General features: G+C 35.9%; 3 protein-coding genes and 1 long non-coding RNA gene across 11 annotated transcripts; 1 reads left to right on the forward strand and 3 right to left on the reverse strand.

Moving 5' to 3' along the window:
• Positions 1 to 5,563: 5,563 nt before the first annotated feature.
• Positions 5,564 to 10,815, reverse strand: LOC114678291 (uncharacterized). The gene is made up of 2 exons (XR_003729615.2): positions 7,718 to 10,815; positions 5,564 to 6,259 (listed from the first exon to the last, which is right to left on the reverse strand). It is a non-coding gene; the product is annotated as an uncharacterized LOC114678291 (long non-coding RNA).
• A 10,563-nt stretch (positions 10,816 to 21,378) lies between these two features.
• On the reverse strand, positions 21,379 to 76,339 carry YIPF7 (Yip1 domain family member 7). Of its 2 annotated transcripts, none has more exons than XM_078002618.1 (6): positions 76,298 to 76,339; positions 48,988 to 49,104; positions 34,868 to 35,032; positions 28,403 to 28,547; positions 23,958 to 24,139; positions 21,379 to 21,622 (listed from the first exon to the last, which is right to left on the reverse strand). In XM_078002618.1, exons 2-6 carry the CDS (start codon positions 49,101 to 49,103, stop codon positions 21,460 to 21,462), a joined length of 771 nt encoding a protein of 256 aa, XP_077858744.1. In that variant the 5' UTR covers position 49,104; positions 76,298 to 76,339; the 3' UTR covers positions 21,379 to 21,459. The 2 variants fall into 2 exon arrangements, with proteins under 2 accessions (XP_077858744.1, XP_077858745.1); XM_078002619.1 differs by lacking the exon at positions 76,298 to 76,339 and adding an exon at positions 50,466 to 50,601 and having other exon boundaries at positions 28,403 to 28,548; positions 34,968 to 35,032.
• A 47-nt stretch (positions 76,340 to 76,386) lies between these two features.
• On the forward strand, positions 76,387 to 96,990 carry GUF1 (GTP binding elongation factor GUF1). 5 transcript variants are annotated; one of them, XM_015138296.3, is made up of 17 exons: positions 76,387 to 76,715; positions 78,362 to 78,473; positions 78,614 to 78,762; positions 79,036 to 79,116; positions 80,243 to 80,320; positions 81,139 to 81,222; positions 83,890 to 83,954; positions 84,437 to 84,640; positions 85,918 to 86,057; positions 87,199 to 87,322; positions 87,748 to 87,880; positions 88,601 to 88,744; positions 89,559 to 89,692; positions 92,394 to 92,495; positions 93,597 to 93,716; positions 95,351 to 95,387; positions 96,493 to 96,990. In XM_015138296.3, exons 1-17 carry the CDS (start codon positions 76,569 to 76,571, stop codon positions 96,628 to 96,630), a joined length of 1,992 nt encoding a protein of 663 aa, XP_014993782.2. In that variant the 5' UTR covers positions 76,387 to 76,568; the 3' UTR covers positions 96,631 to 96,990. The 5 variants fall into 5 exon arrangements, with proteins under 5 accessions (XP_014993782.2, XP_014993784.2, XP_014993783.2 ...); XM_015138298.3 differs by lacking the exon at positions 88,601 to 88,744; XM_015138297.3 differs by lacking the exon at positions 80,243 to 80,320.
• Positions 96,991 to 99,822: 2,832 nt separating this feature from the next.
• On the reverse strand, positions 99,823 to 124,444 carry GNPDA2 (glucosamine-6-phosphate deaminase 2). Of its 3 annotated transcripts, none has more exon segments than NM_001194875.2 (7): positions 100,093 to 101,061; positions 105,711 to 105,885; positions 108,835 to 109,019; positions 114,930 to 115,112; positions 116,111 to 116,212; positions 119,903 to 120,064; positions 124,328 to 124,444. In NM_001194875.2, coding segments are annotated over 6 exon segments (831 nt in total). In that variant the 5' UTR covers positions 120,027 to 120,064; positions 124,328 to 124,444; the 3' UTR covers positions 100,093 to 100,999.
• Positions 124,445 to 144,179: the final 19,735 nt, after the last annotated feature.

The raw sequence follows: 144,179 nt of genomic DNA on the forward strand, positions 1-144,179 counted from the left end.
GTACTATTTGTAATTCACAGACAGAGAGGTCTTGCCAACAAGGTCAGCAGGACGTAGGAAATGTATTTTCTAAAATGTGTATTGATCAATACAGACACTTCAGCTCTCATTCAGGCTTCAGAAGATTCCACCAGCATTTAGTTTGCAAACTCATGGGTGCAGGCAGAACTTCTTAAGGAGAAAGCAGCACCATGGCAGTGTGTTATTCAGAAAGCATCGACATTGCCTCAAACACTGGAGAATGTGATTGTTTGCAGGACTCTGGGGCTCAACTTGATCATTTTCAGAGAAAAAAAAAGGATGTCTTGGGATAATAAGGGATTTAAAATAATGTTTATATATTACAATAAAGTGAAGGTTAATAGTCAATTTTTAAACCTATTTTTAAAAAGAATTTTTGTCAAAGTTGTTGAGACAAACTTTTTAAATAACCTCAATAATCAAGTTATTGATATTGTTGTGAGCTGCAACGCAGATTCAGTTCCAATCAAGAAATATTTATTCATTATTGGTAAAGAAAAACCAGAACTAGATAGTGAAGTGGTAAAAACAGATACAGGTTTTACTCAGAAACTGCTGTAATAATGGCAAAGAGACATCAGCTGGGCTCAATTTCTAATACAAGAACAAGTGGAGATTTGTAGCCGAGAAACAGGATGAAGGTGAGTGGAGGAAAAACCATTAAGAGGCAGCATCTGGGGTAAGGAAGAATTCTTGCTCAACCAACTTGACTGGACTCTTGCTGAAGGCAAGCCAGGATGATCAGACATCACCTGGGGAATGCTGGAGGTTGAAGAATTTGATCAGATATCAAGGGTGTTTAGATATGGGGAGTGGGGTCTGTCTACACTGACCTAGCAGGATTTTTGCTAAAACTGGGCAAAGGTTGGGGATTAGTTGAAAAGGTGGCTAAGAGAACCTGATTAAAGTTTTGTCAAAGACACAGTTTCAGTCAATACATATCAAAGGCAACACAAAAAAGCAACTGCAGTAAGAAGTCAGAAGAAAGGTAACTGATGATGGCCATCCCAAAGAATCTTACATTCAAGCAAAGGAGATATGATACTTAGCCAAATATAAGCATTATATCCTAGCCAAGACTAAGAAAACCATTCAAATCATGTTGACATTAACGATCCAAATCTCAAACTCCAGGGTTCAACGGCAGATGTCAGCCTGACCTTTCCAGGATTACTCTCCTACCATCTCTGTGTCTCCAGTGAAGCTGGTCCCTTCCCTTGTTCTGCATCAGTTCATGCAGCTACAGGCCTTCAGCATCAAGTCTTTTACTAAATGGTCTTCAGCAGTTCTGAGAGCACATGATCTTCCTCATGCCACTAGGACTGTTACTACCTAGCTTGAGAGAGGTGTGAAAATAATATTATTACTATTTCTTACTGCTTACTCTAAGCATCTACTCTTATGGCCTCACAGGAGAGCTTAGTTTAGCATGTCATGAAACTGTAAGGAACACTTATACTAGATGTAGATATTCTCAAGCTCCTAAATTCAGTATTCACAAAGCACTTCCAAGCTTGGCTAAAAGGCTGACTCCATGTGGCAGGAGGCAGTGCCCAAGGCACACTCACAGGTACTAGTACTTTTTGTGAAATGTCAGGTCTGACCTCTCACATTCATCCTTCCCACTGGAAAGCCTGCCTTCCGGTTCTCATTTCTTCTTCTACATTAAGCTTCTTCCCAGCAAAATTTACAGAGGGAATGTTTGCTCTATTCAGGGGAAATACCATCATTGTATTATACCATCATTAATTATAAGCCATCCTTTATCAACTGGATAATTACTTTGGAACACAATGGTCCAGTGTCTCCTGTTTCACTATTCACTATATGTAGAATATCAGTAGTTAATCAAGGTTGAGCTACCCAAAATCCAAGTCTTCTTATTTTATCTTATTTTTCCAACTCTTTAATTTTTAAAACTTCAAATCCACAGAAAAGTTGTTAGAAAATAGTACAATGACACCCATATACTCTACATCCAGATTTATCTAACATTTTTGCCACATTTTCTCTATCCATAGACAATTTTTTTTTGTTTTCTTTAACCATTTAAGAGTTAATTACAGGTAGCAAAATACTTCCTCTCTAAACATTTTGGTATATTCCTGCTCAGAACAAGGGCATTCTCCAACATAACCACAATGCAGTTATCACACTTGGGAAATTTTACAGTTTGTATTCCATCTTGCCAATGGTTTCAATACCAATCTCCACAATTATTTTGAAAGACTTTGTCCATGATTCCACATTGCATTTAAGTCATGTCTGTTTAGTCTCCATCCTTTTCTGTGTGTTTGTGTATCTCTCTGGACACTGGCATTTGAGACGTTTCCAAGCAAGTTGCTTTGTCACACAAATTATTTTTACAGTCTTTCCTCCAGGATGAGGACTAGTTCAGGCCTACATGTCCTCCCTGTGTCTCTAAGCATCTCAGCTTCTTATCTTTGTAAGAGCCTGCTTATCACATATGCACACAAACATCTTTATATGATCATGCTAGACCTTATACACAAAGTACACTCAAAGTACACACACAGGGAAAAATAGAAAATTACCCCATTCCCAAACTAAGCCAAAGAAACAGAAAGCAAAAACAAAAATAAAAACCACCAAGGCACGACATTGACACATCCAAAACAATTACATCACAGAAACAATTTTCCAATTAAAAGAGTTGCATAGACATTACCTGTTTCTTTAGTTTTTCACAAGAATAATAGGTAGATATTGCCTGTACAATTGCATAAATAAAATATTCACACCAATTATCTATCTTTTTAAAATTAAAGATAATTCATCACAAAAGATTGTTGAGAGGCTTTTGAGAGGCAGAAAATGTTAGTGACTTTCATTTTTTTCCCAGCGATTACTCAAAATTTTGTAAATCTTCAGGTCAAATTCCAGCCAGTGTACTCCATTAGAAAAATTTAAATAAGACAGGTATAACAAATAATCTAGAGGAAAGAGAGTAAAAAACTTGGGGATGAAAAATAGCATAAGACTCTCTATAAGAACCCAAGTAACAGAAGACTTACTCAAATAAGGGAAGTTGTTGGTACATAGAACATGAAGCTCCATGGAAGAGAAATTCCAGGATTATTAATTTAGTAGCTCAAAGTCATTATCAACAACCTAGCTTTTTCCATCTCATCTCATTGTAATCACCTCATCAGTTGGCTTCTTGGTTGTAAGATGGCTATAGCTACTGGCATAAAATATTCCTATGCCAGTGAAGGGAGACAGAAAAAGTGACTATCTTTTTGTTGTGTTTAAAACTAAGAAGGATTTTTCAGAATCTCTCAGGCATCCCTCATATCTCATTGGTCATAAGTGGGTAATAAGCCCAAACCAAAATCAGTCATTGGCAAGGTAATAAGACCTGATAATTAGTTTAGATCCATAAGAATTTACCAAGGCATGTGGGCCAGAGGATGCTCTTAATCCATTTAGGCTGCTACAACAAAATGTCATAAACTGGGTGGTAGCAAATAACAGAAATTTATTTCTCACAGTTCTGGAATTGGAAAGTCCAAGATCAAGGCACCAGCAGATTTGGTGTCTGGAAAGAACCTGCTTCCTGGTTCAAAAATGGTCATCTTTTCTCTGTGTCCTCATATGGCAGAAAAGGAGGCAAACTAACTGGAGGCTCTTTTATGAGGACACTAATCCCGTTTATGAGTGCTCCACCCTCACGACCTAAGCACCTGACAAAAGTCCCACCTCCAAATACTATCACATTCTGCATTAGGATTTAACATCTGCATAACATTTAACAAACATTCAATCTATAGTAGGTGAACATAAAACCAGAATAAAATTTCGACTCTGCATGGAGGAAAAAGGTTGGGAGTAAGTTTTGGGTGAGCAAGTATCAGTTTTACCTATATCTGCTCTACATATTAATGTCCTAGACCTCATATCTTTCTAAAAATGTGATTGAATATAGGAATTTTTCAATCCTTTTTTTTTTTTTTTTTGATAGAGTCTCACTCTGATGCCTAGGGTGGAGTGCAGTACCGTGATCTCAGCTCACTGCAACCTCCACCTTCTAGGTTCAAGCAATTCTCCTGCCTCAGCCTCCTGAGTAGTTGGGACTACAGGCATGTGCCACCGCACCCGGCTAATTTTTGTATTTTTAGTAGACAGGAGGTTTCACCGTGTTGGTCAGGCTGGTCTCAAACTCCTGACCTCAAGTGATCCTCTTGCCTAGGCCTCCCAAAGTACTGGGGTTACAGGTATGAGTCATCGCGCCCACCTTTAGCACACTTTCTAATCTACTTTTGAAAGACACAGAAATTCGCAAAGGAAGCTAATGTCTTTCCAAACGGATCCAGCATTTACCTATCAACCAGGCAGAGAGAAACTTACATTTTGCTATAAAGTTGAAGAGATGGAACATCAAAAAAGTACCATTTGTCCTGGTTTTTACATACATCTGGCAAGTTGTGTTAGTTGCACTAGTTTTAATCCCCGGTGGCGAAGAGAGAAAATATACCAGAGTTTGTAGACATGCAAGCACTAGAGTCACACTTTAATTGACAATAGCGTAACTGGGGCTGGGTCATCCAGGCTTGTGAGAACTAATGGTTACAGTGAAAGTGCTATGTAGTGGTATGCTACTACCGAGCATCTGTTCCCAGCTCTGCTTCAGTGGTATCACATTGAAATCAACCAAATCAACCATAATGAGCATATTAACCCCATAGAGATATTCAAATGCTACAGCCCAGAAAATAAAGCAGTCAAAAATGAAGTGGTTTGCTGTTAAATGTTTAACAACCACCACTCTGAAGGCAGAGAGGAACCCTGATGCTAGAGACTGAACAGTATTAGACTCTTCAGGGTGCTGTAACAAACTACCATAGACTACATAGCTTACAAAAACCAGAATTTTATTTGTTAGATTCCGGAGGCTAGGAAGTCCAAAATCAAGTGGCCAGAAGATTTGGGGTCTGGTGATAGCCTGATTCCTTACTCATGGATATCTTCTCTTTGTACCTTCACATGGCAAAAGGCACAAGGGAGCTCTCTTTCTTTCATAAGGGCATGAATCCCATTAATGACAGCTCTGCCCTCATGACTTAATAACCTCCCAAAGGCCCCACCTCCTAATATCATCACATGAAGAATTAGGATTTCAGCATATGAATTCTGAAGTGATGCAAACTTTCCGTCTATAGATTCAAGGCAATCCTCTGCCCCTAGAGAGCTGGTTGTTAAACATTTACCTAAATACTCAAAAAATTTACATTACCCATCATTACTACAATTACAAAAGTGAGGGTTTCCTGGGATGTTATAGCACAATGTAAATAAACAATATATGTAACAGACTCATAAACCTGCAGTCCTAGAACCTTCAAACAGGGCTTGGTCAATACTGCTAAGAATATAGAGGCAAATACATTCAAGATAATTTATAGCTAGTTCTTTTAGTTTGCAGTTTCTGCTTTCCTTAGAATTATTCAGACTCTATGCAGATCATTTTTCTAGAAATCCAGGTTTGGTGCTCAATTATGAGACATCAGTTTGAGACAGGGAATTTGGTTTAGTTTAATGGGCTTGCTTAAGGCACTTGTAAGGGATATAACAGACTTAGGTTCTTAAACATGTCTGGCATTAGCTAATATGTTGTTTTTCTCGTTAATCCCTGTTAATACATCTAGTGCTTCTGAGTTTTGGTTTTGACATCTGTAATATGCAAAGGTTGAATTCACTCAGTGGTTACCAGTGCCTCACACTCTCTGGCCTGTAGAACATTGGCCTCTTCTCTCTATCTCCATTTCATTGTATTCCTTTGAACCAAAACTCAGATCCTCAGAACGAAAATCGATTTATTGCTGTAGCTAATGATGACATCATGACCTTATTTCCCAAAGATGTTTCAGAAATATTCATAATGGATACATAAGATTCTAGGTATACCGCTTTTCTTTCAGCTGTCCAAACACACCAAGATCTTTTCAGCATCCAGGGCTGTGTCTGTTTTTTTCTCTCCCTGGAAATGCCCTTCTGCAAATAGCCATCTCCTCCCATCCTTCAGGTCTGCATTAGTTTTCTGGGACTTCCATAAAAAATACCAGAGACTGTGTGGCTTCAACAACAAAAGTTTATTTCCTCACAGTCAAGTGAAAGATCAAGGTGACAGTAGGTTTGGTTTCTGGTGAGGCCTCTCTGTTCAGCTTCTAGACCACTCGTTCTCGCTGTGTCCTCAGCTGGCCTTTTCACCTTGTGCATCCTGCAGGAGACAGAGGGCTCTGATGTCTCTTCCTCTTTTTATAAAACGAACGGTCCGATTGGATTAGGGTACCACCCACCTTTCTGCCCTCATTTAACCTTGATTACCTCCTTATCTCCAAATACAGTGACACTGGGGGTTAAGGCTTCAACATATGAATTTGGGAGAACACAGTTTAGTCAGTAACAAGGTCCCTACTTTCAGCAAGTGCTGCTCTGCACCTTCCTCTCTAAATTTAATCTCTCCTGTTTTTCTCTCATAACACCATGTTAATTTCCTTAATCATCTGTATGTGTATATGCACACACATATGTAGTATTTTGTACAATTTATTTACTTGGAGCCTTTTTCTGCCGTAAGACTCTAAATATCATAAGGGTAAGAACAAAGCCTACCATATTTACTATTACATTCTCAGCAATTGGCATGGAGTGGCACACAGTGGGCAGTCAATACATACTGTGGTTTGCTCACAATTTATTTAATAAATAAGCACTTTAAAAATCAAGATGCAAAAGAAGAATGATTCCTTGCACTCCCTGAACTCATCTGTGTACTGGCAGTAGTACCGGCACTTTTCAAGCATTATCTTATTTGTTCTTTACAGCCATGTAAGTTATTGCTGCTCTATTTTCCACTTGGTAGTGATAATCATTGTCTGCATTCATAATCCACAAAAGTGGAATTAAAGGGTCAAAAGGTATGAGCATTTTGAAGCTCTCAGAGCATATCATTAAATTGATTTCCACAGAAGCTTGCAATAATTACTGCATGTCTACTTCATCATGCCCTCATAAGGATTAACATTTTTATCTATGCAAGTTTTAGAGGTGAAAATGGTAGAGCATTACTATTTTAATTTGTTAGATTATTTGATAACCAAAGAGTCTGAAGCCAAAGCCCTTTCCTGCTATTCCTACTTATGTCTTGTCTCCCATGCCTATACCCCCTGCTTCTTCATGGGAAGTTGCCAGGAAGCCTGTAAGAATTCTTGGTTTTCTCAGCACCGTTACAGAAAATCTTAATGATGATGATCTTAATTAAAATTGCTCAAGAAATTTATTTTTTTTAGTTGACAACTTCTCTGATAAAATCCTCCAGTAACTTCTAATTACCTTCATGATTAAGCCCAAACTCTTCTTTACCATATCTAAGTCATTACATTTTCTGGCCACCACCTCATTTCCATGGTCATCTCTCCTTCCTCTATTTCATATTTTATAGTCAAACAACACAGAACTGCCCACTTTTTTTGCACACATAGTCATTGTCATTTCTTTTTCTCGGCCGAAGATCTCTCCTCTCCTCTGGCTGTATTACTTTTCCCCTCTTTTCTCCTTCTTCTCCTCAGCTTCATATCCTCTGACAAGCTTCCATCTCTATTCAGCATTATTTAACATATTTTCATGCTATGATTTTTTTCTATGTCACAATATCAACTTCTCTGTAAATACTTACCCATTGACTGGATTGGGTAACCTTCCTCTGCTTCCCAATAGCTCCCTGTGTTAACTGGTGAATTATAATGATATGTCTGTTTATCTCTCCTGAATAAGACAAGAAATCCTTGAAGGCATAGACCAGATCTTCTTCATCTTGTATTCTTAGGAACTAACACAGTGCCAGTGATTATTACATAGTACCAGATATGTAATAAACATGTTTAAATGAATTAATGACTGAGAGAATGAATTATTAACCTTGAGGAGGAAATGCAACATTTTTCCCTGTAAAGTGGATGAAAAAGAAGAAATATTATTAGGTTGGTGCAAAAGTAATTGCGGTTTTTGCCATTAAAAGAAACAGATTCAGTAAAGATTCTATCAGAACAAAAGAAACATCTCTAGATATTCGATATGGAAGAGATTTAACTCAGCATATTAGAGCCCAGGGAAACAAAGATCACAGCGTTGAGCATAAGCAGACTCTGGCTCCTCAGTGTTCCATTTTTCCCCTTGAAATGCAACTGGGCAAGAACTAGGTGAATGCAGCTCAGATGGTGAGCATGATATCACTGCTGAGGAGCCCCAAACGAACGCTTCTGCCTCTTTATGGATTTGTGAGCCAAATGGAGGAACTCCAAATGGAGGAACTCCAAAAATTATGACAGTGAAAAAGATCTGACCTAACTGACCCCATCTTGCTTCTAACCTCCCAAGCTGTCCTTGTTCATTACTGGGCATAGGCCAACTAACTTTCAGAAGAATTTATAGTTTAACTTTGAAACAAAGATAATAACAGCTCTTTTCTGAAACAAATTCCTTTCTTGTCTGGGGTCCAGGCTGCCTTTGTAATATAAACAAATTAGCCATAAGATTACAAATTATGGCTTAGGAGTCATAAAGCCACAGACAACAAGGTTCTGAACCTCCCCAATTGCTCCTGGGAATAACATCACTATTGTAAAACCTAAGATTGATGCTTGAAATATTTTTCAGACCCTGCATTCTGATACACCAGCTGGTGCCACCCAGATTGGCAATCTGGCTCAACCAGTTCTGTGATCCAACCCAGGAATAGAAGACAGCAAGAAGAACACACTTGGACCTCCTATGATTTCATCTCTGACTCAACCAATCAGCACTCCCTACTCCTTGTCCCCTACCCACCAAATTAACCTTTAAAAACCCCAGTCTCCAAATTTTCAGGGAGACTTATTTGAATAATAAAACCCTGGTCTCTCATTCAGTGGGCTCTGTGTGAATCGAACATTTTCTCTATTACAATTCCCCTGTCTTGATAAATTGGCTTTATCTGGGCAGCAGGCAAGGAAAACCTATTGGGGAGTCATAGGGGAAGTAATAGGAGTTGGCAGGTATGGAGTCAAAATGGAGAGAAGTGCCTTAGGCAAGTCCTCTACTGAGGTCTGGGAGGAGGTTCCTGGAAAGTGATGAAGACCCCTTGGGCCTAATAAAAATGCCTCCATGAAAGAGCATGGCTAGTCCTGGGGTGCCTGATTCCTTGACTGCAGTTCCCTCCAGAAAACTACAATGGACTGGCAGTGCAACAAGTCTGGTGTGGGGAGGGCGACTGCCCCCAGGGAGGCCTCTCCACCCTTGCTGTGGTTTAGCCTGAAAGATCACACATAGAATTTGGGAGTTGAGCTGGACTCCTTACAGGGAAACTGCTAGCATTCAAGAGTTTAATTATATGGGTATTGTAGAAAAATGCCAGGATAATCTCAGCTGCCTGTAGCACCAAATTGGAAGGCTGGCAGGAAAACACCCAGAAGGTGGAAAAACCTCGCATTTGCCTTCTGCCAAAACCCATATGTGTGGCCCTGCTGCTTATGAGGAATGATGGTTTCTGCTTCTTTTTGGCCTACCCCATATTGCATAAAAGATGTATTGAAATCTTACCTGAAATCCAGCTAGTGGAATTTAAGTAAACATAATCCCCATGGTTCTAGCTCATGTGATATAAAGTAACAGGCAAAAAACGGGAAAAAAAATCTGAGTTGCCCATAAATAAACCAGCACAGTACAGAAGACAATGTATGGGGATAAAGAAGAGGAAATATTTTTGCCAAACTAAATACCATCTAAAATGCAGGAAGCCAACTTGGAAGTTGTGGAATTGGAAATGAGATGGCTAAGAATAGTTCAAATGATTACTTTAAAACTGTGAACAAGTAATTCACAAAAACAATTGATGCTAAGAAACTTATAAAGTGAAAAGCTTAATCTTACTAGTAATCACAGAGATAAAACACACATATATCCGAATTTTACTCACTTAAAGAATTTTAAGTGCTATCAGTGCTACTTTGGTCACTGATCATGTATGGTCTCACATTGGGTGATATAAGCTAGTCAGCATGCCAAGTACAGGAAAAAAACAGTTGTTCTTGTTTCCACTGTCATTGGAATCTATTGTTCTCACTATTTTCAAAATTGATTTGTCAAAGTGCATCAAGAACCTTAAACTGTTATTTTCTTTAGCTCCCAAATTCTATCTTTCAAAACGCATTCTAAATAAAAAGTTAGAGTTGCTGGTCAGTAATAATCTAAATAACCACCAGTAAGGGAAAGTTGAAGATAAATAATAGAGTGTCTAAAAAGAGGAATAACATGGAACCATGAAAAATCAGATGCTGGAAATCAATTCTGCGACATTACCTAAGTGAATTTTATAATATTAAGGGGTATTTTATAAGATAACATGCACATTATTCCTGTTATATGCATAAAAATAAGATTGGGAGGAAAAGCACCAAAAAGCTGATCACCAGTTTTCTGTGTAATTCTATTATGGGTGCCCTTTTTCTCTACACTGTTTTTGTTTGTTTGTCTGCTTTTGTGAGTTCTATAATAAATATGTTTTACTTATTGAGTTGCTTTGAAAATTCATTTGACATTTTGGCTTATAAATATGAAATCAAACTCATCTGTACGGTTGCGTGATTCAACAGTTGTCCAGCAGCTCCCATCAGACCAAGCAGGGAATTAGGAAACCAAGAGTTTGTTTCAATTTAAGCTGTGTGACGTTTAGCAAAACAAGTTGGCAGAAGGGCCAAAGCCTTAGAGAGTTGAGAGTGTGACACCATGTTATCTGCCCTGGATAGAAACAAAAATTGTATCTGTTAGGATGCGAGACGAACACTGAAGTAAAATGAAGGAATTGAGGGACTGAGAATCCTAATGCAATTTTTCTTTCGAGATGAAACAACCCTAGGAAACAGAAAAGTCCAGAGTGTAGCTGAGGTATCGAATGCTGCAGTCATGGAGATGCTTGGAAGATGTGATGCAGGACATACGGTCTACATGGTCCTGCAGGTCCTTTGGGATTACTCCAACATTTGAGGAAAGAGCAGGACACAATAAGGATCCTAAGTCCTCAATGGATGCAGAGGGGTGCCCTGGAGCAGGTGGTGGCCTGGCCTGAGCAGCACACAGGAAGTGACATGAAGAGATGAGAATTGCAGCACTGTCTCTACACTTGAAGTTCTCAGGGTGTCTTACTTTTAAAATAAATGTTTACAACTTTGATTTTTAACATTTTTAATTATCATCACTTCCTCAGAAATGTGTTCTGATGTAACCAATTTTCCTGTGGTACCTTTATGATTCCTTAGCTTCTGAAGGGGAAGAGGTTACAGTATCAGTTAATTTACTTCCCAGCTATCATTGCAGTGATTAATGACTGGCCATATGGAGAATCTGCTTTTAATTTTTTTTCTCATTAAAATCGTACAAGAAATGTTGACAGTACCAATTGCTTCTGAACAGACATTTCAGGTTCAGGAATAGTTGAGAACCATTCTGTGGATGGTTGCTCCAGTGAATAGTTTTCAAATTATATGAAATTGGTTTTTTGTTAAAAGTGCAAAAGTTGTCCTAAAAATGCATTAATTTTATTAACTTGTTTAGAGACTTGGAGTTCTCTTATGACTGAGCCAGCTAGCATTTTGGGAAAGGACAGAAGACAAGACTACCCTCACTGCCTACTGTATACACTGGGCTAGTGCGAAATAATTCTCTATCATTATGATAATCTATCCATCCTCAAGGTGGTAAAATTGAAGCAGGGGCTTCAGTGAAGTCAAATGGGCCTAGAAGTAGTTGTGATGTCAAGGGAGAGGGTTCAAGGGAGAGATAGTAATTCTGGTCAGAGTTCCTATCAGCATTATTTTCTCAAGGTAGACATTATCTGCACGAGATGTCTTCTTCACTGATGTTTCCAGCACCTCCGTTTCCAGCTCCTCTATGTGGAGTCTCATTTCAGCAGAGGAGCCTGAACTTCTTAGAAAGTAGTTCAAGACTTCAAGAGCCAGAAAGCAGAAGCAGCCACTCTGCCTAAAGGTCGGACTCAGAAGTTTCATAATGTCATTTTTAACTATTCTATTAGTCAAATTAGGTACAAGCAGTCGAGATTCAAGAAGGGGAGACGGCCATGAGTACAGAGAGGAAAGGAATTGACGGCACTGGCCATTTTTCCTGAGACATCCTATGAGAAGTGCAGAGAGTTATAAGGGGTATGGAAAAGAAGCTGCAGCAGATTGAGAAAGAGATTAGAAAATGACTTGAATAAAAAGGTCATATGATAGAAAAATAAGCACTACTTTTGGCATCACCCTTCTTTCACTGAGTGTCCATATACATCCTTTCCTATGCTTGATGGTGAAGATATAAAAATGATTCAATATGGGCAATGCTATAAGCTTGCTTGTGTTCCCTGCACCCCAAAATTTATTAAGTTGAAATTCTAACCCTCAGTAACTGAGAATGTGACTTCATTTGGAGACAGGGTCTTTAAAGAGGATAATTGTGGCTCACGCCTGTAATCCCAGCACTTTGGGTGGCTGAAATGGGTGGATCACTTGAGGTCAGGGGTTCGAGACAAGCCTGGCAAATATGGTGAAACCCTGTCTCTACTAAAAATATAAAAATTAACCAGGCACAGTGGCAAGTGCCTGTAATCCCAACTACTTGGGAGGCTGAGGCACGAGAATTGCTTGAACCTAGGAAGTGGAGGTTGCAGTGAGTTGAGATCATGCTGCTGCACTCCAGGCCTGGCTAGCGCAAGACTCTGTCTCAAATAAAAATAAAAATAAAATAAAATAAAATAAAGAGGTAAATAAAGTAAAATGATGTCATATGGGCAGATATTATGCATTGCAAGAAGGGGGCCATCCGCAAGCCAGATAGAGAGGCCACAGAAGACGGCAAACCTGCTGACACCTTGATTTTAGACTTCCATCCTCTAGACTTGTGAAACAGTAAATTTCCATTGTTGAAGCCACCCAGTCTGTGGTACTTTGTTACGGAGGTCCCAGCAAGCTGAATGAATACAGTATACTCAAGACACTTAAACTGCATGGATGATGTAGACAAATAAGTAGATTTTTCAATATAGTGTGATAATACCTCCAATAGGGGTAGACACAGGATGCCATGGGAACATAGAAAAAGGACACTATATTCTCTTACTTTAGATTCTTCTTTAAAATAATGTATCATTGCTTTTTCTGATGATGAAATGAGACATTTTACATAAAGCCCTGAAATAATAGGTGTCTATTATATATTGGTTCTTTAGCTCCTTCCTTCAAACCTATTATATACATACATAATATTTTTTTCTCCTTCTACCCATGGAAAGAAAAAAAAGTAGAAAGTCAGAGTGGAAGCATATGAAAAACACACCACTGACCCTGGGGACTGTATGCGCACCCAACCGTGAGGCAGAAGCCTCATTTTGGCAGCTCTGGGTCACTTAGGAGTTTTCCACAACAAAAGGGCTACTAATTCTGAAGCCTTATGAAGCTGTGTGTTGGAACCAGGATGGTGGTTCTGAAGACATTTTAAAATATTCTGGATGAGTTCATTCTTCTCAAGTTAAGAGGAATTTTCTCGAGATTAGTTCAAGTTGTGACTGAAAGCAAAAATTAGTAAATAGACCTCATTATTTAAAAATAATTCATGAAAATATAATGTTTAAGCCAATACTAATGGTATTTAAAGGATTTATTTTATCCAAGTTTATCAATGACGAGAGGTTTTTTTTTTTTTTTTTTTTTTTTTTTTTGAGACGGAGTCTTTGCTCTGTCACCCAGGCTGGGGTGCAGTGGCGCGAACTCGGCTCACTACAAGCTCCGCCTCCTGGGTTTACGCCATTCTCCAACCTCAGCCTCCCGAGTAGCTGGGACTACAGGCGCCCGCCACCTCGCCCGGCTAGTTTTTTTTTGTACTTTTTTAGTAGAGACGGGGTTCGAGAGGTTTTTAAAAAAGAATTTTGATGAAAGGAATTTAACTTGGGAAATCTTGCTGGAAGTTGATGTCTAAGATTAAGTTAGCATTAATGCATATGATTCATCAGGGAGGAGTTATTTACATTTCTGATTTATCATTTTAATTAAGCAATGCTCAGTGATGATCCAGGGCAGATACATAGGGTAAAGGTTATAGGTATGTGAAGTATTAGGCCAGGCTCTATGATTTGCTGCAGAGGGACAAGCCCAGGGTCATATCCAAATAGATAGGAAATAAATGCTTTTGTAGTCAGTGTTGACAAAAATAATGCTAGGAATAAAAATATCCTTGCTCATTCTATATGTTTTTTTGGATTCCCTCCAATAAACTCCCTTGGCAAATAAAGAATATTAAACACAGAAACGAAATGGCACATTGGGGCCTCTCTAAAAAATCGCATTCTAAGCAAATCCCAGAAATTTGAAAGCATTCTGTAAAAGTTCCTCTAATATGCCTTTGACACAAGAACAACCTTGCTTATACTTGTTGGACTGGCTTCTCTCACCCCTGTCAGTTCAATAAATGACCCCTTTGAGGGAAGTTCAGAATAGTTGTTTATCTATAAGTCCCACGCTTTTTATTAAAGAGGGATGAATTCCCAGTGTTCACATTTTAAAATGCAAGACAGATTGCAGCACCTATAGATGATGATTCCACTGGCAACAGGCAGCACCTGAGGATCTGTGTGCCCTGTCACTGGGTCTGTGGGATCCCTCGGACTGCTCTGCCATTGGCTGGTATTCATTGTCATTCCGGCTGCTCTTGCCCTGCATTCTGCCTCAGTGAAATACTCAACACGTTCTTCCTCACATGCTGCTTTCCTTCCAGCAAGGCTCATCTCTGAACCACATTATACACCAGCAAATACCATCTTCAATCTGTCTCACAAGATTTGCAGCTGGGACAAATAATACACAAGTTCTTAATTCCCAGAGTCTGGAAATTATACTCTAGTTACTAAAAATCTCTCCCCAAATTACAGTCAGTTTGAAGTGACATGTTTATGTTGTTCTGTGTGATAAAAATACCTCTACAGTGACAGTTTAGGTGCTAAGTGTTCTGCTTGTGAGTGCTACATACAATATAATAGTTGTGTCTTCTCAGATAATGTAACGAATATCATGTATTTCAACCTTCTCTATTGTGATAACCTAATATGCCCTCCAAAGGTTTGGTGATGCCAGGAGAGGAAATGTTCATTAGTCTACCAGTACCTTAGGAGTTCTTGTACGCAAACAACAGAAGTTGGCTCTAGTTAACATAAAAAGAAATAGGACTTATAAGAAGGATATAGGCTAGATCATAGAATCAACCGTAAAGGAAGAGGTCAGAGCTTGCTAAAAGTGCATGATCTTTTGAGAGACTGGGTAGAGAAGACAGCCCAAGTCTTCAAGTTCAACTCGTTCTACAGATATGGACCCAGCTACATATGCATAATTACTACCACTGCCAGAATCTGCCCTTCAGCTTCAGTGAATATTTCTAACTGCTCCTCTGCCCTTCCATCATTTTATCAGGATTCCAGGTGCTGAACAAAAGGATCAAATTGGCTGATCCTATTTCATATGCCACTAGCTGCCAGAGATCAGAGAGAGGGAATAACTCCCTGCTTTAGGATATGGAAAATGCCTTCAATATAAAATATTCAGATGCTTGGCAGCCAAATAATGAAACTTCAACAAAGGACCTTCTCTCAAATTCATAAAATGGTGTTAATATTTCTAGTAATACTTAACAAAAAGTTTAGCTGACTTTGACATGATCTCCCTCACCAGTTGCACCACCATGCCAAAATAATTGTTTTCCATTAAGTCTGTATGTCAATTAAGGTCATCATATTTCACCCATAATTTTATTCATGATATTATGGAAAAGCAAATAGATTTTCCTAAAATCTTATCCCTGAGGATCTATTACAGCTGTGGCAAGTTTCCACTTACTGAGTAATTACTATATGCAGGGCACTGGGCTAGGTAATTTATATGCAGCATCTTATTTAGTCCTCACAAGGCCCTTTCAAACTCTGCATTACTCACTTCATTTTCCATGTAAAGAAAATGAAATTCAAAAATCTACGTAATGGTCTCAAATACAGCAAACTGTTTACAGGCAGAGCCAGGATGATAACCTAGGATTCACTGATTTCTCCTTCCTTCCTGCTTTACTTCTTTCCTTCTTTTCTTCTATGTCAAAGTCTCTGTTTAAGATATTTTCACCATTCTGTATGGCTAATCAGCAGTGTAAAAGACTGTGAATCCTACCTCACACACAAAAAAATCAATTTTTTTCTGAACATATGTATTTGGTCACCATCATCAAGGATTCTCTGTGACATAGACTGGTTGGTTTTTAAATTTTAAAAAATTATTCGATACTTTTACTCAAATATGAAAACCTATTTATAAAGCTATAGACTCTTGACTGTGTCAGAGAAACAGAATAGAAACTACAATGCTCTGAGAACAAGAGGAGCAGGAGCTTGTCAATGTGGGTTTACAGTTGGCATCCCTCACTTGGAGTCAGAGCAGAGTAGAAAAGCATCTGTCATCAAATGTGACAAAGGCCACTGCCCTAGTTAAACTGTTGTGAACTGGGGCACTTGAGTCTGAGTAATTCAGGACTTTTATTTTCAGCCCATGTCCCCAATCATTCCTGTTGAAATGAAGGCCATCTCTTGCCACTAAATGTGCCTTTTGCCCTTAGTAATAATCTGCAACTTTCATCCAAACAGTAAAGACAGAAAAATGGAAAATGTTACATTCTCAGATAAAGGAAAAAAAGATATATTTCTCATTGTGCACTCCAAATGTGTTTTCTTTCACTTTCTCATTTGTTCTGTAACAGATTTCACTGACTGCAGATACATTTCACAAAGTATATAATAAATTTAAAAGGAAAATATCTTCATTCCACACAAATCCATACAATGTATACAACTCTTGGAATTGGGGGAGAGAATGATATTTTGTGAAATTTTTTTACACAAATGCTAACTAGATCTAAATGTGCATCATTCATTTCAATTACAGTTCAGAAAAGAACCCAGGAGTCATACAGGTACCACTATAATCCACTTAGACATTCTGGATTCTTCTATCTTTTTACAGTATATTTTTTGCCTAGGTGAAGCCCATTGGCCCTGTCTAGTATTGGCCAAGATGAAAAAGAAAAGATAAGCCCTAGTAGAATGAACAGTAGACACGTTGCTGCTTAGTTACAGACAGTGTTATGTAGTGATTATGGGCTCTGGAATCAAGCTTCCTTTATTCAAATCCTAGTCGTTGGCTGTGTAACCTTTGCCAAGTGATTTAGCCTCTCTGTAACTCAGTAGCCTCACCTATTAAATGGAGGTGATGATAAGTGCACTTCATAAAATTACAGTGAGGACTAAACATGAGCTAATAAATGTAAAGCATCCAGGCCAGCCCACGGTAAATCCTCAGTAAATATCAAAATTGTGAAAACTTACTGTGTGTATTTTCTCCGTCATGATTCTTCCAAAACATTTGTTAGTTACCAAGCATTCAATTACAGAGATGAACAATAATCTACTTAACAATTGTCATAAAGTTTTAGAATTTTTTTCCAATTTTTCACAGTTATATATTTACCTAATTTTTCAGATTAACCTTAGAATCAATTTGTCAACTTTCTAAAAAAATGCCTCTTGGATTTTAACTGAGATTATATTAAACATACACATTTATTTGGGGGAGATTCGCTTATGAAGTCCAATCTTCTCATCCAGGGATATAGTTTATCTTTCTGTAAATTTAAGTCTGCTTAAAATAAACCTCTAATGTTTTGTAATTATTTTCATATAAATCATCTGTATTTCTTTGAACATTAATTCTTTGGTGTTTTACAACTCTGTCATTAGGAACTATTAAATATAATTTACTCTTATTTCTTGCTGTTATGGAATATTTAGTAGTTTCTTTATGTCACTTTTAAATATAGAGGTTATAATTTTTCACAGTAAAAAATATCAAACCTTTACTGTGTATGACTGTTTTTATACACAGGAAAACATCAACTTACATGCTGAATTTAGAGCAATTTTTAGTTTTATCTTTTTAAAAGTAAAAGCACTTTCCAAAGAGGAAGAAAAATTAGGTGGCTCATGCCTGTAAGCCCAGCACTTTAGGAGGCCGAGGCGGGTGGATCACGAGGTCAGGAGATCGAGATCATCCTGGCTAATACGGTGAAACCCTGTCTCTACTAAAAATACAAAAAAATCAGCCGGGTGTGGTGGTGGGTGCCTGTAGTCCCAGCTACTTGGGAGGCTGAGGCAGGAGAATGGTGTGAACCAGGGAGGCGGAGCTTGCAGTGAGCCGAGATCACACCACTGCACTCCAGCCTGGGTGACAGAGTGAGACTCTGTCTCAAAAAAAAAAAAAAAAAAAAAAGGTCCATAATATAAGTATACTTCTAAGCAAAGGGGTGATTTTACAGAGAAATCATTACGATAAATGGCATTCTTGCTTCACCATGAAGGATCGCAGCCCGAATAGAAAGATCAAGAACTTAAGAAAATTCTGTGCTAATTAATATGTCTATTAATGGGTTATTAGACCATAACAGTCTAACATTTACTACAATCCTGCCTTCTTTTCCACATACTCCTACCTTAGAATTCTTCTCATACTTCTTTAATTATTTCATATTAATTGATTGCTTATTGTTTATTTTTGTCCACTGCCAATGTATTTCCATTAGGGCTACAACCTTCAGCTGTCTTGTTCACCACAGTGACCAATGTCCAATCACAGTCTCATTCGTTTATGTATTCATTAATTGAATAAACAAATATTAGTCTCCTATTCCTTATCAGGAACTGTTGCATATAGACAAGGTCTTTGACCTCAGAGTGTTTATTTTCTGTGGATTTGGGGGAGGATAGAAAGCAAATAACCAAATAAATAACATAATTTCAAGTAATTATAACAGCTACCGCATAGGGTGGACTGAGCAAATCTGGGTGGATGTACTGTTGGAAAAAAAAAAAAAGCCAGTGAAGGCCTCTCTGAGTCGGTAACATATGAACGGAGAAGTGTAACATGAAAGATCTGAGGGCAAAACGTTGCAAGAAGACTGAATTTCTATGAAGATCCTGAGGTGGATAAACTTGGTGGTTTGAGAAGCAGCAATAAAACCAGTGACCAAGAGAGAGAATGGAAGGAGATGATGTCACAAAGTCAAGACACAGTGAGATTGTGCAGGCAAGGCCTTCTTGTGTCACACTTTTCAAACTTAGTTGTGCATGTAAATCATCTGGAATCTGGTTAAAATGCACACTGATTCAGGAAGTCTGGGCCAGGGCCTGAGATTCTGAATTCCTAATAAGCTTCCAAGGGATGCTAATGCTGTTGTTCTGGGGACCACTCTGAAAAGGAATCTTCTGAGTTATAAAAAGGAGGTTGAGTTTTATTGTAAATATGAATAAAAGCCATGAGAGGGCCTTGGGATGACATAATTGCTTTTCATTTTCAAAGGATCGCACTAGTGTGTAGAAAAGCCTGTGGAGGTGAAAGCGTGGAAGCAGAAAGCCAGTTAGGAAACTGCTTCCGTGAGGCAACAGAGGAGGGTGGTTTGGAGTAGTCTGAGCAATGAAGGAGCCCAGGACACACAGTGACGTTTGGGACATGTTTTGATTACATAGTCAAAATAATTGATAGACTAGATGTCGGATGTGAAAGTCAGAGTAATCAAGACTGTCTAGTATTAAATGGACCAGTGAGTGATTTGTGGTTCTTGTAAGGCCAGGTAGGACAGGATAGAAGTCAAGGGTTTGGTTTCAGATATGCTATTATTGAGAATACTGTATTAACGATCAAATAGAAATATTAAGTATAAGTTGTGTACATATGTTAAGAGCTTAGGGAAGAGTATTGAATGTAGATGGAAATTTAGGGGTCATTTGATTTTGAAGTTATCCAATAAAATGAGCTCATCTAGCAAGGGAGAATTAGAGAAGATATTTAAGTCTGAGAAGAAGAGGAAAGCTCAGCCAAGGAGACTGAAAAGAAGCTACTTGTGAGGTAGGAAAATAATTAGAACATGTGACACTCTAGAATTTAAGTGAAGAAGTGCTTCAGCATAGTGGCTAATGGAGATTGGGTAATCAAATAAGTACCTGTCAGGGTTCAGATGAAATGAAACTGAGAATTGACCACTGAATGTTGCAAGACATGGGCATTGTTGCTAACTTGACAAAGGTGGTCTTGGTAAATAGGGTGATAAATTATTGCCTAGAATGTAGGAAAGCAAGAATGGGAAATGATAAAGTAGAAGCAGAGACAATAGAAAACTCCTTCAAGAATTTTTGCAATAAAAAAAGAGAATGAGCCATAACTGGAGAAAGATGTTAAATCAAAGGAGTTTTATTTTAAGATAAGAGTTATTGAAACATGTTCATGTGCTGACATAAATGATAGGTGATGAGAAAATATGGATTATGCAGGTGGAGGGGCTGGCTGTGGAGAGAAGAGAGAGATGAGAAGAAAATAAGAGTATATATGGGTAAAGGTGCATGTAAGTTGAGCGAGAAGAAAGTGGGAAGATAAGCACTTTTCTTCTAGATGATTCTGTTTTGCAATAAAATAAGAATAAACAAACAGTAGAACATGAGGAAGGAGTGTTGGGGATTTGAGCGGTGAAAAATTTGTGTGATATATTCATCTCAGATAGCATGGAGGCAAATTTAAGAGAATGTAGTGGGATTCAAGGGTAGTACTGAGGGACCATTTAAGGCATGGTAATACTATAAATATGAAGTGGGATTTCTTCTAGTAACATTCACCTACTTAGGGAGAAAATGGCAAGGTTGCTGAGGATACATGCAAGAAAGAAATTATAGTAATGAGCCATGGCATCTAAACCAAGTAAGAAGGAAGTGAGGGCTTGAAAAAGCGGTGAGTCAATGCATTATTTAAATGAGACTGAAGAATAGTTATTAAAGTAAGTGAATTGAGAGGCAAGAGGTTCTTTGATTCTTTAGGTAAGTAAAACCCTGTATAACATACCCCTGAACTCTCCAAAGGTGCAGAACAGTGGAACTTTAGCCACAGGCACACAGCTTGAGCTGTCATGAAAGTTTCTGAAAAGGCTTACTAGAGATTTCCTTTTAGTACACATATGATTTTATTTACTTATGTTTCTCAGAAATACATCTATTGAGAAAGGCAGGGTTGATCAGTACAGCAACTGTATCCCTTTTTATTTTAAGTATTTTGAAATGTTTTAATGCACCAAACTCAAAAGCAAAACATCATTCAAATCAATGGGCTATTAGAGCACCACCCTTAAGTGCTGCTTTGTCTCTCTGCTTATTACTCTTTCAAAAGCAATAAAACAAAAATCATATCATCAAATTTGAATGTTAATTTATTTCCAAAATAATCTGGACAGCAAGCAAATAGAGTCTTGAAATGCTGTCTCATACATTCTTTAGAAAATTGTTAGGAGGGCAAAAAGTCCATAAAGTAAGGCACAAGGGTAGGCAACAAGAAGCTGCTGTCCTTCCATGTGCAAGGCTGCAATGAAGATCTTGGAAGCTGAGAGACTACACCAGCCAATGATGACCAGGGATGATACGGTTCCAAAGGTGCCCCTGCAGCAAAGACAAAGAGATGATTGCCTGTGCCAGTAGAAAAGAGACCATTGAGTTAAAGCTGCCTCTGAAATATCCTTGGTACAATATTTATAACTACTTTTTCCAGTGGTAAAATGAAAATCATGAAATATATGAACAAAAGCCCTTGACCAGTTAGGCATTTTTTAGTCAAATTCATTACAGAGGCTAAATATTTTATATTTCTGTTAAACCTGAATTAGAAAAAACAGTAGAAGTCACCTGCAGTCACTCTCCTCTCATCTGTCAATATTCAAATCCTAACTCCTAAAATTCTCTTAAATACAGCATTGAGAGCCTTCACATCCTTATAGCTATAGACTTCCTTTCCCCTACTTGTCTCAAAAATTGGCCAATGGTATGGGAGAAGGATAGACAGAGTTACATTCCAGTGAGGTGCCTAATTCCCGCTACTTTCAGATCTACTTCTCAGGTTTTTGTCGGACATCACAAAAAGTCTGACACAGCTCGAGTAAGGAGCACATGGGACAGGAAAGCACGTATGTGTGTGGCTTCCCACTTCATCCTTGAAGTTCCATTTTGTATATTTTTAGAATGTTGAAATAGATTTGTTCACCTGGTATCTTCAAAAAGTAACTGTGGAGGCAAGTGAGCAAATAAGATAGTCAAGTCTGGTCACTTGGAGTATAATAAGGCAGGAAAGGTGGTCAAGAGTGAATTTCCTTTCTTATGTGCTAAACAGAATGCATTATTTAGAAAAATAAGACATGAGAGCTGGGAGAAATCTCAAGAGATGTCTACTGCCCAGTTTTAAAGCAATAAAATGATGACAAAAATTGCATGGTGAAGTGGACAACAGGTCAAGATCTCTCCTATCATAGTACTCTTTTCACCACCAAACTAAACTGCCTTACTTGATCTTGGTTTGACTCTGAAGTTGGGAATTGTGTTTATTATTTATGAAAATGACAGAAATATCTACTTCTAATAATTGAACGAAAGCAAAACAAGTGAAAAGCTCTATAGTATGGCTTCTAATGCCTCAGACTATTAATAAACCAAACATATTTTAAAAACACCAAATAAGTACTACATTTATTGATTTAAGTAATACCTATTAGAGATAATTTCTAGAGTTGTTTAATGTACTGTATTCTTAGTAATGGTCTTGAGTTGCACATACTAATTGCCTAAATTAAGGAAGAAAAAAAAATATTGACTGAGCATGTATGTTATAAAATTCTCCAACATTAATATCCTCATCAGGGTTCCTGGGAATTCTACCCGGCAAGGAGCCCAGCTGAGAAAGAATAGTTGTTTTCAGCCCAGAAGGCAGAGTGCCTGAAAGCCGAAGCAATTTATCAGTGTTCACCAGGCACTTACTCTTCCAAAATCAAACAAGTGAATTTCCTGTAGTTGTTATTTTACACATGACGATAGTTCACATTGAAAAATGTGACAACTTAAAAAGTGCCAGTTTTTTTTTTTCTTTTCTTTTCTTTTTTTTTTTCTTTTTTTTTTTTTTTTTTGAGACGGAGTCTCGCTCTGTCGCCCAGCCCAGGCTGGAGTGCAGTGGCGCGATCTCGGCTCACTGCAAGCTCCGCCTCCCGGGTTCACGCCATTCTCCTGCCTCAGCCTCCCGAGTAGCTGGGACTACAGGCGCCCACAACCGCGCCCGGCTAATCTTTTGTAATTTTTAGTAGAGACGGGGTTTCACCGTGGTCTCGATCTCCTGACCTTGTGATCCGCCCGCCTCGGCCTCCCAAAGTGCTTGGATTACAGGCGTGAGCCACCGCGCCCGGCCTCTTTTCTTTTCTTTCTTTATTTTTTTTAGATGGAGTTTTGCTCTTGTTGCCCAGGCTGGAGTGCAATGGGATGATCTTGGCTCACTGCAACCTCCGCCTCTGGGTTCAAGTGATTCTCCTGCCTCAGCCTCCCAAGTAGATGGGATTACAGGCCTGCGCCACCATGCCTGGCTAATTTTGTATTTTTAGTAGAGACAGGGTTTCTCCATGTTGGTTAGGCTGGTCTCGAACTCCCGTCCTCAGATGATTCACCCACCTCGGCCTCCCAAAGTGCTGGGATTACAGGCACAAGCCACCGTGCCCAGCCAAAAAGTGCCAGTTTTAAAGATAACTTGGATTAACTTATTTTTTAAGTAACTGAATGAAGTAAGAACAGCACCTGGGCCAAAACTGATCTACTTTTCTGAATCTATGTGTAGCTTTTAATAGCCATGCTTTTCCCAGTTCCACTACCAAAACAATCAGAAAGGGCTTAACTTTTGCATGCCTGTGGCAAACCTTGGCTATGATTGTGCATGTGAGGTCAATGAGAGCACACCGACACTTACTGCAATGAAAAGAACATGGCGCAGCCAGACAGGATGACCATGGGGAGCAGGCAGTAACCCAGCACGCTGGCCACACAGCCGTATGACACCCCTGAAGAGCTCATCAGATTCAGTAAGGCATGAATCACAAGGCAGCCAATGGCACTCATGCCATACACATAACCAAACTGAACTTTTCCTGCCTGAAACGACGTGGGGGAAAAAAAAAACCAGTTTGAACACACAATGGACACCAAGAGGAAATCTGAATATCACGAAGCAGAGAGCGTGTTAGAGTCAGTTCAGTGCTGTTCCCTGTCTTTGTAGGACTGTCATCAGGAGACTGGTAGTTCTGGGAAAAACATGGCCAATGGTTTGAATTCAGATTCTGAAAACAAACACTTCTGACTAGAGTTAGGAAGGAATAAGCACGCTACAAAGAAGATAGACTATTTCTAGACTTATTTTTTATTATAAATTGTCTATTAAGAGTACAAGGCATAAGTAAGACTATACTTTGTCCACATATTTATTAAATAATTACGTGATTGAATAGAGAAATAAAAAACCCGATTTTAGTCTTGTGGATTTATAAGGCATATTAGTAAAATTAGCAAACATATACAAGATTTAGCATGTTGGAACCCATTCTAAGTGTGCCACATATATTTATTTAATCCACATAACCACCTTATGAAATAAGTATCATAATTACACCAACTTAAACATGAGGGCGCTGAGGTGCAGAGAGGATAAGTAACTTGCCCAAGGTAATATAACGCTAAGCAATGGAGGTTGGCTTTGAACCTAGGTATTTCAGCTCTAAAATGTAGGTCCTGAACATCAACAGCAGCTCTTACAAGTCCTAAATAAGTCCCAAAATAATGGCACATATTTAACCCTATTTAATTTAGCACTTAGTTGAACACAGAATCCTTTTATGTTTCATGATACCTATTGCCAGGTTGATTAACCACGCCTTATGAAAAGGTGATTTATATAAACTAACTGGTAATGAATCATAAAAGGTGTACTGTCAAAGGAAGTTAGTAGTGTTCAGAGTACACCACCAATCTTCTGAGGAAAACTCATAAAAACAGCCATTGCTCACAGAGCTAGTATTTTGTGAGTACAAGCCCCAGTAAATGCATTCAGAGAAAATCACAGCATACTATTACTTCAAAAGAGGATATGTTAATGTTTGCTTTCTGAGAATACCAAAGCTACAGTTAAAAATTCATTAATTTTTTATATTTACATTATGCTGATCATAACTTCTAGATAAAAGTTGAATAGGCTGTCTCTGGTTTTCATGGGAATTAGACAAAAACAGTGAAGGAGCTGATAAATTGATTCAGGAGAGAAAGAGCTTTTTAGCTGTCACTTTTCCTTCTCCATGCTATTATCTATGAAGCCTTTCAGAGATATTTATTTTACAATTAATCAGGGTAATGGAGAATGTCATAGCTATTTTAATGTTCAAAATTGTTCACCTATTCTGAATTCTTCTTCCTCTGCAGTTGGAGCGTTGATCACTATGAAGTCCTTTCATAAATATTCCTGACTTTTGCTGGCAGAATTGTCTCCAGCATTAGCCACTGATAAATTCTTATGATATCTTCTGTATTCTTGTGGCCATTTAATGAAATAATGCTAATGATGGACATGCTAGAGAAACACATCAGCTATCCACTGCTTTATTGGGTGAGTTTGCTCCACTTGCAAAATAAAGACAATTTCACATCATTGTCATGCATTAGAGAAACCATCTACTTAATATTTTACTTGGATGGGATAAATATGAGGTAGGGCTAGTCCTAATGGTATAGGACAACTCTCTTACACCCAAAGGACACCTAACTGCACCTTCCTGTCCTGAAAAGGCAGTTCTACAAATGGAGTGGGGCAAATAGGGAGTAGATGAAGCTAATTTGGTAGTAAAGTTGTGTGTTTCCATGTCAGTTATGAACTTCTCTCATCGTGTCTTTCTTTGGTAGTTTGTCCAATTTAAGTTGTAATTCCATTTAGCCTAAATCACTGCCATTTTAAAGAATTGTTTCAAATTCTAACAAGGGCTTATAATCGAAATAGAAAATAAATGTTCCATTTTTTTAACCTCAAAATTTTTAAGGATCCTCCCTATACCATCCTCATTACCACATCGTGATTTAAAATACTTAGTGTTCTTCTGATTGCACTTTTAAATTGGCCATGCATGTTGCTTTTTCAGACCACGCTCTTGGCCCTACCAGAAAAGTTAAATGGAGCAAAAGCTTTAAACCATTTGTCTTCTTGGTGTTGGAAATGAAAATAATTTGGGGGAAAAGAATAAGTAAAACTAAATTTGTGCTAAGTGCTTGAAGCTTTCTTTGGTTTGTCTCCTTTTGCCTGAAGAAAGTCCACTGAAAGAATGGCGTCTTATGTCAGCATGAATCTCAAAGAAGGAAGCATATGTGACTATGACTCTTATGACTCCAGAGATGATAAACAGATTTGGATATTGATTCTGGATTTAGTTTGCTTTCTCTAGTAAAATTCCTGTATCAGCCAGTAAAATCACTCTTACATTTTAATTCTACATATCCAGGAAAGAATTAATCTATAATCAAATGAATTCTGAGTTAAATCATACTTTAATTAATATTCAGTTGGTGTTTTGGGGGAGTCCTTTTTGCTCTATATCAGAATCAATTTGAAAGTTATCATATCTAATGGTAAAATTTCAAGTGATAAGGTTTGCATAAAGACATTCAGAAAATACATATTTTCACATATTCTACACAATTTTAGAACTAAATAGAACCTGAAGAGCTACTTAAATAAACTCCTTTTGCCTTGAAGAAAATGAAATGAAAGCCTAGAAATATGAAGCTGAAGGTTAAAGATTACAGCAAGTGGCAAAGCTAGGGTAGATCCAATTTTCTCGCTTCCAGTTAAGAATTTTTGCCTCTATTGCTTTGTATTTAAAATATAAGAAGGGATATGTAAATAACTCTAACTAACATTATGCATCCAAGAGAGATCATAATGGAATTGATGCTGTTCTTTAAGGGATGGTAACAGTGATGTTCTGCTACAGAACAAACAGCTGTTTTATTACAAATGACTTGAAAAAGAAAGATGAGTTAATATATTAAATTGATTGTTTCTGACTATTTGATTAATTGACATGGCCTTACTTAGCAGTTAATCTAAGATTATCAAATTACTGTGACAAAGACAGAAGAAGGGAGGTTAGAGACTAAATTAAAACTCTAGTTGATATAGTGTTTGATTTACAGAGTATTTGCACTTGCTGTAGTACAAAGAAATAAGATGTTATCACTAAATACTATTGTATTGGATTAACATGATGTTATTATTGGCCAAATTACCTGCAGAAACTAGATTGCTATCAGTATTTTGATTGATTATATATAATAATTGAAAAGCAGAATTTTATTTAGTTGCAAATGCATTTTACAACTACTTTTGAAAATTGTATATCCACTGGAAGAAATTATTATTATGGAACATGAAGAGCAGGAAAATGGGGAAAAGGGCTAAATAGTTATTGTAAGAGCTTTTTTTATAATGTTTAATTTCTCATATTATTTATTCTGCCTAGTTTATCTCTTTGTGTCTTAATGAAACAACATTTTTCGCACTGCCTTGACCATCTTTGTCATTCTCTGTTTTTATTGTGTTGCCATCTCCTCCTTGGTATAAAGTCAGAGACATTTTCTCATTTTTTTCTTATTCCTTTTTTTTTTTTTTTTTAATGAAACATTTTCCTAAACTATGAGCTAGAATGTCTTTTAAACTTTACTTAGGTCACGTTTTTAGTGACCCTTAATACCATTACTTCCAGATATAAAGAATGAAAGCATACATAAGACATATGGTGAAGTCGGGGAACAAATGTCTTCATAAAATGTGGAAAACTAACATTTTAGAGGAAATATGTAGGCTGATTAAACAAATCATAGCTTGTCATTGCAAATTAACTTTTTCCTAGTAGCCTAACCCAAAACAAGGAGATCAGTCTCGTACCTCATACGATGTTAGAAATAGTCTGGAGATTTATCACAGCAAAGAAAATGGTGACCAAAGAGAAGTGACTTATTCAGTGTCACAATAGAACTCTCACAAAAAACAAAAATTAAAATGTAGGCCTTATATCTCCCAAATCTGTTTTCCTCCCATTATTCCAGATTTAGTCTTTTCTTAATAACAAAAAAGACATAAGTGAGCTCCTACTTTGATCTCCTTCTTGATTTTTGAAATTCTATTTAAATTTATACGTTTTAGCTGTTGCAATGCATAATGGTAGCATGTTTTTGTCACTATGGTTAAATTATTCTCTCTCACTTAACAAAATTCACTATGTAAAGTGACACAGTTTCTATTATATTTATACATATTGCTTCAAAACCAGCACTGGCAAGGACAAGCATTAAAATCTGGTGCTTATTGGGACACATTACCAGAAGCAAGGTGGCTCCCAGGGCTATACAAAAAAGAATGGGTCCAGTGAGGTCCGTTTCATTCATAATACTGCCATCTGCTGGCTTCATTGGATTTAACACTGTCCAAGTTTTTTGCCATATGTGATCAAAATGGATTCCAAGTTCTGTAAAAAGGAAAAAAAAGATAGATAATATGATAATATAAATATAGAAAAATAAAAATAAGTTACACTCTTTAAAGGTTAACATATCTGATTAACTTACTTAGCATTTTAATCTGATTGTTTTATCATACCTTCTGAAGTTCCAAGTTCTGTATTACACAGAAACTCAAGTACTATGTAACATACAAATCTTTAAAAAACAAACTAAAAAGTAATTTGGTTTCCAAAGAATGACTTAAAAGAAATGTGTTAGAGAAATATTTCCATCAAGGAAAACATTCCCTGATTTATGCAGCAAATACAAGCTTTCAATCTAATTAAAAATTGGGAAATTGGCAATATACAGTAAAAAATAAAATTGTAGCTAGCAGATCAAAAATTTCATCCTATTGTCCATCTAGATAGTTCCTTTTCCTGTATTTTCTTTTTTTTTTTTTTAAATTTCTTTTTTGAGACAGGGTTTCCCTCTGTCATCCAGGCTGGAGTGCAGTGGCATGATCCCAGCTCCTCCGCTCAGTCTCTTGTGTAACTGAGACTCATGTCTCAGTTGTGGCATGCACCACCACACTTGGTTAATTTTTTTTTTTCCATAGTGATGAGGTCTCACTAAATTGCCCAGGTTGGTCTCGAACTCCTGGGCTCAAGGGACCCTCCTGCCTTGGCCTCCCAAACTGCTGGGATTACAGCCCTGTGCCACCGCACATGGCCCTTTTCCTGTATTTTCAATTGCTGACACTTCTGAAATCCCGTCATATCAGCCATGGCATAATTTTTAAATTAGTAGTACTATACTAAACTAATGAGACTGAGTCCAAGTCCACTGTGCCTAATGAGAAGAGCAATTTTATGCTAAATGAATGAAACTACACAGAGGGGAAAAGGGCTCTTTCTGCAAGTAAAAGTGATCATGATGTGCACGCATATTTTTGTAAGGTCAATGTACTGTGAAGCTGAGTCTATGTATTCAAAGATTAAATTCTTGAGACAAGTTAACCTTTCTCTTTTATACATGGTAATATTCAAATAAAGTATCCAAAATCAGTGAAGTTCAGCGTTCATGAGTCCAAACCTATTTAGAAATTTCTAATTTTTTTTCTCCAATTCCCGCTTTTCAAAGACTTCTGACTGCTGCCTCACAAATCCTTCTGCTAGAATCTGCTTCTCTCATTACTATAAAGCAAATACCGAGCCATTTGACATCCCTTGAACATAGAAATAAGTATTGATACCACATTGGTTTCTTTTCCTACCACTCCTGTAGAGATCAACTAAGATGTATCTAGGGTAGAGAAAGAGAACATTCAAAGAGAAGAGTATGACTTCACTATTTAGGGACCAGCAATCAAATTGGTTATCCTCCTTCTATAATTTCAGAATGTCCGTAAGGGTGACGTGGAGGCTAGGAAGAATAAAAGCTAAAATTTACTGAGTGTTTGCTATGGACTTCACAAGATTTACAAAAATTGGTCTTATAAATGCACAATCAATTGCTATTATTTTATCCCTATTTTATGCATCGGATATATAAGGCTTTGAGAGATTAATTTGTCTGAAGACACAAAGCAGTAATAGAAAACCTAGCTTTCAATGCTGCGCAATCTGACTCAAGAAAGCACGTGTTTAACCATAGAGTTGTGGTTGGGTCAATGTTCGTCTAATCATATATATATATATATATTTTAATGAGCCCAATTCTTCCATGTGAAGGACTGTCTTCCTAAATGTATTTGTATGTGGCATGTAACTACGCTTCCAAGCTTTAGTAACTTTCTTTGGTCAGATACAGGGGTATAGCTCAACTTATTTTACAGAGGCACATACCACCTAAATACCTTGCAAAGCTGACTTTCTGTACACAGACTACAACACAGACTTTTAATAAACCCCATGACACAGAGAACCCTTGTTCTAACAACTCAGAAATTTTCAGAGGGTCAGCTAGACACTGGTCTAAACCAAGAAATAAAGTTTTATTCATTTCATGCCCAGAATGACATCTGTTATTTTAAGCTTAAAAAAATCGAATAGTTAAATTAATAGCAAATAATTTACATTTCCACTTTCTTGTTTCATCCTTTATTTCCACAGTGCATTTGTATATTTATTAATGAACATACACTTTGAATAATATGAGCAGTTCACCAAGCTTAAAGGAGGTTAGAATGTCTAATATAATTTTTGAAAGAGAAGAAGACTTTAAAAATTGAGACATGCTATATATTTAAAATTAATTAATTTTAAATTAATTTCACCTGAAGCTTATGTTCTCAAACTTTATTTTTTAATTTTGGCATTTATGCTAAAAATACATTTTCAGTATTTACCACAATAAAGTGGTAAATTCCAAATACCTTTTCCTCAAAAAACATAATTATTTTGGAAGAAATTCAGATGAAAAATGCTTTATGCAACATCATTACTGATGTCAACCATTTATTTAATGGCATAACTAACTCCTGCACATATTTTAACATCAAGCCATGAGACAGTAAATTAATATAAGCCCATATAAATATTTTCATAATGAAAAATATTTTATGTGCTTTCTACTGAAATATCTCAATAATATTGTGTTTTTTATTTATTATAAGGTATGTGAGCGATTATAACTACTTATTAATTATACATACTCTAATATAACATCTTATTGTACAAAATAAAAGAAGATAAAACTGCTGTAAAATTTGAATGCAAAATTTATTGTTTTGCTGTCATCTAGTGGTAGTAAAGTATATGATACATATGCTATAAAAGTGAATTAAGATCTCTATTTTCTATGCAAATTGTGGCACTGGCCTTTCATATAGAAGCGTCAAGCTATGCTATAAATACAACATACCAAATATCAGTAATTCTTCTTATCTGACAGGTTTGAATTTACTATTATTCTCAAAAATGCATTTAACATATTGATTTTACATTAAAAGCAAAATTTATCATTCTTACATAAAACCAAACAAATATTTTAGACAACAAAATATTTAAGAAATAAAGAAGGACTCTTTTGAAACAACATGCTTTTTGTGCAAGGAATGTTCATTATTATAGCTTGATAATTTTATAGGCCATTCTGATGGATGGTCAATAAAAACTAGTAAATGTTATTTAATGCGTTATCCTAGAAATTGTATCATTTTTTATATCTGAAAAAGACATATCATGGCCTTTTTCATATCTTTAGACAAAAGAGGCTTGAGGCTTTCACAAGTCACTCAGCTTGAAGAATACATTGGATCCAAAATCCAGATATTTCATAGATTCAAAACACAAAATTATATTAGGTACTCTATCTTCTAATACTGGGGTTCCCAAACTCAGGGCCATGGACCCATACCAACTTGCTCATGGCCTGTTGGGAACCGGGCCACACAACAGGAGGTGGAGGTGAGCAGTGGGCGAGCAAGTATTACCACCTGAGCTCCGCCTCCTGCCAGATCAGCTGCATTAGTTTCTCATGGGAGCATGAACCTATTGTAAACTGTGCATGCAAAGGATCTAGGCTGCACGCTTGTTATGAGAATCTAACTAATGCCTGATGATCTGAAGTGGAAGAGTTTCATCCCAAAACCATCTCCCCAACCTGTCTGTGGAAAAATTGTCTTCCACAAAACTGTTCCCTGGTGCCAAAAAGGTTGGGGACTGCTGTTCTAATACACTGTATATTTTGGGGAAATTGACTCTGAGCTGTATAAAATGGAAATAAAAATCTATTACATATTTTCTATTCAAATTGAAAGACATGCTAGAGGAGGATGTATAGAGAGTGGTAAATTAATGCAACAGTAGAGACATTTCAGATAGTAGAAAAGATTATTTTCAATAAATGCTGCAGAAAAAAATAGTTAAGCAGTACAGAAAAAAATTAAATCTTACTTCACATATTAAGCTTAAACAACTATTGAATAATAATTTCAATATAAAACAAAAAATACAAAAGGATAATTTTAAAATGTGAGCATCTATAAGGAGATAGAGGCAGTACCTAGAGCTGGAGAAATAGATTTTAAACAAACAACAATTGGAAAGAAATGTTACTAGGAAACATATTCTGGGTTTAAAAAATTAATATCACACTTTTAATATGTCCCAATGACCCATAAACAAATCAGATGGCAAACACAAGCTAGGAAAAAAATGTTTAAAATACATATTCTAGACAATAATTAATATGGTTACTATATAAAATCCCTAAAAAATAAACAAGGAAAGAAAACTCTTTAAATTCTATAGAAATCTGAACCAAAAAAACCGTGAAAAATAAAAAGTCAATACACATACGAGAAATGTCAAAATTTTTTTAGTAACCCAGAGGTACAAAGTATTCCTTTTTCCTTTTTTCCTATGAAATTGACAAAGACATGTCATATTCTACTCTGGAAGTGGAGTAGAACACCATTTTTGACATCATTTGACAGTGTCAGTACCTTTAACCCAGCAATCCCACTGTTATGGGTACATCCTAAGGACAGACTCTACAAAGGTCAAAGATGGCAAAGCATTACTTGCTATAAGGAATAACCTTTAAGGTGTGTTTAAATTATGGTTATGTTATATAATAGAGCTCTATGAAACCATTATAAATTGTTTTCAAATAATATTTAATGACTTTAAAGAATGTTTGTATAGAAGTGCTCGTGACAGGCTGGACACAGTGACTCATGCCCGTAATCCCAGCACTCTGGGAGGCTGAGGCAGGCGGATCACCTGAGGTCAGGAGTTCGAGATTAGCTTTGACAACATGGTAAAACCCTGTTTCTGCTAAAAACACAAAAATTAGCCATGCACGGTGGTGTGCACCTGCAGTCTCAGCTACTCAGGAGGCTGAAGGAGAAGGATCGCTTAAACCCAGGAGGCAGAGGTTGCAGTGAGTCGAGATTGGGCCACTGCACTCCAACCTGGGCAACAGAGTGAGACTCCATCTCAAAAAAAAAAAAAAAAAATGCTCGTGACATAAAGTAAATAAAAAGAATGCAATACTTAAGTACTCAAACGTATATATATTCATTGAAAAAATAGTATTTTACTTTAAAGTATGCATGTATATTCATGCATAATACATATACATAGGCATTCATAGGAAAATAGAATAAAGGTTAGAAGAAAATACATCAAATTGTTAATGATAGTCATGTCTTTGAGACAAGATTTGAAGTAATTTTTATATTTTTATTATGCTTCTCTGTTTTCCCAATTCTGAAGACAATTAGGCAGAGATATTGGCAAAGCCAAGAAAAATGTTTAACTAGAATAACTTGTAACTTTTAAGTGTTTATTACTTGTAGAGGCAAAACAGAATGAACTGGTTAAAGATAACTGATCCAGAAACTTGACGGGCTTCCAAAGAGCCAATAGATCAATTATATAAATCTCTGTTCTGTTCTGAACAGTTTAAATCTTTCACGGTTTTACATTTTTAAGGAAAAGAAAGAAGAATGTGGTTGGTTGTGTTCATGTGAGGCAAACATCTTTACATCTTGTGATGTAAAATACTGGAAATTTTAATCTATTCCTTTTCACTTGACTACATGCAAAGGCCTTGCAGCAGTTAACCAGTGACTATTTCTGCTTGGTTCTCAAATTTAAATCCACTTGGGGTTTTAGTGTCTTAACACCTATGTTTCTAGCACTGTATTAATCTTGTTTAAGAGCAAAAACAGCACATACAGACTGGCTACATATGAAAAAAAAAAAAAAAAAAAACCAGTGGATGGAACAACTCCAAAATCCCCTAAGGACCTTCAGCTCTAAGAATCTCTGGATTACCTTCCCAGCAGGAGCGTTATTTACTGGATTTATATACTTCCTCACCTACTCATGCCAAGTGAGATGAAAGGGCTTGCATGAGTCAGGAAAGAAAAATACTGGCTTGTCTCCATGTCAACAATGACAACAAAAATATTAATTTGAGAAACTATCCACTTTGCTCCCAGGAAAACATAGCAGAAAATAAAATATGCTGTTATGAAGTGCTTCATTAACTGGGTGGGAAGGGTGGTCACTTTGATGTAACTACTTTGCCAAAAGATGTCTGCATTTTTTTCTATTCTTGGCCAAGGAGTTCAAATTTAAGAAAGAGTGAAGGAGCATTTAATAAGTGCAGCAATGTCACAGAATGGCCCATATCTACACCCAATTTCCCCTACGCAAACATGCAACAAACTTCCAACGGTTTAAGGGTTTTGGTTCAGCAAACTCTTGTTATACGTGAAACAATCACACATAAAACACTGTACACTGCAGGCTGACAGCACACATTAAGTGCTAATTATTGCTATTATTCTACTAGCTGTACAGACATTAATAACACTTCCTTAACTTATCTTCTAGCAAAGGAGGCTCTTCATCAAAACTGTCAATGTAAGGAGATTGTGAATAATAATCTGAGTTGGATGCTGGCTGAAAAAATTGTCCTGCATAACCTGGTGACATGAGCGTCTCTGATGGAACAAAAGAGGCAGGCTGAGGCTGCTCACCAGCTTGTTGTCTAGAAAAAGAAAAATACAAACATTTTTAGGTCTAAGAAAAAGGTATCATGATAAATAAAGTAGGAAAGTTACAATTTTACTTATATGAATTCACGTAGTTTTTATGAGTATTTACTCATGAAAGAAACAACTTACTTAAAATTTAACTTTAGTCCAAAAATGTAAAACAACTGGTCATCTAAAGGCTTCTGGAAAAATAATCCATATCAATAAACATTAATTGAGCATGTACAACATGCTGAATGCTTCCACTAATCTTTTCTCAATTAAAACTCTATGAGGTAAAAGCTGTATTTCTAATCTCATTTTACAGAAAAAGACACAGAACTTCACAGAGACTAAATGACTTGTCCAGTAACATAAAATAACATTGCAGGGGCTGGACTCTGGCATGAAGCTTTCTGAACAGTGATCTGCTCATCACACACTGCTGCTTTTTTACTTATCTTCAGGGACAGTCTCCAGCAACGAAGCCCCTCCAAATATGTGGAAGCAGCAAGGAAAAATGATAATTTTAATAGTATAGTTAACTGATAGGAAAAATAAATACATATACTAATCACTGTGAATAAGGAAATATACTTCAGTTCTGGCCAGTTCTGTTGGTAATGACAGTCATTATCAACAGAATTGTCTCTGAGTTCCTAGCTAAATGTATTATCTAGTTGGCTTTAGTGTCTCTTTATTTGTACAAATTTATGGGGTACATATAAAGTTTTGTTACATGCATAGATTGTGTAGTGGTCAAGTTAGAGCTTTTAGGATATCCATAACCCAAATAACATTCATTATATGCATTAACTAATTTCCCATCACTCCTTTCCTACTCTCTCACCCTTCCAAGTATCAACTGCCAATGATTCTACTCTCTACCTCCATGTGTACGTATTTTTAGCACCTTTATGAGTAAGAACATGTGATATTTGATTTTCTGTGCCTGGCTTGTTTCACTTAAGATAGTGACTTCCATTTCCATGTATATTGTTGTAAATGACATGATTTTATTCTTTTCATGGCTGAATGGTATTTCATTGTATATATACCACATTTTCTTTATTAATTCATCCACTGGTGGATACTAGGTTAATTTCATGTCTTTGCTATTGTGAATAGTGCTTCAATAAACATATGAGTGCAGGTACCTTTTTGATATATTGACTTCTTTTCCTTTGGATATATACCCAGTAGTGGGATTGTTTGATAAAATAGTCATTCTATTTTTAGTTCTTTGAGATATCTTCATACTGTTTTCCATAGAGGCTAATAATTTACATTCCCATCAACAGTGTATAAGAGTTCCCTTTTCTCTACATCCCCATCAACATCTGTTACTTTTTGTCACTTTAATAAGAGCCATTCTGACTGGGGGAAGATGATATCTCACTGTTGTTTTAATTTTCATTTCACTGATGATTAGTGATGTTGAACATTGTTTCATATAATTGTTGGCCATTTGTATGTCTTCCTTTGAAAAATGTCTATTCATATTCTTGCCCACTTTTTTCTTTTTTTAAAATTTTGTATTTCCATAGATTTTGGGGAAACAGGTGGTATTTGGTTACATGAATAAGTTCTTTAATGGTGATCTGTGAAATTTTGGTGCACCCATCACCTGAGCAGTATAAATTAAACTCATCTTGTAGTCTTTTATTCCTCACACCCCTCCCACCCTTTCCCTCGAGTCCCCAAAGCCCCCTGTATTATTCTTATGTCTTTGCATTCTCATAGCTTAGCTCTTACTTATAGAGAGAACATACAATGTTTGGTTTTCCATTCCTGAGTTACTTCACTTAGAATAATACTCTCCACTTCCATATAGGTTGCTGCAAATGCCATTAATTCATTCCTTTTTATGGCTGAATAGTATTCCAAAGTGACTAATATACAGAATCTACAAGGAACTCAAACAAATTAGCAAGAAAAAAACAAACAAACTATCCCATCAAAAAGTAGGCTAAGGACATAAACAGACAATTCTCAAAAGAAGATATATAAATGACCAACAAACGTATGAAAAAATACTCAATGTCACTAATAATCAGGGTAATGCAAATCAAAACCATGATGAGATACCACCTTACTCCTTGCCCACTTTTTAATGGGATTGTGTCAGGGTTTTTTGGCTGTTGAGTTTCAGGGTTTTTTTTTTTTTTTTTTTTGCCATTTGTTGGCTATTTTTATTGCTGATTTAATCTTGCCACTCATTATTGGCTGGGGACCAAAGCTAGATGGAGCTGGACTAGGCAAGCTTGCACTCAGTCCCGCTAGTCATGAGTGCATGCACCAGCCATGACAGGTGAGGGCAAAACAGTCCATCAAAAAGTGGGCTAAGGACATAAACACAATTCTCAAAAGAAGATATACAAATGACCAACAAACAGGAAAAAATGCTCAACATCACTAATAATCAGGGAAATGCAAATCAAAACCACGATGCAATACCACCTTACTCCTTGCCCACTTTTTAATGGGATTGTTTCAGGGTTTTTGGCTTTTGAGTTCAGTTCCTTGTATGTCTGGTTTTTAGTCCCCTGTCAAATGAATATTTTCCAAGTATTTTCTCCCATTCTACTGGCTGTCTGTTCACTCTGTTGATTATTTCCTTTGCTGTGCAGAAATTTTTAATTTAATCCCATTTGTCTATTTTTGTTTTTGTTTCCTACGCTTTTGAGGTCTTAGTCATAAATTCTTTGCCTAGACTAATGTCCAAAAGTTTTCCGTATGTTTTATTCAAGCATTTTTATAGTTTTAGGTTTTATGTTTAAGTCTTTAATCCATCTTGAGTTTATTTTTGTATATGGTGGGAGATAGAGGTCCAGTTTAATTCTTCTGCAAATGGCAATCCAATTGTCCCAGCACCATTTATTGAAAAGCGTGTCCTTTTTCCAACTTATGTTGTTGTCAGCATTGTCAACGATTAGTTAGCTGTAAATATGTGACCTTATTTATGTGTTTTCTATTATTTTTCATTGATGTATCTGTCTATTTTTATAGCAGTATACCATGGTGTTCTGGTTACTATAGCCTTGTAATATAATTTCAAGTCAGGTAATGAGATGCCTGTAGGTTTGTTCATTTTTCTCAGAATTGCTTTGGCTATTTGGGCTTTCTTTCTCGTTCTGTATGAATTTTAGGATAGTTTTTTTCTAATTCTGTTAAAAAACAATGCTGGTATTTTGATAGTGATTGCATTGAATCTATAGATTGCTTTGGGCAGTATGGTCATTTAAACAATATTAATTCTTTCAATCCATGAGCATAAGATGTTTTTCCATTTGTTTGTGTCATGCACAATAATTTTTCATCAGTGTTTTGTCATTTTCCTTGTAGATATCTTTCACCTCCTTGGCTAATAAATGTACTCCTAAATTTTGTTTGTAATTATTGTAAACGAATTGCCTTCTTGATTTCTTTTTCAGGTAGACAGTTATTGCTGTATAGAAATGCTACTGATTTTGTATGTTGATTTTATACCCTACAGCTTTACTGAATTCATTTATTAACTCTAAAAGGATTTGGTGAATTCTTTAGGTTTTTCTAGAAATAAGATCATATCATCCAATTTCCAATTTGGATGGCTTTTTTCTCTCTTGCCTGATTTCTCTAGATAGGATTTCCACTACTATGTTGAACAGGAATGGTGAGAGTGAGCATTTTGTCTTGTTTCAGTTCTTAGAGAAAATGCTTTCAACTTTTCACATTCAGTATGATGTTATCTGTGGGTGTGTCCTAAATAGAGTTTATTATTTTGAGGTACATTCCTTATATTCCTAGTTTGTTGGGGGATTTTATTATGAAAGGATGCTGAATTTTCCATTGAAACAATCATATGGTTTTTGTCCTGGGCTCTGTTTATGTGATTTATCACATTTATTGCTTTACATGTATTAAATCATCCATTCATCCCTTGTATCAAACCTACTAAATCATGACATATTATTTTTTGATGTGCTGTTGCATTTGATTTGCTAGTATTTTGTTGAGGATATTTGCATCTATGTCCATCAGAACTATTGGTCAAGTTTTTGTTGTTGTTGTGTCCTTGTCTGGTTTTGGTATCAGGTGTTACTGGCCTTGTAGAATGACTTAGAGAAAATTCCCTCCACCTGAATTTTTGGGAACAGTTTCAGGAGGATTAGTATTAGTTCTTTTTTTGTACATTTGGTAGAATTCAGCTGTAAATTCATCTGGTCCAGGCCTTTTCTTTGTTTAGAGACTTTTTATGGCCGATTCAATTTTGTCACTTATTATTGGTTGAGGGCCAAAGCCAGATGGAGCTAGACTGGGCAAGCTTACACTCAGGCTCCTCAGTCATGAGTGCATGCACCAGCCATGACAGGTGGGGGAGAAACAGTCCTCAGGCCTCTGGTAGAATTCTTGGGTAAACTGTAGTCACCACTGCACTGAGGTCCTGCCACGAGAAGGGTGGGACCAGTCCCAGTGGCCATAGCCTTGGTCAGTGAGTAAGAGACTTGCTTCCTTCTTACAGCCCCCAGTCTGGACAGGGTTCTCTCCCCTGTCTCAGGTGTCATAGCCATCCCAACTGTTCGGTTAGACCCCATGCCCCTCAGTTCATGCTCATGGCCCATAGGAGTCCCCACTTAGCTCAACACTAAGGCTTCATGGCAACTGTCATCCTGCTTAAGTAGGAGCAGTACCTGCTTCCTGCACTGGTGGCTGCAGCCCATGCCACACTAGCTTCTTAGTCTTGGTTGTTAGGGCCAGCCCCTAGTTCACACCCCAGTTCTGCAAACAGCAGCCCAAGTTTCCCTAATGCCTAGGACTGAATTCTCAGGACTTCACACAGTCTGTTAAGGGCTAAGATCTAGAATGGTGTCTTGCTATAGCTGCCTGGGTTTCAGAAACAGCATGGAATACAAGGCATGCTCCCTCTCTAAAGCAGTTCCTTCTCACAGTTTCCTGGTTGCTTTCTAAGTTAGACTTAGGGCTTGAGAGGGTCAAGGTGCTCTCCCATATCCTGGATTGTGCAATTCCCCAGCAGAAGAGTGGACCGCGTAAAGACTCTCACTCACCCTCTCCTGTACTGGGGAGTCATTCCTGGTTCATGGCTGGACTTGGCCATGTATGCTGCCTATTTTCCTTCCCCTTCCTAGCTTTTGGTGTTTTCCGTCACTTTCCTGTTGAATTCCAGTGTTCTGCCTTGGATAATATATTAGAAGTGTGATTGTCCACACACCGTTTTGCTTCTTCTAAGTGGATAAAGCATGCTTGAAATGCTCCAAGCCAGCCATCTTGAACAAAAAAAAGAGTCCCTCTCTTAAAATGGGTGATTTAATTTTGCCAAACCAAAATACCTCTTTGACATGTTTTTGCTGTTTATTTTTATTCATTTTAAATTGTTTTTACCTTAAAGAATGGAAAGAAACATAGAGCTGTCCAGTAACATGTTTTAAATTTCTTTCACAAAAGCCCTTGGGGTAAACTAAATATACAGTCCAAGGTTCTGAACTTGGTAACTCCCTGTGATTCTTTATGATAAAATATTTACAAAATGGCCTTTAGTACTTTCCTTTGAATATTAATCTTAATATGAAATCTAAGAATAACATATTTGACCTCCTTTATGTGAGTTAGCCTGACCAAGAGAATAACTTATTTAGGAAAAGAAAGCCACATATATAGAGGGGGGACATACACACTTAATCATTTACTAATTCAAATGTATACTCATTAAGAGCAAGAGCCTGGTGTAATACTATTTGAACCTGCCAGAATGTATGGTGATTACCTGCTATTATTTTTCACTTAGCCATGTGTAATATTCCTAATGTATTTTCCAGTAAAATAGGCACACCATCAAAAATACTGGTAGAAACAAATTAGAATAGGAATATGAATGGCTTTTTTCTTGATAAAAATCCCCCAATACCTATTTCTTTAATGTAAGCCTCTCCAGAAAAATGAAAGGGACACATAAAGATGACTAAATGGACCAATGTCTAAGTAAAACTATGTCATTGCCGTACTTGTCTGGCCTCTCCATAACTTATATCAGGTGCTACTAATCAGGTTTGAGTAAACATAACTTTCACAGTTATTAGCTGCAAAGCAACCTTTGTGAACGGGTGGACTATTTCAGGTAGTAACTTTGACTTATCCTCTTCAAAGAGAAACAAAATTTTACAGAAAAAGGTTCTCAGGAGCTTAGCTTCTATTGTCCTTATTGTAATGGGGGTATAATATTAAAATTCCTCTACCACTTATTTAAGAAAGTAAAAATTTAAAATTTGTTGCATAAAGGAAAATACAAAATTTATAAAATTACCATGCTCACCTTTGATAACTATCTAAATTTAAATTGTTTTTCTTTATCTTATATCTTTGTATAGCATCACTGTAATATTAAACGTTGCATCTCAATAAAAATAGCACAACCAATACCAAAAGAATCACATTATTAGTCCAAAGTATGACCCAAAAATCTGTAAATGATATGGTTTGGATCTGTGTCCCCACCCAAACCTCATGTAATCCCCAATGCTGGAGGTGGGGCCTAGTGGGAGGTGATTGAATTATGAGGGCAATTTCTCATGAATGGTTTATCACCATCCCCCTAGGGCTGTTCTTGTGATAGAGTTCTCATGAATCTGATTTTTTAAAAGTGAGTAGCACTTTCCACTTCTCTCTCTTGATCCTGCTCCTGCCATGTGAGATACCCACTTCTTTGCCTTCCACCATGAGTAAAAGCTCCCTGTGGTCTCCCCAGGAGCAGCTATTGCCATGCTTCCTGTTCAGCTTGTGGAATCATGAGTCAATTAAACCTCTTTTCTTTATAAATTATCCAGTCTCAGGTATTCCTTTATAGTAGTGCAAGAATGGCCTAATACAAGAAACTGGTGCTGAGGAGTGGGGGCTTTGCTTTAAAGATACCTGAAAATATGGAAGTGGCCTTGGAACTGGGTAACAGGTAGATGTCGGAAGACTGTGGAGTGCTCAGAAGAAGACAGGAGGATGAGGAAAAATTTGGAACTTCCTAAAGATTCGTCAAATTGTTATGACCAAAATGCTGATGGTGATATGGACAACAAAGTCTAGACTGAGATCTCAGAGGGAGATGAGAAACTTAGTGGGAACTGGAGTAAAAGTCACTTTTGCTATAGTTTAGCAAAGAGCCTGGGTGCATTGTGCCCCTTCTCTAGGTATGTGTGAAACTTTAAACCTGAGAATGATGGTTTAGGGCATCTAGTGGAAGAAATTTCTAAGCAGTAAAGCATTCAAGATGTGAGCTGGCTGCTTCTAACAACCTATGTTTATATGTATGAGCAAAGAAAAGATCTGAAACTTGAAATTATATTTAAAAAGGAAGCAGAGTGTAAAAGTTAGGAAGATTTGCAGAATGGCCAAATGGTAGAAAACAAAAGCACATTTTCAAGGGAGGAATTCGAGCAGTCTGCAAAAAAATTGCATAAGTGAAAAAAAGGAGCCATGTGCTATTAGCCAAGAAAACAGGAAAAGGACTCAAAGGCCTTTAAGTGACCTTTGTGTCAGTCCCTCCCATCACAGGCTCAGAGGCCTAGGAGGGAAGAATGGTTTTGTAGGCCAGGCCCAGGACCCCACTTCCCTTCATAGCCTCAGGACATTGCTCCCTGCATTCTGGCCACTCCAGCTCCAGTCTTGGGGCAAAATGAGCCCAGTTACAGTTCACTGCTTCAGAGGATGCAAGCCCTAAGTCTTGGTGGCTTCCACATAGTGTAAAGCCTGCAGGTGCACAGAGTGCAAGAGTTGAGGCTTGGAAGCCTCCACCTAGATTCCAGAGGATTTATGGAAAAGCCCGGATGTCCAGGAAGAAGCCTGCTGCAGAAGTGGAGCCCTCATGGAACACCTCTACTAGGGAAGTGTGGAATGAAAAGGAGGGGTTGAAACCCCCACACAGAGTCTCCACACAGAGTCCCTCACAGTGCAGCTGTGAGAAGACGGCCATCATTATCCAGACCCCAGAATGGCAGATCCCCCAGAAGCTTGCAACCTGCATCTAGAAAAGTCTCAGGCATTCATCACCAGTACTTGAGAGCAGCCACAGGGGCTGCACCCTGCAAAGCCACAGGGTTGGAGCTGCTGAAGACCTTGGGAGCCCACCTCTTGCATCATTGTTACCCAGATGTGGGACATGAAGTCAAACGAAATTATTTTGAAGCTTTAAGACAGGGGTGTCCAATCTTTTGGCTTCTCTGGGCCACACTGGAAAAAGAAGAATTGTGTTGGGCCACATGTAAAATATACTAACACTAACGATAGCAGATGAGCTAAAAAAAAAAAAAATCTGCAAAAGTATCTCATAACGTTTTAAGAAAGTTTATGAATTTGTGTTGGGCCACATTAAAGCCACCATGGGCTGCACACAGCCTGTGGGCTGTGGGTTGGACAAATTTGCTTTAAGATTAATGACTGCACTGCTAGGTTTTAAACTTGCATGGGGTATTCCCTTTTTTTCTGGCCAATTTATCCCTTTTAGAATGCCTACACCAATGCCTACACCTCCGTTATATCTTGGCAGTTACTAATTTGTTTTTGATTTTATAGGATCATAGGCAGAAGGGACTAGTCTTCAGGTGAGACTTTGGACTTGGACTTTTGAGTTAATGCTGGAGTGAGTTAAGACTTTGGGGAACTGATGGGAAGGGTTAATTTGAACTTTGACATGTAGGACATGAGATTTGGGAGGGTCCAGTGGTAGAAGGATATGGTCTGGATCTGTGTCCCACCCAAATCTCATGTTGAAATGAAATTCCCAGCTGGAGGTGGGGCCTAGTGGGAGGTGATTGGATCATGGAGGTGGTTTCTCATAGATGGTTTAGCACCATCTCCCAGTGCTGCTCTGGTGATAAAGTTATCATATCTGGCTCTTTAAAGATGTGCAGCACCTCCTCGCTCTCTCGGTCCTGCTTCTGCCATGTGAGACTCCTGCTCCTGCTTTGTCCTCCGCCATGAGTAAAAGCTCCCTGAGGCTTCCCCAGAAGCAGCTGCGACCATGCTTCCTCTACAGCCTGTGGGACTATGAGCCAATTAAACTTCTTTGCTTTAACCCAGTCTCAAGAATTTCTTTATAGCAGTGTGGCAATGGCCTGATATAGTAAATAACCCAATTCTTATGTTTTAGGTTTTTTTGTTTTTTTTTTTTGGTGCTGAAAATTTTTATTAACAACCTTAATTTTAAGCACATGTTATGAATTTACATTTAGTCCCCTATGTCTTCTGGTATTCTCCTTTTTTTTTACTAAGTGGCACTAACTCTGAATGGCTACAGCAATGAGTTTTCATATATTCTTAGAGACATCTTTCAAACCTACAATATCCTTTCATGAAAAAAGTCTCTGAGATAATGGATCTGGACACTTCACTATTTGCTCCATTAAGCTTATAGTCCTTGATGATTAACCTATTAGAGGTAACGTAATGAGTCAGATTAATATGCTCAATATTTAATACGTTAAAGTTATATATTTGTACCTCACAATAAGTCTTTTGCAGAATATGCCAAGAAAATGTAACTCTTCTCCTGTATTACACCATTAGTTCTATTGAAAGATAAATACTGAAATTGTGATAATTTCAAATTCAGCACATTATTACAGATAAAATAAATGTTAACTGAATTAGATCAAAAGAAACACTGAACTCTGGCTTGTTGAATTTAAACTTTAGCTTTGTTAGTAAACACTTCCTCTTCCTTTAAAAATCACTTCAAACTACAGAGAAGTGACTGTGGGGCTCCTTTAGAACAATCAGCAAATTTCATGTATAAGTACTCATAAATACATATACATTCATTGAAAAATAGTATTTTATTTTTAAATATATATATATAAAATATACATATTCATAGGAAAATAGAATAAAGGTAGCAAGGAAGTACACCAAATTGTTAATAATAGTCATTTCTTGGAGACAAGATTTGAAGTGATTTTAATATTTTATTCATATGTTTCTATATTTTCCAAATTCTATACTGGATACAATTAGATATCAGATAGTTTTCTAAAAGCAGAGATGTTGGTGGAGTCAGGGAAAATGTTTAACAAGAACAGTTCACAACTTTTTGGTGTTTATTAATTCCAGAGGTAACACTGAATTAAGTAGTTAAACATAGCTGATTCAAAACCATATTTGTGTAACTTATCTATGTGAATTTCCAATTAAGCCTGTAAACTTAGGCAATTTAAGTGCCCTTGGTAAGACCTTATCAAATAGGATAAATTTGGTGGTAGCATGAGTCAGGGAGTGGTAGCTGGGAGAGTTGGCTTCCGCAACATTCCTAGACTCTGGTTGGTCCAGCTGGGTACACAGTGATGCCTTAACCGTGTTTGAAATACTAGAAGATCAGGTCTGAGGATTCAGAAAAGATGATGATTCAGTATTTATCTGTTAAAGTCCTACCAAACCACTCAAAGGGATTTTTCCAGTTGTTTACACCCTTCTGCAACAGTATCTATTTCTTTTTTCCAAATAATATGAATAGATTTCACATTTCAAAAGGTGGAAAAATATAGCCTCAGTAGCTAGTTATAGATGGTTGGAAATTATCCCTATCTGAATGATGGAATAATTATGTTTTTTAAAAGATAACGATCCTACTGTTCATTCTAAAATAAGAAAACTTGTTTTTAAACATAAATATCTTCACTGTCTTAGTGAGCACAGTCATCCAGCTTTCAGATCAGTACACTATTGAGCCAAACAGGCTTTTAAAACAAGCTCTCATATACTGTGAGCAGGGTAAGTAAGAGAAGAGAGTGAAAGAGACAAGCAAAGACAGAGACAGAGAAACAGAAGCTGAATGACTGATTATAGCTGTTCTCTAGGTTGCTACATCTTTTGCCAGAATAATCATTATCTTGTTCTGATTTGGGGTATATTTTAATTGAACTATTCATAGTATGCATAAAAGATCAAATCTCTGGATTTCCTTTGATGTACATAGTAAATCACTGACCTGATTCCATGTTTTATGTACCTCATAAAACTACCACAGCTACTATGCCCTTTCCTAATTCCTGAGATGTACAGTGTGAATCAGAATTTAAATGTTGCCGCATCCAAATCAGGACTCGGATTTAAATGCTAAGCATCTGAAGCAGGGTAGGCCATCAACCTGGTACTGTAAAATTATGAGCTTTCCTCGTCTGGCTACATTAATTTCCATCTCTTTGTCATTTTGATTTCTAGGAGATGTTTAGTCAAATGGAAAAAGAAAATTAGAGTGTGTGGGGTGGGTGGATAAAGCTGTGGTCCATGAGTCCTAGCTTAGGGAGAAAGTTTTTTCTCTCTCATTGTACATTTTAGTTCAATTTAATCTGAAAATATCAATGCTACCCAAATGCTAATCTTATCTGGAAAAGAGAGTAGAGAAAAGAAACAGAAGGTTTAGGGCAACTAGTTCCTTTCTACGAAACAGAACAGAGCTTAAAAAGCCTAGTAGATAGCTTTCATTGCGGATTGCAAATTTAGAGTGACCACCTTTGTGTACCTTAGTGCTCAAACTACTCCCTGTGCCTCAAACATTTCCCTTTTTTTTTTATTTTCACCTTCCAATGTGTAAACCATAAAAGGCAGCCTGACTAGTGCTACACAGGAGATAGCATAGGAGTGTGAATTAGATACAATTCCAGATATTCAACTTTTCCAGCCTAAAAAAATTATATCTCAATACCTTTCCCTATCTTGAAAGCAGTATCTATTTGCTTATACCTGTAGGAGTGATCAGTAAAAAGAGAGTCAATTTTTTTCTGGGCAGAGTGGGAACAGAAGACTCCCCACTGTCCGTTATACGTATTCTGTCTTTTCATCTTTCTATCTGGAGCTTTTAAGGTGTGTGCGTGTGTATAATAAAGCTTCAAAAATTAATACATTTGAAATATACCACACATCCTAATTTATGGCAGAGTTTATTCCTATTATCCCAACATTATTATAATAGCACTAATTTTACACTTTAAAAAGTCTTTATTTTATAATAAGTCATATGCTCACACTAGTTACAGCCCTAATCAAACAACCTTGAGCTAAAATCCTAATCCCATTTCTTACTAGGTGTGTAACCTTGAGGAAGTCTCTTAATTTCTCTGTATGTCTGTCTTCTCGTGCAAAATGGGGGTGATAGCGCAAGTTGAATATCCTTTATCTGAAATCCTTGGGACCAGACTGCTTTAGATTTTAGATTTTTATGGATTTTTGAATATTTACAGAATACATACTGGTTGAGAATCCTTAATCTGAAAATTAAAAATCTGAAATGCTCCACTGAGCATTTCCTTTGAGTACATGTCAGTGTTCAAAAAGTTTTGGATTTGGGGACATTTCAGGTTTTTGATTTTGGATTTGGGATGTTCAACCTGTACGGCCTAACTCATATGGTGCTCCAATGAGTTACTGTATATAATTGAGGATCCAATGAGTTAATTTATATAATTTCAGAACTGTTCCTAACATATAATAAAAACTCAATATATTGTGGTTATTATGAAAGTTGAACAGTCTGACTCTTCTTGCCCTCTAACCTAGACCCACAAAATTTCCAAGAAATCAATTATTTAACAAAATACAGTATACTTAAGTGACTTTAGGTAACAAAGTGTCAATTGCTTTTGTAAGTCATATTTATATGAATAAATAATATTTATATAGTGGTTTTACTTTAATACACACTTTCCTACACATTATCACAATTTTTAATAACAATTCCATTAAGCAGGTATTATTAATATCCTTATTTTTCAGATTAAGACAGTCAGAGAAGTTAAGTCATCCCAATATCACAGACAGAAAATGCCAAAGCCAGAATTTGAACCAAATTCTTCTTACTCTAAACGCCATATTTTGCCACTATCAAATTCTTAATCATTTTGTTTCATTTTCAACTCAAGTTGAATTTTTACCTCAAATAGCTATCATATTTTGACATGTTTACCTTGATTCCATCATGGTATTTTTCATACTTTAATTGCATATTTAATCACTCAATTCTTCAACATAAAAATATTAAATTGCACAAGAGAAAAAACTATGAATTTCATCATTATATTTGGATGTGCAGTGCCCTTCTTAATTTCTGAAACACAAGCAGAATTTCAATAAATGCTTATTAAATTAAATGAAATCAGTTTCACAAGAAATGTCCTGGAAAATATTAGGCAAAAGGAAAATGCTTTCTGTTTGCCCAGTGCCTATATCCCAGCTCCCTGCTAAGTGATAGTTTGAAAAGAGGAGACAAGCCATTCACTTGGCTTAGGCTGAGGTGATAAAGGGGATTCATGGAGAACTTGATTAATTTCTCTGTCCTTTCCTGACATTTCTTCTTGGGCAATTTACTGAGATATGTTGAGGCAAACGCTGGTTTTTCCCAAGGAAATCTCCCTCTCTAGAAATCCCAGTCATAATATTAAGACTTCTTAAAATAAGAACAATACAGCCTAGTACGGTGGCTCACACCTATAATCCAAGCACTTTGGGAGGCCCAGGGGGTCGGATCACTTGAGCTCATGAGCTCGAGGCCAGCCTGGGCGACATGGCCAAACCTTGTCTCTACTAAAAAAAAAAAAAAAAAAAAAAAGCCAGGCATGGTGGCACACACCTATAATCCTAGCTACATGGGAGGCTGAGGCACAAGAATCACTTGAACCCAGGAGGCAGAGACGGCAGTGAGCCAAGATTGCACCACTGACTCCAGACTTATAAAAGCAATTGATACTTTGTTACCTAAAGTCACTTAAGTATACTGTAGATATTTTGTTTATTAGTTGCTTTCCTGGATATTTTTTTGTGGGTCTAGGTTAGAGGGCAAGAAGGATCAGACTCTTCAAATTTCATAATAACTACAATATATTGAGTTTTTACTATATGTTAGGAACTGTTCTGAAATTATATAAATTAATTCATTGGGTGACAGTGAGACTGTCAAAAAAAAAAAAAAAAAAAAAGAACAATATTAAGTACTTACTTTCTAGATCCATAAAGATTTCCATAGGCATTAGAGTCATCACCACTGTGCTCCTGGTTATCAATAGTAAAATTAGATTGGTAAAAATCAGAGTCAAATTGTGCCAAGTTTGACATCCTGAAAAATAAGAGTATGTTTTTAATAAGTTCATGAGTCAATAAAACTTAGTTTGAGATATTTACAAAGCTCAACTGACAATGTGGTTATGGCTGGATTCCTATCAGAAAACAAGATGTCCTTTGAATGGGGTCAATAAGGTATTGGGGGAAGGGTATAGAAATATATGCTAGAAAGTTATTTACAAAATGTGTTATCTTCAACTACTTTGTCTGAAGTTTTCACACCCTGGACTGTGGCTTTTAATATGTTGACTTTAATTGATCTGAAAGAACTAATTTTCTCCAAATATCTTATTCTTAGCAATTTAAGAGAAAAAGCTTAAAACTCAGGACACATCTAGAAGGATTTCCCTAAAATGATGTGTTTTTCACTTTAAGCGTGCGCGCGCGCGCACACACACACGTAGAAAGGATTATTATCTGCAAATGGCTGATAATAATAATACTCCTTCCCAAAGCAAAACCAAAACCCTACAAACCTATTTCCTTGTTCTACTTGGCAATTCTTAAAAAGTGTTTGGATTATTTTCCTTTTTCTTTTGCTCTGGACACTGCACCTGGGCTTCTGGCTGAGTCAGAAAGAAAAAGATTCAATCCTGCTAAGGAAAGTCTTTTCTATACACTCTCTCTATAGTTTCCACTCACTTCTGGGAGTAAAGAGGAGTGATTGTTTTTGAATTTAGACCTAATGGCCAGGAATAAAAGAGGGAAAAATAAAGAACTGAGAGAAGGAAGAGGTATAGGAGAAGAGGACCTAAGAGAGGTAATAGTGGCTCTTTGGATAAAAAGTAGAGAATAGAGAAGAGACTCTTTTCAACTGGACAAATGTGGTTATTCAACTCAACATTTAATTCTTTATTTTTCTTTGAAAATCTTCTTATTTTAAAAGAGTGGATTTAAAAATCACCAGGAGTAATCCATATACTTATAATAATATGTGGAATACTACTTATAAGAAATCTCAAATGAAATCGCATAAACAGCCTCAACTCTAAGGGTATCATTAATCAGAAATATTCAAGTAACAATTGTTAAATATATTAAATTTGTTCAGTTCAATAAAAACACAAAAAGCTTCTCTAGAATTAGATGCAGCGATTCATACATCTGATGCAATAAATCAAGGTTTTACATTAGTAATATGTATAAAAGTAGCTATGAATTATTTAAACTAAAATCAGGACTTAGTGATAAATCTTTTAACAACTTATAAGTTAAAGAACTTAAAATGTAATAGCATAACTTTCTCAACACATGAAAATACGTTATTATAAAGCAAAGAGAGTAATTGAGAATACACTAAATTTTCATAACATGCAAAGCTTTATGTAATATGACTATTGGTACTACAGTACTTACTTAACTGAGCTTTGTATTTTGTTGAAATGCCAGGTCTTTTAGAAGGATCAGTCACATACCTCTTATTTTTTATGGAAAGATCCTCCAATAAAAGTAGCTTTGCGTGAGAAATTTAAAGCAAATCCTTTGGTGAAAAGATGACGTGCTGGCTATATATACACCTTTCTAAATTTGTACTCTGACATCCTGAGCAGATGCTATAGCCAAAAATAAAAAAGCCTGCCAAAAGCCAAATACAGTATCTTATAACACTTATTGTGGTTTACAAACACAGTGAACAGTGTACAGACATATAATTTGATAATATGGAAATTGTGGAATGATAGATACAGTTTCCTTGTGTACATGTCTATTAAACTCTGAGGTAAGATCATTTATTTGAGGCAAGCAGTAAAAAAGAGGCCTCAATGTCCCTTCCGTTTCATGGATTTCCTAATAATATGCAGTAAAAATCAAAATATGGCACATGATCTTATCGTGAAGATCTCAGCACCAAAATGAAAATGAGTTGTGGTCAATTTTATCTAAATCAGAGCTGTTCTGTTTATATGCGCAATATTTATGAAAACTAATTATGGTCTACCTCTGACTTTTGTCCTGCTTCCTACTTTTCCAGCAGAGGCCAAGATGGATATGCTAATGGTATCTAATGCTTCTTACTTGACGGACAGGTTCTGTACATTTTTGAGCCAATTCTAACCACTGGAAGGTGTTAGGCCCATCCCCACCCCAGGAAGCTCCCTGAGTTGGCCCTTTTCTGTATCACTGGGTCACTGCTGGGAGCCTACTCTCTGGTTCTGACCCAGTTAACCTGGCTAATACTATCAATTCTATCTAGATCTGGTGTTCTCATCCCTAATATTAATCACATGGTTGGAAGTCAAGTTCCCCTGTGGTTTGCTTCATGCTGATTCTCTTTTTTAGGACTTAAAACTTCCCATGCATCCAAGTCTCAGTAACTGAAATTTTATGTCCAAAGGCAGACAATTTGGCACTTAGGAATCTTCAACTGGAGCCAATGGCAGAAAGCTGAAGTAATTTCTTTCCACATTGTTTAAAAGCATTTGGAATTTGAATGTCTGTAATCACAGCTGCCCTTCCTACATTACTAGTCAGGCAACAATTGTTCACACATTTATCAAGGGAGTACTGCTGAGTTCCAGACTCTGTTCTAGATACCAGGTTTCAGAAACAGGCAAACTAAGTAACATCTTAGTACTGATTTTGCTACACCTACACCTAATAATAATGATTAACTGGGCATTGTTCTACAGACTTTAAGTCATTTAATTTTTGTAACAACCTGATAAGGTATTATTATCCCATTTTACAGAAAAAGAAATGGAGATTGAATAATTTTCCCAAGGCCATTAGCTAGTAGCTGAAAAAGTCAATGTTTGAAACCTAACTGAATTCAGAACTCACATTATCCAAGATAATTTCAGGAATTAAACAATAGAATATGCTATTAAGATGGAGCGTGCAAAGGGCAGAGGATTTGAATACTCAGGGAAGGCTTCTTAAGAGGGTCATTCGGATAGAGATCTGACGGATGATAATGAAGAAGTCACTTTAAAGACTACATGAAGAACATTTCAGGCAAAGACTTTCAGCTGGCAAGGAGTTTTGTGGTTTCTGGTTTAGAAAAAAGAAAGCCAGTATTTCTAGGGATTTTTGAATTAGAGAAAAGTTGAAGGAGATGAGGTCAGAGGTATGAACAGAGGCCAGATCAAAAAGGAGCCTGTAGGCCATGGTAAAGAACCTGAAGGTTACTATAATTGAAATGAAATGTCATTCTAGGGTTGTATAAAATGTGATGATATCCTTATTACTCACAAGTGGAAGAGGGAGACTGGTTAGGAAGAGAATGTTACAATAACACAGGCATGAGATGTGAGTGGCCTGAACTAGGGTTGCAGTGGAAGGAGAACTGGTACAAAAGTCATGGCAACTGAGGAAAAGATGAACTACAGGGGTCAATACTGAAGCAGTAATATCAGTAAAAAGAAAATTCAGTGCAGGAAAATGATGATGAGTTATATAAACTGAGGAAGGTCCAATGTATAGGTAGAGTACAGAACAAATACAGAAGATATTTGGAAAGACTTAATAGGATTCAACTTCTATTGAAAGGAGGAAGAAAGAAAAAGCAATTATTGAGGATGATTTCTAGAATTCTGTCAATTTTTCCATTCTAATGCATAATGCCATAGGAAAAGGCTACATTGTTATATAGTGGCCAAATTTTGATTATCATCTTTTCTATTCCTTCTTTCAAAGTTCTTTACCTGAGAACACAGGTCCCTTACGAAAACAGCAGAGATTTACGGTACATTCTTTTTTTTTTTTTTTTTTTTTTTGACATGTAAATTCCATGAAAAGCCTACCAAAGGTAATATTTTTTATCTTAGTCCATTTAGATACATTTTAAACTTATTTCGTGATGTTGTACTTTTCAACAGTTTCCTTCATAAAAACCTGGCTCGATTAAATGAATTGTAGAAATATATGGACTGAAAATGGCCTATAAAAAAATTTATCTCAGCCTCAAGTGAATTATAAAACATGAAACATTGAAGACAAAATGACTTCAGTCTCTTTAGAAGTGCATTAATGGACCATTAATGCATATACAAGAATATTTTAAAGCTATTCTTATAGATATAACACTGAGTATCTATAAAATACACATTTAAGTGAGTTTTTTCCATTAATGAATTATCTGATTGCTATAGCACATGTTGAAGAACAGAGTGTAGATTGATATTACATATAGTCACAGTGTCATCAATTATTTTAACTCATCTGTTTCAGTAATTGTTTCTGTGTCCTGCATGACCAAAAAGATTGTATTATGTGAATAAAGTTTCTCACCTGATGTAAAAAAAGCCCCATGTTCTACTCATAACCACTTTCTTTTCCTTCCTTCTCATTTTCTTTTCTCTCCCTGCTCTCTCCTTACCTCCATCCTTTCCTTCCCTCCCTCAGTTCTCTCTCAGAACTCTCTCCTAAGCTGATGCTATCTATTCCCAGGGCTTTATATATTAGCTGTATATAGACAGTTCCCAAAGTTACATATGCATCCTTGACCTTTCTTCTCAGCATCAGACTACTTGATAGACATTTCAAACTTAACATAATCCAAACTGGATTCTTAAAGTCTCTACCCTTCCCAATCCAACACTGTCTTCTCTATTTCAAGAAATGACATCACAAAGCACCCACTCAAATCAGAAATCATCTAACTTCTGATGAATCATCTAATTTTCAACAAATTATATCGATTCTGTCTCTTAAATATATTTCTCACTAACTAATTTCCTCCATCTCCTTTGCTACCAGCCTGGTTGAAGTCACCATTTTCTCCCACTTACAATTCTCTTTGTAATTATTTAAAAAGTGAAATATCACTTTTATAGTAGCAAATTGGTAGGAGACAACAAAGTTCACTTAAAAAGACTGTAAAAATACACCTTTAATGACTTGCCAAAATCAGGAAAGATTCTTCTATGGTTGCTAACTGCAATTAGCAGTAGGAATCAATAAGAATTTCCATCCATAGTTTCTCAGCCTCTTTCTGGTGATCTGTCATGTGTTGCAGAGGCTGTGAGTTGCTCAACAGATATACCGACAACAATTTGCCATATACCTGACAGTTATGCATGCATATCTGTGTTAAGTTAAATAATGAATGATTTGATGTATGGATGAATGATCAGTATTATTAATACTGCATACTCAGAATCCCATATTTTAGTTGATGTCTATCAATCTAAGTATAATGCAAAATTGCGACATTCATCACTGCAGTACTCTGATATAAAAATGGAGGCTCAGAGAAGCAAAGTGATTTGTGCGAAGTCACACACCTAGGATGTGAAAGAACCTAGTCTGAAGCATCAGTTCTCTCACTCGCCCAGTTTTCTTTGATTACTCTGTTTCTCCAAAAATATTATGTATGGCTGCCCAGAACTCTCATGTTATGAATGTACCTATTTAGGAACACTAAATGATGTTTATTTATATCCTTCTACCCCAAATATTTTCAGCTGAATAGAGCTGCCAATAAACCAAAAGAAAAATATGTCATCATTTTCTATCTCTGCTGACAGAGAAAGGTTGTTAGTTACCAGTGTTTATCATATAATTACTTTATTATGGCAATCTGTATTGCAATTTAATGCACATCTGCATTAATTCAGAGAAGAATACAATGCATTCTATTTTCCATTATTTATTTTTAATGCATTTTTATCAGTGTTCTCTAAATGCTCTTTTTGTTAGTACCACGTAAGATTTGTTCCTGATCATCTGCCTTTTAAAGACCGTGCTGCTTCTATTTTATAAGCCTGAAACTACAGCCCTGAATATTACAGAAACACATGAAAATAGGCATAAAATTCTGTTGTACTGCATGAATTTTAAAGAGCTCAATATGTTCTATAGCAAGCAAAGAAGAGAAAATTAAAGGATTTTGCTTCATTAATACTATCATAATTATCTTTGACTTTCAATTTCGTTATTTCTTCTTAATTTCCACTTTTTTTCCCCTAAAGACTTTATTTGTCTTTATGGAAAACACTGCATTCTAGCAGACTTATTGCTGAACTCTTATTAAGTTTTTAGTTTGGCAATATGTTTTGTTAGCAAAAATATAATTTACACCTGAGATTATGAAAGTTGATATGAGCAGAAGTTGAGTTGTACATTCTTAGTAACCATATTATAATAATAGTCATTTAAATACATAATAAGAAGTCAAATTTACATCCATTTAGCAAATTTATGTAATTAATTTTCATAGGAAGTCTTTCCCATATACATTCTTCCACAAGTTATCTAACCACATAGATTCTTAGTTCCTTCATCAGTAAAAAGGAATAAAACTTATTCTTACCTCTTAGGTATTGTTTATTTCATCTTTATCTCATCCACTTAATTCTATTTTTCCATGTTTCACAATATATCAAGATTATTAATTAATGAATATATAACTTTTATGTGTGTATATAAACTTCAGTACAAAATATGAGGATTAGACATAATTTTGCAAAAGGAACAATTGAGTACGGTAGCTGGCAAGTAGTGAATTGTCAACAAATGTGACCTGTTATGATTATATTTCCAGGTGATTATGAAACTGGATCAACAGCAAGCACTCACATTTACTCTTGTGTTCATTATTTACAATCTTTCAACACATAGTTTTTTCTACTTTTATATAACATAAATCTGAATAGTTATTTTACCAAAAGAAGATAGGAGGTTGGACAATTGCAAATGTTCTCTCTTATAGAGAGACTTCAATTAGAGAGTCAGCATTTCCTTAGCATTCATGTCTCATTTTACAATTAAAAAAAACCATTTCTAATAAGAAAAGAAAAAATTGACTTTATTGTCCAAGTATTACTTACTATTTTGACTGAAATCCTTTAGGTACTGCTCAGTAAGGACATATGTTTATGTTGACCATATTTCCTTTAGCAAAGAAAGGTGAAATTCTTCACAATGTTCTGTCGTAATTATGTTTTTTATGACAACATTGCTATTTCATGGCCTATGCAATTGCACCATTATTAAGATTTTTGTCAAAGTATTCCAAGTTTATTGTGAACACTTTATTATGATCAGCAGGTGAGAGTTGTTAAGATAGTTTGAGAAAAATGACCAGATATAGTATGTTTTTAATGTAATTGTCAATATACAAATTCTACTTCATAAAGAGTATCTCTACCTTCTTTCGATAGTAGAAACTAATGGCTCACAGCTTAGAATTTTAACTTAATTTGAACATTTACTCAAACATTGCCTCTATATAGTGAGTTCTTTAAAGGACAACTCTCTGCCTTGCAGTATTTATGTTTCATACACAAACCTGAGCTAGGGAAAGTAGCATATAGCATGAAAAATAATGTTTTAAATACAATTGAATCTTCTTTTTAAAAAATTTATAGTTGACTCTCTGGTTTAAAGTGTCACTAGGCCAGAAAGTTGTCTCACAATCCCAGCAAAATGACATATGAAGGTTTACAAAAGGATAAACATACCACAATGTGAAAAACTAATGCTTGGAGTCAACCTCTTGCCAGAGCCTGGGTAAAATTTCTGTGTTAAGGTTGATGAGCATGTAGTGAAAAAAAAAAAATGATTTTAGACCATCGCAGTCTTCCTATCATGCACCAGGACAGCTCATTGATATGAAAGGAAGAAGATTCCTGAGACCCTCAGAGATTCAGGCTTTGTAATAAATAGAAAAGCAGCCATCCCCCTACTGTAACGACGCTGCTTTTCTAAGTGCCAGAGAAATAATCCTGCTACCTGGTCTTATGGTCTGATATATATTTGGGGAAAGTCACTCCTGGGAGAAGGGAGGACCACTCTCAGGATATATGGTGAAAGGAAGTTGCGGCTTAGTGGGATTGGGGTGGAAGTTCTCATTAATTGTTATGAACTGGCTGGGTGCGGTGGCTCACACCTGTAATCCTAGCACTTTGAGAGGCTGAGGTGGGAGGATGACTTGAGCCCAGGAGTTTGAGACTAGTCTGGGCAATATAGTGAGACCCATCTTTATAAATAAATAAATAAATACAATGTTTAAAAAGTGTTATAGACTGAATGTTTATGTCCTTCCCCGACCCCCTGCCAAATCCATATGTTGAAATCTAAACCCAATGTGATGGTATCTGGAGGTGGAGTCTTTGGGAGGTTACTAAGTCATGAGGATGGAGCCCTCATAAATGAGATTAGTAATCTTATAAGAAGAGGCCAGAGAGCTAGCTCTGTTTCTTTCCAATATGTGAGGATAAAATAAGAACTCAGCAGTCTGCAACCCGGAAGAGAGCTCGCATCAGAATTCCACTATGTTGGCACCCTGATCTCAGCTTGCAGCCTCCAGAACTAAGAAAAATAAATTTCCACTGTTGACAAGCCACCCTATGTCACTTTTTTATAGAAGCCTGAATAGACTAAGACACTAATAATGCTTCTATGCATCCTGGGAACTATAGTCTTCCCACTACCTTGTTGTTACAAGATCAGAGACAAGAAGCACCCAATGACAATACATACTAGGGGAATGAAGCTTTTCATGTATCACACTACTTTCACTCAAAATTCTGATGTGAAACTGTGCAAGACGATCCAATGCAGAGAGAAAACAATAGTAGACTATTTGTGTTAGCAGCTTTCATGCTGCTGATAAAGGCATACCCGAGACTGGGTAATTTATAAAGAAAAATCATGGTGGAAGGTGAGAGGCACATTTTATATGGCAGCAGATAGGAGAATAAGAATCAAACAAAAGGGGAACCCCTTATAAAACCATTGGATCTTGTGAGATCTATTCACTACCATGAGAACAGTATGGGAGATACTGCCTCCATGATTCGATTATCTTCAATCATCTCCCACCGGGCCCCTCCCACACAATGTGAGAATTATGGGAGCTACAGTTCAAGATGAGATTTGGATAAGGAGTCAGCCAAACCATATCACTATTATTTATATTTATTTCTATATAAAAATATGAAATATATTAATCATTACTAGTATTTAGTCTACACAATTACTGTACTCTCCCTGTTTGCCTGGGTTTATCTGCAGAGTGGGCTGGATCATGAGGAAGACCGGGAACCCATTACATGAAGATGTTGAAAGTGGCATCCATTTTCATTCTTTCCCTTTTACAGAGCCACAGGGTACTGTGGTTTGCAAGTGTGCATTAAATGTAGTTATAAATTATATTTTTTTAACTTAAGCTTGCCCTTACAATACGCATGCATGGCTTCAAAGTCAGTCAGAGAAGAGTAGGAAACAAAGACGTGTTAGTTTAGGAAGCAATGTAAAAAAATCTAGTAAAATAATGCAAATGATAGAGAGTATAAATGATAGTGCTGACAATTGGATCAGGGCTATAGAGACTACACTTAAGATATTATCTCCTAATTCAAAATAAAAGGGCAAAAAAATTAAAATGAAAAAGAAAACAAAGAGCAAAGAAATGACCAATTCATAATGGAAAAACCTGTGGAAAGCATTTAAACTCACTGTTAATAATTTTAAACTAAAATAAGACATAATGTTTGACCTATCAAGTTAGCAAAGATAAAACAAAATAAAAATATCTAGTTTTAGTAAGGCTGAAGACAACCAAAAATCTCATATAAAGTTTATTTTAGTATATATTGTTTTAAAAAATCTTTAGCGGGTAAGCGTTAAAAAGCACTATAAAACATCTATATTCCCTTGATTTAGCAAATTTTATAGCAAATCTTATTAGCAAAAATAACTTATCCTAAAGACTTAATCAGTGATATATATTAAAACAAAATCTTGGCCGGGTGCGGTGGCTCACACTTTGGGAGGCCGAGGCGGACAGATCATGAGGTCAGGAGATCAAGACCATCCTAGCTAACACGTTGAAACCCCGTCTCTACTAGAAATACAAAAAAATTAGCCGGGCATGGTGGCGGGTGCTTGTAGTCCCAGCTACTCAGGAGGCTGAGGCAGGAGAATGGCATGAACCCGGGAGGCAGAGCTTGCAGTGAACCGAGATCACACCACTGTACTCCAGCTTGGGCGACAGAGCAAGACTCTGTCTTTAAAAAAAAAAAAAAAAATTATAGTGACCTGCATGTCTAGTATTAGAGGACTAGTTAATTAAATCATGATACACCTATGCAATTGAACACTTTGCAGTTTGAGGCAGATTAAATATAGCTACAAATTCTTTGACACTCTTTTTTAAGAAGGGATGTAATTTCCTTCACCTTCAATATAGGTTGGCCTTAGTGACTTGGTTGACCAATAAAATATGGAGGAAGCAATGTTCTCAGACTTTCAAGGTTGGATAAGAAGCCATTTAGATTTTGTCTGGATCCCTTGGAACACTTGTTGAGTCTGACTGCCATGTAATAAGTACCTGAGATTGTGATGCTGAAGAGGCTGTATGGGGAGACCACATGGAGAGACTGACTACAAGATGAGAGAGAAAGAGATGCCTGATTTTCACGTTCCCAGCTGGTCGAGACATCCCAGTGGAGGCCACAGACATCACAGAAACAAGTCATTCCTGCCAGGCTTTCCCAAATTGCAGATGAATGCACAAAAGGAATGATTGTTTTGAATCACTAAATTTTGGAGTGGTTTGTGATATAGCAATAAATAACTAGAACACATTTGGTGAATTGAATTGGATTTTGAAAATGTTACATTGGCTCTGAGACCAAGTAGTAGGAAAAAGATGGAAGTGCCTCAAGGGGACTATATTAGTGGAAGCTCAAAGGGTCCCACAGTGAGGATTTGAAGGCGAGTGAAAAATATGTTTTTGTAGGATGGAAAAAATTGAGCCTTATTTTATGTAGTACCAAAAAGTTTGGCAATCCTGGTGCCCAGGTTAATGTGAAAAATAGACAGCAGAACTTTACAGACAAAATACAGAAAATGCCAAACAGTTTCTTGCAGCAAGTTATAAGAACATATAAAGAGACTGAACTACAAAAACTAAAGCAGGAACTGTTAAGATTCTAAATGGAATTTAGAGGAAATTTCAAAGGGCCAGGACTTGCTGGATTTGAAAACAAAATAGTTTTCCAACCTTAGTCTCTCTTAGCAAAAATTCTCAAAGTAGAAAATAGCTTCAGCACAAAGATAAAACTTAGGATGCCACCATTAAAGTATGGGCTCAGAGATAAACTTAAGGTTGTGACTGTAAACTATTTGTTAAGACTTCAGACGATGTAAGGGTATACTTAGTAGGGCTTCTAAATATCTCATGGGCACGTCTTGTGAACCCTCTCAGTTAAACAACAGGGTTTTAGAAATATTAACATCCCACAAGAACCACACAGGGGGTCTAATGTAGAAAAAGGCCTGTCTTGGGAAGAAACATTTGTGGTGAAGTGAATTATAAATTGATCCATAAGAAATTCAAATAGGGACTCAGCGAATTGACTGAGCATCTCTGTTCTTTGAACAGAAGCTGGTAAGATTTGTAGATAGTACAATTTCTTACACAAAGTTTGCAAGTACTACAGGTTCCATTTGTTGCAACATGCATTTGTTGTCACTTGTAAAGGGTACACAGGTCTCTTTATGTCATCTTCTTAACAACAATAAAAAGCAGCATAATTTATTAATCCTATATGTTTCCCACCAGGGAGAAGACATCATTCATTGGGAGGTGAGAATTATTGGACTTAAACCTTCAAATTCTTAACATAAAAATGTACATTCAACGAAAAGTGTTGCAGATAAACCCACGCGGAAGACAAAAGATTACAGAAATATTACTTAGCAAGGCGGAATCAGAGAATGGGGACCAGGTCTTTAATTACCAAGTTAATTGGTTTTTATCTGTCATCATCTCTAGCCAGCAGATAGAGTTCTTGGTTCAAGGCACTCACAACTTTGAATCCTATAGAGGTACTGTCAGCCTTTTTCTCTTCAATGCTCTTTCTTCCTTGTTTCTGAGTTATCTTCCTTCTGATGAACATGTGCTTTTCTTTAGTTATATTGAAACCATTTGTTACATTATACCAACTGTTGTGCTGTTCTGTACAGCAGTACCCCTTATCCCTACGGGATATATTACAAGACCCCAGTGGGTGCCTAAGAAAGCACAGATCCTATGGAACCCTATATATACTGTTTCTTCCTATACATACATACTTGTGATAAAGCTTAACGTATAAATCATGCTGCTATAAACACGCATGCACATGTATGTTCATTGCGGCACTATTCACAATAGCAAAGACTTGGAATCAACCCAAATGTCCATCAGTGACAGACTGGATTAAGAAAATGTGGCACATATACACCATGGAATACTATGCAGCCATCAAAAAGGATGAGTTTGTGTCCTTTGTAGGGACATGGATGCAGCTGGAAACCATCATTCTCAGCAAACTATCGCAAGAACAGAAAACCAGACACCGCATGTTCTCACTCATAGGTGGGAACTGAACAATGAGATCACTTGGACTCGGGAAGGGGAACATCATACACTGGGGCCTATTATGGGGAGAGGGGACGGGGGATGGGGGAGGGATAGCATTGGGAGTGATACCTGATGTAAATGACGAGTTGATGGGTGCTGACGAGTTGATGGGTGCAGCACACCAACATGGCACAAGTATACATATGTAACAAACCTGTACATTATGCACATGTACCCTAGAACTTAAAGTATAACAATAATTAAAAAAAGAAATTTACATGAAAGTCTAAAATAAAAATTGTACAGAAAAAAAAATTAGGTACAGTAAGAGACTAATAGTAAAACAGAATAATTATAACAACATGCTGTAATAGCAGTTATGTAAATGTGGTCTCTCTCTCTTTCCCTCAAAATATCTTATTGTACTGTAATCACCCTTCTTTTAGTTGATTTGATAACCAAGAAGGCTGCTTAAGTGACTAATGGGCAAAGAGCATACATGGTGTGGATACTTTGGACAAAAGGATGATTCATGTCCTGGGCAGAGTGAAGCAGAAGGAGGACAGAACAAGACAGGGCAAGACTTCATCATGCTACTCAGAATGACACTCAACTTACAACTTATGAATTGTTTATTTCTGTAATTTTCCATTTAATGCTTTTGGAACACAGTTGACCACAGGTAACTGAAACTGTATGCTTGCTATGGTTTGGATATTTGTTCCCTCAAACCTCATTTGAAATGTGATCGCAATGTTGGAGGTGGGGCCTACTGAGAAGTGTTTGGGTTCTGGGGTGGATCTCTCATGAACTGCTTAGTGCTATCCTTACAGTAATAAGTTCTTAATCTATTAATTCCTGTGAGAACTGATTGTGAGAAAGAGCCTGGCACCTTCCTCCCCACTCTCTCTTGCTTCCTCTCTCGCTATATGATCTACACACACCAGTTCCCCTTTGCCTTCTGCCATGAACAAAAGCAGCCTGAAACTCTCATCTGACATACATGCTGGTGCTGTGCTACTTGCAGATCATGCAGAACCATGAGCCAAATAAAACAATTTTCTTTATAAATTACCCAACCTCAGCAATTCCTTCATAGCGACACAAATGGACTACAACACTTGGAAAGAGAAACCACGTGTAAGAAGGAACTACTATACGTTATTCTTTTTTCTTGAAGTGGTTTTGGATATTCTTGAACTCATCTCCTAAAGATTTTAGGTTTTAAGTGATTAATGTAGTTGCTCTAATTGCTTAAGTTCAGATGGGTGTTTTGGCATCTAATAATAAAGGAAAGACCAGAACCACTATTGTGATCATCAAAGTGAGCACAGAGTTTATTGATTTGCCAGGCAAGAGAACACACACCAGAGAAGAAATTCAAGGAGTAGTTTTCTGAGGGAAAAACTTTAGGGAGCACTCTGCAATAGGGATGTGGTGAGAGTTTGTGATGGTTATGCTAATGAATACTTGATGTTTGCTTTCTGGATAGGACTGCCAGTCCGTAAGTCTGCCCAAGGTTAGTTAAAACAAGCCCCATCGTTCACCTGTTAAGAAAGAGTGAAGTTCACACTTTCATTGTAATTTTAGCATGTGAGGTTTTGTCTCTTTTTTGTTGTTACCTGTGTACAGAGTATAATCTTTTTTTCTGTGTGTGTGTGTGTGTGTGTGTGTGTGTGTGTGTTTTCTCCTTGGCTAATTCTTGGCAGGAATCTTTCTGGAGGAAAAGCTGGGGCCAGTCATGGCAGGAAAGGTGTGGAATCTGCCATGTGAGGCCTGCTGTTTGCCTCCCAGGCCAACTTCCTTTTGCTTGCCCCTGTCCTCTGCCCCTTTGCCTATCCTCAGGCCGCTAGAAGGACAGCTCATTCCTCACGGGCGATCACTCTGCACCTATAGGGTACAGTCTGAGGGAGATTTGAGGGTGGGCTGGGGACTCCTTGTCCTGGGTTCACAGCTGTCCCTACGTCCCCTCCTTCAACACCACAGCTGCCGCCTCCCACACAGGGCTGCTGCTTTCTGCGCAGCCACTGTGCCGCCTCCCACAAATTATCATGGAAAGAGTGGAGAATGGAGGAGAACCTGTCCTTGGAGGCAGCCCAGGAGGGCGACTGTGTAATGTCACCCACAAGTGAGGCTAGGGCAATGGAGCAGGCCACCAGCAGCAGCACCTGCCGCGTGAATGTGCAGCATGTAACCCAGGCCAGGCCAGGCTCCGGGGTTGGGGGAACCTGCTTGGAGCTTTCTGCCCCACACCCCGAGCTTTCAGCAAGGAGCAAGGCTTGAGAGCAAGTCAGAAGGATTTGAACCGAGCAGCCAATCTTTTCAGCGCCTAAACTCTGCCTGGAGATGCAGTGGGCTGTGTCATCCAGGGCCTCTGATTTGTTGTACTATAGTATATTTCGCTGTGGAAAATGTCACGTTTATTCACCTTGATGCCCACTCACCTGGTCCTGTTGTTTTACCCCATCTCCTCTCCCGCGCGCCCTTTGATTTCTCGTTTCTGAGAAGAGTACAACGTTCACTATTGTAGATTAACCCCTGTGACTCAATATTACCATAGTGCGATGTCGTTTTGTGCTGTTTTGAGCAATTAAAAGTTTTTGAAATTAAAAAAAAAGAGTCTTCAATTGTGTTCAGTAATGGTCCAATATCCTGGAGTCACTCAAAGTTTACATTCATTTATCAGCCATGGTTTGTGAATGTTCAATGTTCATGATTGCTTAAAAGCTTCAGCTGGTTAGAACTAGTTGGGGTGAAACACAGCATATCATATAGTCCAATTATATCATAGGCAATCACTGCTTTAAGTTGAAAATCTTTCTTTTAGATATCTCATTGTTGCCATCACTTACCATCTACTATAATTATATACAAGGCTTATACTCTATTCTGGTGATTCACTTGAGAGTTTAACTGCATTCATATATTCTTCATAGCATCTAGCACAGTTCCTGAGATGCAATAAATGTTCAATAAAGGTTTGCTGAATTAATGAATGCTCAAACGAGACTTTTTTTAACCTCACTTTTTTGTTACCTTAACAAAATTAATGTGTATCTATTTATAATAAAATCTCTGTGTAAGAGGCTTTCTTAATATTTTATCAGTGTAATATACTTGAAAATATCATATAACATAGCAAAACCCCATCAATATATTTTCTCTTTTCATAGTCATTTACAACTAGCAGTTTATTAAAAATAAGATATACATATAAATCTATTTCTCTTCTGATTAATGAATAAATTGATTAAATGATAAATGAAATATACAGTATTATGTTCACAGCAGACATTCGAAAAATGAGACTAATAAGACATGTACTCTCAAATTCATGTGGCAGAATTGATTTTCAGGACTATTTTAAATATATTTATCAAATGATGTAAAATGTATCAAATAATGTAATGATCTTTATGACTTACATGAGCTTGTTTTAATTGTGTGTTTATACACACACATATACATATTGTGGAACTAAAAACAGTGATAAATCATAGCAATTAATAAAACTGATAAATTAAATTGCTTACTATATATTAAAGACAAATATTTATATTAAAAAGATGTATTTCAAATTTTATTATTACATATGTTTGATTGTTTTTGGCTGGGAAAATCAGAAGTTTTGGATTATAAATAGTTTCTGGCATTGTTTTTTTTTTGTTGTTGTTGAGACAGAGTCTCGCTTTGTCGCCCAGACTGGAGTGCAGTGGCCGGATCTCAGCTCACTGCAAGCTCCGCCTCCCGGGTTCACGCCATTCTCCTGCCTCAGCCTCCCGAGTAGCTGGGACTACAGGCGTCCGCCACCTCGCCCGGCTAGTTTTTGTATTTTTTAGTAGAGACGGGGTTTCACCGTGTTAGCCAGGATGGTCTCGATCTCCTGACCTTGTGATCCGCCCGTCTCGGCCTCCCAAAGTGCTGGGATTACAGGCTTGAGCCACCGCGCCCGGCCTCTGGCATTGTTTTATTACCTAAGTATGTTATGTAGCTTTAAATATAGCAAAACTACTTTAAAATATTTTTTTCTTTCTATTGCATCAATGTTTCTATATAAAAATCTATTGCTGAGCATGTTTTTAGGCTGTGGATATCGCACTGTGGTTTTCATAGAATAATATTAATAGTTTTACTGACTGTCTTTATTGGAAAGGTTGTTTTCTAACTGTGATAGGCAGCTTCTGATATGGTCACCAATAATCCCAGCATCCTGATATTCATGCTCTTGTGTTATCCCCTCCCCTTGAGCATAGTCTTGATTACTTGGTTCTAACCAATAAAATACGGAAAAGATAATGGAATGTCATTTCTGTGATTAAGTGAAAAATATTATGACTTCTATATTGCTAGCAGACTCTATTGCCTTTTTGGCTTGCACACTTTGATGAAGCAAGTTAAAGTATGGGTGAGACCCAGGTGGCATGGAAATCAGAGAAGCCTCACTTTCTACCCGTCCCACTTCTCATGGATGAGTAGAAAAAGAGGTCCTCAGTCCATCAGACCACAAGATCTGAATACAGCCCCAAATCACTGAATGAACATGGAAAAGGATCCTTTCTAAGTTGTGTCTTCATATGAGACTGCTGATCTTTGTATGATATCTCAATTGCAGCCTTGTGATAGGTTGCATAGCAGAGAACCCAGTTCAGCTATGCCCAGTTTCCTGACCCAAAGAAACTATAAGATAAAAAATGTGTGCTGTTCTGTAGTAGTAGATAACTAATACAATAACTTGTCAGTAAAACTGACAAACTTAAATATGTCTTCACATCAAAATCTTTTAAAATACTAATTAAACATATAAGAACTTACCCTCACATATGTCGTTAATACGGTGCAATTTTCATTTTCTAAGAAAACCGGATAATTTACCTTACAAGATAAACCTGTAGCCATTCTTACATCTTCTCTTGATGTATTATGCTCATGCTATTTCTTCCTAAATCATCTATTATGACAAAGAAGGAAAATGGGAGACATTACATTCATAGAACAAAACTTAACCTGGTACCAGAGGGCCTCCAGTTCATCTTTTTCCAAGGGGAAAACATCATCAAATTTTTCCCCGAAGACAGCTATCAAGTTTTGTCACAGAGATTTCCCTAATAATAGCTTCCTGTAAACTTGTAGGCTAGCAATGTATTTCTGTTACAACATAAGTTCTCTTCTTCCCGCTCTGTGACCTACGGCAATTTACTTAATTTCTCTGCATGTCAGTTTTCTAAGCATAAAATTATATTTTTGGACTATATGGTATATAAGGACACCCCCATACCTGCTGAAATATTTCAAATACTGTAAGTGTACCTAAAAATATTTATATTTTTAACATGGCCACAGCAGAAGCTTCTGATGGGGAGACATTATCTGTGTTGCAAAGCTGCTTGATATATTGCCTAAATGTGCCAAAAATTTCTGCTAAGACATTTTATTGCAAACTCCAATCTACTGGATTCTGTAGGGATTCTTTTGAATAAATCCTTTTAGGCCTAAAAAAAAGTTCTCTTTTTTTCATATTCCTAGTGCAAGATTAAAAGTGTTTATTTCTCATATTCTTTATTTAACATGTGACAATTGCCTTCCTTGTGAGCATAAATAAATATTAAATTCCACAACTGCCACAGAGAAACAAGCACAAAAGGAAATGATGTTTTTCTAAGATAATTCACTTTCAAATGAATGGATACTACTGTGAGGTGCTTAATAAATCTAAAACTAGTGACAAAATAGGAGGAATTATTAGAGAAAAAATTGATCAGTACTATGCAAAAAATGACTCATATAAGAATACAAAATGTCAGAGAAGCAAAAAATAACACAGGTAAGAAATAGATGCTAAAGTAATATTTTAAAAAGACAAAGTCACAGGAAAATTAATTTCCTTAAGGAATAAAGATCTATTTTCCTTGGCATTGTGCACTTAGAAATGTACTCTTCTGGGTTGCTTAAGAATCCTTTAATCCTTGTGATGGACATATATGGCTACTCAATATCCAATCCACCTTCTCATTTCCTGTCAGCACCCAGTTTTCCTTTTGGGGAACACCCTGCTGACATTGTATAAGAGTTGTGGGGCTCAGATCAGAATTTTTTCCATAGTGCTACTAGTAGATCCAGATCAACACCTCAAAAAAAGATTATTTCACTAATTGTGAAAACTGGTGCTCTCTCCCTGTATCTGAATAAGAAAAAACAGTGTTTCAATAGCTTCTGACTCATTTTTTAAGGATGTAAGACAAGAATAAACCAAATTATGGAGGAAGGTAGAACCAATGGACTATCAGAGAAACAGACCTGTGGTTCTGATAAATCCAAGGCTTAAAGAGACTTGGCAGTGATAAAAGCCAACAGAACTTCTTATTTAGACCAGGTTAAGCTGTATAATTGTAACTTAAAGTTTACAATACACCTTCCTGTAAAAACATAGTTAACAACCAAAGCGTCTTACTCCCCCAAGAGATAAGAGTGTCTCACTCCACTGCCTAGGCTAGAGTGTAGTGCCACAATCATAGCTCCCTGTAGCTCTGAACTCCTGGTCTCCAGTGATCCTCTTGCCTCTGCCTTCCAAATCACCAGGATTACAGGCCTCATGAGTCACTGCTCCAAACTCCCCAAACTCCAAAGTGCCTTTAATTGATGCCTTTTATTTAGCTATTGTTGTGTATGTTGGGTCGGGATATTTTCCAATTTAAACACTTCTAATCTTATCCTTCCTAGTATTTTATGGGGATAAAAATCACACATTAATACTATATTTTATTTTTAATAGTGAAACCTATCAAAACTCTTAATAATGTGCTCCTAAACAAAATACCATTGCTCCACGACATAGGTTTCTGAAGAAGACATAACTTTGAAAGACGTATGTGTGAATATGTGTGTTCCCAAATATAGGACAGTACAAAGGCCACGACCATTGCCTGGGGATTGCCTTGGGATTTGTGAAAGTTACTGGACTGGTGAAAAAATAGCCAAGCATTTTCTGTGTATATACTTTGGTGCATGAGTAGCAAAGGCTTAAAGCTAAGGCATCAAACAAGTTTCTGTACACCCTAAAGAGCAAAAGGAAGGATGCCAGAGACAAGTCATTTTCAGTTATTACTAACTTCCTGAATCAATAAGATTCACTGAAGACTTGGAGAACAATAAACTTTGCTTTTGAGATTTTTGTTTTAGAATAATATAACAACAAGCTTAGAAAGTAGTTGAATTGGTCTTCATTTGACAAGAATGACACAAGTCTCTACAGTGTAAAACTAAACAAAATATTCCCTCTCCCTGCCATGCTTAATTTTTTAACCAATAGATGATAATGGAGGCATAATGGAAACCAGCAATCAGTTGATACATTTCAAGTGTGAAATGCAAACATTTTCTTTACTCTGGATTTGTAATAGGCAATTGCTTCTTTCATATTCTATATTAAGGCAGGATAAATTTACCATCCAGTCAAACACATTTCTTCTCCAGACACAGTAACATTGTCCCCATGTAGGCTGACATCATTTATATCTTGAAACTAATTTATTCCCTGCCTCCACGCAGCTGTCAAAATGACCTACATGAGACACAAAATTGCCACGCTACTCCCCTGTGTAAAATCTTTCTAACCTTGCAGGGGCTACAATTACCAGCAACATAAAATCCAAGCTCCTCCTTCCCTGGTCTGGTTCCTAATTTCTTTTTCAACTTCACCTCTTGCCAAACTCTAAATTCCTGCAACATATAGAGGCATATATCATGCCTCTGTTCACGTAGGATCTTCCATCTGGAACCTCACACCTCACTTTCATCTCAGCCTGGTTGAATTTGACTTATCCTTTAGCCCCCAAGTTAGGGGCATAACTCTGTGGTCAAGGGAATAGTTTTCAAATCTGCCAGAGTGGTGTCTGAATGCCCCCTCACTACATATGATCTGTATGAACTCAGTCAAGTTATTCAACTGGCCCAAGCTCAACTGCCCTATCTGTAAAACAGGGGCAATAATACCTATTTATAAGGTTGCTTTGAAGATTAATTGAGATATTTACAAAGTGTATAGAAGAGTACCCGACACATAGCAAGTTCATTATTAATGTGTATAACTAAGTATTATTGTCACCTGCCATGGAAAGACTTTCCTGATACCACCACCCTCTGGCTGTAGAAGAGGCCTCTTCTCCATTCCTTTACAATATTTTATTGAAAATTATATCAAAGCAATTATAACACTGTAACATTATTATCTTTTATAAAATGGCTTTTTAAATTGATCGTAAATTTTATCAGTACTACAACCACACTTATTTCATTTTTGCATGCCCATGGCTTAATACAGTGTCTTACATGTAGTAAACATCCAGCTAATATTTGTTGAGTGATTAATAAATGATACGGTTTGGCTCTGTGTCCCCAGTCAAATCTCATCTTGAGGTGTAATTCTCATAATCCCCATGTGTAAAGAGAGAGACCAGGTGGAAGTGACTGAATCATGGAGGCGGTTTCCCCTGTGCCATTCTCGTGATAGTGAGTGAGTTCTCACGAGATCTTACGGTTTTATAAGGGGCTCTTTCCCTTTCACTCTTTCACTCAGTACTTCTCCTTCCTGACGCCTTGTGAAGAAGGTGCTTTGCTTTTCCCTTTGCCTTCTTCCATGACTGTAAGTTGTCTGAGGTCTTCCCAGCCATGCTGAACTGTGAGTCAATTAAATTTCTTTCCTTTATAAATTACCCAATCTCAGCAGTTCTTTATAGCAGTATGAAAATGGGCTAATATACTTATCAATGAATGCAGATTTCTCAGAATAAAATAAATATATGTACGTAAGTTGTTACAGATAGCCATTGCTACACACACACACACACACACAACACACACATCAAAATTTACTGAATTTAAGTAAGCAGACATTTATCTTTTTCAGAAATCTGCAATTTGGGCTGCGCTGATGGGGAGAGCTCTTCCCTGCTCTCCTTGGCAAAATCTGTGTTAACTCAGAAACTAAATGCTGGAATCATGCGAAGGCTTGCTGAGTCCATATGTCTGGTGGTTGTTGCTGGGTGTCACCTTAGCAAAAGGCATATAATTAAGGTCACTTGTTAGTTGACTTTAAAATAGGGAGATAATCTGAGTGCCTTAATCTAATCACATGAATCTTTTTAAAACAGAAAATTTTCTCTGGCTGGTGGCTGGCGGCAGAACAAGAAGTGAGATATTTGAAGCTCAGTGGGGATTTGATGTACCATGGCTAGCTTTAAGACGGAGAGGGCCACATGCCAAAGAATGTGAGTAGCCGCTAGGAGATGAGAGCTGCCCCCTGATGACAGCCAACTAGGAAATGTGTATCTCAGTGCTACATGGAATTGAATTCTGCCAGCAGCCTGAATGAACTCAGAAGTAGATATTGCCCTAGAGGTTCCACTTAAAAGTCCGGGCTGACTAGATCCCGGATTTCAGCCTTGTGAAATACTAAGCTGAACCATGCTGTACTTATGCCCTATATAACTGTGAACTAATGAATCTGTATTGCTTGAGGTGCTACATTTGTGGTAATTAGTTCCATAGCAATAGAAAACTAAAACAATGGAGTTTCTGGGGAAAGTATTCAGACAAGAAATACTGCTATGGCCATTTTAGAACTACCACATAAGTATCTATTCAGAGTATTTGGGTTTGTAATGTTTCTGCTTGAACATAAATACTTTAAAAGTTATTATCATTAAAAGAGTCTTTGAACTTAAGGCTAATTTTAATGTAATTTTTACAAATTATCATAAATTATGATATAACAGTCTCAGTCTGATTCATTTTTCAGGCTCTGAAAGAGGAGGTTCATCCAGATTCTTAAGCAGGATCAAGATTTAGACAGAAGGCTACCTCTGGGCCTGCCTGGAGGTCAGCCCTTAGATGTTGTTGTGGTTAAACTCTGTCCCCACCAGAAAGATATGTTGAAGTCTTAATGCCCAGTACCTCAGAATGTGACCTCATATGAAAATGGGGTCTTTACAGAGATAACCATATTAAAATGAGGTCATTAGGTTGGCCCTCATTTAATATTACTGGCATTTTATAAAAAGGGAAATTCCGAACACAGAGAGAGACATGCACAGACAGAAGACTACGTTAAGAGACACAGGGAGAACACCATATGGCAGAGATTGGTGTGATGCAGCTACAAGCCAAGAAATGCCATAGACTGCCAGGAATCAAGCAGAAGCTAGTAGGGGGGAATAGAACAGATTCTCCATCCTGGTTCCCAGTAAAAATCAACTTTGCCAATTGAACTTCTAGCCTCCGGAACTGTAAGATAATGATTTCCGTTGTTGAAGCCACTCAGTTTCCGGAAGCCCTAGAGGACTAATACAGGTGGCAAAAGGGAGTGGGCTGCTTCAGCAAGAAATACCTAAAAAAGTATAAGTTGTTTTGAACTTAAGAAATGCACAAAGACTGAGTTTTGAGGTAAATGGCAGAAAAAAACTAGATTGTCTTGAAGGGATTGTTGGTAAAAACTATGGATGTTAAAGGAGAGTCTGTGGAGAGTTCATAAAGAGGAAAGCTGGAGAGAAAGCTTCTATCATCTTAGATCATACATCACCACAAACAATGTCACTAGAAATATGAATGTTAAAGATGGTGGGGTATCAGACAAAAATGAGGATCATTTTATTGGAAACTGGAGAATAGGTGATCCATGTTAATGGAAACTGAAGAAAAGCCGACAGAGAATTTGGTTGAATTGTGTTCTGTAGAGTGGAAAGAACTTATCCATGATGAACTTTTTATATTCAGCTGAGGAGAATTTTAAACAAAGTATTGAAGGTGCAGCCTGGTTTCTCCTTGTTGTTTACAGTGAAATACGAGAGGTAAAAGATAAACTGAAGAAGGAATCCTGCCTGAGTTTTCCTGCAGATTTTGAATTTCCCGCAGATTTTGGACTCAAGAGAGCAATATCAACTCTTATCTGAATTTCTAGGCTGCCATCCTGGTCTACAAATTTCTTACTTGCTAGCTTCCACAATCGTGTGAGTCAACTATTTAAAATTTTAAATATGATCTCTTTCTCTGTCTCCATATGCAAGTGCATGCCATGCATGGCTATAAATATATACATATATATTTTACGTGTGTGTGTGTGTATAGCCATATATATACCTAGCATGTTAGACAGTGTGTGAAGCACCTTGAAAAATAATGTGAGAAGCCATTGTATCCAATATTTCTAGCTCAGACAGATTGGAGAATAACATTGCTGTTAGAAGGTTTTTAATATTCAATATCTCATAGGTAGTTATAAGTGGAGTTTAGGGAAAATGATTCAGGTCTAGAGTTCTGAAAACCATCTGTAAACAATTTTTTTTTAAACTGTGGTACTAGATAACTTTTTGAAGTCAGAGGGTAGGAAATAAAGTTGTTGAGAAAAGAAGAGAGAATAACTCAATACACTTGAGGGTACCCTTTTGTGAAACATGCCTTGAGGAAACAGAATAGCCTATATCCATTTGTTCTTACATTTTTCAAAAATTACCTCTAAGCATCTGTATTAGTCAATGTTCTCCAAAAACAGATGACGACCCCAGTCTCTTTAAGTTTCAGTCTGGGAAAGCTCAAAGATGCCAAAAGCATCTGTTTGTTCCAGCCAACACCTTATTTTGGTGCTAATTTTTAAAATTCTTCCCTAATGCTGACTAATCTCCCTTTTAAATCAAAAGAAATCAAAGTCTAAATGAATCACATTTTTTATTCATTATGTTGATACTGTTAGTTTTTAACGGGTCATTATGCTGTTTCGATTTATATTAATCATATACAGTTTTCGATTTTAAAATTCATTTACATATAAAAGGTAGGTTAATTTAAAAAAAAATTGAGTATATAAGAGAAATAGGAAGATTGATAAAATACTCTTCCTGACTAAACTATAGCCAGGTTCCTCTGATCCCTTTTACTGGCAAAGCCTCCACTTTGGCCTATAAAAACTACAGACTCTCAGCACAACTGATTTCATCCACATCCTCCCCTCTCCTACCCCTACACACATATCAAAAGACTTGAACAAACACTAATATAGTTTCTAACAGCTCAAGGTTGCATTCTTAAGATGAAATTTGGAGTTATCCTGGACTTACCCTCTCTCTACATCAAATTAATCTTGTTAATTTTGTCTCCAAAATGCCTACTAATCATCTCTTCATTTTCTGCCACTGATTCACCCAGGACTGTATGGTATCTTACCTAGATTATTAAAATAAAATACTCTCTTTTCCTTTTGATTCTCATGACCTTACTTGACTTCTTTTCAATCCATTTTATACACCATTGTTAGAGAAAGCCCCCTAGAGCAAAAAACTGTTACTTCCTTCCTTACAATGGTTTCTGCATAGATTAATGGTGAAATACTAACTAGTAAGTCCCCATTCAAAGCCCTTCACAAAGTGATACAAACTCTTCTTTCTGTGATTCCTCCTCTACCCCATACACTTTCTATTGTGTGATATGAAAATATTGGTAAAGATCCAATTTTTATGTTCAAAATTTGAAAAAATATAAAAGTCTAAAAAACTCAGAATAATTTAAAAATGGGCTTCAAAAATGAACTGAAAGATGTATTTTATACTGCAGACACACGGTGGCACCATTTTAGCAGCCTAACAGCAATACTAGAGAACCTTTGTTAATATTGTGTGATTATGCGCTAAAATTCTGCAAGTGCTTTAAATGGCTAATGTGATACTACTTTAATCATTTATTAATGGTATTGTTAGTGCTAAAAATGCTCCACAATATCATTAACTTTGAAAAAGAATTTAGAGGTGATAGTTATTTATAGATTGTTTTTATTACTCCTTTGTTTTAGGCTGAATTGTGTCAACACGTCCATGTTCATATGTTGATGTTCAAACCCCCAGTATCTCAGAATGTGACTGTATTTAAAGATAGGGTCTTTAATGAGAAAATTAATTTAAAATTATTAGGATCGGCCCAAATCAAAGATGACTCAAAAATGAACTGAAAGATGTATTTTATACTGCAGACACACGGTGGCACTATTTTAGCAGCCTAACAGCAATACTAGAGAACCTTTTTAAATATTGTGTGATTATGCTCTAAAGAAAGCATATAATTTTCTGATAAGAAAAATATCAGAAATGTCAGCCTTATAAGATACTGCGGTTTTCTAAAGTGTGGGACAAATACCTGTGGAGGCACCAAGACAGATTTAGGTGAGATATAGACATGGTATGAAGGACACTGTGTCATTCAGATAAAGTTTTTCTTTCACTTATTTCTGGTAAGAAAATTAGGAAACAGACATGTATAGAGGGAAGACCCTGTAAGAAAACAGAAGGTACTGATCTACAAGCCAAACAGAGAGGTCTCAGAAGAAACCAGCTGTGCTGATATATTGATCTCAAACTCTTAAGCCTCCAGAATTGTGAGAAAATAAATGTCTATTGTTTAAACCACCAAGTCAATCTGTGGTATTTTGTCATGGAAACCCTAGCAAACTCATATTCCCTTCAGTATATTTACAAATATAGAAACCATACAATAGTTGTGGATTAATGTACTATATAGGAGTGCAATCTCCATATTATATATTTATTCTTACAGAGAAACTGAGTCTTGATTTATGAGTTTGTAAATTATTTGAGCTCTTCAGAAATCCTTGCTTCAAATAAAATGCCACTGTCCTGAATGTTGGCCGTGTTCTCTACTGACTATTAACCCAATATATTGTGTTTTTTTCCTCATTTGTATCCTTGCTCAGCTGAGCCAAGTTTAATGGAGTGGTTAAGGGTGCAGGCTCTAGAGACAGACTGTGTGGACTCACAGCCCCGGTTCATCACTAACTGTGACTCTAGGCAGTTATTTAAAAAGCGTGGGCCACATTTTTCTTGAAAATCTATAAAACAGATATTAAAAGGGCCAGCAATAGAGGGCTCTGTGAAGATCAAAAGAATTGATACAAAGTATGTCGAATAGTACTGGGAACTGAGAAAAATGTGTTATGCTGTTGATTATTCCTCTGCTTAAGTTCCATTTATCTCCTTGGGTAAAAACAAAAAACTGCCTATCCTTCAAAGCCCAGAAAAGATACCTCCTGTTTCTTCTCAAGTTGAATAATAAACTTACGCTGTCAAAGATATTGCAAGACATGAGCTTTAGTTTCCAAAAACTTGGATTCAAATAATTTTTGCATTGATCTATGATGTAATTTTAGACATTTTGCTTAATTTGTTTGAGTTTCCAGAGCTGGTATATAACCTGACACAGTGGAGCTCAGCATTTTTCTAATAAATATGTTTTTCCGTTTGTAGGTTGGGAAATATTATAATATCAGCCTTATAAGATACGGCGGTTTTCTAAAGTGTGGGACAAATACCTGTGGAGGCACCAAGATAGATTTAGGTGAGATATAGACATGGTATCAAGGACACTGTGTCATTCAGATAAAGTTTTTCTTTCACTATTACAATCAATGTTATGGCCCGTTTCCTTTCAGATGCACTTCAAGATTAGCTCAGTCACTGACAACATGGGGAATATATTTCGACCTCAGATTTTAAAAGTGCCATTATTATTTAGACACTAGGTAGAAGGCTAAGTCTCAACGTTGTGCTAATAATAGCATCGTTTATCCCTGGACTAAGACCTCCGCTCCCGGTTGGGGAATCAGACTGCCTGGGCGGCACTCCAGGCTCGACAGCTCCCCAACTGCGACCTCCTGGGCAAGTCACTCGGTCCGGATTTCCTGACGTAGTATGGGGGAACTGACAGTACAACACACAACACAGGGCAGTAGTGAGAAACAGACAATGCAAAGGAATTGGCACAGCACTCAACAGACAATATAAGCTAATATATACTCTGCCTGCACACTGCGTTTTAGGGTTAATTGAAAGCCCCCACTCACGTGACCACTCCACTGCCCGGCGCCAAGACGCGCTGATGTCACGCCGTCGTGCGCCGTGCAGGCGTCAGCAAGCTGCGCCGCGCCGCGCCGCGCCTTCGGGGTGCTTCCGGAGCTGGTACTTGGGCAGAACTACCCGGGGTTTATTGTCTTCGCTTCACAGGGTCTGTTTGAGTCCTGTCCACCGGACCCTACCGGGGTACCTTTGAAAACAAACGGGCTATGTTACTGTTGCTTGTCGGTACCCTCTCCTGACGCCTCCATCGCCCGGGTCATGTGGACCCTCGGGGGTCGGGGCTGGGGGTGCGCACGCACTCTCGCGCGGTGGGCCCCTGGGGCCGCGCTTGGGCCCGCGCCGACCTTTGGGGCTGCTCCAGAGTCCTGGCCTACCTGCAGGGTCTACAGCTCCGCAGAATTCAAGGTGACTGCCCCCTGGAATCTGATATAGCCACGTTTTAAAACATTGGAGTACCCCATGCGATCTTGGAAATGTGTAGGACTTTCTGGGACTAGCTCTGAATCCTGCTTACAGGGAGGTAGAGCAGAGTGTGAGCACGGCTCAGGTTCCCGACCCTCCACCGTTCACTAGTGTGACCTTGGGCAAGTCACTAACTTCGTAGGATTTCTCATTTGCAATGTCAAATGTTGATTTGTTTACGCGAGCCACTGGTCGAAGTGCTTTGCGGGTATTCATCTATTCTCCTAAAAAGTCTGCTGAGAAAGTTGCTAGTAAATGTTAATATAACGTCCATTTTCCTGCAAATTAACTAGCTATGTGGCCTGGGCAAGTTACTTCTTTGTCACTCTCCTGCTTCATTTGTTGAATGCAGAACTAATCAAACATCCATTGGCTAATTGGTGAGATTTGTGTGATTTGAGGAGTGGACTTTTTTAGACTAATACCTAGAATGCAGGAAGTGCTCGGTCTGTCTTTGTAGTTTTATTATTTCCTTCTACCTCAGCCAGAGCAAACCTGTGTACTTTTGACTCTGGTGGGAGAGGGTGGGAGGTTCAACAACTCTGATAATTGTGAATGGATACAGTTTAGGCAGAAAAGTGAGGTGACTGAAGGCAAGCTATAAGTAGGCAGAAAGACAAAACCTTACAATTAATCAACTTTGGCCCTAATATGGCTGTGGTTTCAAAAATGGATTTATATTGCAATTCACGGTTTTAAAGATGGTGCAATTCTCTACCTTTTGAACTGAAGGGAAAGAAAATCTACAGGGCAAACATCAGAATTGGTCTTTTTTTGGTGGGGGGGCAGACTTTCAGCTATAATTGTGCTTTTATTATCTGTCTTATATGGGGCTGTTATAAAAAAACTTAAAGCTCTTGTGAATTTTATATTTCATTTTAATTTTATGGTTTTGATGATTGTGAAATATAGAGTTGATTGGAAAGAAATGTTTAGAGTACAAAAAACTGGTATATTTTGCTTGATAACAATTTCTAGCAGTTTGTGATGTGTTTTAGTAAAAACGTTAAAGATGTGTACACGTAAAACCAGGAGTTCCATTTAAAAATATTTTTAAGTTTTAAGTGAAAGTCTTTTGTTGGATGTCATCTGTTTTTCTTTCTCACCAGAGAAGCTGTAAAGTAGCAAAATTGTATCTAAAATAAAATTTTGAGGCTCAGTTAGAAACACAGATTTTTAAATAAATCTGATTCCTGGTTAAATGTGTGATAGGAGCAGAAGATTTCTTTCAGCTTTTCTGTAGCTCCGTTGCCTCAAAAGTTACTGGACAAGGTATTCTCAGGTCTTTAGAAGTTCTAGGTATCTTAAGTTCATTCACGATAATAAATTCAGTTCCTGGTTGGCCCTAAAAATGGTGTAGAAATGTTAAGGGATTATTATTTAGCTGTATAGTTACCTTTGACTATTAAACTGATGTTCCTTGTAATATGAACTTAACCATATGTCTTTATTCTTAGAATAATAATATAAACAATATAAATGCTAGAAATGATATTGTTCAACGATTAAAAGAATATTCTTTGAATTGTTATACTTGTTTGATAGTATGCAAAATTTATACTCTTAAATGTGGTATTTCCCCTTTCTAGGAAAAACTTGACATGTCTAGGTTTCCTGTTGAAAATATTAGAAATTTCAGTATCGTTGCACATGTGGATCATGGCAAAAGTACTTTAGCTGACAGGCTCCTAGAACTTACAGGTATTTCATTTATATTGCATACTTAACTGATGGGTGCGAGTTATTGAGAATTACTTTTACTCTTAAATTTTAATTTTATACGTAATAGTCTCTCTTTTTTTAAAGCCCAGAGAAATATCAGTAAGTGTTTCTGTTTATAGGGACAATTGATAAAACAAAGAATAATAAGCAGGTTCTTGATAAATTGCAAGTGGAACGAGAAAGAGGAATCACTGTTAAAGCACAGACAGCATCTCTTTTTTACAATTGTGAAGGAAAGCAGTACCTTTTAAATCTCATTGATACACCGGTAAGTTTAATATTAATTTTGCGTGTATTATTAAAGTCAACATTGTGTCAGTAGTGCAGACAGATCCTTGTTTAATTTTTGAACTGAATATTAAACATCTGCCTTTGCTTTTTGTTTTCTCAGTGTTCTTGTGTTAGTGTCAGTTGTTTCAAAAGTGTAGAGTACAAAAAAGAAACGAGTATTTACAACTTTTATCAAGTCAATAAATTTGACATAATGCCCTTTCCTAAAAACTACCTCAGATTTACAGGTATCAATATTTTTGTTTCTCAGGGCCATGTTGATTTTAGTTATGAAGTATCCAGGTCACTTTCTGCTTGCCAGGGTGTTTTACTTGTGGTTGATGCAAATGAGGTAGGCATTTTTCATTTTGCATGATGTGACATGTGATATGACATGACTGTTTGGTTGTTTCAAGAGTTTTTCTTTAAAATGTGTTTTGGAAATAGAATTTTTGTGTTTGAAAAATAGATTTATTACTTATTGAAAATCATATGGTTTCATCCTATTAACTTGAAATATTATTACACTAAAGCATTCTCTGGAATTGACTAGTTTTTAAATTGGAATTGTTCAAAAGATTGTTGTATTTTTTTTGAAGTGTGACATCATGTTATCAATGCATCTTACAAAAAACTCCACCAACTTTCGCATTTCTTAATCTGAGGTTTCTATATCCATTTTTTAGCAGATCTTGAGAATAAATCATTAGTTTCAGATCATTTTAGGTGATTTTAAGGCAATAATTTGGGAAGTATTAGGTTTTTAAAAAATCAGTAACATTACTAAGCTCTTTTGTGGTGTAAACCATAAAGACCTTCAGCAGATGACCATATAAGAGCTGTGAATATACTAAAGTAAGCTTTTGATACATGTTTCTCACAAACTCTTCATTCAAAACCCAACTTTTTTTAGTGGGGGTGGTGGTGGTGTTGTGTTAAGACTTTCCTGATCCCATCAAGGAAAGTCAATCTTGACCTTATATAGGCAGTACTGGGCTTTATAAACTGCCTTGATGAATGTGTTCTTTACCAAGCTTTGAGGTCCTTGAGAGTCCATGTTACATCTTTGTTTCTCCAATGCCTGATGTATTTCCTGGCATAGAAAAGGCCCTCCAATAAATGCTTTCTGAACTGAAAGGAATTATTACAGAGAATGATTCAGATGCATGGAAAAATAGCTATCATAGTTGATTTGCCCTGTACCTTTCCTTAAAGGCTTCTTATCTCAAACTTAGTAGACTGTTGGCTCACTCTACTTGGTGTGGTTATTGCTTTACCATCAGCGATTTTCATTTTGATCCCAAAGACATAAGTTGGAGAGAAAAGTATGAAGGGTAGCTACGTGGCATTTTGTTTAATTTTATTATTAGCATGATGCAAAGTCTCTTGATGAAGATGTGTGGAATGGTCTTAAATTACAAGTTTTGTGATAGATAATAGAATGGTCATCTCAGTGTCTTGTGTCTTGATATTTTCAGGGTATTCAAGCCCAAACTGTAGCAAACTTCTTTCTTGCTTTTGAAGCACAGCTATCGGTAATTCCAGTTATAAATAAGGTAATTACAATGAGACAACAGTGTTGTTATTTCACTTTCTAAAAATACAATTATTGTTTAAATGTCAGTTGTACTATTTATTATATGAGGGATCTCCTGCTATTTATTAAATATATTGGTGGGATTTATCTCTTTGAATTGTATGTAACAGAAGTGCAACTTAAACTCACCCTTGGACAGAGTTGAGAAGATAGTTCCCCTGAATTATCTTACAGTAACTGAGGGCCATTTCTGTAGGGAAGGAATGCAGAGCAGATGAAACATGTTTGTCCGATTAAACCATACATAGGAAAAGAAGAGAAGTTTATAATCTAGGAAGAAACAATACAGCACATGAAGCATGACAATTTAGTGCTAAACTGAGCTCTGTCTGTTAACTTCCATTTCATATTTTAAAATTAATTTAGAATCTTAATTTTAAAATCTGCATTGCTTTAAATTATATTTATTGATAATGGAGTTAAGTTTAAAAGAAGGCCATAGGTAGGACAGCTTGTTGTCAGACTTAATGTTATATTTAACTTTTAAAATCAGTTCACATGCTGCTTAATTGATAAATTACTACTGATCTCTTCTGCTGCCCTGGGTAGCTAACTGCTTAAAGTTTTTTTGCATGCTCTGCTACCTGACTTCTCTTTTTCAATCATGGTTATTCAATTGTACTGCTAATATATAGATTATTTTACTGCTTTTGAAAAAATGTCATAGAGGGGTCAGTTAGGCTGAAGTGGGTAAGCTTTTAACTACCTCCAAATACTGTTAATACATAATACATCTTATCCTTATTATACTAACACATAATGGATTTTTTTTTAAAGATAGATCTGAAGAATGCTGATCCTGAAAGGGTTGAAAACCAAATTGAGAAAGTGTTTGATATTCCAAGTGATGAATGTATTAAGGTAAAATACTTTCCTAAAAAGATTATACTTTGAAAAAAGTCGCAGGAAATTGGGCTAAGTGAAATTTCATGGTATTTGATAACCTGACATTATACGCTGTTTTTTTATAGTTTTGCAAATTTCTTTTACTATTAATTTCCTTTTATCCTTACCAAAAGTCTCTTTTATATTGTTGGGACATACAGAAATTATTGTGATGCTGTAGTTAAAGGAACTGAGGCGCAAAGGTTTTAATCACTTTCCTAAGATCATGGGTTTAGTTAGCCAATGTGCCAGGACTAAAACACAGGCCTTCTGAAACTCCCTGCGGTATTTCTTGTGTGTCATTTTGCCCAGTGGAAATACTGTCTTTGAAGAGCAGGTTCAAACTAATTTCAAGGCATTTGTATGTATCATTCTTGGAACTGACAAAAACCTATTTTATAAAAAGCTATAGTAGTGCTAGGAAACAATGGATCTTATTTATATCAAAGTTGCCACCATTATAAATTTGAATTTTTGTTTACCTTTCAAATGATGATTTGCTTGTTAAACAGCCACTGCCAAACTGCTATGCTACATGGTAGTGTAAAGTATGTCAGCGCAGCACTGTAATGTTTTTCTTTCAATCTCATTTAATTTTCAAAAGAGCAAGTTATACATGGTTTTATATTTTGGATTGTGTTATATTAAAATGCAATTAACTATTCTGATTTTAATCTTAATAAAATTCACTCAGATTCTTATTTGGTATATGCCAGCTAAGAGTATGGCAGTGAACAAGACAGACAAGACAGTCAATAAATAAGTAAAGACAGACAGACTTTCTGCAGACAGTCAATAAATAAGTAAACAAAGAAGTAACCATAGGAATTACTGACTAGGATAGAGTTTGTCGAGGAAATTCATTTGACAAATTGTTATTATTCTAGGTGAAATACCATAATGAACAGTGAAAAGTCTTTTTTCTTAGAGAGATGTTATGACATGGAATAGCTTAGCAAAAGTGTCTCTGATAAACTGAAACATGGAGGAATGAATAATTTTCCGAAAAGCATTCCAAGAATAGAAAAGAGCGTGTGTAAAGGACTTAAATTAGAAAAGATTTGGCATGTTTACTGATCAGAAAGGTAGATTGGATGAGAAGGCTTTGTAGGGGTATGCAGGAATCAAGTTATGCTGGGACTCTTGTGCTAAAGAGCTTGAAAATTATTCTGAGGCAATGGAAGGATTTTAAAGCAAGAGAAACAAATAAATTCAGGTAGCCTTACAGAGAATGGATCAAAGAGGTGTAAGAAGAGATACAGGGAATCCAGCTATGAATAGTAGCCCAGATGTGAAATTATTATATCTTAAGTATTAACTATCCATATGAAAAGGAGATTATGATCCAGGAGGAAACAACATAACCCATAAAACATAACAGTTCATTGCTAAACTGAGCACTGTCTACAAACCTCCATTTTCATACTTTAAAATTAATAAATAACCTTAATTTTAAAATCTGCATTGCATTAAATGATGTTTCTTGATTTGGAGTTAAGTATATAAGAAGCACGGCTGTCCAGAGGCAAGATAGCTTGTTGTCAGATACAAGAAATGAACCATACCATTCATTTGATTTCTTTTTTCTGGTAATGTTAAGCTGCTCTGTGTATGGGCATAGAAAAAACATAATTGGATGCAGTCAAGGTTGAGGTTTTGCCAGCTGCCTCTAATAAGGAGAGAATAGAAAGTGGTTGAACCAGAGTGATTGTAAATGATGGATCTTGGAGTCCCATCTGGGAAAGAATAGAAATGGAGTGGAGGGTGGAGCTGATGGACAGCATCAAGTAGTATATTCAGTAGTTACAAGTTAAGGACTGTTGTAAAGAAAGTGCTACAGTCTAGAGCAGTAGTTGTCAGTGTTGGGTGGTTTTGCCCCTGGGCAAATATTTGGAGATAGTTTTGGTTTTCACATCTTGGGAAGGATGCTACCAGCATCTTGTGGGTAAATGAGGTGCCCTGGTTGCTGCTGAACATCCTATAATGCACAGGACGGCCTCCCGAAACAAAGAATTATCTGGCACAAAATGTCAGTAGGGCTGAAACTGAAAATTCCTGGTCTAGAGTGAATGGGAAGGGTAAGAAGTTTGAAATCAGGATTTCAGAGATAGTCCATTTATTACTGGTGATAAAGGTCAGTCATACCATGTGGTTTGAGTGTTGGCTTGCTTTTCTGGTGTGAGAACAGTAAAGTTAGTAGTAAGATGCCTTATGGTTTTATGCCATCCACATACATTGTTTATTCACACAACAACCTTGAGATTTAGGCAGAATGTGAATAATCACTTCATTTTTTAAGACGATAGCATTTATACTCAAGGAGATAGATACTGGTGAAATACACGCATTCAATGCAGAGATATGATTGTTACCCAGATTTTGAACTGCTAGTCTATTCCTCTTTCAGTGCCATAATCAGGACTCTCTTGTAATTCAATTCTAGAACTGTAGAACTACCCAATTATAATAGAAAAAGAGGTATTTGTCAGTATACTGTTTGCTTTGTTCTTTTCCTTTTGCTGTATTTCTCAAATTGATAACTATTGGAATTATTTCTTCCTTCTGATCATAAGTCACAGGTCATCAAGATAGAAAAGTATAGTCAACTTTAAATGCTTATATTTTTCGCATGTATCTTTTTAGATTTCTGCTAAACTTGGAACAAATGTTGAGAGTGTTCTTCAGGCAGTTATTGAAAGAATTCCCCCGTGAGTATTTGGTGATTTTTATACTAGTTGTCTCTATTTAATAGTTCAAAAACTGTCTATGCTTAATAGTTCAAAGATTTTATCAGCTTGAACTGTTATTTTAGCTTAACAGATGTGGCAAATATTCTTGTAGGGAGTGAGAATAAATTTATTTGCTTTTAGTAAAATATAGAAGGCAAGTACAGTAAAGAAAAAGCAAAGATGATTGATGGAGGTCTTTTCATGACAATCATTATAAAAGATACCTCAGTACATTGGCAATTATTTTCCTTTGCTTTAAGCTGAACAAATATATTTATAAATAATTTGTTAAAACTGGAGGTTATTAAATCTAATATATTTTATAAAAAGGTCTTTTTATTTAGGCTGTTGTGTATCAAACTTTCTCAAGAACTCAAGTACAATATCTAAGTTGAATACAGGAATTTTATTAAGATTTTAATTTAGTATATATGTATTTACTTTTTACTTATATTTACTAGCCCTAAAGTGCATCGCAAAAATCCCCTGAGAGCTTTGGTATTTGACTCCACCTTTGACCAGTATAGAGGTGTGATAGCCAATGTAGCATTATTTGACGGAGTGGTTTCCAAAGGAGATAAAATTGTATCTGCACATACTCAAAAGACATACGAAGTTAATGAAGTAGGAGTTTTGAATCCTAATGAGCAACCAACTCATAAATTGTAAGTAATCTGCATTAGTAATTAAAATGCATTTGTATGTGGTTCTGTTTCTGCATTTTTCTCAACTTGGTATGCTTAGAATGATCCTCAGTTGGTAACTTAAAAAAAACTGTTTAATGCAACTATACAGTAAATGCTCTGTCAGAAGGAATCTTGGGTGAAGGACAATAGAAATGTCAGTTGATACTTTTTTTATTCTAAATGACTAATTATAACTAGGTTTACGATCAAGGGTAGATTGGATCCTATATTGATACATTTGATGAGACAATGAAAGAGTTCCCTCCACCCATATTGGGTATCATTTTTGACAGTTCTTCATAACTAGATTTTCCATTGTAAAGGTGGTATAACAGAAACCTTAATAAATCTTTAGTGTGGAATTCATGGTAAAATCTTGATTAAAATTCTTGGGGAGTGGGATTAGCAAGGGTAGTGTGCATTAGAAAAACATCTGAATTGACTTGTAAAAGAACTATTTATTGAGTGCCTACTCCATATCAGGTACTGATGAGACATGACCTTGGATACATAATTTGAGCTTTGTAAGGTCCTGTTTCCTCATTTGTAGAAATTATTGAACCAGATGACAATCAGATCACATTTGAGTGTTTAGTGTTGTATGTCTAAAAACAGCACTATATTGAGTCAAAGTCTATTTTTATTTTACTGAAATATTTTAACATCTATTTATATTCTGCCATATATACTGAACATTATCACATCTTCATTTAAGGTTCTTAAAGCTCATTCTAAGTGTAAATTATTTTAACTTTGTAGGGATTTTTTTTTTTAAACTACAGCTGAACTCAGAATTCGTTCTTCTGCTAAAGGAGGAACATCAGATGTCCAGTTTGTTCAGAGTTCACATTTTTCTTGGATAAAAAGTTACCTTTTTTCCATTGTTAAAGCATTTGCAACACAATTCATTAATAAAAGACATCACAAGTAGTGTACTTATTGTAATGCTTTTGTACTTACTAGTTTCACTGTATTTACAATATACTTTAGAAACTGCTGTTTAAATTGCAAAGGTTGGCAGAATCATGAAAAAGGTGATAGGTTTATAAGTAGAGAGGTCTAATGGATTGTAAGACCTGGTGTGTCCATTTGCTGGCAAGCTTCAGAGTTTGATAATTGATATGGAGCACTTATTTTCAAAGTGTATGGAAAGTTTGGAAAGTGTATGATAGTTTCCTGGGAAGGTAGAACTAATTGTGAGTTATGTGCTTGAAACATTAAAGCAGTAAATATTTGCATATAATAATTTTATTTAGATATGCAGGACAGGTGGGCTATCTGATTGCTGGGATGAAAAATGTCATTGAAGCGCAAATAGGAGATACATTATATTTACATAAGCAACCAGTGGAGCCCTTGCCTGGGTTTAAATCAGCGAAACCAATGGTATTTGCAGGTGAGGAGCTCACAAATTCAAAGGTTGAAGGCCATATTTTTAAACTAAAAGTTTGTCTCAGTGGTTAAGGAAAAAAATACACATTCTGATTATGTTAAATAACCACGAATTCCAGCATATTGTTTTACTTAATTCTTTGTGCTGTTTATCAGTTTATAATTTCATATGTATGATGAAATTATATGTGGGAGATCATTTAGGATGTGTTAAGAAATAAGCTCTTAAGGAAGAAGTTGTGATGTATAGAATACAGTAATAGAAATTTTTCTTACTTTTCTAGGGAGTTCATTATTTGAAACATTTTTTAATTAGGATGTTCTTATTACTGATTATCATTAGACACTGACTGAGTATCTTCATCTTCGATAGAGTTTCTTTAATATTGTATTGTACTCATGTAGACATGACAGAGAATGGTGTTGCCTCAAGTATATATAATTTCAGAATCTGTTACTTCCTTTACTTTGGAGAAAGAAAGACCTGATTGAAGGTCATCAGGTTACTCTGTGCCGAGTATCTAACCCTTGATTTTTGCCCTACAGTCTCTCTCACTGGGAATTAGGAACTTTGTTTACCCCTACCTTTAGGCAAAGTCAGTCATCTGGATTTTAGAGGACTTCTGAGTTGTCAGATGAAAGAGAATCAGTAGTGATTCCCATAGTTTTTGTAAGTAAATACCAAAAAGCAAAATTTAACTGGTTTTAAGTAGATAATCTGCCTTAGAAAATTGAGAGTGCAGTATAGTTTTCATTTCTACTCCTATTTTTATCTAATAATAAAGTTTCATTTGGGTTGTGGGATGTCTTGTGCTTTTGTTTTTGCAATTACAGTGTGTTTCCTTAATAGGCCTAATTCCCATGTTTGTTTTTTTTTTTTCTTTTCCCTGTAGTTTTTCAAAAACATTAAAAACATTATTTGAAGTGCCAATCTAGGTGTATATTCTTTAAGACTAATGACTTGTAAGATACTTTGAAACCAAATTATCATAAATTTTTAGCAAACTAGTATTTTGGTCCATAAAATACAAGAAAGTAATTTAAAAGGTAAATGACTAATTTGGAACTTGGCAGCACTACACATGTGGTTTGATTGGTCTGGAGGCAGCATATCACGTGATAATTAGAAATCATTGTATCCCCAGGAATGTATCCTGTAGACCAATCTGAATATAACAACCTGAAGAGTGCTATAGAAAAACTAACTTTAAATGATTCCAGTGTGACAGTTCATCGGGATAGTAGCCTTGCTCTGGGTGCTGGCTGGAGGTAAGATTCATTCACTTTTTTTATAGGAAAGAAAGGTATAAATGGTATATTTTAAAAATAATTTTATAAGAAAGGGAGGTTTTTTTAAAGTATCAAGTACGGGAGGTATAAAATGGTGCATTGTTCTGGAACATTTACTGAAAATAAGTTTATATTAGTGTAAAGTGGACAAAAACAATTTTTATCTGCCTGTTTCACGTTGTGGATTGACATTTTATGGGTAAGTTTTATAGTGATTTAAAATAGATTCCCAGTGGAAGATTTTAATTTTATTTAATGAAATTATGCTAGCATTTAATTATATTGTGAATTCTTTGACTCAATTCCATCCCTCCCTTAAAATAACAATATGTTCATTAAAAAAAAAAAAAAAAATGAAGCCCATGGGACATAAACATTTTGGGGTTTATCTTTTCCTCCCCCAGGCTAGGATTTCTTGGACTTTTGCACATGGAAGTTTTCAACCAGCGACTGGAGCAAGAATATAATGCTTCTGTTATTTTAACAACCCCTACTGTTCCATATAAAGCTGTACTTTCATCATCAAAATTGATAAAGGTACTTAGTATTTAGTACTGTTTTGCATTAGTCTCTTGGAAAAAATAAATGTGTGTATATACAATGCAGGAGAAGCTTTTTGCTATACCAGTAGCTGATTAAGTTTTAAATATTTATTGATTCGTAGTAATAAACATTGAATTACCCTATGCCTAATGATGAAGAACTTTTTTGAAAACTAATTTATGCAGTATTTTTCTTAACCTGATATAATCTCCACATTATCAAAACTAGTCTATTGCTGATAGTAAAAAGTAAAATTAGTAGTGAAAACAATGTTCTGATTCTAGCACAAAGATGCAAAATGTAATTTTGGTCATAAGTAATTTCTCTCATAAAAAGTGAAGCATTCATTCCAGTGACTGAGAAATTTTAAATTTCAAATCAGTGATGAAGACAATATTGTATTCCATGTAAGTGGCAATCTGTTCATTTTAAGCAAATACTAATTTTGGCAATCTAAATATTTTCCAACAAAATTAACTATTAAACTATAATGTTTTCTAAATGTCAGGTTAAAATGTATTCTTTTGTCATACTTTTTCTAAATGGTCCATGAAATATGTTTAGTAAATATCAATAATTGGAATATATTGTTTACTAATACTTATTAATACTAAATGATTTCAGCGGGAGAGATTTTAAAATATAAAGCAAACAAGAAAAATGATCATTATATTAAGATTTCTATTAAGTATTGCTGATTTTTCTAATTTTTAGGAATATAGAGAAAAAGAAATTACAATTATCAATCCTGCACAATTCCCTGATAAATCAAAAGTAACAGAATATTTGGAGCCAGTTGTTTTGGGCACTATTATCACACCAGATGAATACACTGGAAAAATAATGATGCTTTGCGAGGTATAACTGTAATACAATTTAATACAAAATTAGGTTTTAGTCCTCTGAAATAGTGATTTCCAACTTGTTTTAAAAGATTTCTTTCTGCTGAGCATACTGAATTTAAAGAGATTTTCATATATCTATATATGTCTGTGTCTGTACACACAGATATAGATATATATACTTTTAAAATTTTGATTTCAAATAAGAAAAATATTTCTGATAATTTGTGTAATTTACTGATTTGATATCTTAGCCCAAAGGAAAGAAATTTGATAATTAGCTAAATGTATAATTTCTTTTCGCCTTTTTGAGTAGTTTGAAAGATGATTATAGAACTTCAAGGACCATAAATTTGAAAGTACTCCCATTTTGCTTTAGTTCTCACCACATTGTAATAAATGATTTAATCCACAAATGGTATGTAATTATATTCTTTAAAAATACTTATTTGAAATACTCAGATACATATTGGAAAGTGTCAAATGGTGACTTGAGTTTTAATTAGGTTAAAAACTAGATTGTAATCTTGGTCTCACACTTTTAATTTCTCTGGACCTAATTATTTATAAAACAAGAAATTAGGATTTTTGACTTTATATGTAGTTACATTTGATTTACTGTTAAATGAAAGTGTTTATTTTAAAAGATAAAATTCTTAGATAAAGATTAAAAGCTTTGATAGCAAGCCTAAGGTAATTGAAATATAAAATGTGTCGCCTTGGATTATAAATACTGCCTATAAGTTTTTACTAGACCATTAGAGAAATACATTATTCCTCAGTATTTGAGTAGGTTATCATTAAACCCATTTTTTTCCTTCCCTTTTTAGGCTCGAAGAGCAGTTCAGAAGAATATGATATTTATTGATCAAAATAGAGTTATGCTTAAATATCTCTTTCCTTTGAATGAAATTGTGGTAGATTTTTATGACTCTTTGAAATCCCTATCTTCTGGATATGCTAGGTAAAAAATCAATGAGAACCTAAGATGCCTGACCAACTTTTTTGAAATATTGATGACCAAGAGTACACTAATTCTTTAATACTTTCAGCTTTCTTGAAGATAGTTGAGAATCATACGCTAAGGTTAAAATGACTTGGAACAACCTTATAGGTGTTACAGACTACTTGTGATTTGCTTATAGGAGAAAAACTTCCTTTGATTTATTTTCTAACTTTTATTTCTCTTAACAAAAAAAGTTACTCCCCTTTTCATGAAGAGTTGTATTCCTTGTCTGTTAAGAATTAGACCTAATTTCAAAAATTTACTGTAACCTCAGTGGCACTTTTAAAATGTATTTGTATGTTATGCAATCTCAAGAGCATCTGTTTACATTTGAAAAATAAAAGTGCATATTCAGTCCGTAAAAAATGTTAAGTGTGCCCCTCCATTAGTGAACACTTTAATAACTTAGTCTTTCCAGGAACAGGTTGTCCACATCATGAAAACCATTGTGTATCTCATAGGAGTACATGGAGAAAAGCCAGATAAAAATGAAAGAAGAGTTACTATTAAATAACAAATAAGGAACTCAGGGCATGGCATTCTGAGAGGCTGGTTTTTTTTGTTGTTGTTGTTGTTGGGGCATCTCACTCTAGATACCCTCACTATGCCCTAAAATCTTATGTTACGGGATAGTATATAGTAGAAAATAGATATGAAACATGGGGAAGCAAAAGGGGAAAAATGAACATTGACATCTATAGAACTCCCACACAGTGCATGAATATTAATGTTAATGTGCAGAGACAAATTTCATGTTTAACGAACATGCTACAGTGACTTGGAATTTTAACTTTATTTAATCATCTTGTCAGTGAAGAGAGTTAGCATATATAATTCTTCTTACCAAGGAATCTTCATGTTCCTTTGTATTGAGAATTTTTTTCTACTTTGTCACCCAATTTTGTTTTTTTTTTTCTTTCTTTTATGTCTTCTTTCAGACAAGACCTTGAGCAAGTAAGTGGCTGTGGAATTTAAAGTAAAATGAATTGGGGGCATATTAAAATTACTAGAGTTGAAAGGAAGATTACTAGGTTTAATGTTTATAAATATTTTTCACAGAAGTCTGTCAATTTTAGTTTGCATTTGGGTACTACTTTCTGAATTATAAGTGGTCTTAAAAACCCTTTTCATTTGGAAGCTTAAATACATTTTGAATTTAATTAGAGAACGTGATTTTTGAACTACATAAAAATAAAATATTCCCGCTTCCAGCATTAAGGTAATTGTTATGTTCAAGATGGATGTTTTCCATATGCAGTCAATTCCACACTTAACAGAAAGTCATCATAGGCTATGAATTAAGATCAGGGAAAAATTTATTTCATACCAGGAGGCAAGAATCAACTGCAACTAGGTCAGAGCAGGGAGTCCTGTGTTATACGAGAACTGTAGTGGTGTCTAATCAAACAGGCATTTGCCCTCAACCCATAACCCCAGTAGCTTTTTGGAATTGCAGATGTGTTTCCTGCATTCTAAGGGAACACTAGAATGCCTGTGTTTTCAGTAGAGGTTAGGAATTGATTGGGCTCCTTGGAAAAAGAAAACACAATTTTTATAATGATTTCTTTTGAAAAAATGAGTTAAGAAATTTTTAAGATTTTTAATATTTTGGACCACAACATAGCTGGAGCTGTAACAACTTCAAAGTTAAGGACCACGTCTGTTTTTTCCTCTTCCTATTTGCTTTGTATTCTATAGGATACTTAACATGGTATCTTTCATACAGTAAATGTTTAATAAGTGATGCTTTCTGAAGAAAAGATTTTAACAGTACTTCTGAAAAGAATCTGTTAATAGAGTGTATTATTGTCATTTTATGACCTTTCTGCTGAAAATCTTTAGAAACCAAACACAATTTTGCAAGTCCAGGCACCAATTGTTTTAAAATTAAGACAGTAGGAGTATACATGTTCTTGTCTGTGATTGGGACAACTTGTAAGCCTATAATTGAAATTTTCTTGTTAGACTTCAGTTTTATAAGTTAAACATTTAAATACCTGTTTTGACTAACATTGCAAGCTTTGACCACATTGTTAAAAGTAACAGCTGAAACTAAGTGCTTGTTTGCATGCTAAACTAGGCTCTGTTTGGCTCTGTTTAAACATGTATTATGTACTAGGCATTGCTCTAAGTGGTTTACATGTATTAACTCATTTAATCCTCACAAAAGCCCTCTGAAGGGAGGTGCAAACTGAAGAGCCAAATAGGAAATTCAAAGGTCTCATTTATTAATGGCATTTTATGAGTGTCATAGCATTTATTTAAACATAGAGTTGTCATTGGTAATAGAAAGTTAAACAGAAACCCAACTCATAAATCTGAAAATGATCCATTAATATATAGTATTGTCTGAAACTTGCCAGCTGCTGGGAACATGGGAAGGCATGGTATTTGTTTTCAATAAACCCTTTTCTTTGTCAGGTTCACCAATTTATTTCCCTTTCCCCTATAAACATATTCCCTTTGTTTTTGCCCTTGATTTAATAAACATAAAAAGATAACATTTAGATCCATTCACAAGAAATTGTATGTGTAATATTTTGATGGAAAGATCTCTTTGGGGAGTGTAATGTGGCAGAAAGTAGACATTTTGTAAAGAGTAAAAAAGGTAATCTCTTGGGAAGTGTAATATTTATCACCTGGACTTTTTTCCTTTTAGTTTTGATTACGAAGATGCAGGCTACCAGACTGCAGAACTTGTGAAAATGGATATTCTACTGAATGGAAATACTGTAGAGGAGCTAGTAACTGTTGTACACAAGTAAGTTGAATAGAAACTAATCGTGGAATGTGAAAATACTCACTTTTGATATGTTTTTCACTTATTTTTGAGCAGCTGCATTTAAAAAACTTTTAAAGGTAATTAAAATAGAGTTCACCCTACGTACTTTACTTTCTCTTCTTTTTCCACACTTCTCTCTGGACTGCTAAAAATAGAACAGAGCTATAATAGTCAAAAAGAATAGTGTAATAGAAATGTTTCCCCTTACCACACACACACAAAAAAAAAAAGTTTAAAAAATTTTATGATGATGGATTTAGAATTGGGAACAAGTTTTTTTGTTTTGTTTTGTTTTTTTAGATGGGAGTCTCATTCTGTCACCAGGCTGGAGTGCAGTGGCGCAATTTCTGTTCACTGCAATCTCTGCCTCCCGGGTTCAAACGATTCTCCTGTCTCAGCCTCCTGAGTAGCTGAAACTACAAGCGCTTGCCACCATGCCCAGCTAATTTTTGTATTTTTAGTAGAGACGAGGTTTCACCATATTGGCCAGGATGGCCTTGATCTCTTGACCTCTGATCTGCCTGCCTCAGCCTCCCAAAGTGCTGGAATTACAGGCGTAAGCCACCGCATCCTTTTATATTTGTAAAAAAATTATAAAAAGGAAAAAATCCACGTGTTCAAGAAACAGCAGATTGGTTAAAATGAATTACAAAGCACCCATATTGTTATTTTCAGCCATTAAAACTTGTGGAGTAGTATTTAGTGACAAAAATGTCTATTAAATAAGAGGGTAGAATATATCATAAACACTGATCATAACAAAACTATGCAAAAAAATGACTAGAAAGATATATGTTTAAAATAAACATTCCAAAATGTTTACCGTTTTCAGTGGCTAAGGAAAGAGAATCAAGAACGGTTTCTATTCTCTAATGTTGTATTTCTAAATTTCCTGTAATCATACATTGCTTTCTTAGAGAAGTTGTTCATGATTCAGAGAGTAAGAGATATTTATGATAAGTAAGTTCCATTTGAACCTCCTTAAGAGATCATCTTTACACTGATTATGCAACTGGCCTAGAAAAATACTTGAAATATTCTTATTTAGGATATATAAACAGTTGTATTTTTCTGTCTCAGAGACAAAGCACACTCAATTGGCAAAGCCATATGTGAACGGCTGAAGGATTCTCTTCCTAGGCAACTGTTTGAGATAGCAATTCAAGCTGCTATTGGAAGTAAAATCATTGCAAGAGAAACGTGAGTTGAAATTGATTTTTGTTCTTGAGCCAGTTTCAGAAATGATACACCTAAAAAGTGAAAGAATATTGAACATTTTAACATTGGCCTAAGCTTTATTCTTACTTGTAGAAACAGTATGATCGTGCTCTCCATTTTTCTGATTTAAGTAATGACTGTTAGTTTGAATTACTTATATAACACCATTGGGTGATGTGATTTGCAGTTAGTATAATATGTATGGGTTTGAGGAACTGTTTTAATTTCCACTCATATGAATGTCTATAACTGAATTTCCCGGGTAAGGAATTTCTTTATGGTTTTATCCCTTTAGGTAGATTATAAATTAATAGAAACTGAAACTAAAAGGTTTTGTCTTCCTAATGACAAAATTACAATTTTTTTTTTAACTCAAAGTATTTAATATCACTTCCCCACTTCCCCAGAGCTAGGGAGGTTATAAACCAAGGAATGCCAATACCATGTTAGGATTTGCATTCTAGATTAGGGACCTCACATGAATTATAGTAGACATGGAAGATAGGCTAGTTTCTATAGGACATGGAAATGTAATACATAAATCAGAACACTGGCTGGGTGTGGTGGCTCAGTCTGTGATCCCAACTACTTGGGAGGCTGGGGCAGGAGAATTGCTTTGAGACTAGTCTGGGAAACATAGACCCTGTTTAACAAAAAAAACAAAAATAGCAATGAAGAACACTGAATAAGCTGCTCAGCTTGTAACAGCAGGTGCAGGGTGTGTCTTGTAGCACTTCCCATTTCCTTTCCTTAATGATACTAAGACTTCTGGGAAACAGGAAGTATCTCCTCAGTTATGAAAAGTTGAAAATTGCTATTAAAGTCTACCTTTACTCAAACCTAATGGGGAAATACAACTATCATGTTAATATAGACTTGAGGTTAATTTTAGGCCCACTGTTTGAAATACATTTCATTTCCTAATACAATTTTGCTTCAGTTAGTTATTCTGTGTTTCGTAAATACTGAGATCAGGCAGAGTGGAGATGATAACCAGGGAACATCCTGGAAAGTGCAACTTAAGACAGTTAGCAAATGCTCATTCTAACATAAGTGTGTTGAGAGAATACCTTAAAAAAACAGGTTTTTCTCTCTAAAGGAATACATAAAGGTGGAGCTATTTTCAAAATTAGATGATCTAGAAATTTCTCAAACATTATAGAAATAGATTAGTTTATAACTGGTGGGGTAGATATATTAATCTTCCTAGCCACTCCATCCACATTCAGTAGAGGCAATAAGATAATAAACATGTTTTGTGTTTCTGAAGTAGTAGTGGTAACAGTATTTTTAGATTGAGTAAAAAATAACGTAATATATTTCGTGTAATCAAGGTCACATCATGCTTGAATTTGGCCTAATCAAGCCTACCACAAGCCTTGACCTTTTTTTCTTAATGTGTGTTGACAAACATGTTGAATTTGTTCTTTTATGCCAAGTACATGAAAATAAATACAAGAGCATTTGAAGTATCTAATTAATATGCTTATGGAAATTTTACATAGGTAATGATACTGTCATTAAAATTTTCTAGTAAAGGGGAGATTGTTTTTGGTAAGAAAGTGCTTTTAAACAGTATGGAATTATGTACTTAAATGAAATTTTCTCTTTTACAGTGTGAAAGCCTATAGGAAAAATGTTTTGGCAAAATGTGTATGTATCTAGTTGTATTTTTTCTACTTTATAACTTTTATGGGTTTTAAATCAAAGGGGGCATAAGCTTACTGATTTCTATTGTTGGTTTTTATACATTATTTCCAAGTTTTCTTTTTGAATAGGTAAATTTCAGCTTGACCATGGCAACCGGTTCATTTTGCCCATATCCTTAAATATTTTTTCATCTTATTTATAAAATAAAAATTTACAAAAGAATTATGAAAATTGTTCTTATATGTAATACTAAGGAAGATTCTTATAACAGTTATTTCTATGATCTGGGTAACATGTTTTCTTGATCTAACATATAATGAAAGATTTTGAAAACAATGGCTTTATTTTACAGTTGAAATCAATCTCTCCTGACATATGCTTTCCCAGTTTGCTGTTATTGAGCTGTTAAAAAATTAGTCTTGCCCGGGCTTGGTGGCTCACACCTGTAATCCCAGCACTTTGGGAGGCCAAGATGGGCAGATTACTTGAGGCTAGGAGTTCGAGACCAGGCGTGGCCAAACCCCCATCTCTACTAAAAATACAAAAATTAGCCAGGCCTGGTGGTGCATGCCTGTGATCTCAGTTACTTGGGAGGGTGCAGCGCGAGAATTGCTTGAGCCCAGGAGGCGGAGGTTGCAGTGAGCAGAAATCATGCTACTCTACTCCAGCCTGGGTGAGAGGGAAACTGTCTCAAAAATTAAGAAAAATTATTCTTAAATATAGTGAGAATTGAATGATCAATTCTTTCTCCAAATGCTCAGTATAGTTTTTGGCACATTCATTCCTATGTGATTAAGAGTTTCCTATATTAGACTGTGGCTTTATAGTCAAAATTCCAAGCTTAGAATCAGTAATGAGATTAATAATTCTTCCTTGACATGCATATTATAATACTTGGTTTCTTTAGGGATCTTCACCTCCATCCAAATTAAAGCCTTTATCATTCTTTGACAGTAAAATTAGGATCTGCTAGGAAGATTAGAGAGATGTCTGCCTTATGGAAAATAATTTGGTATGGTTATTAAGATTGTACTGATGCCTCGGTAATCATGTGATTATTTTCTCTTTAGAGTGACTCAGACTTCCAATTTTTAAAAATATTTTTCAGTATGGTGGTGATATTACCCGAAAAATGAAGCTTTTGAAGAGACAAGCAGAAGGGAAAAAAAAGCTGAGGAAAATTGGCAACGTTGAAGTTCCAAAAGATGCTTTTATAAAAGTGCTGAAAACACGATCTTCTAAATAATTGGTGGGAAAACAAAAAATTTTCATAAATTAAAAACTATCTGTTTTTCACTGCAATTTGTAATATGCTGACAACAGAATGAAAATTATAAAATTTGCTTGTTACTTTCAGGGTATTCAGGTTCAAATAACTTACTAGCCTTTCGTTGAAAGAGAGTAATGAGTGGGTAGGTTAAGAGCTTAATATTTTGAAGCCATGTTGCCTGTTCTCAAATACTTGTTCCAACCACTCACTAGTAAGGTGAGCTTTGCCAAATTAACCTTTGTTTCCTCTTGGATAAAATAGAGATTATATACTACCTACATAAGTTGTTGTGAAGATTAAATGTGGTAATACATTAAATATTCAGAGGTAAAAGCACTCAGTTGTTAAGTCCTTAATGCAGTTATATCCTTAAATGCATTGTAAGGTCCTTAGAAACTGACTTTAAGCAAGATGTCACGTAGCAGGTCCTTGAATGATGACATTTCCTTCTAAGTGGTTTATAACATTGATGAGGAAAAAAAAATTGGTTTATGAATCATTTCATTATTATTATTATTATTTTTTTTTTTTGAGACGGAGTCTTGCCCTGTCGCCCAGGCTGGAGTGCAGTGGCACAGTCTCGGCTTACTGCAACCTCCACCTCCCGGGTTCAAGAGATTCTCCTGCCTCAGCCTCCATTACAGGTGCGCGCCATCATGCTTGGCTAATTTTTTGTATCTTTAGTAGACATGGAGTTTCACCATGTTGGCCAGGCTGGTCTCAAACTCCTGACCTCGTGATCCACCCGCCGTGGCCTCCCAAAGTGCTGAGATTACAGGCATGAGTTACCATGCCCAGCCATGTCATTTCATTTAAAGTCACAATTTCCATGAATCTCAACAAGTGAGGACCTGCTATATTTTGTTGCGTGCAGTTTTTCCTTACTGACACTAAAAGGCCGCATACTTAAGATTCCATCTACTTTAAGTTAAAGGATTTTCAGAATCACCTTAAGTGTCAAATTTGTTAGCAGGATTAATTTATCTGATATGAATTCATTTATTAAACAGAACTCAAACAACATACTAACTAGACAGCTGCTCTAGTTCATGATAAAATGTTTATAGATTTTATCAGGTTGTTTGAAACTAAATGGTTTACATCTAAATTCACGGCAGGAGCTGTCTTTCAGACATTCAAAATGCATTTGTGTAAAATGACAGGTGTTTGGTGTTACCAGGAACTCTTAATGATATTTTAATAATTATTGTCTAAATTTCATAATTGAAGCGATTTTAGAGTAGTTAACTTGAGATTTCAGAGCCACTAAATGGCTGTATTTCTCCAAAGCTCTCAGCTGCCGTGTTTATTCAGCCAATGAACAAACCAGACTGCAGACTATATTATAGCAAGATAACATTATTTAGCCATTGATTTTTATCTTCTACCTTGCTTGAATGAACTGAATGAAGAAAATGCCTTTTAGGGATAAACACTGTCAAGGATGAATTTTATACTAAGGTTATGTGAAAGAAAAAAATCTCAAAACCACTAAGCCAGAGGGAAGTCAAGCTGGGAACTGATTGAGGCAAACCTGCCTCCCATTTTATTCCTAAATGAAGACAGTCACAAAGATAAAATTTGCTCACAAGGAAATTCCTTATGGACAAAGACAGAACTCAAAGTCTTCCTTCTGCTCACATGAAACAAATGCATAAATGGTTGCTTCCTGTGCCCCGTGTTTCACTAAGCCAGATTAAGATGTAAGTATTCCCCTACCCTCCTCTCACACGTAAATTGTATATTCAGTGAAAGGCTAATCAGAAACCCAGAAGAATGCAACTCTTTCTCTCTTACCTGCCTATGCTTGAAGCCCCCGCCCCTCTTCGAGTTGTCCTTCCTTTCAGGACCAATGTACACCTTACACATACTGAGTGATGTCTCATGTCTGTCTAAAAATGTGTAAAACCAAGCTGTGCCCCAAACACCTTGGGCACATGTGGCGAGGACCTCCAGAGGCTGTGTCACGGGCACATCCTTAACCCTGGGAAAATAAACTTTCTAAAGTGATGAGAGCTGTCTCAGATATTTTGAGCTCCCAGTTATTGTGAAATCATCTTAATTATAAATTAAGTAGAGATTTACTTAAAATCACGTGTAGAAGTAGCCTGAGATGTAGTCCTAGATACATACGTTATCATCTTATGTATCTTCCCTCCCCTTTCCAGGTTCTGATAAAACAGATGAAATCTGAAAGACCATGACAGCAGTATTTTGAAAATGACAGTATTTGAAACTAAAAAATTGTAAAACAAAGTGTTCTATCACTGCCAAGGGATAAGTTACAAATTGGTTCTTGGAACATAATATGTACTGTGTGCTTGCTATTTAATAATTTACCAATATTAGCCTTTTTTAGTCAGACTAATTTTTTTTTTAACCTATGACTCTTTAGGAAATAGTTTTAGTTATAATAGTACAAAAAGCATTTTCATAAGCTTAATTTCTTTCCCCGTCCCACTTTCTCAGTCAGATGACTTTAGTGACTTGGAGTTGTGTGCTTTATAAGTGTATTCCTCAGAGGACCTAACATTAATAAGATTTTAGCAATCATTAAAATATGTTTAAACACTGTTATCAATATTAAAATAGCACTATTTATTGAACTTAATATATGATGACCACTCTGCTGACCTATGTATGCTTCCCTCATTCAATCTATTTAAAAATTTTGGGGAAGAAGCAGAGTTTATTTTCCAAAGTCACCATTGTTGACAGACAGAGCTGGGATTCAATGGTTTCTTTCTTCAAAAAGCTAAGTTCTTTGCCTAACAGCAGCTTAGCTCCTGAGTTAGGGAATGAAAGCAGGAATGAAAGTGGCCAGAGTTTCCGCTACTCAGCTTGTGGAGGAGCTTGAGTACATGAACCTCAAGTAAGCCCCTAACATCAAGGTCAGGAAAGGAGAATTTTTAGACCTTTAGAGCACAGAAATAACTGGTGAATCATGTACCACAACAGGTACCTTTAGCTTTTTCACTGTGATGCTGTATGACTTTCTAAGGTAGTCAGCATAGTTTGTAGTAAATGATTCTTATTTCTGGAAGTGTACGTGGAATGTTACTGACTCACTAGTTACTTAAAAAACATAAGGCTATTAAAACATCATCTGGAATTAAAGCAGCAAATTTACCCCATCCCCCACTTTTAACCATAAAATCCTATTACCAATTTTATTTCATTAATTTATTTGCTCTTTTAATATTTTAAGAAACTAAATACATTTTAATCACATAGACAAGCAGGTAAGTAAGGCTGCTTCTACCAGGTGGGCTTCTGAAATGCAAAATGAGCAAAAGGAGCATTTTTTTTGCTCCCCACAGAGGCAGAGACATCTTTTAACCTAACTCCTGATGCATGATGGCAACAAACGCAAAATAAATGCAGGTTCACATATACTATAATTGTTGGGAGGTGAATGCATGTATTCAGTTTCACTTCTGGAAATTTAGATAACTTATTTATTACACGCTTTATCTGAGTTAAAGATAGAAAACAATATACTTTTATGTAAATTGCTATGGCAATGTAGTTTACAGTAATTCCTTTTATATATACTTCATATTATTATTTTAGACATAAGGAATAAAGCTAGTTGTATATTAAGTTTAACAATAATCAGAAAATATTCTCCAAAAGAATTTCTTGAAGTGGATTGCTAGGTATAAAGCTCATAATTGTCAAGATACTTATGTTAGGGACATGAACCCAAGTCATTAAAAATAAGATATTTGTAAAAAAGTGCTATAGAAGGTGATGCACAAAAAACATGCACTTACACATACTTTCCGAAAGGATGTAAACTACTTTTAGGCACTGTCATCTCTTCAAATTTCCTTTACCAACGATATATAGCACAATTTGTGATGTCTAGATAGTGCTGTAGGAAGATGACTAAGGCAACCACGTGCAGAAAAGCATGTGTGTGATGCACAGAAAATATAAAGATCGCATTCCAAAAGTGAAGGTCTGCAATGACAGTTTGATCTGAAAGGTTTGGAGTGTCATGTCATTAAAAAATGAAATATATGCCACTGGAGTCATATCACAAATGGCACCTTTAAAATGACTTTTTAAACGGGCAGACATTTCTATGCTGTTTTTTTAATAGGTGGCTATGTGACTTCAATACTTTATAATAGCCAATCTTGAGAGCCAGCTACTTCTCTTAAACCCAAGTACAAGATATAAATATTCAAATTATGGAATGTTTAACATAGATACTCAAATGAAAAAATGACAGTCTTCAAAATTCCCCATGTTTTATCATATTGCATAGCTGAAAATTCATCTACTACTTAGTAAAAAGTGCTCTGTTCATTCAAGCAGAATTTTGCTCCAATCTCCTTCAATTTCCATCTTTCATACTGAATAGTGGATCCACAAGTTTATTGTGCACATGCATTAGACCTTAAAGAAAAAAAGCACAGTTCTAGTTGTTTTGTTAATTTTGAACTATTTCATTTACTTCAGACAACAAAGTATTTTTTATAAGACACAGTAAGCTGTTTAGTTCCCATCTTGATAGTCAAGTTTATTGGAAAAGTACAAATAGAAATGTTTCAGAATGTCTTTTATCTACCTAGCAAATACCAATTTATAATTATGTAACAGTCAGATCTAGAATGTGTACAGGTATTTTGGGAGTAACCAGAAGAGCAGTTCTTGTCTTCAAAGAGATTCAGCATGACAAATTTGAATACTGACTTAGATGATATGTTTTAATTACATCTGAAAGTTTATGTTAATCTTGATCTTCTGGCACTTCCTCTACTAGACTCCAGCCAGGGGCTCAGAACTGCTGTCTCACTCTTAATACATTACCCTATCCATTCATCTGGCAAATTATTTTCTAATAGTTTGGCATGTGTATTTATGACAAAGGTTGATTACAAATTCTACAATGAGGGAGGGTTACTAAAACAATACAGAAAACAACCTGTACTAAATCATTTAATTCAGAATAGGAATTTAGATTTTAAATCAGATAGATTATAACTTTCATTTTGTAACTAGTACATATACTTGCAGACTGCTCTTAGCTATGAAAGCTGCTTGGGAAATAGCTGATCTTCCAGTTACTCCTGTTTTAATGCCTCAGTACTACACTACTTCAGGGAGAAAAAAAGTTCTAAAAAGACTGTCTTTGACCCAATTAGTGAACCAGAGATTTTACAATTTGGAGGGTAAAGAAATGAGTTAAAATTTCCAGGTTATTAAGAACATGGGGGGCTGGGGAAAGGCACTTACAATGCGGTTTTGCAGGAAATGGAATTACTGGATTGGAGAGATAGGTTGCTTGTTAGTGAACAGATATTCCTTGTCAGAAAGGCTGCAAAAAGGACTCTAAAATCCGAACTTTGAGAAAGACCCACTTTTAAGGGACAAGCAAAGAGCACTGGGAAGTGTTTGTGTAGTAGGAGAAATTCTAACCATAAGAACAGGACTGTAAAGGAGGGAAGGGGGAAGCATTCCATTCACTAGTGCTGCAACTGAAAGTGAGAGAATGCTTCTCAACAGCCTACTTGAAGGTCATATTAGCACCGGAAACTACGTCCAGTAGGAGAGGGGACAACAAAGATAAGGGTAATATCAGCTGTATGATTTAGAAGATGTAACATTTTCCGGAGTATCAGTTTGTAGAGAATCTTTTTTTTTTTTTTACTTAAATAGTCTTCATCTGTCATTTGCTAACAACTTTGATTATGGAAAGAATACACAGAGCTTTAAAATACATGCAACTTAAAATAACAGGAAAAACATTAAAAATTCAACTCCTTTATAAAGTTTTTTCCTTTACTATACATTGGATATATATAGGACTGCTTGCAAACTAGAAATAATTATTTTGAAAATTCTATTAATTGCTTTTTAGGTATTAAGTCAAATATTTACTGTGACTTCAGGTAAAAATTGACAACTTTCTACATATGAATTTTATATAAATAAATAATTGCTACTTAAGTCAAACAAATAATTCTTCTGATAAAAATGCACCAGACTTCCTGAAACCTTACCAGAAGAAAGGTTAAATGTCACAGATTCTAACCAATGTCTATACAAAGTAACTTTTATGGTTTTGACTCAAAATGAACTCATTCTACCTTTGTCAAACTACTGAGGTGGAGCCTAAATACAAAGTAAGAGAAAAAATTCATATGATGTCATGAAAATATACTAAAATCAAAGATAAACTGTACTATTTAAAAAGCAAAAATGAAAAGCGAGAATGAATAAAACAAATCCCCAGGTACTAAACTTGTTGTCTTGTGATTAACTTGTATCTTTCAAAAGGAATATACTGCTATACAGGTGTATACTGAAATAAACTTGCATTTACTGACAGTTTCTATTGTTTTGGATCTAGTTAACCTAGATCTTATCTAGGCACTAAATAGAACCCTTTAAGATTCTGGTTGGCACTTTTTAGTGATGACAGAAGAAAGGGTAGTGATATGAATGGAATTTGAAGAGTTATGGATGACAATTTTAGGAATTTACATACTCCAGTATTTTGATATACTAGTAACTCAATGGACGTATGAAAAGTATACAAACTACATTTGAAATGTGTTTATTTAAGAATATTCAATTTCTCTACCCTTTACTAAAATACTATAAAATGAGGCCCATATGTAGCCTAGAATATCTAAATTCTGTCTTCATATTGAAGGAGATACCCTAACAGAGGCTGATATCCTGAAACCTCTTCAGAAATACAGACAGCTCCAAAGTGAAAAATATTGTGTCCTTTTTAGGTAATGCATCTATCTTCTCATGAATGGTCTGTTTCAAAATTTTTCATAAGAGCTTACAATTAGATGAACTAAAAGAACTAAATACATATAAACATCTACCACCCTTCTATTTTAAATTCTCTAACATATGTCTATATACCTTTTTTGGAAGCACTGGTTATGATATGGGGAAAAAAGCATATGGAAGTATGATTTTGATGTAGATGGTATCATACCTAGAGTTTATTCTGGGAGGCAGTATAGCAGAATAGACAAAAGCCTATATACTCCAGAGATCAGCCTGATTTTGATTTCTATTACCCAGCTCTGCCCAAATATGTGCTGTATGACTTTGGGTAAGTAGCTTAACATCTGTCTGTTAAGCCTATTAATTCATTTAAAAATGGGACTATGAGTACCCATTTCATAACATTTTTGTGATAAGTAAATCAAAAAGTAAAATGCATTTAGAATAGTGCCTGGTCATAGAGATATTGGCTATTATTAAATATCTTACTATTCACCAAAATAATATTCACCAAAATGTAAAAATCTGATTAAAAAATTGTGACAAAATCAAATTAGTACAGGCATTTATCTGGGACTTAAATAGGACTAGAAAACGGCCATGTTAAACAAATCTCCTTAAAACTGGAATTAAAACTTGTGGATAGTAAGGATTCCTTGTAGTCAAGGAATCTATTATTTGGGATGAAATCTGAAGGATTACATGGGAAAATAGAGTTAAAACTCCATCAAATGCTCTGTTTTATTCACAAATCAGAAATTTTTCAGTTTTTCAATTTTTCAGTTTAATCTGATATATCTGTGGCTTGGTAAATTAATAATTTAAATGCTAAAAATATAAATAACTAGAAATAATCTTTAAGTGTTAAACAATAAGGAAATGTTTAAATAAATTATGATTTATGTACTTGACTATCCATTAAAATGCTTCCAAATATTTAGAAGAGGCAAATGCTCATGAAACATAAGTACAAATACAAAACTATATACAAAGCAAGATCAGTATTTTGTTTAAAAATAGACTATTTTATGCTTGCCAAATGTCAGTTATTTGTATAACACCTTCAAGATATTTGCCATATTCACACATTTACATGAAATATGGGTTACTGGTTTTGTTTGCATTGAATTAAAAATTTAAGATTATATACTTTATTTCTGAATATGAGATGCTATAGACTGTAAGACACATCATTTTATGTACCACTGAGAAAAAAATGCTACCCGGTAAGCTATGATCTGACACCAATTTTAAGACACAGTCCAACATCAGCAAGATCAATGTATATGAGAGCCCATCAAATATGGTAGCTTTTTTGGACCCTGTCTTAAGCAATAATATCCAAAAAATACAGCTTTCATTTATTCAGTGTATTTTCCAATAGGCATTAAAATAAATACCTAGTTACTAGAGTAAAAAAGATTAAAAAGTATAATCATGTAGCAAAAGTAGCATACCTACTACATGCTTATCACTGACCTATCTATAGGATCAACTATATAACTTTTAATATCAGCTATGTAAATACAGGTGCTTTATGAAAATTACCTGTTTGTACAGCTTGCTTACATATGTGTAGTATGTGGAGCTGACTCTTAGAGAATGGGTTCGACATTGGGTATAGGCAAAATGTCCCTTGAAAATCTCTTAAAACCATTATATCAAGCATATGTGTTTTGTAATACACAGCCTGGTACAGTAAGGTTTCTGAATTACTGGGCTACAGGAAAAAGCAAAAAGGAAAATCAACATGAAGTCTGGGCAATCAAACTCCTGCTTACTTGCAGAGTTTATTCCATACTGTTTTAACATTTAGCCATTATAACTTTAATATATGGGAATAAATTGGCTTAAAATTGTAAAGATTAAATTAGTGGGAGATCTCTATTATCCACTGATTAGGTTCTAAATTTAGGTTAGAGGGGAGTGAGGGAGAGGGATTGAGGTGGGACTGGTAAGTATGAAAAGAAATCCAGAATGAACAAAGATACATTTTCTTTTGGGTTATTTGGTCTTATATATTCAATATGAAAGTAAATTATTAAACCTTGGATTTCAAGAAAAAATGTTTACTGAAAATAGAAACTGAAGAGATTCTTCATGAAAAACAAAAAAAAATAGGTACTACTTTGAAGACACTATTATCTGAGAACCTTCCATTCCTTGAAAGAACCAGCTGTGTGTTGCCACTTTTCAAGACTTCACAGTGTGAGATTTAACTCCACAGTCACAGTAAGTTTCAATTTTCATCCACAACAGAATATCTCAGTCGGCTTTTGAAATTCAGTGCTCACCTTTAAAGTATTTCACAGTTTTAACTCTTAATTCTAAAGTAGCATCTTCATCACATACAAAAATAGTTCGGGGATGCTGCTGGAAAGCGGAAACAGTCCACATGTGATTGACTCCCTCTTCTATTGCTTTGTACAGGGCAAATGCCTTGTGTGCCCCTGTTATGAGGATCATTACCTGAAAAATTATGAACACCAATTGGTAAAACTTGTTCCAAATGAGTAATGAGCTCTATTTTTTAAAAAAAAAACAAGGACTTCGGCACCAATATTTTTTCTGAGAGAAAAAGAAAAATACATAGTTCCACATCATAGTTCAAGGTATTTATTTTTACTTTTTAAGGTAACAAGCACAAAATGTTGCTTCTTGTTTAACAAAGCAAAACAATACCTTCTTATGGGGTATTAGTGCAAACATTATAATACCTGTAATTATTAACACAGTAAATGATGTATAAAAGAAACCTGGGACAATGAAGAAAAAGGACTCTCTTGCAAAAGCAGACTTACAAATCTATGAATAATTTATACAATGTAGAATGATACACCAAATTGCTGTAGTCTAGATAAGCAATAGATACTACGCCAGAAAAGCAAAGACTCTAAAACAATAGATAATTTGAAGAGTTACAAGAAACGCCTGAAGAGCATTTCACTGAACATGTGCTATTCAAAGTTGACTCAGAATAAAAACTGGATTTAAAGAAGGATTAGGATCTATTTAAACACAGGAACTGTCTTATAAGCACATATGACTGATATTACCCTTATAAGCTACAGAAAATCCAAGATCTTGGTCCTCAGTCCCTAACTGCCAATGAAATAATGCAATGACATGTTGCAAATGTGAATATATGTGTCAGAATCTTGTCTTCATCACCTTTCATCTGGAAACTGATTCCACTTAAACATCTACACACACATTTTTGTAATGTAATACATCTTTAAACATTTTTTTCCTCATTACAATTGTTTTAAAAAAGAATGTTAAAACTGCTGTAGTTCTAAAATATTTATAACAAACTTTGTATTACATATTTTGTAACTAGACCTAAAATGGGAGGAAATACTCGGCACTCTCCTTGAATTACATCAACTCCTCAAAACCAACATGAGAGAAATACTATTCTTATTCATATTTTAAAGATAAGGAAACTGAGGCATATTCTGTAACTTGCCCAAGGTTTTGGTAAGATACAAACAAGCAGTTTTATTCTACAGCCCATATTCTTAGCGATTAACAATTACATTGCCTCTTGTAAAAGTTCTAACAATTAGACAATATGAGCTAAGAGTCTTTTCATTAGTGAAGCACACTCTATAAAAAGGTAATGGGACAGGTGGCAAGAAATCTCAACATCAAGTATATATACTGAGAAAAAAAAAGACAACCAAACTTTTATTGGCGAGAAAAGTAAGTACATACCTACCATTAACGTTATGAAGAGAGTGGAGTTTAGAGGAAAGAAGGCTACTGGAAGCTTATAGGATGAAGAATTCATTATTGGTGTTTACAGCTAACGTGTAGATAAAACAAATTGCTCTCTAAATAGACTTGATCTGTGATTAGTTATATCTGTTCTACTCTCAAGGAGATTATTTCTCATATCATGGGAAAGGACAAACTATATGGAATAATTTGGTATGCTTGTTCAAACTGCAGAATCCCTAAATTTAAAGAATCAATCTAGGTGTGGATACCAGGTGATCCTTATGTACACTAATGTTTGAGAACCAGTGCTCAGGCAGATGTTGCACTGATACAGCTTTATGCTACTTAAATGTCACAGTAACACTATTTTAAAAGGTTATCAAAAAGCTAAAGAATAATCAACATTTAATCATCCCACAAACTGATATAAATGATTTACAAACATTTATAACCTCATATTAAATCCTCCATATCCCTTCTTAGTTGGAATTTTTAAGTCAAATGTAATTTTTAATGAATGAGGAAATTAGCCTGGGCAGCATAGTGAGACCTTGTCACTTCCAAAAAAAAAAAAATTGAAAAATCAGCCAGGCATGGTAGTGTGCGCCTGAAGTCCCAGCTACTTAGGAGGCTGGGGTGGGAAGATCTCTTGAGTCCAGGAGGTTGAGGCTGCTGTGAGCTGTAATCACACCACTGCACTCCTGTCTAGGCAAAAACTGACCCAAAGAAAAAAACTTAGTATTTGAGTAATTGTTTGTTCTAAAAATCAGCATTAAAAACTGTATTACATCTTGTTAAATGTAATGTATTACATAACTCAGTTTCATATTTTAGAAATAAGATTGCTCTAAAATCCTTTTCTCAACTTATTGACTATGAAATTTCAGTCCTTGAGAGGTCTTTTTTCATATACCTATGATTTTTAGGTTTCTCATATATTTTGATTGACAGTTTGTATCTATTTGTATGTTCAAGTTTAATTATATCAAGATAAGTTACTTATTCATCATACCTTGTCTATACTTTTTTCCTCTGAACCTGTCCGATCTGGCTACCAGAAAGGAACAGAGTTCTGGGTTTCCATATAATTTAACTACATACAACCATGAACTGACTACAATTTGTTCTGTATTCTCAAGGAAGAAAATGACAGCCCAATTTAAAAAAAACTTAAATTACACAGGGTCTGCTGTTCAGAGCTCTTCCATGCTGAAATATACCAAATGTAGAATAGTTGCAGCCCCAGCTGAGTTCCTTTTCTCCTGGAAACCAACAGGGCTCTATCATCCTACATAACATACAGTAAAAAAGCATTTAAATCATCCTGAGAGCTCCAAAAAAGATGTTGTGTAACTAGCAATGCATCATTGTCCCAACAGTCCTTTCATGAGACACTTACAATAAAAAACAAACCATGTGATCAGTTAAGATTTTAGGACCTCAAACTGGAGCAGGAACTGGCAAGTAGCACCTCAAAAGTAGTGGTGCTTAATTCTTAGTTTACAGCTTCAAAAGACTTAATTGATCCCTAAACATGTCAGTGAGATTGACAAAAGTTAGTTACTGAAAACTAGAAAACAATTTATACTGCAAAGAGAATGCAATCAAAATATCACTTATTCAGCATCATAACCCGTACAAAATATTAATACATTGACATCAAAGGAAAAACAACAAAGAACATTTAATGCTTACTTCTCTAGCATCCATCACTGTCCCCACACCAACAGTTAGAGCCATAGTTGGCACTTTTGATAAATCTCCATCAAAATATTTGGCATTTGCCAAGATGGTATCCATTGCTAGAGTCTTTAATCTTGTCCTTGATACTAAACTGGATCCAGGCTCATTGAAAGCGATATGACCATCTGGACCAATTCCTTTCAAAAGAAATATACATACATATACACGATGTAAATAGGTTTCACAAAGTTCAATGTGCATTAAAGAACAACAACAAAAAAACACTTACCTTGTTTGTTTTTATACTTGAATTCCTATTACTGCATTAAAATATTTGTTTCTGTATTGATTCAACAAATGTTTCCACATTTTCTACATGCTTAGCAATGAGCTGACATGATTCTAATAGTAAAATTAAGTATCACCTTATATTAATATAACATTTGATAATTCATAAAGCCCGTTCACATGCATAACAGATTAAATATTATTTAAAAATCTTATGAGATGGTCAAATTAGCCATATCTATTTCCCTCATTTCCTCCACCTTTTTCTACATACAAAAGGAAATTTTGATGCTCAAGAAAAATAAATGACTTGTTCAACGTCACAACTGGGTAAATACTGAGACAGGACTCGGATCTTTCTTCTGATTCCTACTCGGACATCTTTATAGTCACACTTTAATTTACTTGGTTGTAGTCCAGATAGCGCAATAACTAGTAGACCTTTCTGTAGGATAGTTTCCTCACTTATAAAAATGTGTGGATTGGACAAGATAATGTCTAGGTGAATAGTTTTTTTTTTTCTTTTTCAAACTTCTGACTGTAACCCTTGTAAGAAATAACATTTGATGTTGTAATCTAGTATATATATACACATATACAACACAAACATATAAAATATAATTAAGACAAGAATTGCATGAAATCATACTTACCCTTACTAGGAACCATACAAGCTGTTTTCTATTACATTGCATTTCATTAACAAAAGGAAAATGTTGCATGTAACTGGCTATATTGATTTTATGATATAATAATAGGTGACAACCAGTTTTAAAAACACTGCTTTAAAGAGACCTAGTGCCAACTCTAATATTCTAGGATTACCTCTAAAATATAGACAGGAATATGACATTCTTATTTGAAGGAAATGGAAGGTAATTCTTTTCACAAACTTAAGAATCTTTCCATGACATACATAAATCAAGTTTTATTTATAAGTACCCTAGTAGCTAGTCACATTTCTGGCAACCTCAGACAAAAAATAAATCCGCCAATTCCTTGAGTCATTAAGATATCTTTTACATTTATATTCTGCGTCTTTACTTTAATGATATCTGTATTTTACTGACACTTAGCACACAATTTTAACAAAATTTATATAAAATATGACAGAGTAACCCAGTTTTGAAAAATGAAGAAATGAATACTCTATTGAAAGAGGTACAGATGCCAAAGTACAACAATTTATGAATTTTTAATAAGGAGACATAAGACCAGACCTACATGTGGTTAATATGCATTGACTGTTTCTACTATTAAGTATGTATTTGCTTATAAATATATAATAATTATAGGCATTAAATTCTCTAGATTTGTAAAAGTGTTCTGCTTTTCCTCTTAGGTACACATATCCCTAACATTTATATTTCTCTATATATGTGTAAAGAGGGAAGGATGGGATCAGGAAAATACAAGCTTCAGGAAAAAATACGAAGTCTACTAAGATCTACTACTAGTGACCTCACTGATGATTTGGGCCTTACAAAAGTGTACAGCTAGTACCGCTAAGCTGAAATTATGAGCAAAGGTTAATAATAGAGCTGGGTCAAGATATTTGCTTGTTGGCTGTAACTGTCAAAAATTGAGGTTCCTGAAATAAAATTATTTTTTAAAATGTGGCTAATTCTTATTCAGCTTTTAAGTCTAAATTAAGATATCAGCACCTCTATGAAACATCTCTAAAACTGTCTGGAGTAAATGTCATTCCTGTGTTCCTACAGTTCTAAGGGTAGAGTGTACATGTACTCTTCATGAAAGTACGGGCTTTATCTTCATCACTATATTCTTACCATTTAGAACAACTAGTGACACACAGGATGCACTTATTAAATAATGGCTGGATAAATGAATGCATGGTTGCTATTCTTTGGTCAGCTCAGTATAGTTTCTTCCACCTCCCACCTTGTTCTCTTCTGCCTTGCTTCCCTCACCAGAGGGGCTGGAACAATTTTAATTTCCTATATCCCTCTTAGGTAAAGTTACTGTGGTCTAGAGACAAGCACTTGTCTCAGGCTGAACCAATCAGAATCTCTGTGTGAATCTGAATCTTGACCAGGGATACAGTAAGGAAGAAGGCATGGCGAACTGAAGTACTGGATGATAGCACTGCAAGGAGAAGATTGATGAGTTTCTACTTCTGAGATCTGAGGTTCTCTGGTTGTTTTTCCAGACTTGGTTGTTTCAACTTTTCCTTCAGTTGGTGAGTTAACCTAGAATCATTCCAGTTAATTTACTTTTGATCCCATTATTTCCTTTTTCTAGTAAAGCAAAGAATCCAAGCATGCAATCAAATCAGAAGGTTAACATTTTCCCTACTGTCTTATTTTTACTTTTTAAAAACACTATCACCTAGGCTGAGTGCAGTGGCTCACACCTGTAATCTTAGCACTTTGGGAGGCCAAGGCAGGTGGATCACCAGAGGTCAGGAGTTCAAGACCAGCCTGGCCAACATGGCAAAACTCCATCTCCACTAAAGATACAGAAGTTAGCTGGGCATGGAGGCAGGTGCCTGTAGTCCCAGCTACTCAGGAGGCTGAGGCAGGAGGATTGCTTGAGCCTGGGAGGTGGAGGTTGTAGTGAGCCAAGATCAAGCCACTGTACTCCAGCCCAGGCGAAAGAACGAGACTCCATCTCAACAACAACAAAAAACCCAAGACACTACTGCCTTAAGATATTTTAAAAGTTTATATATTTAGATTTTATTGTAAAACTAGATTTTTAAAATTATTTATTTATTCATTTTGAGATGGAGTTTCACTTTTGTTGCCCAAGCTGGAGTGCAATGGCATGATATCAGCTCACCACAATCTCCACCTCCGAGTTCAAGCGATTCTCCTGCCTCAGCCTCCTGAGTAGCTGGGATTACAGGCATGCGCCACCACGTCCAACTAATTTTGTATTTTTTTAGTAGAGATGGGGTTTCTCCATGTTGGTTAGGCTCGTCTCGAACTCCTGACCTCAGGTGATACGCCCGCCTCGGCCTCCCAAAGTGCTGGGATTATAGGTGTGAGCCACTGGGACCAACGCTACATTTTATTTTTAAAAATCCATGTTTGTGTATCTTATTGCTGGGGTTAAGTCAGGAATTGCATGATACACCTTTACCCTTTCTCTCAACATGTTTGCCATCAAGAGGAAGAATGAGAACATTTAAGTATGTATTTCCTTTTTTTCTTTTCCTCTTCCCTCTAGGATAGGGAACTCTGCTCTAATTCCCTGGAATGAGCAATAGCAGATTAACATTTTTGAGCTCTTCTCATTCTACTGTTTCAATTCAAAGGGTAGGAGTGAAAAACCCCATTCTGGCTTCAAGCCCAAACTGCAATCTCTATTTCAACTTTACCTTTAATAAAGCTGATATTTTGATCCCATTTGGCACAGTTCTTAGAGTTTTTATTAACCAAACCCTGGAACAAAAGAAGGGTAGTCGTAAGACCCAGATGCCAATCCTCATCTAAAAATCCAATGATGATAAACCTAGATCAACAAATGAGATTCTTTCATGAATACATATCCAATAATAGGGCATCCCAAATAAGGAAAAGTTCAAAGAAAATGCAATAATCCTTCTCTATGCACAAGTATGTCCTTTAGATGGTACATATAAAATGTCAGGCATTGGATCATCCATGACTACAGTAAAGATGTTAATGTAAGAGGCACGGGAACTCTCTTAAAATATATTTGGGAGCGGGGAGGAGCGGAGAAAGAACTACAGGAAGCTTAAGACTAATTGGTTAAAAAACCAAATCAAATTCTTTTTAGTGGTGTCAGTGATCAACATAATTACAACTTATGCAACATATATTTCAAAAGGAGAACTGAGGTGGTTTATACTGAAGAAACATAACCCCCCAAAAAAAAAATTAACTAAAAAGAAGTACTAAATGATTTAAAGTTATAAGGAAAGAGGGAAGTTCTACCAGACATCTTGAATAAGAGTTACAGGCTTAAACATTATTTTATGCTATGAATGCTTTCTGGAAGGCAGGCAAAGGAACAAAATCAAGTGTTCTTATCAGTGTTATTCCCCATAGTAAAATCTATTTCCTGTCTTTGAGTCTACAAGAGATTTGTCATATGCATACTTATGTAAGGTCAATAAATTAACAGGGGGAAAAGAAAGTCCACAAATGAAGACATTTTCAAGCAGTACTTAATAATGAACCTCCAACAACTAAAAGCCTTTTTTTTTTTATTATAGTAAATGAGTGAAAACTTTTTTTTATATAAGCAGTTGCAGTATGTTGTACTCCAGTAATTCTCCTAGATTCTGGTGTGGAATTTAGAAAATCTAAAGATTAGATGGTCTATACACCCCTCAGATACTCTCAAATATCTACTGTCTTAGCCTGAATATTGGAAGGTACAAATGGTTAATTATCCCCAAATTGAGCCATATGTACAAAGCAGGAGTATGCATATTTTCTAGGATTACAGAAGTAATATTAGTAAATTTTATTTAAAACAGATAACCTTCTAATTTGAAAAGCAATAGTCTAACTTGGTTTCTTGCTCCAATAAACCATTCTATCAAGAAAGTAAATGTTATTGACTCTGCTAGGTAGAAGTAAAAACTGAAAGAGAAGATTTCAATCCAGCTGGATGTCCTTAGAGGGAATTCGGTAAAAATCCCAAGGAATTCAGTAATTCTAAGGGACAATTTCAGCATTTACAGTTGAGAGAGAAAGAGAAGACTGAAGTAGCACTTATGGAGTACCAACTACATACCAAGCACCGTGTAAGGCATTTTATACATGTTACAACATGATTAATTCTCACAAATTTTGGAATGGTTAATATTAATCCTCTTTTACAAACGATGTACTTATACTGAACTTCAACTTTCCAAGGTCACACAGATACTAAGTGGCTAAAACAGGATACAGTTTTACATCTGACTTTAAAACCAAATTTCCTCCAAAAATAATCAACTATCTCAACCATACTTGGCCACTTCAAGTATAAATTAACCTCAGTACAGCTCTATTGAAGATCAAATTCATGTAATTTTGATCAGTGTTCTATTAAGTTAATAATAAGTTATATACAGATAATTTACAGCATTAGTATTTTTAGTTGAATATTAAAGAATATGGCAAAAAAATTGATTTTAGTTTAGTTGATGTTGTACTATTCTTATAGCAATTAGCTAGCTGACTGCGATAGTTTATACTAATAGAAAACCATATTGTCTTTATAAAGAACTTCCTATTTTTAACTGTAGATTATGTATACACACACACATATAAAAATTACAAGTGGAATTTGGCAAATTAAACATTAATTTTGGAATTTATGACAATTATACAGCTTAACTCATATTAAGGCTGATAAGTAAAAAGTTTTACATCATTCTTAACTGATTACTCAGTAAGATGAAACAAAGTGATCTACTAAAATCCACCTGTTCCTCATGCAATCGTTTAAACTCTGTAATTTGATAAGTAGGTTGGCTAGAGTTTTAAAGAAATAGTAAAAAGAAACTATCATTTAGGTAAAGAAACATATTACTAATTTTGAAAGATGTGGTAAACTGTCAACTTTAAAGAGGTAGTTGTAAGAGTTTAACACGGATTGGGATGTACCTCTCAAGGCATAATGTAAATAATTCCAGCTGTCAATTTGAAGATTAAGATGGGAATTTTAAGATTATTTTCTAATGAAAATGAAGTAAAACAGGAATCAGTAGCAGAATTAATGGGTATTATGGACAGTCACAGGTGCTCTTCACATTACACAATGAGAAGATTTCTTTTTTAAATTTAAAAATCCCTAATTCAAACACTAACAGTTAATGACAAAAGGATTTTACATACCTCCAACAAAAAGATCTATTCCTCCAGCTTCCTTTATTTTCTTTTCAAAAGCATCACATTCTGCTTGTAAATCTGCAGCATTCCCATCAAGGATATGTGCATTATTAGGATCTATATCAATATGCTTAAAAAAGTTATTCCACATATAAGAATGGTAGCTTTCAGGATGATTTCTCGGAAGTCCTAAAGATGAAGTTAATAAAAATGTAAGTATTCCCAGAAATAAATCTAAAGTTTATTTTTCTGTTTAAGTCATAAGTGTTATTTAATATATCTAACTTCTCTATACCATATTCAATTTAAAAGCATTTTTATGTGGAATATATGATTATATGCCGAGTATTAATCACTTTAAATGTATGCATTAATTCATAAAACATTTATGGAATACTATTATCTCATTTTATAGGTGAACAATTGAAACATAGGAATCTTTCCCAAAGGTCCCATCATTCACAAAGGAGACAGGATTCAAACACAGAAAGTCTAGTTCATGTGCACTTCATCACTATATTCTCAAACACACAAAATTTTAATCAATGAAACTGACTTTCATGTTAAGCTCAAAATAATCAGCCATTCAAGTGAAATGATAGCCATGTTCCTCCTCTATTCATACTATATGTGTGCAGATTATGTGGGATCACAACACTTCTTTGGCTATCATTTATGCTACCATTAAATATGTATTGCTATATATAAATTTTAACAGAGTTTCTATACATCATAGATTTCAGGTAGGCAAGTTAACACTCAAAAATAAAAGTTTCAGGTCTACCAATATAGCTTTTGATTTGAAAAAATACTTAACTAATTACCTTTACATATACATTAGATTATCCTTACAACACTGATTTTAACTCTGCCTTAAGAAAAAAAAGAAGGAGAAATGTGAGTAGACTGGCTTAAAGTTACATCACTGGTGAGTGGCAGAGCCCAGGACGAATGCAGATCTTCTGATTTCTAGTCCTTCATTCCTTCCACTATTCTGTGCTACTATCACAAAAATACAGGTTTTTATATAAACTCCCAATCTCATCTCAAAGCAGTACATTTTAGAAATATATTCATACATTAATATTATATTCAAAACATAAATTCAAATATACTAATATTCTAAAACTATATTCATTTTATTCAAAATGTAACATACCCAAATAGTATCTTTAAGTATAGCTTACCTACATATTCATCCATATTAAAGGTCTTCACATATTTAAAAGAAAGGTGTCCATTCTTATGATATTCTATTAGTTTTTTATAGCATCCTAAAGGTGTACTCCCTAAAAGACATAAAAATACCATTTTCTAACATGACTTAATGATCTATTAAAAAAACTTATTAACTTTATCTATGTTTTTCTTCTTAATAATATTCTGTCATTCCGATTAATTAGGCAATTATTAACTTAAATACATAATCAATTAACAAGTACTTAAACATTTTGGTAAACTAGAATTTGCTGAATAAAGCTGGAAATCTGTCAATAAAAATTGAAGTTTGGAAAATTATCCTTGAGTTGTTGGGTATGGGATATACTATTACAAATTCTAAGATTAGAAGCTTCTAGAGTATGTACCTGAATTTTTAAAAATCTCCCTTTCTGAAAAGAAAATCTTGAGTTCTTGCACAAATGATATATAAATAGGTCAAGTGTTGACCATTTACTGAAATCAAAAGGGAAAACAGAGCTAAATTTAAATATTGCCCCTACTTTCAAAATAGAATCTCAAACTGGCAAACACTGAGTAGGGACTTTAGCCTTACAGCTTTCTAAATGAAGCCCCTGTTTCTCATCTTTTGATAACTTCAGCATGTATCAGCTAAAATGTGTAAAGTGAGAAAAAGAAGTTATTTTTGCTTAGGACAGAACTTATAGGAAAGAGGATCTTCTAATATTTCATCTGAGTTCTTGATTCTATTGTTTTATAAAATTACAGTTTGATATGTGAAAAGATGGTGCTTCATGATACGACAGAATAAAAATAAATTAATTTAGCCACTTGATAGCCTTCATCTTTGCTTTCTAAATTTGTTTTTTTGGTTGTTTTTTGTTTTTTTTTTTCATTTTAACTTCAAACTGAAAGGCCAGATTGCATTCTTATAACAAGTTATCTGGCCCTCCCACTCCTAGTTGGAGTACTGATTCCTAGTTAACCCACCATCACAAAACAGTGCAAAACAAAAGGCTGCACAAAAAATTTCAACCCAAGTATCATACAGAAATCTGATAAAACAGTCTCTGACAAAAACAAATATAAAGAAAATTCAAGAATAGTAAAAAGACTGCCTCTCATTTGAGATGACAGAATAGACAAGGCTATAAATAAATACCACACAGGTTCACAGAACAGAAGAATAAAAGATTTTCTAAAAGCTTAGCACACAGGTTGTTTTAGATTACAATTATTAATTTAAAAATTATGTAGTAAAATTTTACATTTCTTTCTCAATACGCTATAGCCCACTAACATGAAACCTGCCTAAAAGATGGATAAATATGCTTTCCTCTTCCTTTCTGGAAGGATAAATGAATCTCTTCTCTCTTTTAGTGTCAAGAGACGAGTTATAGGATTCTGTCAATTAAAGGATATATGAATAAAAAGATGATCTGTCACAACTGAGGTGACAAAAAAATTCATTTTCTATTTTGTAATCAATGTGGCTAAAAGACTGAAGAAAAAAAACTGGTTAAAGCAACTTAATTTTAATATTTGCTTTGTAATAGTCATTACTAACACAAATTAGCAAGTACCTACTATGACTTATATAAAACAAAGATTAAGACATTTTCTTTCCTGTAAGAACTCACAATATAAGGATAAGCAAGTACAAAATAGCGATAACACAGGAAAAACGCTATAATCTAAAAGAAGTCTGAGTATTGTAGAACATCAAATAAAAAAGACTACAATCTTGCTAGTTGGAAGAACAATAAAAGAAAATGGCATTTCAATTCAGTCTTGACGAAGGGATACAATTTCCACAAAGAGGAAACTAACTCAGAGCAGAGCAAAGATGGAGCCGGAGATTCAATGATGACATCTGTCTACCATGTGGCTAGATGCTGTGCTAATGTTTTTATATATTACCTCACATAAAGCTCACAACCTTGAGAAACTGGCATTATCTTTCCCATTTTGAAGACAGAATAACTGGGTCAAAAAGATTAAGGAATTTGCCAAATATCATATGGCTGTGAAACCAGGGATTCAAATCTAGATACATCTGGTGCCAGAGCTCATATAGATTCCATTAAATAACATGCGAGGAATATGAGTGAAAGCAAAGCAAAGCAGCTGGCAAGTTCAAGCCCTATTCTTGAACTGCAAGCAGTCAAATCTGCCTAGCCCAGTTCTGGGTAAGGAAATGGTGGGAATAAGTTTTGGGAAGCAGATCAGGCTCACAGCATACAGGCTTTAAATGTCACCCTCATTAAGATCACATGAGTAAATATAAAATTGAACAGATATTGCCCAGAAATTGAGCTTGATGGGGAGATAATTACAATACAGCCTGGTACTAGCAATTACTGACATGTATGTTCAAGTCTCAAAAGCAGTGGTGGAAGGGGACATAATTAACCTTGTCAATGGTCAATGAAGGAGAGTAATGGAAAATTTCAACAAGGTTTTCCAGAGATACTCCCTTGGCAGATATATTACTAGCAGTTATGCTATTCAAAATAAAGCAAAGCTGTAGATCTAAATACACAAAAAGATGTTTAGCACTGCTGACATTTAAGACTAAGTCTTTTTGTCCCCATTCAAATTACTGTTTTTTCTGCATCATAATTAACACAATGTCATTAACAGAGGTAGGCAGAGTGCAACTAAGGATAACAGCATAGAAACTATACAGAAACCATATTCAACCCCAAGGGCTCACATATCAGAACTGAGGGTGCTGGGGGTGTAGTACTGGTGTGTCCAGTGAAAAAAGTCACCTTTGCCATTCTCACCAAGATCTACTGCCCTGGACCAAAAGAGAAAAAGCAAAACAAAACAATCAGCTTGAAGAGTACCATTCATGGAAATTACTCAAGTGGAAAAAAATTACAATTGTAGTTTTTATGTAATTAGCATGTATGAGGGGAGGAGCTGGAGAAAATAGTCTGTTTAAATAAAACACAGAAACTATAAATTTATAGACTATTTACAGTATACAAGGGACTTACACATACACTATCTTAGCTGACTCTCAAAACAGCATCTTAAGTTATTATCCATATTTTTCTTATAGGTAAGGAAACCAAGGCTCAGGGGTATAGAACAAATGCCTTGTAGTCAATAAGGAGCAACTTTAGTTCCAGGTCTAAGTCTTTGTGAAAATCATGGGTCAAATAAAGTGCCATAAGATCAAATGATACCACCTGGTTGTTTTTTAAGAGCACGCTTAATGGAAAACTTAATTCAATAAAATATGTAATTAATGCTTCTCCTTAAACTGTGATGAAGACATATTTTTCACTTGTAATATATCTATAATAGAAGCAACATAAATAGTAAAAGGCTAATAAGCATTACATAATATATAACTTCTATATTAATAAGTATTTATAAGGCAGGTGAAGTTAAATTAAGAGGCAACAGTACATAACTTAGGTACCTCTTAATGATTAATAAGAAAGCCGATTAACTAAAAACTGGTATGAATGGTAAAAGCAATGCTCCCCAAAACAAAGGACTACTAGAAAAATGTACAAAAAATATGAACAACACTTAAGTTACAATATATCCTATTGCATTTTGGAGTGATAGGTGAGACTAAACTTTGGCACAAGACCTAGTAACACACTATAGACAGTAGATTTTATATACATGCATTTTTCTGGCCTTTTATACTACGATGTTCAATTAGTGATATGGCAAAAATGAATGAGAAAAGTATCTTACTAAGAGAAACCCTTCAATTCCACCAGAATTAAATTTGGGTAACATCAGAATATAAAATGGAAAAAGTAGTTAATTACCTGTTGGTAAACCCAGTGTAAAATATCTGTCCTGTCCAGGTTTGAACTGAATGATGCGATTACAGATGTACTTGGCTGCCCATTCACTAGCCAAGTCATAGTTATCAAGAATTACAAGCCTCATTATGGCGACGCAGAGCTTCCAGAAACAGAAGTTCAAACCTGAGAAAAGTCCATTTTAGAACACTTTATATAATAAAGAGATAATTTAAATTTAATAACTTTGTAAAACATGTAAATAATAGAGCACTGAAACAGCAGAATATATTGATGATTTTTAAAAGTGCATTACTGAAGAAGGATATGCACATATACAATCTGAATTTTAAAAATAGTAATAATAGCTGTTCTCTTTTGAGCAGACACGGAGTTTAAGGCAGTGGGCTAGGTCATTTAAAAGTACAGTTAGCCTTCTGTGGATTCCATATTCGAGGACTCAACCAACCAAGAACTGAAAATATTCAGGGGAAAAAGATGTTTGCATCTGTATTAAACAGGTACAGACTTTTTTTTTTTGGTCATTATTCCCTAAATACCGTATAACAACTATTTACACAGCATTTACATTGTATTAGGTATTATAAGCAATCTAGAGATAAAGTATATAGGCGTATGTGTGCAGGTGATATGCAAGTGCTATGCCATATAATTTGAGGGACTTAAGCATCTGTGGATTTTGGTATCTGAAGGGGGATCCTAGAATCAATCCCTAACAGATACCAACAGACACCACCCACAGATACCAGGGACAAGTGTACATATTTTAATCCTTACAGCCATCTTGTGAAGTACATAAAATGCCCAGTTGTAGATGAGGAAATGGACTCACATGATTTGACTAAGGTCACACAGGTAGTAAGCAACAAGGTCAGAATTCAAATAGTAACAATGGGATCACACTAGACATGTTCTTTTTAATAAGAGAATTCAACAGAAGAAAAAGAAAACAAAGTGAACTAAATAAACTGATCTCTGGAGGAGAAATTTCTTCACAGAAAGCAATTTTAGTTCCTCAAAAATTGTTCTAAAGAAAATTATACGTATATTAAGAGATCAGTCACTTAAAAGCTACACGATTCCATTTTACACAATGTAGGTTAATACCATGAAAGATGTGGAAATCAGCATTCTTACAGTAACTCACAGTTTCTGATATCTGTAAGACATATTGTTTTCCTTTTTTAAAAAAAATGGTATAAATTTAAGGGGTATAAATGCAATTTCGTTACACGGATATATTGTTTAGTGACTAGGTCTGGGGTTTTCATATGTCTATCACCTGAATAATGTACATTGATCCTAGCAATTTATCATCATCTACCCACTCCTACTCCCCAACCCTTCTGAGCCTCCAATGTCTATCAGTCTGCTTTCCATCAACCACGTGTACACATTATTTAACTCCCACTTATAAATGAGAACATGTGGTATTTTTCTTTCTGTTTTGGAGTTGTTTCACTTAAGAGGATGGCCTCCAGTTCCACTCATGTTACTGCAAAGGACACGATTTCATTTTCAACGGCTGAATTTCGCAGTGTATATATACCACATTTTCTTTATCCAATCATTCATTGATCGACACTCAGGTTGATTTCTTATCTTTGCTAATGTTGTTAATGGAAGGAAGGCCATAAGCGTAAGGTGTCCAACTCCTTGGTATTTTGAACAAAGAACTGCACAAAAGGAAGGAAACACAGGAATGAAGCAGCGAAAGCAGGGATACTGAAGCAAGAAAAGCACTCCATGGGGTGGGAGTGGGCCCAAGCAAGCAGCTCAAGAGTCCGGTTACAAAGTTTTCTGGGTTTTAAGTACTCCTTTTGAGGTCCCTTATCGGTTACACCTTATCTGCATGAAGGATTTGGTCCGTGGCTAATTAAAAGCTGAGGTGAATTGGCTCCCTATGCAGATGAAGGCATGGCCCATGCTCAGTCCACGGCCAATCCAAGGCACATTCTCCTTCCACCTGAGAGGTGGTGGAAGGCAGTCGATTGTAGGGAGAGTAGCCTTTGGTCCTTTGCTACTTGGGTATGGGGAGATGGGTTTTTTCCTTTTGGTTTAGCTTTAGGAAGTTTCCGTTAATTGGTTAACTGGCTTTAGGTTCCCTGCCCCCAGACGCAGGTGTTTTCTCTTTCAGGAAGTCAGCACAAATTGGCCTTAGATTTCCTGCCCCTAGACCTTGGTGTTTTCCCTTGATTCAGCTTTAGGAAGTCAGCACGAATTGGCCTTAAGTTCCCCGCCTCCAGACCCTATTCTACTGCCTCGCTGTCAATAGTGCTGAGATAAAAATGAGTGTGGCTATCTTTTTGATATAATGAATTATTTTCCTTTGGGTACATACCCAGTAGTGAGATTGCCAAATGGTAGTTCTACTTTTAGTTCTTTGAGAAATCTTCATACATTCTTTTCTACAGAAGTTGAACTAACTGACATTACCACCAATAGCTTATAAACGTCCCCTTATAACATTTACTCAACATTCTATGACAATTCCCATAATCCTTAGATTTTTAATTCTTAGTTTCATATTTAAATGCATCAGTCACCAATACGAACGAAGCCTTTTATAACATGGTTTCGGCATTTCTGACTTTTGTACCCACACACTTTACATAGAGTAATAAGTCAAATTTTCTAAATTAATGAGATTAAAGTTCTTATTAAAATAAATGTATGGAATCTAAATGTCTTTAAGAAGATAACAGTTTCGAATTCCGACACACAACAAAATATTATGGTCACCATGATCTAGAATTCTGGCCCAATAACATTTATTTACAGAAAATAAATTACATAGTAAATCATAAATTCAGTACAACAAATGGACTCAGCCTCCACTTAAATATATCCATAATCTAATGTCAAAAACAATTTTAGACGTAAAGCAAAGAATCAGAAACAATTATTGGCTGTCATGACCATCAAAAGATACATTTACTTCTAACAAGAATATATGGCAAGCTGATTGTTAATAAAATGCGGGGAAAAAAGTAAGGTAAGTAGGACGAGAAGCATTAGAGCTTTCCAATGTCTTCTGCGTCCTGGGCATGTTATTTTTCTCAGTTCAACACACATTTGAAGACCTATTATATACTAAGCACTGCTAGGTTCTGTAGACACAAAAATGATTAAGAACTCTATTGTCAAAGTGCTTAGAATCACTTAATTGTCTCTGAGATTGAAATTATTATTCTCACTCTTCAGATACAGAAAACTGCAACTCCAAGAAGTTTATTGCTGACGTTAAAAAGTGGCCCAGTGAGCTGACTTTAAAACCGAGTGTATCGGACTCAAAGACCCATATGCCACAGATGTTTTATAGGTTGAGAATCACTTAGGATGCTAGTTAAAAATATAGATTCGCAGGTCCCTCTCCCTAGATACAGTGTTTCAAAGATCTGGAAGTTCAAGGAGTCTCTGCTTTTGCAAATTATCACAGGTGATATTCATAATCAGGTGAAATTTGTTAAGAACACCACACACCTCACTGAAACGAAGTTCAAGCAAGTCTCTCAGACCAAGGTACAGGCAACTTTTTGTTTTATTAAACTCTCTGGAGGGCGCAGAGTCATCTCCAAAAGTCCCAAATGAATCCCTTCACCCAGAAGAAAGAAGAATTTCTTCACATTTATTTAAGTTTTTAAGATTTGACTTTTCCAGTTTTTGCCAATCCTCAGAGATCCAAACTACTATGGCCTTATGCAATTCCCTGGCATCACGACAAGACAGCATCAAAAAACAACAGAGCACCACCCTTTCCCTCGTCTTCCTTCAGGTGCTGATTCATTTTGGATGTGCATCGCTAGGAAAAAGGGCTGCTGAATATAAAATCGCAAAACTTCAAAGCTGGATGGCAACTTCCACACCTGTGAAGTTACACAACTAGTTAATGGCGGGGCCAGGACCAGAATCTACACTTGCAGAACCTCTGCTCCGAGCTTTTCCTTACTCAACCTGACCTGACCTCAAAGGGTAAGGGTGGCCTGGCCGCGCGTGTGGGACCGACCCGAGGAGGGACGAGAGACAGTAGAGAAGGCTGTGGTTCCAGCCCGGGAGGCGGGGACTGCAAATACCCTCAGCCGCGCTTTTGCCTGGCCCTCACTCGGCAAACGACAGCGAATGCAAATGAGGATGACTGTTAGGAATTTTTAACAAGTGTAGGGAGAGGTGTCAGGAGGAAGCCGCGAGAGAGGAGAGGACAGGGACGCCTCCTCCCGTAGATACAAATCCTGAGAGGACAACCAGGTCCGCGAGGGGCAGGACGGGAGACCCCACGCGCCCCCAGCCTCGAGGTTCCTGAGACCCCATTCTGCCCGGCCCAGCGTCCCCGTCTCGGCACAAAGCCCGCACAAGGCGAAATCGCCGTTGGGTCCCCCGGCCCGAGTCCCCTTCTAGGCGCTCCCCCCGTCCCCCCGCCTCTAAGCTTACCGGCAGACCCAATGGCTCTTCCGACGCTGGAACAGCGGGAACAAGCAACGCCCAACCACCCGCGAGCGACCCCGGCGGACCAGTGGAGCGCGAATCCCACGGACCCGGATGCAGATAAAGGCGCAGGAAGGAACCGCGGCGCGGCCGGCAGGCGCTGCGCATGCGCGCTGCCTTTTGGGCCCCTGAGCTGAGACTCTGGGAAGTCGGTCCGAGTGCGGTGCGGCGGGGCGCGCTTCCTGCTTGGATGATCGCAGTTTCCAGGGCATCACTTTACCGCTACTTTCCCCCCGCCATCTTTCAGAGAGGGATTTGCAGTAGATTCTTTAGGCTTATGAGATTTCGTATGTAGTACCGTAGTGCTCATACATACTTTGTTGCTTATGTTGCTGTTTGGCAACATGAAAACATTTGCCGTTTATGAATACATTTCTCTCTCTACTCCAAGTTATTGAATGCATATTTGCAAATGCAATGACAGATAAGCGTCTTGTGTCAAAAAACTCATCAAAGTCAAGTTTGCAAAAGGGCAAACAGTACCATGGGAAATCGGGAGCGTCTCAGTAAGAGAAAACAGAGACTATAATAGGGTACCGGCTTTTGCTGAATGAGTCTAAGAAAGGGATAGAGGAAGCTGGAATCAGCTTTCAGCTGGGTATCACAGATGTCTATACAGGAGTGGGAAGGAAGTAGCGCTGTGGAAATTATTGTAAAGAAAGCAGCAATCATTCAAAAGGAGAAAAGGTTGTTGTGTCTTCACCATATTCCACCAGGAACACTGTTCCATTAAGAACACTGTTTAGAGTTCTATTAGGAACAATACAATCTTGACTCCTGGCCGACTTAAGGTTCTATTTCCGTGGAAACTACAAGTTAAAAAATTGTAAAACGCTGTGTCCTCCAACTCGTTATATGAAATTCTTCACCTGGATTGTAAATCCAGCCTGCTTCTTTGGATGAAATGACTCCTCGTGCATCCTTTAGTTAAGAGCAGGATGTTACATTCTCGTTGATTTAGCTTTAAACAGCAACATTGCTCACATACTGATAGTAGACAGCTTTGTTAGTACTATAGCCTTGAGTAAGTTTGCAAAAGCGATTTTTGGCCAGGTTCGGTGGCTCACACCTGTAATCCCAGCACTTTTAGAGGCCATGGCGGGTGGATGGATTGAGCCCAGGAGTTGGAGACCAGTCTGGGCAACATAGCCAGACACTGTCTCTACAAAAAAGATTGAGGTAAAATGATGAAGTAGTTTGTAGGCTGTGCAAAGAATTTAGGCTTTGTATTATAGGCAATAGGGAGTCACTTAAGCTTTATGAATTAGAGATAAGAGACTAGAACATATGTGTTTTAGAAAGAATGCTGTAGAAAGGTGGAGATTGAATGACGGTCTTGAATTACAGATATGTACCGCATAAGGAAGTTTAGGTAAGGAATGGACTGGATATTTAGCAATGGTCCTGTAAGATTATAACGGAACTGAAAACCTACGGACATTGTAGTAAATGTAAAGCTGTAGAGTAACGTCACTCGTGTTTGTGGCTACATGGGTGTAAACCTACTGTGCTTCCAGTCTCATAAAAGTCTAGCACATACAATTATGTACAGGACATAATACTTGATAATAAATGACTATGTTACTAGTATATGTATTTGCTATATTATACTTTTTATCATTATTTTAGAGTGTATTCATTCTGTATTTATTTATTTATTTATTTATTTTGAGACAGAGTCTTGCACTGTCGCCCAGGCTGGAGTGCAATGGCACAATCTCAGCTCACTGCAACCTCCTCCTCCTGAGTTCAAGCAATTCTCCTGCCTCAGCCTCCCGAGTAGCTGGGATTACAGGCGGCTGCCACCAAGCCTCTCTAATTTTTTTTAGTTTTAGTAGAGACGGGGTTTCACTTATTGGCCATTCTGGTCTCGAACTCCTGACCTGGTGATCTGCCTGCCTCAGCCTCCCAAAGTGCTGGGATTATAGGCATGAGCGCCCGCGCCCAGCCCTATTTATATTTTTAAAAGTTAACTGTAAAACAGCCTCAAGGAGGTCTTTCAGGAGATATTCCAGAAGAAGGCATTGTTGTTATAGATGACAGCTACATGTGCATTATTGCCCCGATGAACTTCCAGTGGGATAAGATGTGAAAGTGAAAGACAGGGATATTGATAATCCTGACCTTGTGTAGGCGTAGGCTAATGTGTGTGTTTGTGTCTTCATTTTAACAAAAAAAATTTTAACAGGAAAAAAAATTAAAAATACATTTTAAAATAAAAAAACTTATAGAATAAGGATATAAAAAAGGAAATGTTTTGGACAGCTCTCCAATGTGTGTTTTAACCTTAATGTTATTACTAGAGTCAAAAAGTTTTTTTGTCTGAGATGGAGTCTCACTCTGTTGTCCAGGCTGGAGTGCAGTGTCACAATCTTGGCTCACTGCAAACTCTGCCTCCTGGATTCAAGCAATTCTCCTGCCTTGGCCTCCCAAGTAGCTGGGACTACAGGCGCATGCCACCACAACAGGCTAATTTTTTGTATTTTCAGTAGAGATGGGGTTTCACCATGTTAGCCAGGATGATCTTGATCTCCTGACCCTGTGGTCCCCACTCCTCAGCCTCCCAAAGTGCTGGGATTACAGGCGTGAGCCACCACTCCTGGCCAAAAAGATTTTAAAAATTTAAATATAAAGTAAGAAAGCTACAGGAAACTAAGGTAAATTTATTATTGAAGAAAAAAACCATTGTTTTATAAATTTAGTGTAGCCTAACTGTACATTGTCTATAAAATCTACAGTAGTATACGGTAATGTCCTAGGTCTTCGCGTTCACTCACCACTCATTCACTGACCTACCCAGAGCAACCTCCAGTCCTGCAAGCTCCCTTCATGGTAAATGTCCTATATAGGTGTACTGTTAGTATTTTCTAATTTTTATACTTTTTATACTGTACCTTTTATTTGTTTAGACATGCAAATATATACCATTGTGTTATAATTGCTTACCGTATTCAGTAATATGCTGTACAGGTTTGTAGTCTAGGAGCAATAGGCTATACCACATATGTGTAGTTTGTGTACATATACTAGGTTTGTGTGCATATACTGTATAACATTCACACTATAATGAAATCGCCTGAAGATGCATTTCTCAGAATGTATCCCCATCATTAAGTGATGCATGACCGTATGGTAGGAAGACTCTAACACAGAACGACTCTGAGTGTACCTTGTATTTTTCCTGCCCAGCCTTAGTATCAGGCATTTCACTAATAGCTGATAGTTGTATTATTAATCAACAATGGATGTTAAATTTTGTCAAACACTTTCTATGTATCTATTGAAATGGTTGTATGGTTTTCCATTTTAATATGTTGGTGAATTCAGCGTTGAGTACACTTTTATTGCTGGGGAAAATTCGATTTGGTCATTGTTTTTCTTGGTCAGGATCTTTCTTATACATTTATTGTTGGGTTCAATTTTCTAAAATTTTGTTTAAAAAGTTTACACCTATGTGTATGAGGGATATCAGTCCATAGTATTTTTTGTTTGATAGTTTTTATTTGTGTGTGAAGTTTTTGTCTAGTTTTAGTATCATAGTAATAACAAACTCATAAATTGAGTGGGAAAATTTCCCTCTTCAATGTTTTGGAAGAATTTGTGTTGAATTGCAATAATATAATTTACTCTTTAAATACTTGATAGCATTCACTAGAGAAGCCGTATGTACATAGAGTTTTCTTTTTTGAAAAATTTTAACTACAAATCCAATTTCCTGAATAAATACAAGATTATTCAGGTTATCTATTACATAATTTTCATTGAGATGTTATTCACATACTATAAACTCAGGCTTTTAAAGTATACAATTCAGTGACTTTCAGTATATTCACAATGATGTGTAACCATCACTACTATCTAATTGTATTTTTCTATTTCTGTCCCCCACCCCCACATCAAAAGAGACCTCATCACCTGTTAGCAGTCCCTTCCAATTCTCCGTCGCCTACCTCATTTCCTGGCAACCACTAGTATACTTCCTTTCTCCATGGATTTGCCTATTCTGGATATTTCATATAAAATGGAATCAACATGTGGCCTTTTGTGTCTTGTTTCTTTCACTTTGCACTATATTTTCAAGCTCCATCCATGTTGTACTTCATCACATTTTATTGCAGAGTAATATTCCATTGTGTTGATATACCACATTTTGCTTATCTGCTTGCTAGTTAATAGACATTGGATTGTTTCCTGCTACGATGAGCATTTAAACAAAAGTTTTTGTGTGAACATTTATTTTCAGTTCTCTTGGATATATACCTGGAAGTGGAATTCCTCGGCCATATGGTAACTACATGATTAACTTTTTGAAGAGCTGCCAAAATGTTTTCACAGCAACTGTACCATTTCATATTCCACCAAAAATGCATGAGGGTTAAAAATTTCTCACATCCTTGCGAACACTTGTTATTTTCTATCTTTTTTATTATAATGATTCTAGTGGGTATGAAATTATTTGAATATGCGTTTCTCTAAAGACTTAGGATGTTGAGCATCTTTTCATGTGATTATTGCACTTTTGATATCTTATTTGGAGAAGTGTCTATTCAAATCATTTCTTGATTTTTTAAATTGGGCTATTTGGTTTTTTATTGTTGAATTATAGGAGGTTTTCATATATTCTCAATAGTAGACCCTTGTCAGATATATGATTTAGAAGTATTTCCCCATTTTATGATTTATCTTTTCACTTTCTTGATACTGTCCTTGGAAGGAAAAACATTTTTTAATTTGATAAAGTTCAGTTCATCTACTTTTTCTTCAGATGTCATGATTTTGATGTGCTAGCTATGTAACTAGAAAAATTTGGGCTTGTATTTTGTGTCATTTTTCCTTCTATTTTTCCAGTTATTCATTTTTATTGTATTTTACCAAAGCACTGGTTTGTGACAAATTGAAAATTTAAAAAAAATTATCCTTCACCACAGATAGCTTGATAAGTGCTGTTTTTGAGACCTATCCTGTTTACACTGGATGATATTTAGGGTATGTTTGTGGCCCTACACAGTGGCCAAAACAGGGTGCCAAGGGAACGGGGATGGAAGGGATGAGTCAGGGAACAGGTCATGAGCAACTGCTATGGGAGTTGTTCCCTTAACCAGGGAGGAAAGGGAAGGGGTGACTTCAAATCTTCCGATGTTCAGGGTCAAGAAGATTCACACCTATGATCTATTATAAAAGTTTTATAGTTTTATCTTTTACATTTAAGTCTTTGAGTTAATTTTTATGTATCGTATATGGTAGAGGTCCAACTTCATTCTTTTACAGATAAATATTCAATTGTAAAAGCGTCATAGGTAAAAAAGACTGTTCTTTCCCCTCTTGAATGGTCTTGGCAAACTTACTGAAAATCAGTTGACCACAGAAACATGGGCTGTCAGTTCTATTCCATTGAGCTACATGTCTATCTTTATGCCAGTACCACACTATTTTTATTGAGATCAATTTGTAGTAAAGCTCGAAATCAGAAAATATGTGTCCTCCATGTCTTTCTTTTAGACTGTTTTGGCTAGCCTGGATACCTTGTATTTCTATGTGAATTTTAGGATCCGCTTGACCATTTCTGGGGGGAAAAAAAGGCCATTGGAATTTTATATTAATTATACTGAATATATTGATCAATTGGTGAGTATTACCATCTTAACTATATTAACTCGATCAGTCCATGAACACAGGATGTCTTTCCACTTATTTGGCTCTTAATTTCTTTCAGCAACATTTTGCAGTTTTCAGCATATGAGTCTTGTGCCTTTTTGGTTACATTTATTCCTAAGTATCTTTTTGATGCTATTGTAAAGGGAATTGTTTTCTTAATTTCATATTTGCATTGTCCTTTACTAATGTATACGAACTCAACTGATTTTGCAAAACCACAATGAGGTACCATCTCACACCAGTCAGAATGGCTATTATTAAAAAGTTTAAAAAATAACAGATGCTGGTAAGGCTATGGAGAAAAGGGAACATTGATACACTGTTGGTGGGAATTTAAATTAGTTCAGCCAGTATGGAAAGCAGTTTGAAGATTTCTCAAAGAACTTAAAACAGAACTACTGTTCAACCCAGCATTCCCATTACTTGCGTTTATACTGAAAGGAAATTAAATTTTTCTACCAAAAAAGACACATGCACTTGTACATTCACCACAGCACTATTCAAAATGGCAAAGACATGGAATCAACCTAGGTGCTCATCAATGGTGTATTGGATAAATAAAGTGTGGTACATACACACCATGGCATACAAGGCATCCATAATAAAGAATGAAATCACATTCTTTGCAGCAACGTGGATGCAGCTGGAGGCCTTTATCCTAAGCAAATTAATACAGGAACAGAAAACCAAATACCATATGTTCTCATTTATCAGTGGGAGCTAAACATTTGAGTGCACATGGACAAAAAGGTGGGAAAAATAAACACTGGGTTCTATTAGTGGGGAGAGGGAGGGGTGGAAAACTACCTATTAGGTTCTATGCTTACTGGGTAATGGGATCATTCAGACTCCAAACTTCAGTGTCACCCAGTACACCCAAATAACAAACCTGCACATGTACCCCTTAATCTAATAAAAAAGTTAAAATTATTTTAAAAACAACAAAATACAAAAAGAAAAGCAAAGCAAAACAAAATGAAAATACTCATATATCAAAGATCATGGTGCCTAAAACAATCCATGAAGCCAGTACTTCTAGATTTGCAAATAATTCCTTTCTCAATCAAACTGTTTAAAAAAATAAAAATAAAGCCAGGACTGGGTTAATAAGCAAAACAAAGAAAAAAAAACAATTGATTCTTAAATATCAGTCTTGTATTCTGCAACTTTGCTGTACTAGCTTATTAGCTATAATAGTTGTGTGTGTGTGTCTGTGTGTGTGTGTAAGGATTTTCTATATGTAAGATTATATATAGTTTTACTTCCTTTCCAGTTTGAGTGACATTTATTCCTTTTTCATGCTATGTGCTCTGGCTAGAACCTCCACAACAATATTTAATACAAGACATCCTTATCTTGTTCCTAATTTTGGAGAAGGGCTTTCAGTCTTTCACCATTAAGCATGAGGTTTGTGTGTTTTTCATGGATGTCATTTATCAGCTTAAGGGAGTCCCCTTCTATTTTTAGTTTGCTGAGTGCTTTTTTAAAGAAAAGTGTATTGAATTCTGTTACTTGTCTGTGTTTGTTGATGGGATTTTTGCTTTAGTCTATTAAATGGTGTTTATGCTGATATTCCTATATTGAACTAACTAACACTGGGTTCTATTAGTGGGGAGAGGGAGGGGCTAAATCTCACTTGGTAATGTACAATTCTTTTTAGATGTTGCTGGATTTGGTTAGTGCTTTGTTGAGGATTTTAACATCTATCTTTATAATGCTACTAATCTGTAGTTTTTTTCTTTTGATGTCTTTGCCTGGCTTTGGTATCAGAGTAATATCGGCCTCACAGAATGAGTTAGAAAGTTTATTCTCCTCTTCTTGTTGAGAAAAACTGGTGTTAATTCCTAGAATTTACCAGTGAGATGGTCTGTTCCTGGGCTTTTTATCTGTTGGAAGTTGTTTGATGGCTAATTGAGTCTCTTTACTTACTATTGATCTATTTGGATTTTCTTTCTTGAGTCAGTTTTGGTAGTTTGTGCATTTCTAGGAATTTGTTTCATCTAGATTACCTAGTTTGTTGGCATATAATCATTCAGTGTACTTCTTTCTAATCCTTTTAGTTTTTGTGAGGTTGCTAGAAATATCCGCTCTTTCATTCTTGATTTTAGTTATTGGAATAATTTTCTTTTTTTTTTTTCCCCTAAAAGTTCATCAGTTTTGTTGATCTGAGTCAAAAAAACCAACTTTTGATTTTGTTGATTCTTCTGCATTATTTTTCTATTTCTTATTTCTTTTATTTCTACTCTCCTCTTTGTTATTCCCTTCCTTCTGCTTGCTTTGGCTTTAGATTTCTCTTCTTTTACTAGTTTCCACACGAAGTGTTTTGTTGCTGTTTGTAGTTATTGTTTGTTTGTTTGTTTAGAGACTTTTCTGCACAAAAGTCACAAGTAAATTCTTTCATGTGTGTGGCCACTGAGATCTCTGTTCTGTTAACCTAACGATCAGATAATGATTACACAGAGATTCCCTTAAATGTCTGAATAATTGCACAGTCCTTGCTGAGTGATTGTGTGTGTGTGTGTGTGTGTGTGTGTTGGGACACACCTGCAACACAGGCAGTTTACAAATCTGCTTTAGCCTTTACTTCCTCCTTGAACAGAGCCTATAGGTTAGCCATGGGTGAGAGCTTGGGGTCTCTTGGGTCTTTCTTGAGCATGTACATCAACCTATGCATGTGTTTGACATTCTAGATTCCAAAGAACATGTGGGAGTTTTCAAGTTTCCAATGATATCTTATTCCCCAGTCTTTCCATGTGTGTTGGTTGATCTATTGTTTACCCCAAGTATTAACCATCAACTCAGCCAGTTAAGAATTTTTGACAAATGTCTCCTTCCTATTGGTAGTGACTTTATCACTAGATGAGTTCTGAGTTGGGCAAAATAAAGACAAGTCTTTCAGTAGATTCTTCCAGAGTTCTTCTGTCTTAAACACACAGGCTAAGTATGGCTATTCTTTGGAAATGAGGCTTTGAAAGTGCTGCAGCCCTGTTTCCGCCACTGATCTGGGGCATGAGGATGTACCTAGGGTATACTAAAACACGACAGAACTTACTGTTCTTACTAATATTTAGCCACTTTTATTGAATAAGTCATCCCTAGGTTTCTGCCAGTCTTTTGTTAATATCTAGAGTTCTGAAAAAGTTGATTTTGATAGAGTTTGCTAGGTTTTCCTTTGGAAATTTTTCTCTTTAACTTCTTGAAAATATGGACCAGAGTTATGATAAATGTTTTTATGTTCTTATCTACTAATTCTATCGTTTGTGTTATTTCTGATTATCTTTCAATTGATCAACTTTTATTCCTCTTATTGTTCATACTTTTCTACTTCTTTGCCTTACTGGTGATTTTCCATTTGATAGTCATGTTGTGAATTTTACCTTTTTGAGGGCTGGATATTATTGTTTTCCTAAAAATATCCTTGAGATTTGTTCTGGGATATGGCTAAGTTACTCAGAACTGTTAGGAAATAGTTTGGTCCATTTCAGTCTTGTTTTTATGCGTCTTTAGGTAGGATTAGAGCAGGGCTTTTTTCTAGGGTTAACTTTCCCCACTACAGAAGTAAGAATTTTCTTAGTATTTTAACCTTTACTTTATGAATTATGGTGTTTTCTCTTCTAGTTGTGGGAAAAGACAATATGTCTTTCCCTACATGGGCCTCAGACACTGTTCTCTCACCTTTCAAGTATCTGTCTCCCTAGACTCACATTCCTCACATACTTGTGCTCATCAATACTCAGCTGAATGGTCCAGGGGAACATTCTTCCAGAGTTCTCTTTCTGTGCAGAGATCTCCCAAGTTCTCTTTCTGTACAGTTCTCTCCTCTTGGTTCTTTGCCTCGCAAACTTAGCCACCTTGGCTTTCGTGGACTCCCAGTTCTGTCCTCTTAACAGAGAGACAGTGGGTCTCTGTTTGAGTTTCCTCGCCCTATACTAAAACATGGAAACTTTCTGTAGACGTTAATCTAAGACAATTGTAGGGCTCATTTTTTTTGTTCCCCACCACTTAGGAATCTCTGTCCTTCACTGCCCAATGTCCAATGTTTTCAAATATGTTGTTTCATACATTTTGTCCCATTCCTTAGTAAGTCAAGAGGGTAAATCAAATCTATGCATGATCTCAGCTGGATTTAAAGAATAGTTGACCCATTCAAATACAATTCAATAAAATCTCATTACCCAAATTCTGTCTAATGCTGAAAAATGAGTTGCTGTGGTTAGTAAAAAAGCAATATATTTTCTTCAGCCAGTTGTTACAACTTGTTTGCTCTCTGTAAAGGGTGACTATTAAATTTTAAATGACTTTTAAAAAGTCATTATCAACAATTATTTATAACTGTGTTAAGCATAAAACCTGGTTGAAAAATATTGTGTTCATGGAATCAATTTCAAATTTCTCAGGAAATAAAAATAGAAAGATGTTATTTGGAAGTTTCATATAAATTGAAAGTTAATGTCTTTCTTAATACTTTGTATTTAATTTTTCTTGTCTGAATTATGTAAAAGGAAATTGAAAACATTTGTAAGTCCCTAGATGAGAAGTCAGTAAAAATCTGGAGGATCTTGGTGCTAGAAGTAAAAACTGAAGAAATGTGGATCGGTGTGTGAGCTCATGTATATTAGTAAAGGGTACCCAGAAAGTTTGTGTGCGCATGTGTGTGTGTATAAATGTTTTTGTTCAGATTATGTAATAAAAGCAAAAATAAGGTCAGATTTGATTTAAAAAGAAGATAATTTTATAGAAATAATTACTTGCCATCTTGTGGCATACTGACTGCAAAAATAACCTTAATTCTCTATCTCCTTATTCTACTTCCTTTCTAATGTGATCGAGCTTTGTGGTCACTTATTGAACATCATGGTAGCTATTGCTAACTGATATACATCTGCCATAATGCATCAGAGAAAGGATGTGGCCTTGTTTTGTTCCCTGCACCCTCAGGAATGATGACAAGGCTCTCAGAGATGTTGGCTATATCTTCCAAGATGGGTTTTGTGCTCCTGAGAAAAGGTGTTGCCACACATTTTGCCTCACGCAGGAGCAAATGTGTATCAGATCAGGTCTCTTGGCTCATGAGTTGGGCCTCCATTGACAAAGCAAGCAATACGGGGTGTCTAAAGGTTTAATAAGCTTTCATTCATAATTTTAGCCAGATAGTTGAAAATATAATTAGATAGAATAAAAGCTTTCCTACAGGAAAGTGGAATATGCTCACATCACCCATTTCTTACAGAAAATGTACAGTCTAAGAGGGCAAATGGGGCATTTAGATTGTTAATGTGATTTGGGTTTTTAGTCAGCCATCTGGTTATAAGGAGAGATGGGGAAACTGACTTGAAGATACATTTGCATAGCAGGCTAATTATTTTTAATTAGATTTTAGATTTATTTCAGTCATTCTAGGCTTGATAAAGTTGGGTGAAAGGCGAAAGTCACCACTTGCAAGACTAAACTTAACCAGATTACCCCCCTCCATACAAACACTGAAGTAGAATAAAGGTTTATCACAGAAAGATTAAGAGGACAATTGATTAAATGAGCAAGGCACAGTGTTCACAAGTAAGAATGAAGGAACAAGCTCCTGATGCAGAGATAAGATGATTTAACTGCTAAAGGTGAAGAAATAGTCTTTGTGTAATCAGAAGCTAGCATGGATGATTATTGATTTAAGGATTTTATTAAAATCTAATTTTACCAAACCTGTCCACCATGGTTTACATCTTATCATATTTGCATTTATTACAGGAAGGTTCATTCTGAGCAACATAAAACACCATTTATATGCTGCCATTTCAATTTACTCACTATTCCTCTAAATTAAAACAAGAATTTTTTATTTTGAAAGCCAAAAAAGCCAGACAGTAAAATTTGAAAAATTTATATCAGCACTGAGATGTTCATAAGATTTCTTTAGACAAGAATAATAAAAATGCACATGGTAAGAATATATAATGAGATTTAGGGAATTTCAATTTTAATAACATAGAGTAAAGCACTGTCTCTTGACTATAATTTAATAAAGGATGTTTTCCTGGGATCATAAACTGTGAAATTATAGCCTCAGAGGCTTCCCAATGACAACTAACACTAAGGTTAAATAAGAACTTTAGAATTAAACAACACAAGGTATTGTATTGAAGACTATATCGTTGTAAAAAAATAGCTATAAAACTTAGTCAGTGTATTCTAAAATTTACCAATGGAAGCTAAAGAGAAAAGTTTAGAGGCATATGGATAAATAATTTAAGATTATATGCCAAAGAAATTATTGACAATACTTCTCCTTTATTGATAAAACTATTTGTACCATACAATGAAATGTTTCATATTCATAGAGGTTTTGGAATAGAATTTAAACTTCCAGAGTTATTAAAATGAGTCCTAAATAACTTTCATGAATATGAGGACTTTGTAGGTCTTGTCCTCAGCTATATTCTTGGCATTAAGCATAAAGCCTGCACTTAGTAGGTGCTCGGTATTCAACGTTATTTCTGTTTGAAATGAAAGCTGCTGCTATGCTACACTTTTACACAAGAGGGCGTGAATGAAACTGATATAAGACAGGATATGCTGATAGCACTACTACATTTTCATATAAACTGTAGGTTTTCCTTTTTCTAGTCCATCTTTATGGATAGCATGTCACTCTGGATGCCCTTCTATAGAATAGCAGCAACAGGCAGCAAAAAGTATTTAAAAATCCATTAAACTGAAATTTTCTACAATATAAAACATAGTGTCCACTTTCATTTGTTAGGTTTAACAGATTTACCAGATAACTCAAAAAGAAACACAAAATAGAGTGATAAAAAAATTCAGGAGATTTTCTTTAAGAGCAACTTTTCCGTATGAACTAGAGCTCTGTCTCAGATTATTACTATGGGAATCGTGCTTGTCTTTGGATAGCACGTCCCTTACATTTCATTTTTTTCCATTTTTGTGAGTAGTGAAGAAACTAGTATCGACAAAGTTAACCTTGAAAAGAAAATGGATTATTTAGAGAATAAAATGGCAATAAAAAGCAAAAGGTGAAATTGGAGAAGTGGCTGCTAATATTTTATATGTTGGGGAGAAGGAGATAGACTTGTTAGGTGACTGTGCTGGTTCTACAAAGATCCAAGGCACAGACACTTCCTGACAATTGTAAATTGCAATTGTATAGCTATTATAGTTCGCCCTTGCTCCCTTGTCTTCCAGCTCTCTCCTCATGGGCTCACAATGGTCTTATTCAAAAATAAACAGCATAACAACCCAAAACCAACAATAAAAAAATCCTCTAGAGCTAACTTCCTAGATAGTTTTCTTGCTTGGCAACAGTCACCATGACATATTCACTGCTATAATTGATGGGCACTCTTTATCTTCCTATTTAGTCTCTGGGAAACATTTAGTTCCATTGACCTCTCTTACATTTACAAATATTGTTTTCACCTGCTTTCCTTCTTACCTTTGTGGACTTTCCTTTTTAATCTCTCAGATGGGCTTTTCTTTCCCAGATTTCTTCTTTGGCTCTCTTCTCACTTTATACAGTATCTCTGAACAAGTACTTCCATTCTGTGACTTCAGTTATATTGTCTGAAATTTTAAACTCTAGCTTTCCTGTCAAGCTTGAGCTCCAAATCCCTGTGAAACTGAACTCTAGGCTTTCCAGCTGGAAATTCAGACGTGTTCAAAGAGATCTCAGCACTCTTTACCCCATATCCATTCCTATTTCATTGTTTATTTCAGTGAATGGCAATACTATCTGGTCAATGGCCCAAGCCAGGTGTCTTGGCAGTAATTTGAATTTCACTTTCTTTCTCAGCCTCCACGTCTAATCAACGACTCTGGGAGACATTATTGCTTATCTCTACACCAGCCAGTTTCAACCCTCTCTTCTTGTTGCTGGAAACTGCCACCTATTTTAGAGGCTGAAGGGCCAGATTTTGCTTTCTCAATTTTCCTTGCATTTAAGGAATGGACATTTTACCTAATGGGACATTGAGGGAGATGAGCTTAAAGTCTTCTGGGAAAGACCTTTCTCTCTGATAAAGAAACAGAGATGTCTGTGCAGAGGGCTTATCCTTTTACTTCCTGTTATGAACACTGCTGTTTGAAGATATGATGCTCAAGGCTACTGCTTGAAAAAGAGAGAGAGCTGCATGGAGAAGTCAACACAGAGTTCTCACAAGAATGTAGCAACTGTGTTGTGAAGGTTATTTTATGTATCAACTTGACTAGACTTAAGGATGCCCAGATAAGTGGTAAAATATTATTTCTCGGTTTGATTGTGAGGATATTTCTGTAAGAGATTCACATTTGGATTAGTGAGATGGCCCTCACCAAGGAGTGGAAATCATCTGAGACCACTGAGGGCCTGAATAGAACAAAAAGCCAGGGGAAGGGCAAATTTGTTCTCTCTTCATGAGCTGAGCCATCCATCTTCTTCTACCTTTGGACATCGGTACTCCTGATTTCAGGCCTTCAGACTTGGATTGGGTTTAGATCATTGGCTTCTCTGGTTCTCAGGACTTTGGGTTTGGGCTGGAACTATGCCACAGCATTCCCAGTCCTCCAATTTGCAGAGGGAAGATTTGGGGACTTCTCAGCCTTCATAATCAAATGAACCAATTCCTCATGATAAATCTTTCTCTACATATCTATGTATGTCCTTTTGGTTTTATTTCTTTGGAGGACCCTGAATAATACATGTGCCCATCTCTTTTCTTATTACACAAGAAAATGACCACAAATTATTCTCGTACTTACATTTGGAATTAGTCTACCGAAATTTAAGGCTAACTGATTTTAACTGCTAAATGTATTTTGAATTTGACTCCTTCTTTAACCCCCTTTGCTAATACCTTTGTGCTTCACTCTATTATTTCTGACATGGATTACTGCAACAACAGCCTCACGGGTTTATCTGCTTCTATCTCAATTCTTCTTCTCCAGTTCAACTTTCTCTCTAGTATCTGAGTGATTTTATATGTAAACTTCAAGTCAGAGGATGTCTTTGTCCTTGTAACAAAATTTTCAATGATTCTCATTAAACCTCAAGACAAAGTTTAACTTCCTTCAAAGCAGAGCATAAAAGGCCCCTCCTGAATCTATACTGGCTCTCCATACCCACCTCCTTCAGTTTGGTACTCCCACTATATGCTATTTGTACTGAGCTATTGTGCTTAGTTTTACTGACATACAATTTTTATTACTTTTAAGGCTGGGATTTGTAAGCTTCTTTCCTGATCCAATTTACCTGCAATGCATTTGCACCTCAATGGGATTATTTATTCTCAGACAGTTTAACATACACAATAATGTTATGGAAAGATAAGTTTGGTTTTAACCTCAGATAGATAGAAGTTTATGGTTTAATGTGCAGGTCAAAAGATCTCTGGATGAAGGCTTTAGTAGGCTTAGTTTTGGTTTCCCTTAATGGTTACACCCTTCTTCACCTCAAGACCTTTATTATGATCTTCCTTCTGTCTGGAATGTTTGTTTTTCCATTCTATCTCTGTCCAGTCCCACCTCATTTCTAGTCCCTCTATATTATGTTCCATTTTTCCCGGGTAGCAAAAAATATTAGTAGGTTTTGTTAAGTGGTCAAGTAGTCCCTAAGCAGCCACTACTATTTAAGCTGCTAGATTGACTCACTTCCCACACTTCTGTAAATTTGGTTGGCAAGGAAATAATGAACCTGAACAGATTCAGTCAGTTTTTTACTCATGCGGCATTAGGCAGTATGGGTTTCAGGACTGCACTGTTTCCCTTGCCCTTTCTTCAGCTCATGGGGGTGATGCAGAGTGGGCCCTGGTGGACACTGCACACACAGTGGGTTTGTGTTGCAGCTGAGAAACACTGAGCTTGGGAAGCCAATCTTTTAAGGAGCTGCATGTTTTGAGTCAACATTTCCAATTTTTGTTCCTGAGAGAGACAATGTCTTTATTGTCTTAATCGGGAGACAAATCTGTTCTCTGACCTAGAGGGAGAAAGTCTTTCTTGTTTCCAAGAATATTTGCTAACCGAAAATTGAGGAAATGCAATGGAAAATTGCTCTCAACAGTTAGGAGCTAGGAATCAAACAGATCTGGGATTTAAATTTATCTGTTGATGGGTTCCAAATTTATTTCTCTAGCCCAGACACTTGCCTCAAACTCCAGTCTGATATATCCAACTTCCTACTTGACAAATTTACTTGAATGTCTAATAAGAATATCAACCTTACTATGTCCAAGTCTTAGCTCCTGATATTCCCAATTAACCCTTTCCTCCCAAAAGCTAATGGCAACTGATCTTTCTGGTTGTGCAGGCTGCAAATCTTGCTGTCATTGTTGACTCCTTTCTTCTCTTACACCCCACATTAAATTATCTGCAAATTCTGTAGGCTCAACTTTCAAATATATTGAGAATCTTATGATTTGTCACTCCTCTACTGTTATCACATTTGTACAAGTTGGTACCTTCTTTTTTCTGGATTATTGAAGATGTGTTCTAACCAGTCTTTGTTTCCTCTCTTGATTGTTCTCAGTGTAATAAGCCAAAGCGATCCATTAAAACATGGCCTCCTAGAAATAAAATCTGATTTCTTATCATGAACAATGTTGAAGACCTGCCTATGATCTATAAGTTTGTGTATGATCTTCCCCTCTCCACCCTTTGTCATCCTGATTTCATTTTCTGGTGCTTTTCCATTTTCTCACTTAGCCTCAGCCACACCAGCCTTTCATCTGAGGGCCTTTCTACTTGTTGTTTATTCTCCCTTAAGCGCTTTCCACTCAGATGTCTGCATGCCAAACTCCCTGGTTACCTTTAGGCAATTATCCAAATGCTGCCTTCTCTCATATATTCACTGCCTGCTTGGCAATTACACTTCGGTATCTAACAACATGTCAGATTGAACATCTTTGACATAAGACTTCACTGATCATCTTTGGGACACTGTCTCACACACCATAGATGCTTAGTAATTATTTGTTGAATGAATTAGTAAGTAAATAAGACTTGGATTTACCACTTATTGTTGCCAGACCTTGGAAAAGTTAATCTTCTCAGCCTTTCTCATTAATAAAAAGAAAAAAACAATAGCATGATTGGATTGGAGGGTTAAATGATATAACATGCATAAAACACTTAGAATGCCTAGTGCCTGGCACATAGTAGGCACTCTGATTCCCTAGGTACAGAGATACCTCATCACTTCTCTCCCAATTTGTGTTGTGAGTCTTCATAGAATTCTCTTACATATTATATATATATATATAATATTATATGTTAATTATTAATATGTTGCCTAATTATTATTTGTGTGCCCTTTTTGGTGTTTGGCTAATAGTAGGAACTGGGAAAATAAGTGACTTGGAGTCAGACATAATGGGGTGCACCTGTAGTGCAAGCTTCTGAGGAAGCTAAAGCAAGAGGATCCCTTGAGCCCAGGAGTTTGAGGCTGCAGTGAGCTATTATTATATTACTGCACTCCAACCTGGGTGATAGAGTGAGACCCCTAGCTCTAAAAAATACAATAAATAAATTTAAAAAAATGTTATTTGGCAGGTTACAAGTTGCCTTAAATATATCATCTCATTTTATCATCAGAAGCAATCTGTTTAGGGAATAGGCTAGGTAAAATCAGCTCAGTTTTAAATATGAAAAAACTGAGATTTAGAGAGATTCTCTGTCTAAATGAAAGTCAGTATATTGGCAAATCTTGACTGGTGATTTTTTTAATGTTTACATTAAGAGAGTCACATTTTCTAAAAGGCACTCCATAAATATATTTTTTAAACAGAAGCAATCTATGTATCCATAAACATTAATATGATTTCTTCTTCAATTCTCAATTGTATCTGACCCTCACAATCTTTTAAATATGTTTCTTGAAATATCTTGATGAAATTGTGTTAGAAAATGAGATCACTATAATTCTTCTCATTCACTTATGCTCCACCTACATACCTATTATAGGAAGATGAAACAAGGTCTAATTTTCTTTTTCCTTTTCATTCATATATATGTGTGTGTGTGTGTATTTATTTATTTGATACATGTGCAGGATGTGCAGGTTTGTTACATAGGTTAATGTGTGCTATGATGGTTTGCTGCAACTGTGAACCCATCACCTAGGTATTAAGGCCCGTGCATATTAGCTATTTATCCTGATACTCTCCCTCCCCCAGCCCCTTCCGACTGGCCCCAGTATGTGTTGTTCTCCTCCTAGTGTCCATGTGTTCTCATTGTTCAGCTCTCACTTATAAGTTAGAACATGTGATGTTTGGAGGATAATGGCTTCCAGCTCCATCCACGTCCCCGGAAAGGAGATGATTTCTTTCTTTTTATGGCTGCATAGTATTCTATGGTGTATATTTACCACATTTTCTTTATCTAGTTTATCACTGATGAGCATTTGGGTTGATTCCATGTCTTTGCTATTGTGAATAAGAATAGCAATGAATATATGTGTGCATGCAGCTTTATAATAGAGTGATTTACGTTCCCTTGGGTATATACTCAGTAATGGGATTGCTGGGTCAAATAGTATTGCTGGCTCTAGATCCTTGAGGAATCGCCACTGTCTTCCACAATGGTTGAACTAATTTACATTCCCGCCAACAATGTAAAAGCATTACTATTTCTCCACAGCCTCACCAGCATCTATTGTTTTCTGACTTTTTAATAATCTCCATTCTGACTGGCATGAGATGGTATCTCATTGTGGGTTTGATTTGCATTTCTCTGATGATCAGTGATGTTGAGCTTTTATTCATTATGTTTGCTGGCCATGTAAATGTCCTCTTTTGAGAAGTGTCTGCTCACATCCCTTTCCCAGTTTTTGATGGGGTTGTTTGTCTTTTTCTTGTAAATATGTTTAAGTTCCTTGTAAATTCTGAATATTAGACATTTGTCAGATGGGTAGATTGCAAAACCTTTCTCCCGTTCTGTAGGTTGCCTGTTTACTCTGATGATAGTTTCTTTTGCTCTGCAGAAGCTCCTTAGTTTAATTAGATCCCATTTGTCCATTTTGGCTTTTTTTGCAATTGATTTTGCCATTTTTGTCATGAAATTTTCGCCCATGCCTATGTCCTGAATGTTATTGCCTATGTTTTCTTCTAGGGTTTTTATGGTTTTGGGTTTTAAATTTAAGTCTTTAGTCCATCTTGAATTAATTTTTATATAAACTGTAAAGAAAGGGTCCAGTTTCAGTTTTCTGTATACAGCTAGCAGTTTTCCCAGCACCATTTACTGAATAGGAGATCCTTTCTCCATTGCTTGTATTTGTCAGGTTTGTTGAATATCAGATGGTTATAAATATGTAGTCTTATTTCTAAGACCTCTATTCTGTTCCATTGGTCTGGTGTCTGTTTTTGTACCTGTACCATGTTGTTTTGGTTACTGCAGCCTTGCAGTATAGTTCAAAGTCAGGTAGTGTGATGCCTTCACTTTTGTTCTTCCTTTGCTTAGGATTATCTTGGCTATACAGGCTCCTTTTTGCTTCCACATGAATTTTAAAGAAGTTTTTTAAAAAAAATTAATTCTGTGAAGAATATCAGTGGTAGTTTAATGGGAATAACATTGAATCTGTAAATTACTTTGTGCAGTATGGCCATTTTCACAATATTGATTCTATCTATGCGCATGGAATGTTTTTCCATTTATTTTTGTCCTTTCTGATTTTCTTGAGCAATAGTTTGTAGTTCTCCCGGAAGAGGTCTTTCACTTCCCTTGTTAGCTGTGTTCCTAGGCATTTTATTCTCTTTGTAGCAACAATGCCCAATTTTCTAAAAATAGTTTTTTTAGGAGAGATCAACTCATAACACAAACAGCAAGTATATCTCCTTAAAATTAAAAATAACAACTTAACAAAGTTAGTGTGTGCCATTTGAGGAGTTAAAAATATATGTTGCTTCTAAATTGGTGTCTGAAATGACATTAATTAAAATAGCTGTATAATCATGGCTTAAATATTCATTAAGCCTGGAATATCTCTCCTAGTAATTTTTCTGACAAAGAAATTCATAGAAAGCATCACTATCTTATCAAATTATAATGATCATCTTACAAATAAATATAGTTTGGGAGTAATGACAGGTGACTGAAATAGGAAAGATATTTCATAAGGAGGGAGCAGTTTCTGGGCATCTGGGGGAAGGTTTAAATAACTTGAGGAGTG

This window comes from Macaca mulatta, chromosome 5 (genome assembly GCF_049350105.2).
Source record: "Macaca mulatta isolate MMU2019108-1 chromosome 5, T2T-MMU8v2.0, whole genome shotgun sequence".
In the NCBI taxonomy this organism is placed as follows: domain Eukaryota; kingdom Metazoa; phylum Chordata; class Mammalia; order Primates; family Cercopithecidae; genus Macaca; species Macaca mulatta.

Bases quoted from the DNA above. Each gene is read 5' to 3' on its own strand.
- YIPF7 (XM_078002618.1), bottom strand. From the start codon at position 49,103: ATGTCAAACTTGGCACAATTTGACTCTGATTTTTACCAATCTAATTTT. The intron at 35,033-48,987 runs GTAAGTACTTAA...TTCTTTTTCTAG, and splicing joins AATCTTTATGGATCTAGAAA to ACAACAAGCTGGTGAGCAGC. The intron at 24,140-28,402 runs GTAATGTGTCCC...ACGTCGTTTCAG, and splicing joins TGGGAGCCACCTTGCTTCTG to GCAGGAAAAGTTCAGTTTGG.
- GUF1 (XM_015138296.3), top strand. From the start codon at position 76,569: ATGTGGACCCTCGGGGGTCGGGGCTGGGGGTGCGCACGCACTCTCGCG. The intron at 76,716-78,361 runs GTGACTGCCCCC...TCCCCTTTCTAG, and splicing joins ACAGCTCCGCAGAATTCAAG to GAAAAACTTGACATGTCTAG. The intron at 81,223-83,889 runs GTAAAATACTTT...GTATCTTTTTAG, and splicing joins CAAGTGATGAATGTATTAAG to ATTTCTGCTAAACTTGGAAC.
- GNPDA2 (XM_078001842.1), bottom strand. From the start codon at position 120,026: ATGAGGCTTGTAATTCTTGATAACTATGACTTGGCTAGTGAATGGGCA. The intron at 116,213-119,902 runs GTAATTAACTAC...TATGTCTTTTAG, and splicing joins TACACTGGGTTTACCAACAG to GGAGTACACCTTTAGGATGC. The intron at 105,886-108,834 runs GTAAGCATTAAA...ATAATTTTTCAG, and splicing joins CAGTGATGGATGCTAGAGAA to GTAATGATCCTCATAACAGG.